This window comes from Lolium perenne, chromosome 5 (genome assembly GCF_019359855.2).
Source record: "Lolium perenne isolate Kyuss_39 chromosome 5, Kyuss_2.0, whole genome shotgun sequence".
In the NCBI taxonomy this organism is placed as follows: domain Eukaryota; kingdom Viridiplantae; phylum Streptophyta; class Magnoliopsida; order Poales; family Poaceae; genus Lolium; species Lolium perenne.
Genome location: NC_067248.2, coordinates 215,024,101 through 215,168,279, shown reverse-complemented (window position 1 = coordinate 215,168,279; position 144,179 = coordinate 215,024,101). Strand labels below are relative to the sequence as shown.

Sequence of the window (144,179 nt, the reverse complement as noted above, 5' to 3'; positions counted from 1 at the left end):
ATGATAACTATTGCCATGTTCGTAATCGTCTTGAACAAGTTTTAGTGAACTCTAAACTTTCATTGTGGGATCCTACTGTTAAAATTGTTATCGGTGATCGAACTCTTCATGCCCTCTTTGTGATATTATGTCTGAATTTTGCCTTATGCCTGAAAGCATTTATAAATCTTTGAAACTTTGGGGAGTCGATGAAGGAGGAGAAGGAATAACTCTCATTGATAACTCTATTATAATTCCTAAGGGAATAGCTGCAGGTGTGCATACAACCATTCTTGGAAGAACAATATCCATTGATTATCTTGTTATTGAATGTGTAGGGACAGGAAAAATCACACTCGGAAGATCCCCTCTTTGAAACTATTGGGAGCAGTCATTGATGTGGGAGAAGGCACTCTGAAATTCACCTCTATACCGGGGGGAAATCATATATTTCCTAAACCAAAGGAAAAGAAAAACAATAAGAAAGGTAAGGGTAAAGCCCAAGGTAAGGTTGACACACCATCTCTTGATAATACTTGATACACACTTTCTGCGCCTAGCTGAAAGGCGTTAAAGAAAAGCGCTTATGGGAGACAACCCATGTTTTTTACCTACAGTACTTTGTTTTTATTTTGTGTCTTGGAAGTTGTTTACTACTGTAGCAACCTCTCCTTATCTTAGTTTAGTGTTTTGTTGTGCCAAGTTAAGCCGTTGATAGAAAAGTAAGTACTAGATTTGGATTACTGCACAGTTCCAGATTTCTTTGCTGTCACGAATCTGGGTCTACCTCCCTGTAGGTAGCTCAGAAAATTAAGCCAATTTACGTGCATGATCCTCAGATATGTACGCAACTTTCATTCAATTTGAGCATTTTCATTTGAGCAAGTCTGGTGCCATTTTAAAATTCGTCAATACGAACTGTTCTGTTTTGACAGATTCTGCCTTTTATTTCGCATTGCCTCTTTTGCTATGTTGGATGAATTTCTTTGATCCATTAATGTCCAATAGCTTTATGGAATGTCCAGAAGTGTTAAGAATGATTGTGTCACCTCTGAATATGTTAATTTTTATTGTGCACTAACCCTCTACTGAGTTGTTTCGAGTTTGGTGTGGAGGAAGTTTTTAAGGATCAAGAGAGGAGTATGATGCAACATGATCAAGGAGAGTGAAAGCTCTAAGCTTGGGGATGCCCCGGTGGTTCACCCCTGCATATATCAAGAAGACTCAAGCGTCTAAGCTTGGGGATGCCCAAGGCATCCCCTTCTTCATCAACAACATTATCAGGTTCCTCCCCTGAAACTATATTTTTATTCCATCACATCTTATGTGCTTTGCTTGGAGCGTCGGTTTGTTTTTGTTTTTGTTTTGTTTGAATAAAATGGATCCTAGCATTCACTTTATGGGAGAGAGACACGCTCCGCTGTAGCATATGGACAAGTATGTCCTTAGTTTCTACTCATAGTATTCATGGCGAAGTTTCTCCTTCGTTAAATTGTTATATGGTTGGAATTGGAAAATGATACATGTAGTAATTGCTATTAATGTTTTGGGTAATGTGATACTTGGCAATTGTTGTGCTCATGATTAAGCTCTTGCATCATATGCTTTGTACCCATTAATGAAGAAATACATAGAGCATGATACAATTTGGTTTGCATATTTGGTTTCTCTAAGGTCTAGATAATTTCTAGTATTGAGTTTGAACAACAAGGAAGACGGTGTAGAGTCTTATAATGTTTTCAATATGTCTTTTATGTGAGTTTTGCTGCACCGGTTCATCCTTGTGTTTGTTTCAAATAAGCCTTGCTAGCCTAAACCTTGTATCGAGAGGGAATACTTCTCATGCATCCAAAATACTTGAGCCAACCACTATGCCATTTGTGTCCACCATACCTACCTACTACATGGTATTTTCCGCCATTCCAAAGTAAATTGCTTGAGTGCTACCTTTAAAATTCCATCATTCACCTTTGCAATATATAGCTCATGGGACAAATAGCTTAAAAACTATTGTGGTATTGAATATGTAATTATGCACTTTATCTCTTATTAAGTTGCTTGTTGTGCGATAACCATGTTCACTGGGGACGCCATCAACTACTCTTTGTTGAATTTCATGTGAGTTGCTATGCATGTCCGTCTTGTCTGAAGTAAGAGAGATCTACCACCCTATGGTTAAGCATGCATATTGTTAGAGAAGAACATTGGGCCGCTAACTAAAGCCATGATCCATGGTGGAAGTTTCAGTTTTGGACATATATCCTCAATCTCAAATGAGAAAATTATTAATTGTTGCTACATGCTTATGCATAAAAGAGGAGTCCATTATCTGTTGTCTATGTTGTCCCGGTATGGATGTCTAAGTTGAAGAATAATCAATAGCGAGAAATCCAATGCGAGCTTTCTCCTTAGACCTTTGTACAGGCGGCATAGAGGTACCCCTTTGTGACACTTGGTTAAAACATGTGCATTGTGATGATCCGGTAGTCCAAGCTAATTAGGACAAGGTGCGGGCACTATTAGTACACTATGCATGAGGCTTGCAACTTGTAAGATATAATTTACATGATACATATGCTTTATTACTACCGTTGACAAAATTGTTTCATGTTTTCAAAATCAAAGCTCTAGCACAAATATAACAATCGATGCTTTTCCTCTATGGAGGACCATTCTTTTACTTTCAATGTTGAGTCAGTTCACCTATTTCTCTCCACCTCAAGAAGCAAACACTTGTGTGAACTGTGCATTGATTCCTACATATTTGCTTATTGCACTTATTATATTACTCTATATTGACAATATCCATGAGATATACATGTTATGAGTTGAAAGCAACCGCTGAAACTTAATCTTCTTTTGTGTTGCTTCAATGCTTTTACTATGAATTATTGCTTTATGAGTTAACTCTTATGCAAGACTTATTGATGCTTGTCTTGAAGTGCTATTCATGAAAAGTCTTTGCTATATGATTCACTTGTTTACTCATGTCATATACATTGTTTTGATTGCTGCATTCACTACATATGCTTTACAAATAGTATGATCAAGATTATGATGGCATGTCACTCCAGAAATTATCTGTGTTATCGTTTTTACTCGGGACGAGCAGAACTAAGCTTGGGGATGCTGATACGTCTCCGACGTATCGATAATTTCTTATGTTCCATGCCACATTATTGATGTTATCTACATGTTTTATGCACACTTTATGTCATATTCGTGCATTTTCTGGAACTAACCTATTAACAAGATGCCGAAGTGCCGATTCTTTGTTTCTGCTGTTTTTGGTTTCAGAAATCCTAGTAACGAAATATTCTCGGAATCGGACGAAATCAACGCCCAGGGTCCTATTTTGCCACGAAGCTTCCAGAAGTCCGAAGACGAAACGAAGTGGGGCCACGGGGTGCCCAAACCCTTGGGCGGCGCGGCCCCCCCTTGGCCGCGCCGGCCTGTGGTGTGGGGCCCTCGTGCCCCCTCCTGACTTGCCCTTCCGCCTACTTAAAGCCTCCGTGACGAAACCCCCAATACCAAGAGCCACGATACGGAAAACCTTCCAGAGACGCCGCCAACGCCGATCCCATCTCGGGGGATCCAGGAGATCACCTCCGGCACCCTGCCGGAGAGGGGAATCATCTCCCGGAGGACTTTACGCCGCCATGGTCGCCTCCGGTGTGATGTGTGAGTAGTCTACCCCTGGACTATGGGTCCATAGCAGTAGCTAGATGGTTGTCTTCTCCCCATTGTGCTATCATTGTCGGATCTTGTGAGCTGCCTAACATGATCAAGATCATCTATCTGTAATTCTATATGTTGCGTTTGTTGGGATCCGATGAATAGAGAATACTTGTTATGTTGATTATCAAAGTTATGTCTATGTGTTGTTTATGATCTTGCATGCTCTCCGTTATTAGTAGATGCTCTGGCCAAGTTGATGCTAGTAACTCCAAGAGGGAGTATTTATGCTCGATAGTGGGTTCATGTCTCCGTGAATCTGGAGGGGTGACAAGAACCTCTAAGGTTATGGATGTGCTGTTGCCACTAGGGATAAAACATTGGTGCTATGTTCAAGGATGTAGTCACTAGTTACATTACGCGCAATACTTAATGCAATTGTCTGTTGTTAGCAACTTAATACTGGAGGGGGTTCGGATGATAACCTGAAGGTGGACTTTTTAGGCATAGATGCAGTTGGATGGCGGTCTATGTACTTTGTCGTAATGTCCAATTAAATCTCACTATACTCATCATGATATGTATGTGCATGGTCATGCCCTCTTTATTTGTCAATTGCCCAACTGTAATTTGTTCACCCAACATGCTGTTTGTCTTATGGGAGAGACACCTCTAGTGAACTGTGGACCCCGGTCCAATTCTCTATACTGAAATACAATCTACTGCAATACTTGTTCTACTGTTTTCTGCAAACAATCATCTTCCACACAATACGGTTAATCCTTTGTTACAGCAAGCCGGTGAGATTGACAACCTCACTGTTTCATTGGGGCAAAGTACTTTGGTTGTGTTGTGCAGGTTCCACGTTGGCGCCGGAATCCCTGGTGTTGCGCCGCACTACATCCCGCCGCCATCAACCTTCAACATGCTTCTTGGCTCCTCCTGGTTCGATAAACCTTGGTTTCTTTCTGAGGGAAAACTTGCTGCTGTGCGCATCATACCTTCCTCTTGGGGTTCCCAACGAACGTGTGAGTTACACGCCATCACTTGTCGCAAAGGGTTTCCGACAAATTCAAGGAGTTGACTACGATGAGACTTTCTCACCTGTAGCGAAGCTAAAATCTGTGAGGATTTTGTTAGCAATAGCTGCATTTTTCGATTATGAGATTTGGCAGATGGATGTCAAAACGGCGTTCCTTAATGGAGACATTGAGGAAGAGTTGTATATGGTACAACCCAAAGGTTTTGTCGATCCTAAAAATGCTGACAAAGTATGCAAACTTCAGCCTTCAATTTATGGACTGAAGCAAGCATCGAGAAGTTGGAACCGACGCTTTGATAAGGTGATCAAAGACTTCGGGTTTATACAGTGTCATGGAGAGGCCTGTATTTACAAGAAAGTGAGTGGGACCTCTATAGCATTCCTGATATTATATGTAGATGACATATTATTGATTGGGAATGATATAGAACTATTAAGCAGTGTAAAAGGTTATTTGAATAATAGTTTTTCAATGAAAGACCTTGGTGAAGCATTCCTGAAAAACAGGTCTTTCAATGATATAGAACTATGAAGCTTTCCGGTATATATGATGCTTCACCAAGGTCTTTCATTGAAAAACTATTATTCAAATAACCTTTTACACTGCTTAATAGTTCTATATCATTCCCAATCAATAATATGCCATCTACATATAATATCAGGAATGCTACAGAGCTCCCACTCACTTTCTTGTAAATACAGGCCCCTCCATGACACTGTATAAACCCGAAGTCTTTGATCACCTTATCAAAGCGTCGGTTCCAACTTCTTGATGCTTGCTTCAGTTCATAAATTGAACGCTGAAGTTTGCATACTTTGTCAGCATTTTTAGGATCGACAAAACCTTTGGGTTGTACCATATACAACTCTTCCTCAATGTCTCCATTAAGGAACGCCGTTTTGACATCCATCTGCCAAATCTCATAATCGGAAAATGCAGCTATTGCTAACAAAATCCTCACAGATTTTAGCTTCGCTACAAGTGAGAAAGTCTCATCGTAGTCAACACCTTGAATTTGTCGGAAACCCTTTGCGACAAGTCGAGCTTTATAGACAGTAATATTACCATCAGCATTTGTTTTTCTCTTGAAGATCCATTTATTCTCGACAGCCTTGCGGCTATCTGGTAAGTCTACCAAAGTCCATACTTTGTTATCATACATGGATCCCATTTCGGATTTCATGGCTTCTTGCCATTTGTTGGAATCTGGGCTCATCATCACTTCTTCATACGTCGCAGGGTCTTCATCATTGTTGTCCACAATCATGACATTTAGACAAGGATTATACCAATCAGGAGTTGTACGTTCCCTTGTCGATCTGCGAGGTTCAGTAGTTTCCTCGTTCGAAGTTTCATGATCATTATCATTAGCTTCCTCTGTTGTCGGTGCAGGCGGTACAGGAACAACTTCCGATACTGCGCTACTCTGATCAACGAGTAAAGATTCATCAATCTCATCGAGTTCTACTTTTCTTCCAGTCACTTCTTTAGTGAGAAATTCTTTCTCAAAAAAGGTTCTGTTCTTAGCAACAAAGATTTTGCCTTCGGATCTGTGATAGAAAGTGTACCCTATAGTTTCCTTAGGGTATCCTATGAAGACGCATTTCTCCGCTTTGGGTTCTAGCTTGTCCGGTTGTAACTTCTTTACATAGGCTTCGCAACCCCAAACTTTAAGGAACGGCTTGACTTAGGTTTCTTATTAAACCATAATTCATACGGTGTCGTTTCAACGGATTTTGATGGTGCTCTATTTAAAGTGAATGCGGCTGTCTCTAATGCATAACTCCAAAATGATAACGGCAAATCAGTAAGAGACATCATAGAACGAACCATATCTAAGAGAGTTCGATTACGACGTTCGGACACACCGTTTCATTGTGGTGTTCCCGGCGGTGTCAATTGTGAAAGTATTCCGCATTTCTTTAAATGCATGCCAAACTCATAACTTAGATATTCACCTCCACGATCAGATCGTAGAAATTTAATCTTCTTGTTATGTTGATTTTCTACTTCACTTTGGAATTCCTTAAACTTCTCGAAAGTTTTGGATTTATGTTTCATGAAATAGATATACCCATATCTACTCAGATCATCTGTGAAGGTTAGAACATAACGATAACCACCGCGCGATGCTACACTCATTGGTCCGCACACATCGGTATGTATGATTTCCAATAAGTCAGTAGCTCTCTCCATAATACAAGAAAATGGAGTCTTAGTCATTTTTCCCATCAGACATGCTTCGCATCTATCAAGTGACTCAAAGTCAAGTGATTCAAGTAATCCATCGGTATGGAGTTTCTTCATGCGTTTCACTCCAATATGACCAAGGCAGCGATTGCCACATATAAGTAGAATTATCATTCAATTTAATTCGTTTAGCATCAATGTTATCTATATGTGTATCACTACTATCGAGATCTAACAGAAATAAGCCATTCTTTTCAGGTGCTCGACCATACAAGATATTATTCATAAAAATAGAACAACCATTATTCTCAGACTTGAATGAATAACCGTCTTGCATTAAACAAGATCCAGATATAATGTTCATGCTCAACGCGGGTACAAAATAACAATTATTTAGGCTTAAAACTAATCCCGAAGGTAGATGTAGAGGAAGTGTGCCGACAACGATCACATCGACTTTGGATCCGTTTCCAACGCGCATCGTCATTTCATCCTTCAGTAGTCTTCGTTTATTCTTTAGTTCCTGTTTCGAGTTACAAATATGAGCAACCGAACCAGTATCAAATACCCAGGTACTAGTACGAGAACCAGTGAGATAAACATCTATAACATGTATATCAGATATACCTTCTTTCTTCTTCTTGACAAGGCCGCTCTTCAGATCAGCCAGATACTTGGAGCAATTACGCTTCCAGTGTCCCTTCTCCTTGTAGTAATAGCACTCAGCATCAGGCTTAGGGCCGTTCTTAGGTTTCACAGGAGGCATGGTAGCTTTCTTGCCACCCTTCTTGAATTTTCCCTTAGACTTGCCCTGTTTCTTGAAAATGGTGGTCTTGTTGACCATCAACACTTGGTGCTCTTTCTTGATCTCAATCTCAGCAGCTTTTAGCATGCCAAAGAGTTCAGGTAACTCTTTGTTCATGTTCTGCATGTTGTAGTTCATCACAAAGTTCTTGTAACTAGGTGGCAGTGATTGAAGGACACGATTAATCCCCAGTCTGTTAGGAATCACTATTCCCAAGTCACTGAGTTTCTTCGCATGCCCGGTCATAACGAGAATGTGCTCACTAACGGAGCTGCCTTCTTCCATCATGCAGCTGAAGAAGTGTTTCGATGCTTCATAGCATTCCACGGCCGCATGAGTTTCAAATATAGCTTTCATCTCATTGACCAACTCATGAGGATCGTGGTGCTCAAAACATTTTTGAAGATCGGCTTCCAGACTGCACAGGATGGCACACTGAACTTGAGAGTACCGAGCTTTCTGAGTCGCTTAAACATTCTTTACTTCATCGGTTTTAGTTTCTGCAGGAGGGTCACCTAGCGGTGCATCAAGCACATATTGCAGGTTTCCACCAGCGAAGAAGATCCTCACATGACGGAACCAGTCGGTGAAGTTGCTACCATTGCTCTTAAGCTTTTCTTTCTCTAGGAACTGGTTAAAATTGATTGGGGACGCCATATCTACAACATATATTTGCAATAGTTTAGACTAAGTTTATGACAAATTGAGTTCAAATTTTAATTCAACATAATTAAAAATCTAGGTGAACTCCCACTCAAAACAATATCCCTCGAATTGTCTTAGTGATCACACGAACCAAATCCACCACACCTAAGTCCGATCATCACGAGACAAGATATAATTTCAATGGCGAACACTCAAAGTGTTCATCATATCAATCATATGATTCATGCTCTACCTTTCGGTATCACGTGTTCCGAGACCATGTCTGTACATGCTAGGCTCGTCAAGGCCACCTTAGTATCCGCATGTGCAAAACTGGCTTGCACCCGTTGTATGCACTTGTTGATTCTATCACACCCGATCATCACGAGATGCTTCGAAACGACAAGTCTTGGCAACGGTGCTACTAAGGATGAACACTTTATTATCTTGATATTTTAGTGAGAGGGATCATCTTATAATGTTACCGTCGCGATCTAAGCAAAATAAGATGCATAAAAGGATTAACATCACATGCAGTTCATATGTGATATGATATGGCCCTTTTGTCTTTGCGCCTTTGATGATCCTTGCAAAACCCTGCAAAAACAAGTTAGACGTCTCTAATTTGGTTTGCATATTTTACGTGGTTTAGGGTTTTCGAGAGAGATCTAATGTACCTACGAACATGAACCACAACGGTGATACTAGTGTTGTCAATAGAAGAGTAAATTGAATCTTCACTATAGTAGGAGAGACAGACACCCGCAAAGCCTCTTATGCAATACAAGTTGCATGTCGAACGAGGAACAAGTCTCATGAACGCGGTCATGTAAAGTTAGTCCGAGCCGCATCATCCCACTATGCCACAAAGATGCAAAGTACTTAAACTAAAGACAACAAAAGCATCAACGCCCACAAAATCATTGTGTTCTACTCGTGCAACCATCTATGCATAGACACGGCTCTGATACCACTGTAGGGGTTCGTTGCATAGAAAACAAAAAATTTCCTACCGCGAGAACGCAATCCAAGCCAAGATGCAATCTAGAAGACGGGAGCAACGAGGGGATGATCGAGACTCACCCTTGAAGATTTCCAAAGACTACAAGATGAGGCTCTTGTTGCTGTGGTAGACGATCACTTGCCGCTTGCAAAAGCGCGTAGAAGATCTTGATCACGGTGCCACAATTGGGCAGCACCTCCGTACTCGGTCACACGTTCGGTGTTGATGAAGACGACATCCTTCTCCCCGTTCCAGCGGGCAGCGGAAGTGGTAGCTCCTCCTTGAATCCGGCAGCACGACGGCGTGGTGGCGGTGGCGATGGAGAACTCCGGCGGAGCTTCGCTAAGCGTTGCGGGAGAGGTGGAGGAGAGGGGGCGACTAGGGTTTGGGAGAGGGGGTGGCCGGCCACTATGGGGTGCGGCCAGCTTGAGGGCTTGTGGTGGCCGGCCCCCTCCCCTATGCCCCTCATTATATAGGTGGACCCCCAAGTGTTGGACTACAAGTCTTCGAATAAGACCCAACCCAAAACCTTTCATGTAGTAGGGAAACCTACCCAAGGTGGGACTCCCACCCAAGTGGGATTCCCACCCTTCCATGAGGGGGGGTGGCCGGCCCCCTTAGGTGGAGTCCACCTTGGACTCCCCCCTCTAGGGTTGGCCGGCCATGGGAGGTGGAGTCCCTCCGGGACTCCTCCTTCCTTAGTGATTTCTTCCGGACTTTTCTATAACCTTCTAGAACCTTCCATAAAATCACCGGATCATTTTCAAACTTATAAAATGACTTCCTATATATGAATCTTATTCTCCGGACCATTCCGGAACTCCTCGTGATGTCCGGGATCCCATCCGAGACTTCGAACAATACTTCGAACTCCATTCCATATTCAAGTTCTACTATTACAACATCAAACCTTAAGTGTGTCACCCTACGGTTCGCGAACTATGTGGACATGGGTGAGAACTCTCTCCGACCAATAACCAATAGCGGGATCTGGAGATCCATAATGGCTCCCACATATTCAACGATGACTTAGTGATCGAATGAACCATTCACATACGATACCAATTCCCTTTGTCACGCGATATTTTACTTGTCCGAGGTTTGATCATCGGTATCACTCTATACCTTGTTCAACCTCGTCTCCTGACAAGTACTCTTTACTCGTACCGTGGTATGTGGTCTCTTATGAACTTATTCATATGCTTGCAAGACATTAGACGACATTCCACCGAGAGGGCCCAGAGTATATCAATCCGTCATCGGGATGGACAAATCCCACTGTTGATCCATATGCCTCAACCCATACTTTCCGGATACTTAATCCCACCTTTATAACCATCCATTTACGCAGTGGCGTTTGATGTAATCAAAGTACCTTTCCGGTATAAATGATTTACATGATCTCATGGTTATAAGGACTAGGTAACTATGTATCGAAAGCTTATAGCAAATAACTTAATGACGTGATCTTATGCTACGCTTAATTGGGTGTGTAATGATATAACCTTGTTATTAATAACATCCAATGTTCATGATTATGAAACTAATCATCTATTAATCAACAAGCTAGTTAAGAGGCTTACTAGGGACTCTTTGTTGTTTACATATCACACATGTATCAATGTTTCGGTTAATACAATTATAGCATGGTATATAAACATTTATCATAAACATAAAGATATATAATAACCACTTTTATTATTGCCTCTTGGGCATATCTCCAACAGTCTCCCACTTGCACTAGAGTCAATAATCTAGATTATATTGTAAGGTACCTAACACCCATGGCATTCTGGTGTTGGTCATGCTTTGCCCTAGGGAGAGCTTTAGTCAACGGATCTGCTACATTCAGATCAGTGTGTACTTTGCAAATCTTTACTTCTCCATCTTCGATGTACTCGTGAATCGAGTGATAACGCAGCTTGATATGCTTCAGCCTCTTGTGTGACCTTGGTTCTTGTGCATTGGCGATGGCACCCATGTTGTTACAGTAGATGACTAGTGGGTCCAATGCACTAGGAACCACACCGAGCTCTACAATGAACCTCTTCATCCATACCGCTTCTGATGAAGCCTCTGAAGCCGCTATGTACTCTGATTCTATTGAAGACTTCGCCACCATGCACTGCTTCGAGCTTGCCCAGCTTACTGCAGCACCATTCAATGTAAACACGTACCCAAAATATTTTTTCTGTTCGGCTGTGACTACTATAAGAGATTATATTTCATTAATAATTATAAAGCACCAACGTGTTATGAACTTATTACTGAAAGCATTACATTTTACGAAATGTTTGACCAAAAAATGATCATGCCAATAGTTCAATGAAGCTCTGGAAATTTATACAATTTTTCTTAGTAATCATACACTACAAACCTCTAGTAAGATATTGGAAATCTCAAGAAGTATATCTAATAATATACGATCATATAATATATACACATACACTATACAATCCATTAATTTTAGAAAATAAAGTCAAGGATGCATGCATTTTTGTCCCTTTTCTATTTTCATATTTAAGGTGGTTCCATTTCGTTATGTTCTTATGATCCAATGTGTCAGCAATAAAAAGGTTAAATTTTGGCATGGTTGACAATGCTAGTTAAGCAATATACACCATATAGTCCTCCATAGCAAAATATGATAAACAATAATGTAAACAAGTATAAAAATTTAGTGTAATTATGTTTACTTTAATTCGCACTGTGCCTGGTTCTGACAAAACATATAATTTTCTTATGGGTTTGTTTCTTCATGGCTGCTTTGGTTTAATATTTCTAGCACCATCGTTGCATCCGTTGGCTACTTTCTTATGTTTATTTTCAGTGAAGCTCATGCTGGTTAAATACTACGTTTGTTTGTTATTAATCAAGTCTTTGTGCATGTGTCTGGAGTTGTGATGTGCACCGCAATTAGGATGTACTAGGGCTACAATGAGTAGGTAGTCTCTTGGGGACGATTTGGAAGTGTTATTACACTATTTGTAGGCTCATCTTAGTGAAATATAGTATCCACATATGACGATCCTTGTTATGATAAAACGTAAAATCTAGAAGTATGAAATCTAGGTAATATAATAACGGTGTCACTCTTTGTCTTCATAATAGATAATTGCTTCAGTGACCCTTTTCTAACTTGAGTTTATGTGTGCTATTAATTATGGCGCTACATCATTATTCTGCTAATGTGAATGCACAGGTTGATGACTAGTTAACTTCTAATTAATGTCTCTGAAGTAGTAGTATTATTCTCTTCACATTGTAAATAGATGACGTTTTGGACATAGCACAACTTTGAAAACCTTTGACAATGTTGTTGTGATGTGGATTAGTCCTGCATTAATTAGTAAGTGTATATTTCTTATGTGATTTTCTTTTATGTACGACACGTACGTGAGGTTTTAGATTTTCAGAAAAATGTGGTGTAGATCGATGTGAGGCTCCAGAAATGAGATAAATTGTACCGTCTCTCTTGATCTATTGTTTGAGTGTTCGTTGTGCGATTTTTGACGGATAGCGAGTTGAGCAGAAAGTTGAGTTAGAATAGAGCCGGAGAATCTCTGAGCAACTCGGTAGCACGTGCGGGAGAGATTTATGGTTAGATCATACAATAGTTGTATGATCCATCCTGGGTTTCTAGCTGGCGGAGGGATTTCTTTGTTTTCCCGGCATAAGGCCCCGTTGACATGATCTACGCCCTTTGCCGGGTCTGTAAGTGTTGTGTAGAGGCTTCAGATTTTTTTATATATATCTTCCTTTTCCATCCTTTGTTGAAAAATGTCGTATGCATCTTTTCGGTGTAGAGGTCGGTGGTCTCATCATACATTTCGGGAAAAAATGTTGTATGATTCTTCATTGAGCACACCCCATGGTATCTCGAGAATGACTGAACATAAGAAGTGTACAATATGATTTAACTAAGAGATGGATAAGTAGACACTCATTAAATCATTATTATTTTAACATGTCAGAGTTCATCAAATGCATGTCTTCACCAAATTATATGTTAGTCTAATAATTCAATGAAGTTTTGCATGTCTAACCACATCTCCATATTTTGCTCAAATATTGGCCTTGCTAACAGTTATATATCTGCCCATATGTATGGAAACGTTTTTTAATGAGCTGAATCAATATCAGTAGGATGCCTATAGTCAGTGGTATCGACTGACATTTAGAAGCTTACCTGTTACAAGGATAGTTCCACTCTTTTTGTTTGCAATATTCATCAAGTAGTTCATTTTATGTTAGGTGAAATACAACTAACCAGAAAACACATGGGGTATTTTCTTCGGGAAAGTAGACTAGAGTGTTAGATGTATATATTTGTATTGTAATTTGCCCATATGTTAGGGGGCTTCCTGCATATTTGCACCTGTACATGTACTATATATTGTGGCCTTTGGCCTCTGGTAATACAACAAGCATATTGCCCTAACATGGTATGAGAGCCCCAGGTCTCAAGTTCAAATCCTGGTCTCTTGCCGTGTGGTCCCGGTGCTGTCTCTTTGCCTCTCTACACGTGTTGACTTGTCTTCTCGTCTCCCCGTCACACGTGAGAGGAGTTTGAGCCGCGTCGTGCCAAGCTGCTTGCCCGTGGTCGTGTTCCGCTCTCTGAGGTACTTGCTGAGCTTCGTGCTGAGGAGACTCGTCTTCGTGGTGCTGGTCTTCTCGAGGTTCCCTCTGTTCTTGCTGCTGGTGGCCCTCCTGTGCCGTCTGCTCGTGGACCTCCTACGGCGCCGGCTTCGTCGCGGTCTCCGGCACCACCGATACTCCCTACTCCTCCATTCCAGGGCCAGAGTCAGCCCCAGCAGCCTCGTGGTTCGACAGCACTTCCATGCACCTACTGTGGCAGGACTGGCCACACTGTCTCTACTTGCTGGCAGAGGGAACACAGTTTACGTCCGCGGTAGCATACTCGTCGTCAGGCTAGTTCTTCAGGATCTTCTGCTATTGCGCTATCTGATCAGGACATTATCCGTGGTCTTCATGGTCTGCTCACTGGTATAGGCTCTTCCTCGACGGGTACTGCTGGTTTTGTGCCTGGCTCTTCTGGCACCGCGCGACCACCACCTTCTACATAGTCAGGTACGTCATCCCCGTGGTATCTGGATTCTGGAGCTTCTTTTCATATGACCTCTGCGTCTTCTATTCTTTCTGCTCTTCACTCTCTTGTTTCTCATGTTCGTGTTATCACGACTGATGGTACCTCACTTCCTGTTTCCAGTCGAGGCACCCTTTCTACTTCCTCTTTCTCTGTTCCTGATGTTTCTCATGTTCCTAGTCTTAAGATGAACCTGTTTTCTGCTAGTCAGCTTACTGATTCTGGTTGTCGCGTCATTCTTGACGCTGATTCTTGTGCTGTTCAGGACCGCCGTACAACGGCCCTGGTTGGAGCTGGCCCTCGCAGCCTTGAGTCCTCGGGGCTCTGGGAATTAGACTGGCTTCGCGTTCCTTCTGCTGACACTTCATCTGTCAGTTCTCCTGCTGATTCTTGTACATCCTTGGATCTTTTCAGCAGTGGCATCATCGGCTGGGTCACCTCTGTGGCTCCCGTTTATCGTCATTAGTTCGTAGTGGTCTTCTGGGGTCTGTCTCAGAAGATGTGTCTTTGCATTCGTGTCAGGGTTGTAGGTTAGGCAAACAGGTTCAACTTCCCTATCCTACTAGTGCGTATGTATCTCAGCGACCTTTTGATTTAGTTCATTCAGATGTTTGGGGTCCGTCTCCCTTTCCTTCGAAAGGGGGTCATCGATACTATATTTTGTTTATTGATGATTTTTTGCGGTACACCTGGTTGTTTCTTATGCACTCTCGCAGTGAGGTGCTCTCTATTTATCAGCGCTTTGCAGCCATGGTTCGTACTCAGTATTCCACGCCTATTCGTGTGTTTCGTGCTGATTCTGCAGGAGAGTATATCTCCCAGCACCTGCGTGGTTTTCTTGCTAAGTAGGGCACCCTTGCTCAGTTCTCGTGTCCCGGCGCCCATGCTCAAAATGGTGTCGCCGAGCGTAAGCATCGTCATGTTCTTGAGACTACCGATGCTATGATGATTGCTTCCTCTCTTCCGCCGCATTTCTGGGCAGTGGCTGTCGCTATAGCGACTTACCTCATTAACATTCAGCCTTCTGCTGCCCTTCAAGGTGGCATTCCTCTCGAGCGTCTTTCTGGTCGCTCTCCCGACTACTCGACTCTTCGTTTATTTGGCTGTGTTTGCTATGTCCTTCTCCCTCCTCGCGAACGCACCAAGCTGACCGCTCAGTCTGTTGAGTGTGTTTTTCTCGGATACAGTGATGAGTGATACGTGTAAAGCACACGTCCATTGGGAACACCAAGAGGAAGGTGTGATGCGTACAGCAGTAAGTTTTCCCTCAGTAAGAAACCAAGGTTTATCGAACCAGTAGGAGTCAAGAAGCACGTTGAAGGTTGATGGCGGCGGAGTGTAGTGCGGCGCAACACCAGGGATTCCGGCGCCAACGTGGAACCTGCACAACACAACCAAATTACTTTGCCCCAACGTGATAAAGTTGAGGTTGTCAATCTCACCGGCTTGCTGTAACAAAGGATTAGATGTATAGTGTGGATGATGATGTTTGCAGAAAACAGTAGAACGAGTATTGCAGTAGATTGTATTCGATGTAAAAGAATGGACCGGGGTCCACAGTTCACTAGTGGTGTCTCTCTCATAAGATAAATAACATGTTGGGTGAACAAATTACAGTTGGGCAATTGACAAATAAAGAGGGCATGACCATGCACATACATGTTATGATGAGTAGTGTGAAATTCAATTGGGCATTACGACAAAGTACATAGACCGCTATCCAGCATGCATCTATGCCTAAAAAGTCCACATTCAGGTTATCATCCAAACCCCCTCCAGTATTAAGTTGCAAACAACAGACAATTGCATTAAGTATGGTGCGTAATGTAATCAACAAATACATCCTTAGACATAGCATTGATGTTTTATCCCTAGTGGCAACAGCACATCCACAACCTTAGAACTTTTTGTCAACTCGTCCTGCATTTAATGGAGGCATGAACCCACTATCGAGCATAAATACTCCCTCTTGGAGTTACAAGTAACGACTTGGCCAGAGCCTCTACTAATAACGGAGAGCATGCAAGATCATAAACAACACATAGGTGATAGATTGATAATCAACATAACATAGCATTCATTATTCATCGGATCCCAACAAACGCAACATGTAGCATTACAAATAGACGATCTTGATCATGTTAGGCAGCTCACAAGATCTAACAATGATAGCACAATGAGGAGAAGACAACCATCTAGCTACTGCTATGGACCCATAGTCCAGGGGGTGAACTACTCACACATCACTCCGGAGGCGACCATGGCGGTGAAGAGTCCTCCGGGAGATGATTCCCCTCTCCGGCAGGGTGCCGGAGGCGATCTCCTGAATCCCCCGAGATGGGATTGGCGGCAGCGGTGTCTCTGGAAGTTTTTCCGTATCGTGGCTCTCGGTACTGGGGTTTTCTCGACGAAGGCTTTAAGTAGGCGGAAGGGTAGGTTTAGGGGTGACACGAGGGCCCCACACAACAGGGCGGCGCGGCCCCACCCTTGGTCGCGCGGCCCTGGCGTGGCGGCGCCTCGTCGCCCCACTTCGTAACTCTTTCGGTCTTCTGGAAGCTTCGTGGAAAAATAAGACCCTGGGCGTTGATTTCGTCCAATTCCGAGAATATTTCCTTTGTAGGATTTTTGAAACCAAAAACAACAGAAAACAGCAACTGGCTCTTCGGCATCTTGTCAATAGGTTAGTGTCGGAAAATGCATAAATATGACATAAATTGCGTATAAAACATGTGAGTATCATCATAAAAGTAGCATGTAACATAAGAAATTATAGATACGTTTGAGACGTATCAAGCATCCCCAAGCTTAGTTCCTACTCGTCCTCGATTAGGTAAACGATAACAAAGATAATTTCTGAGGTGACATGCTATCATAATCTTGATCAATACTATTGTAAGCATATGTAATGAATGAAGTGATTCGAAGCAATGGTAAAGACAATGATTAAACAACTGAATCATGTAGCAAAGACTTTTCATGAATAGTACTTTCAAGACAAGCATCAATAAGACTTGCATAGGAGTTAACTCATAAAGCAATAGATTCTTAGTAGAAAGTTTTGAAGCAACACAAAGGAAGATATAAGTTTCAGCGGTTGCTTTCAACTTCAACATGTTTATCTCATGGATAATTGTCAACACTAAGTAATATGATGAATGCAAATAAGCAAGTATGTAAGAATCAATGCACAGTTAACACAAGTGTTTGCTTCTAAGATGGAAGGAACTAGGTAAACTGACTCAACATAAAGGAAAGAAGAATGGCCCTTCGCAGAGGGAAGCAGGGATAAAATCATGTGCTAGAGCTTTTCAAGTTTTGAAATCATATAGAGAGCATAAAAGTAAAGTTTTGAGAGGTGTTTGTTGTTGTCAACGAATGGTGGTGGGCACTCTAACCCCCTTGCCAGGCAGACTTTCAAAGAGCGGCTCCCATGAAATTTTTATTTTTGGGTGACACTCCTTCCAACCTTTGCTTTCACAAACCATGGCTAACCGAATCCTCGGGTGCCTTCCATCAATCACATACCATGAAGGAGTGTCTATTTATTTTAGTTTTATTTAGATGACACTCCTCCCCACCTTTGCTTTCTCAAGCCATGGCTAACCGAATCCTCGGGTGCCGTCCAACAATCATATACAATGGAGGAGTGTCTATTTGTAAAATTATGAAAGTTAATTAATTGGAGCAGGGAACCCCATTGCCAGCTCTTTTTGCAAAATTATTGGATAAGCGGATGAAGCCACTAGTCCATTGGTGAAAGTTGGCCAACAAGATTGAAAGATAAAACACCACATACTTCCTCATGAGCTATAAAACATTGACACAAATAAGAGATAGTAAATTTTGAATTGTTTAAAGGTAGCACACGAATTTACTTGGAATGGCAGAAAATACCATGTAGTAGGTAGGTATGGTGGACACAAATGGCATAGTTTTTGGCTCAAGGATTTTGGATGCAGGAGAAGTATTCCCTCTCAGTACAAGGCTTAGGGTAGCAAGGTTATTTGAAACAAACACAAGTATGAACCGGTACAGCAAAACTTACATAAGAACATATTGCAAGCATTATAAGATTCTACACTGTCTTCCTTGTTGTTCAAACCCTCACCAGAAAATATCTAGACTTTGGAGAGACCAATCATGCAAACCAAATGTCAACAAGCTCTACGGTATTTCTTCATTAATAGGTGCAAAGTACATGATGCAAGAGCTTAAACATGAGCACAAAAATTGCCAAGTATCAAATTATTCAAGACTTTATACCAATTACCACATGTAGCATTTTATGTTTCCAACCATATAACAATTAACGAAGCAGTTTCAACCTTCGCCATGAACATTAAGAATAAAGCTAAGAACATATGTGTTCATATGCAACAGCGGAGCGTGTCTCTCTCCCACACAATGAATGCTAGGATCCAATTTTATTCAAACAAAACAAAAACAAGAACATAAAGACGCTCCAAGTAAAGCACATAAGATGTGATGGAATAAAAATATAGTTTCACTAGAGGTGACCTGATAATTTGTCGATGAAGAAGGGGATGCCTTGGGCATCCCCAAGCTTAGATGCTTGAGTCTTCTTAAAATATGCAGGGATGAACCACGGGGGCATCCCCAAGCTTAGAGCTTTCACTCTCCTTGATCATATTGTATCATCCTCCTCTCTTGATCCTTGAAAACTTCCTCCACACCAAACTCAAAACAAATTCATTAGAGGGTTAGTGCATAATCAAAAGTTCACATGTTCAGAGGTGACATAATCATTCTTAACACTTCTGGACATTGCACAAAGCTACTGAAAGTTAATGGAATAAAGAAATCCATCAAACATACCAAAACAGGCAATATGAAATAAAAGGCAGAATCTGTCAAAACAGAACAGTCCGTAAAGACGAATTTTTCTGGGGCACTAAAGTTGCTCAGATGAAAATTCTCAAATTGAATGAAAGTTGCGTACATATCTGAGGATTACTCACGTAAATTGGCAGATTTTTCTGAGTTACCTACAGAGAATACTACTCAAATTCGTGACAGCAAGAAATCTGTTTCTGCGCAGTAATCCAAATCTAGTATGTACCTTATTATCAAAGACTTTACTTGGCACAACAATGCAATACAATAAATATAAGGAGAGTTTGCTACAGTAGTAACAACTTCCAAGACTCAAATATAAAACAAAAGTGCAGAAGTAAAATAATGGGTTGTCTCCCATAAGCGCTTTTCTTTAACGCCTTTCAGCTAGGCGCAGAAAGTGTGAATCAAGTAACATCAAGAGATGAAGCATCAACATCATAATTTTCACAACTTGTCACAATAGGTATCTTAGATGCTCCATTATCTATAGTGGTATTAAGGGCTTTGTCAATTTTAGGCCTATAATAGTTTTTTGGTTTAGGCACCTTAGAGACATACATGAACTTTTGCTCCTTACCCACATAAGCTTTCTCCTTAAACTTAAGAGAAGAAAAAGTTGAACCCAAGGTTCGCATAGCTTCTTCAAGTTCACTAATCCGGGTTTGATTATCATGAATAGCACAAGCTTCTAAGATGGCAATTCTCTCATTAATTCCACCTAGAGATTTATCAAGTTTATCAGTGCTATTAAGTATTATTCCCAATTTAGTCTCAATACTTGGAAGATTTTGCTCTATGGTCTCCAACTTTTTCATGACATCTTCAAGAGAGATTTCAATTTGAACTTCATTAACAGGTGGTATTCCAAATAGACTCTCAATAATGCAACTAGCTTCTAAAGCAGGAGTGCCTAGGAAATTACCTCCCGCGAGACAATCAAGAACATACCTATTCCAGCTAGAGATACCAACATAAAAATTCCTGAGTAGGATAATAGTGGAGTGTTTCTTAGTGCACTATTATGAGCATCACTAATTCTATACCAAGCATCTTTTAAACATTCTCCCCCTTGTTGCTTAAACGAACGAACTTCAACTTCAGGATTACTCATTTTAGCAATAGTAAATAAAGCAAACTAGATAAAATAAACGCAAGTAACTAATTTTTTTGTGTTTTTGATATGGAGAACGCAAACAAGACAGTAAGTAAAATAAAAGCAAGTAACTAATTTTTTTGTATTTTGATATAATAAGCAAACAAAGCAGTAAATAAAATAGAGCAAGACAAAAACAAAGTAAAGAGATTGGAAGTGGAAGACTGTGGTGACCCTGCATACCACTGCATGTTGTAGTATGCCAGTCGTTGATATAACATTCACGAAGTACCATTCCGCAAATATTACATCCCTCAGAGTAGTACAACAGAACATAGCAGGTCCATAACTCATTCATTTATTATTACAATAATCATACACATATCATCTTGGAGCTCCTCGTGGGTCCTAAGAGGAGTACTCCTAGGTTCGAGGAGAACCCAACTTAGCTTACAATATAAGAGTCTCATTAAGTTATACATTTATTTTCTCGAGCAGCTAAATAATAAGAGTTCGGGCTGCTCGGCTACTACTACTTCTGGATGTTTCTAGGCTTGATCTCCTCTGGAAGCCTCCCCGGTTCCGTAGACGATGAGGTAGTCTACGCCTTCGATACCTCCAGAGAGGTCTAGTTCTTCATAGCCGATGATCTCGGCTCCTTCATTGTTGTTGTAGTCCTCCTCCAGACGATTCAGACAATCTAAGCAAGGGATTTAAGAGTGGTATGAGTACGAGCGTACTCAACAAGTTCATTATAGATAAGAGGTGTTTAATGCTCTAGCTACGATATTAGACCAAAAAGTCTAATACCAATGCAAGTTTTGATAAACATTTCTTCAAGAGATTGCTTTTATTCCAAAGAGCTATGTCCGTCAGCCTTCACCGGTTTACTAGAACTTCATGGAGCTCCTTTCCGGCCGCGTTCGCAGTTCCATATCCTGGAACAGGGAGTGACAGGTCACAGTTCTTTACACTCTGCAGAGGTGTGTTGCTTTACCCATAAGAGATCTTAACCTTGGTGCCAACCGGGCAGCTTTCCCGTCCACACTTCCTTCGGTGTGAGGCCCGGTATAAGGTCATAGCCAATCATATTCCTCCGCTACCTCGCACACCCACCCTTTGTTGCAAACCCCGACCCTGGGTCCTCGTCGGTCCACTTACACCATTTAGGGACGGACCCCGACCACGACAACAGTCTGGGATCGAACCAAACTCCTTCGCCGGTAGCTGCAACCCATCATAGACCACATTACCGTGGGGAATTAGAGTGGGATCCCCACCCTCAAGTTGTTCCGCAAGCCGCAACCGCTACGGTATGCACAACATAACCGTGGGGACTTAGAATGGGTTCCCCACCCACAAGTTGCTCCGCAAGATACAACTACTACGGTAAGCGCATCCGTTGATGTACAAGAGGTGGAAATACGATTGACTAGTCCGTCCCATTTCAGATCTTATAGTTAACACGGTTATTACGGCACAAGAATCACTGGCGACATTTGTTGTTTAATCCTAGATGGATATAAACCCTTGCAATGGAACCTCCACCATATCAACACAATCCATGGTTCCATTGCCCACCACATAGTCATATTCATAGTTATGAAAGTAGTGGTTTTGGTTTTTATGCAATAGTGATAACCATAGTACTTTGCAAGTAATTTGATAGAAATACTCAAATGACATGAGCAAGTGATGAACTTGCCTGAACACTGCAAAGTTTTGCAGCTGGAAGGTGTGGACTAACCCTTGTCCTTTGTCTCTGAAAAATGGCATCATTGTACGATAAGGGCAATGGTTAAAGAAGCAGTTATGCATGATTCCAGTTTTAGGGTTTGTTCCCCCTTCCGATGTCGTTGTTATTTCATGTGAGAGGTTAATACTAAGAACAACTTGTGGATACTTGATTTAGGGTAAATACAACCTTGAAATATTGCCAAGGTGTTTTTTAAAGTCCAATTGCATTAATGGACTTACTTTCATTATTGGAAATAATATGTGTGATTTAAATTAGTATTTAAATCATCAAAATAAGACTTATTCTTAATTGTCTTCAAAAATTCTGTTTGGTATTTTATTTGGATAGAGAATTTTATGCTAATTGATTTATATATTTTTAATTATTTTTTTAGAGCTCTTATCAATTTTCTATTGAATTTCAAAGTCTCCGGTTTTTATTTGAATTGTGAAAAGTCACAATTGCCCCTGGGCCCACCTGTCAGTGGAGCCCAGTGGGTTGGGTTAGACCAGCTCGGGTCCAACCGACCCGGGCGGTCGCTCGCTCACTCACCACCTCGCGCCGCTCGACCTAACCCTAATCCCCTTTCTCCCTCTGGCGACCTGCGTCGCCCTCACCGTCGCCGGCCGATTCCAGCGGTCTCCGGCCGCCATGGCCCTCGCCATGGGGCGCAATCGAACCGCCAGATGCTGGCGATCCCTTCCATCCGCGTCGATCTGGAGCAGACGCCGCTCCCGCTCGTCCTCGACCCTCTTCGCCATAGATAGGGTTACGGAATCCGCGTGATCCCGTGGCTCCCCGAGCTCCTGGCGTGATGGCGCCGCCGTGGCTGTGCTGCCATGGTGGGGTGGTGCTGTGGCGCCGCCATGGCCTGGCTTGGCCTGGCGCCGCCGCGCCCTGGCGTGTGCCACCATGGCCTCCATGGTGGTCCGCCTGCTCGACCCTGGTACGTTCACCATCTCTCCCTCTCTCTCGTGTGCTTATTCTTCTTCCTCCCTCCAGTAACTCTAGCCATGGCTTGCTGTTCCTTGTGCCTATGCTTCTCTGTGGCTGGCTTACTGCTGCTGCGCTGCTGATGTGCTGCTTGTGCTGCTGTGTCACTCATGCTGATGTGCTGCTTGTGCTGCTGTGCAAGATTGCTAAGCTATTGCCTGTTCAAGCTTGCATTCTTTGCCAGAATTCTTCCCTGTGCCTCTGTTCTTGTTTTTATGCTTGCCTGGCACTCATGTGTATTCATATATGCTTCAATGGCTTAATTGCAGTATGCAAATCTTGCAATTTTGCAAGTGCCTGAGCTTCTGTGGCTAGTTCTTGTGCTTAAATTCATGAGCATGCTCATCTGAGCATTGCTGTTGGCTTAATTGTATGATTAGGTGATGAGCACTAAGTGCTTTACTGGTTTATCATGATCCAGTGGTTCATCAAGCCTTTGATGTGCTTCTGGATACAATCATATGATTATGACTTCAGTATCTGTTTATTCAGTTAAGACTTGTGTGTAATTCTTCAGTGGCTGATTTATTTATGATGCTATGCTTGGCTTGTAGCAATCAGTAGCATGAGTTAGCAAGCTCTGATGATTATCTAATCATCATTAGCTTGATGGTTAACTGTTGTGCTTCCTACTGTGGCTAACTGGTGCTTATCTTGGTGTCTGGGTGTCACCATGCCTTGTGCTGGTGTAGGCTGTGCCTGATCCAGTGCCTGTTGTTGCTTGCAGTGATCCACTGGATCATTAGCAAGTGTCTGTTTCATAATTTACTTGTTAATATCAATTATCTGTGTTGCCTTTATTGATTGAGTGGATAATTGATGTGAACTGCTGAGCAGTAATGATCATATAGGTTGTTGAAGTGAAGCTAGAGGGATGCCAACATCAGTTGGGTACCCTAGCTCCCTTTTGAACCCATCTGGGTAATGATAATTATTTATGGCTTATGTGTGGGCTTCTGTGAAGTGGTTGAGGTAACCCTGACAGTAATTCCTTGCTGTTAGGGTGGCTCCCACCAGTGTTGGCTTACTTTGATGAATAGATGCTCACTGGCTAATTACTTAGTGAATTACCAGTGGCTTTGGTGTTGATAAATAAGATAGGCACATGTTGCCTATCAGTCTGATGGTTTAGCTAGACTATTAGGTGCTTGGTGGATCTGGATGGCTACAAAGGAATAAATCCATGCTGGATTTCTCTGGTGGTGACACTGTGTTGTCACAACCAGTGTTCCCTGGTTTGATTTCCTTATAGCTTTGGTTGTGTTTGCTGGCACCAATTGGTTTAGCAACCAAGTGATGATACCTCCAGGGTTTCATACCCTCCTGCTTATGTGTGATTTGTGCATATGCTTATTTATGAACAAAACCATCTGGTTTGTTCATGATGGTTGGTATACCTCACTCCAGCTCCAAGAATTTTAGTTGATGTAGAGGTTTTGCTTCTGGTGGTTTGTTTGGCTTGCCCTGCTCCTCCTTGTGAGCTTGATGCTTCTTGGTTATTTGCTGTGGTGGTGAAAATGTGTTGAACAGCAGTGGTTGTTCAAGCTGTTCTTGTGTTCTTGGCTGTTCTTGGTGGCTTACCAGTGCAGTTCTGTCGATGAAATGATCTAGGGTTTACTGTGGCAAGTTTTATATGCTTCTGGCTTTGCTCTGTTGGTCGACAGCACTACCTGCAGCTTGTGGTGACTCACTCTGGCCTTGTGTGTTGTTACACATGCACACTGCCTTGTGTGCTGCCTGTGTGTGTGTGGCTTGGGACTTGGGCTGTGGAGAGATCAGCTCGGCAGCTTGATCATATCCTCTCTATTCCAGTTTTCTTCTAACCTGCCAAGTGGCTTTGCCACTTGGCTTAATTCCTTGTTTGGTTTTGTGTGTGTGTGTGCAGGGATCAAGAAGATGCTCAAGATGAACTCAAGATCATCTTTGATCAAGGAATTCATGAAGATCACAATGTAGTTTAGGTCATTTGAATAACTTGTAATTTTCCTTTTTCAATTACTATTTCATCAATTCTTGTAATGTGTTGTAAATTCCTTTATCTATTAAGGATATTGTAATGACAATGTAATATGTGTGATTATCAATAAAGCTCAAGTTTTCCTTAATGAGCTTAATGTATTTGTTGTATTACTTATATCTTGCTTAATGATAATTGTTTGTTAAATTATCTCAAATTTGAATTATTTGATAATCATTTGATGTTTGAATTTGAAATTCAAATTCAAATTTGGTTTGAATTCAATCATTCAACTTAACTTGTAATTCAATCATGCAACTTAAGATTTCAATGCAATATCACTTCTCTCTTCTCAAAACCCTAATTTAGATAAGTAGGAACAAGTTCATCGCACTCTCGAAACCCTAACCCTGTAAGGTGTCAAGAGAGAAACCTATCCCTCTTCGATGCAGTTTTGTTTTAAAAGCGCGAAATTTCCCCGTAATTTACAATGCAATGCACATCCCTTTCTAAAAACTACCCCTTGATCGCCTCTAAACCTGGGACATTACAGCCTTTCCCCCTTAAAGAAAACTTCGTCCCGAAGTTGTGGTTGTAATACCTGAAGAGTTCGGGGTATGTTTTCCTCAGGTCTTCCTCCTTTTCCCAGGTGGCTTCCCTCTCGGGATGATGCTTCCATTGTATCTTGCGATACTTTATCGCTCGATTCCTGAGTTGTTTCCAGTTCTCCTCGAGAATCTTCGCTGGCTTCTCGATGTATGTCATATCTGGTTGTAACTCGAGCTCTTCATGTGATACTGGCTCATCTGGGGTCTTTAAACACTTTCTGAGTTGTGACACATGGAATACGTTGTGAACCTGAGATAATCTTCCCGGTAGTTCCAATTCAAAGGCTAACCCTCGGTTTTGACTCAGAATCTTGAAAGGTCCGATGTACCTAGGGCTTAGCTTTCCTTTTACTCCAAACCTCTGAAGTCCTTTCATCGGGCTCACCTTAAGATATACCATGTCTCCAACTTGTGGCTCCCATGTCTTCCTCTTTTGATCGGCATAACTCTTCTGTCGGCTCTGGGCTATCTTGAGCCTATCTCTGATAATGTCAATTATTTGTTGCTTTTCCTTGACATAATCAGGGTTGAACTCTTTGCTTGCTCTGGCTTCATACCAACATATCGGTGATCTACACTTTCTTCCATACAGAGCTTCAAACGGTGCCATCTTGATGCTGCTTTGATAGCTATTATTGTATGAAAACTCTGCTAGTGGCAAATGTTCTTCCCATGATCCTCCGAAGTCTAAGGCACAAGCCCTAAGCATATCCTCTAAGATCTGGTTGGTTCTCTCGGTTTGTCCCCCTGTCTGAGGATGATAGGCGGTGCTATAGTCCAACTTGGATCCTAAAGCCTCGTGTAGTTGCTTCCAAAATGCTGACGTGAACACGGATCCTCGATCCGACACGATCTTCTTGGGTACTCCATGTTTACTCACGATCTCTTTGATATAAAGATCGATGAGTTTCTCTCCTTTATCTTGCTGGTTCACCGCTAAGAAATGTGCACTTTTCGTCAACCGGTCCACGATTACCCATATCATGTCCTTCTTTTTATTGGTCATGGGTAGTCCGGTGATGAAATCCATCCCTATCTCCTCCCATTTCCATTCTGGAATAGGTAAAGGTTGTAATTTCCCTGCCGGACTCTGATGTTCAGCCTTCACTCTTTGGCAGGTATGGCATTCCGCCACGTATTGTGCGATTTCTCTCTTCATGTTATTCCACCAGAATAACTCCTTTAGGTCCATGTACATCTTTGTACTACCCAGATGAATGGAGTATGGTGTTTGATGGGCTTCCCGGAGTATTACTTCCTTGATTTCAGCAATATCCGGAACACAAATTCTCTTCTGGAACCATAATGATCCCGATTCTCCGCGGTGAAATTCTGATGGTCTTCCCTCATCTATTCTTCTCATCTCCTCCACGATGAATGGATCATCCAGCTGACCCATCATTATCTCATTCTTCAGGTTAACATTTAGCTCATCGGCTACTTGCAAAGCCGATAATCCTTCATGAGCTTCCTTCTCCCAAAGTTGTATTTGGGCTTGACTTATTTCCTTCCTTAACTCCGGTGATATTTCTTGTTCCACTCCTCCGGTGCTCTTCCTACTCAAGGCATCTGCTACAACATTGGCCTTTCCTGGAGTATAATTGATTGTCAAATCATAATCCTTGATCAGTTCAAGCCATCTTTTCTGCCTCATATTGAGCTCCTTCTGAGTGAAGAAGTATTTGAGACTTTTATGATCCGTATAGAGCTCACACTTGGCTCCATAGAGAAAATGTCTCCAAGTTTTGAGTGCAAATACAACTGCTGCTAATTCCAAGTCATGTGTTGGATAGTTTACTTCATGAGGTCTGAGTTGCCTCGATCCATAAGATATTACCTTCCGATCTTGCATGAGTACGCAACCCAATCCATGCTTGGATGCGTCACAGTATATGGTGTAATCCTTGCCAACTTCCGGAACTGCTAACACCGGTGCTGTGGTGAGTTTCTCTTTTAGAGTTTGAAAACTCTTCTCACACTCCTCTGACCACACGAATGGTGTGTTCTTTCTTAACAGCTTTGTCATGGGTCCTGCTATCTTGGAGAATCCTTCAATGAATCTCCGATAATATCCTGCCATTCCTAGGAATCCTCGGATTTCCTTGACAGTCTTGGGTGCTTCCCATTCTAGAACTGCTGCTACCTTACTCGGGTTAACAGCTATTCCATCTTTACTAATGACATGACCAAGAAATTCCACTTGATCTAGCCAAAATTCACACTTGCTAAACTTGGCATAAAGTTGGTGTTCTCTTAGTGTTTGCAACACTAACCTCAAATGTTCAGCATGTTCGGCTTTGTTCTTGGAATAGATCAAGATATCATCAATGAATACGATAACAAACTTGTCTAGATAAGGCATGAAAATCTTATTCATGAGATTCATGAAAATTGCTGGGGCATTGGTTAATCCAAAAGGCACTACAAGATATTCATGATGTCCATACCTTGAGACAAAAGCAGTTTTCGGAACGTCTTCCTTCTTGATCTTTATCTGGTGATAACCGGATCTTAGATCAATTTTGGAAAAGACTCCCGCGCCTCTAACTTGATCGAACAGATCTTGTATTCTTGGAAGTGAATACTTGTTCTTGATTGTGATGTTGTTTAGATTCCTGTAGTCTCCACACATCCTTCTTCCTTCATCTCTTTTATCCACGAAGATCACAGGTGATCCCCATGGTGATACACTTTCCTGTATAAATCCTTTCTGTTCCAAGTCATCCAATTGCTCCTTAAGTTCTTTCAATTCCTTAGGCCCCATCTTATATGGTGCTTTTGCAATTGGAGCTGTTCCTGGAATTAGGTCGATAGTAAATTCTATCTCCCTATCTGGTGGCATTCCTGGTAATTCCGTAGGAAACACATCCTGGAATTCATTCACTACAGGTATATCCTCTAACTTCACCTCCTTCATACTGTTCAACTGTAGCTCAACTTCAATCTATGTATGTTTGTCGCCTTGGTAGATCATTCTACTTCCATCGGGGCTTTTCAAAGATACCGTCTTGTTCACACAGTCGATCAATGCTCCGTTAGCTTCTAACCAGTTCATACCAAGAATGACATCAATGTCCTTCATCGGTAAAATGAACAGGTCTGCGTTAAACGCGCACTTATTGATCATGATGACTTGTTTTTGTTTGGTATGGGTTACTACTATCGTTCCCCCCGCAGAAAGTATAGTTATGGGTGTATCTAACTTAGTGCAGCTAATCCCATGTTTGATGATGAATTGCTGGGAAATGAATGATGTAGTTGCACCAGTATCAAAAAGTACTTTGCCAGGATGAGTGAGTATCTGGAGCGTACCTATCACCGCCTGATCGGAGTTGACCACCTCCTCCAGACTAGTGCAGTTCAGCTTGCCGAAGGGCTTCTTATTCTTCCAGTTCCCTCCATTATTTCCTCCTCAGTTTCCTCCTCCTCCTCCAGATTGACCTCCTCCATTCTTCTTATTGGGGAAATCCTTCATCATGTGCCCCTCCTGACGACACCCGAAGCAAATGATTCTGGGTTTACGACAATCCTTTGAAGCATGTCTTTTAAACCCGCAGATGCGACAAACTATTTGATTTGCAGTTTGAAACGCTTGGTTCTTCCTACTACCGTAGTTGTTGTTGTTGTTGTTGTTGTTGTTGTTGTATCTTGGCTTGAAATTCAAGCTGGTGTTGGGCTTGTTACTGGAAAACCTTTTAGGCTCAAACTTGGCCTTCTTCCTCTTTTCCTCCTGCAGTTGTTTGAAATCATCTTCCAGAGTGATGGCGGCATCCACCAACTCTTGAAACTCCGTCGCTCTCATCATCCGGAGCTGTACCTTGAACTGGGGACTTAACCCCCTCAAAAACCTCTTCTTTTTCTTGTCCTCGGTGTTGACTTCTTCAACAGCATACCGAGACATCTTTGAGAATTCCCTGACATAAGTCAGGATGGCCTTGTCCTTCTGCTCGAGACTTTCAAATTCTCGACGCTTCAGTTCCACAATACTCTCAGGGACATTGGATTCCCTGAACTTCCTTGCAAACTCCTCCCAGGTAAAGACTTTTCCAGCCGGATAAACGGCTATGATGTTGTCCCACCATGATGCGGCAGGTCCACACAATAAATGTGTAGCGTAACGAACCTTCTCCTGGTCGTTACAACCAACAGTATTGAGCTTTCGCTCGGTGTCCATAAGCCAATCCTCCGCGTCCATTGGCTCGGGCGCGTATGCGAAAGATATAGGCTTGGTATTATGGAAGTCTGCTAGGGTGACTCCCGGATTCTCGGGTCTCTCTACCCGGTTCTGTTGCAGCAGCTCCTGAAAGAATTTGTTCTGCTGCTCCAACGTTACTCGTTGTCTTTCCTCCACCAGCTGCATGTACTGGACGAAATTCTGCTACGTCATGGGTGGTGGTGGTGGTGGAAACTGATTCCTGGCTGCTTCATCAGCCTCTTCCTTTTGCTTTGCTTCACGCTCCATGCGCTGCGCTTCGGTCTCCTCTCCTAACGCTCCCGTCATAACCCCCTAGTTCTGCAACACAAGATGATACTCATAATTACTCCATGCGCAAGTTTTCTGAGCTCAACTTTGTGCACAGAATTAGTCACGCAATGGAAATCAAGAAGCAAATCCAAATCATACAAAACATATACCATGTATATACATACTTAAGTGGTCTTATTACAATACTCAAGTCGATGTGAGTATGCAAACTCACTTATTAAAGTATATGTACAAATTTCTACAAATATTACACACTACAATACACGTGGTACTTGTGTATTGTAGTCCTGCCTTCCTTGGTGGACTCTAGTCGATCTTCACTCCCGGTACATCCCAGGCTTCCATCCGGTCGAACGTGTCGTCCTCCTGATAGACCCTGGAACATAAGGTCTCCCCGTTGGCCGGTAATCAGAATCGGACGATGATCCTAGGGAGAAATCAGTGTTCACAAACTGATCGTTAAGTGCATCATAGTCCACCCAACGGGTGTACTCCCCGGTGGTTCCACCATAGGTATTTCCAACATTTGTATCCGACTCAACCTATGTCGGATATCCTCCCTCAACTCCTCCATTACTAGGATGACTGCGGATTGCAGGTTGTGGCGTCATCATTCATCTCCCCGTCATAATACACTGAAGTACTATGAGTTCCATTATCAGATCCCCAACGCCAACCCGTGGAGTTTTCTATAGGAGTCTCGGAACGCTGATTGTTTCCGGATTCCTCTCCACCCTCATATCCCCCATAGGAACTACCAAGATAGTTCCCAGGTGTAACGGGTGTAGTTTCCCGCTCAAGAGGATCGATACTAATGTAATCACCAGCTGAGTAAACTGGTGTGTGCACCACATTCTCCATAGGTTCTCTCCCCCTAATCTCCTCCTTGGGTTCAGTAAACTCCTCTAGCATCGTATCAATTGCTCCCGTCAGATGATGGTTCAGCTGAAAGAGCAATGATATTAAGTTGCGGCTATTATCCATGTATTTTGCAGCTGCTATTGGTTTGCGTTTTGCATATTTGTAGTGGTTAAGCATGGGATCCTCTTCCTCCTGATTATGAGGAATGTGGGTGAATTCGGAACCCATAAGCTCTTTCGTCTTATGCTCCCGAATATCTGTGATGGCTCTCATAACGGCTATATGGTAGGCTGTGTTGATAGTTCTGGCTTCACCTGCTGGCATTACTACGCTCATTCCCAAATATTCGGGAAGTCGCAGTCCTACCCTACACTTTACCAATACAGTACCATCGTAGTACATGTATTTCTTTACTTGGATCTGGGGATCACACCCAAATTCAAGTAACATGGCACGTAGAATATCTGCAAGTCCTCCTTCGTATTCACTCAGTGTGGAATCCATCACTTTCACGTTTCGTCCGGAACGTGAACTTGCCATGTTGGCTGTAGAAATAGAAAGATTATAAGATTAGTAATTATGCATCATAATAGAGATAATAAAGAATTATCGCACTAAAAGATATGATTGTTGTATTCTCAATTGAATATACACCATATTTTTAGAGAATTATTTACTAGTCCTATTTGACTCCTAACGTTTGGTCCCATTTACTAGGTTCCAACCTAAGGTCAAAGCTTTTGCTCTGATACCAACTGTGGTGACCCTGCATACCACTGCATGTTGTAGTATGCCAGTCGTTGATATAACATTCACGAAGTACCATTCCACAAATATTACATCCCTCAGAGTAGTACAACAGAACATAGCAGGTCCATAACTCATTCATTTATTATTACAATAATCATACACATATCGTCTTGGAGCTCCTCTTGGGTCCTAAGAGGAGTACTCCTGGGTTCGAGGCGAACCCAACTTAGCTTACAATATAAGAGTCTCATTAAGTTATACATTTATTTTCTCGAGCAGCTAAATACTAAGAGTTCGGGCTGCTCGGCTACTACTACTTCTGGATGTTTCTAGGCTTGATCTCCTCCGGAAGCCTCCCCGGTTCCGTAGACGATGAGGTAGTCTACGCCTTCGATACCTCCAGAGAGGTCTGGTTCTTCATAGCGGATGATCTCGGCTCCTTCATTGTTGTTGTAGTCCTCCTCCAGACGATTCAGACAATCTAAGCAAGGGATTTAAGAGTGGTATGAGTACGAGCGTACTCAACAAGTTCATTATAGATAAGAGGTGTTTAATGCTCTAGCTACGATATTAGACCAGAAAGTCTAATACCAATGCAAGTTTTGATAAACATTTCTTCAAGAGATTGCTTTTATTCCAAAGAGCTATGTCCGTCAGCCTTCACCGGTTTACTAGAACTTCATGGAGCTCCTTTCCGGCCGCGTTCGCAGTTCCATATCCCGGAACAGGGAGTGACAGGTCACAGTTCTTTACACTCTGCAGAGGTGTGTTGCTTTACCCATAAGAGATCTTAACCTTGGTGCCAACCGGGCAGCTTTCCCGTCCACACTTCCTTCGGTGTGAGGCCCGGTATAAGGTCATAGCCAATCATATTCCTCCGCTACCTCGCACACCCACCCTTTGTTGCAAACCCCGACCCTGGGTCCTCGTCGGTCCACTTACACCATTTAGGGACGGACCCCGACCACGAAAACAGTCTGGGATCGAACCAAACTCCTTCGCCGGTAGCTGCAACCCATCATAGACCACATTACCGTGGGGAATTAGAGTGGGATCCCCACCCTCAAGTTGTTCCGCAAGCCGCAACCGCTACGGTATGCACAGCATAACCGTGGGGACTTAGAATGGGTTCCCCACCCACAAGTTGCTCCGCAAGATACAACTACTACGGTAAGCGCATCCGTTGATGTACAAGAGGTGGAAATACGATTGACTAGTCCGTCCCATTTCAGATCTTATAGTTAACACGGTTATTACGGCACAAGAATCACTGGCGACATTTGTTGTTTAATCCTAGATGGATATAAACCCTTGCAATGGAACCTCCACCATATCAACACAATCCATGGTTCCATTGCCCACCACATAGTCATATTCATAGTTATGAAAGTAGTGGTTTTGGTTTTTATGCAATAGTGATAACCATAGTACTTTGCAAGTAATTTGATAGAAATACTCAAATGACATGAGCAAGTGATGAACTTGCCTGAACACTGCAAAGTTTTGCAGTTGGAAGGTGTGGACTGACCCTTGTCCTTTGTCTCTGAAAAATGGCATCATTGTCCGATAAGGGCAATGGTTAAAGAAGCAGTTATGCATGATTCCAGTTTTAGGGTTTGTTCCCCCCTTCCGATGTCGTTGTTATTTCATGTGAGAGGTTAATACTAAGAACAACTTGTTGTGGATACTTGATTTAGGGTAAATACAACCTTGAAATATTGTCAAGGTGTTTTTTAAAGTCCAATTGCATTAATGGACTTATTTTCATTATTGGAAATAATATGTGTGATTTAAATTAGTATTTAAATCATCAAAATAAGACTTATTCTTAATTGTCTTCAAAAATTCTGTTTGGTATTTTATTTGGATAGAGAATTTTATGCTGATTGATTTATATATTTTTAATTATTTTTTTAGAGCTCTTATCAATTTTCTATTGAATTTCAAAGTTTCTGGTTTTTATTTGAATTGTGAAAAGTCACAATTGCCCCTGGGCCCACCAGTCAGTGGAGCCCAGTGGGTTGGGTTAGACCAGCTCGGGTCCAACCGACCCGAGCGGTCGCTCGCTCACTCACCACCTCGCGCCGCTCGACCTAACCCTAATCCCCTTTCTCCCTCTGGCGACCTGCGTCGCCCTCACCGTCGCCGGCCGATTCCGGCGGTCTCCGGACGCCATGGCCCTCGCCATGGGGCGCAATCGAACCGCCAGATGCTGGCGATCCCTTCCATCCGCGTCGATCTGGAGCAGACGCCGCTCCCGCTCGTCCTCGACCCTCTTCACCATAGCTAGGGTTACGGAATCCGCGTGATCCCGTGGCTCCCCGAGCTCCTGGCGTGATGGCGCCGCCGTGGCTGTGCTGCCATGGTGGGGTGGTGCTGTGGCGCCGCCATGGCCTGGCTTGGCCTGGCGCCGCCGCGCCCAGGCGTGTGCCGCCGTGGCTGCCATGGTGGTCCGCCTGCTCGACCCTGGTACGTTCGCCATCTCTCCCTCTCTCTCGTGTGCTTGTTCTTCTTCCTCCCTCCAGTAACTCTTGCCATGGCTTGCTGTTCCTTGTGCCTATGTTGCTCTGTGGCTGGCTTACTGCTGCTGCGCTGCTGATGTGCTGCTTGTGCTGCTGTGTCACTCATGCTGATGTCTTTGCTTGTCTTTCTTTGTGCAAGATTGCTAAGCTATGTGCCTGTTCAAGCTTGCATTCTTTGCCAGAATTCTTCCCTGTGCCTCTGTTCTTGTTTTTATGCTTGCCTGGCACTCATGTGTATTCATATATGCTTCAATGGCTTAATTGCAGTATGCAAATCTTGCAATTTTGCAAGTGCCTGAGCTTCTGTGGCTAGTTCTTGTGCTTAAATTCATGAGCATGCTCATCTGAGCATTGCTGTTGGCTTAATTGTATGATTAGGTGATGAGCACTAAGTGCTTTACTAGTTTATCATGATCCAGTGGTTCATCAAGCCTTTGATGTGCTTCTGGATACAATCATATGATTATGACTTCAGTATCTGTTTATTCAGTTAAGACTTGTGTGTAATTCTTCAGTGGCTGATTTATTTATGATGCTATGCTTGGCTTGTAGCAATCAGTAGCATGAGTTAGCAAGCTCTGATGATTATCTAATCATCATTAGCTTGATGGTTAACTGCTGTGCTTCCTACTGTGGCTAACTGGTGCTTATCTTGGTGTCTGGGTGTCACCATGCCTTGTGCTGGTGTAGGCTGTGCCTGATCCAGTGCCTGCTGTTGCTTGCAGTGATCCACTGGATCATTAGCAAGTGTCTGTTTCATAATTTACTTGTTAATATCAATTATCTGTGTTGCCTTTATTGATTGAGTGGATAATTGATGTGAACTGCTGAGCAGTAATGATCATATAGGTTGTTGAAGTGAAGCTAGAGGGATGCCAACATCAGTTGGGTACCCTAGCTCCCTTTTGAACCCATCTGGGTAATGATAATTATTTATGGCTTATGTGTGGGCTTCTGTGAAGTGGTTGAGGTAACCCTGACAGTAATTCCTTGCTGTTAGGGTGGCTCCCACCAGCGTTGGCTTACTTTGATGAATAGATGCTCACTGGCTAATTACTTAGTGAATTACCAGTGGCTTTGGTGTTGATAAATAAGATAGGCACATGTTGCCTATCAGTCGGATGGTTTAGCTAGACTATTAGGTGCTTGGTGGATCTGGATGGCTACAAAGGAATAAATCCATGCTGGATTTCTCTGATGGTGACACTGTGTTGTCACAACCAGTGTTCCCTGGTTTGATTTCCTTATAGCTTTGGTTGTGTTTGCTGGCACCAATTGGTTTAGCAACCAAGTGATGATACCTCCAGGGTTTCATACCCTCTTGCTTATGTGTGATTTGTGCATATGCTTATTTATGAACAAAACCATCTGGTTTGTTCATGATGGTTGGTATACCTCACTCCAGCTCCAAGAATTTCAGTTGATGTAGAGGTTTTGCTTCTGGTGGTTTGTTTGGCTTGCCCTGCTCCTCCTTGTGAGCTTGATGCTTCTTGGTTATTTGCTGTGGTGGTGAAAATGTGTTGAACAGCAGTGGCTGTTCAAGATGTTCTTGTGTTCTTGGCTGTTCTTGGTGGCTTACCAGTGCAGTTCTATCGATGAAATGATCTAGGGTTTACTGTGGCAAGTTTTATATGCTTCTGGCTTTGCTCTGTTGGTCGACAGCACTACCTGCAGCTTGTGGTGACTCACTCTGGCCTTGTGTGTTGTTACACATGCACACTGCCTTGTGTGCTGCCTGTGTGTGTGTGGCTTGGGACTTGGGCTGTGGAGAGATCAGCTCGGCAGCTTGATCATATCCTCTCTATTCCAGTTTTCTTCTAACCTGCCAAGTGGCTTTGCCACTTGGCTTAATTCCTTGTTTGGTTTTGTGTGTGTGTGTGTGCAGGGATCAAGAAGATGCTCAAGATGAACTCAAGATCATCTTTGATCAAGGAATTCATGAAGATCACAATGTAGTTTAGGTCATTTGAATAACTTGTAATTTTCCTTTTTCAATTACTATTTCATCAATTCTTGTAATGTGTTGTAAATTCCTTTATCTATTAAGGATATTGTAATGACAATGTAATATGTGTGATTATCAATAAAGCTCAAGTTTTCCTTAATGAGCTTAATGTATTTGTTGTATTACTTATATCTTGCTTAATGATAATTGTTTGTTAAATTATCTCAAATTTGAATTATTTGATAATCATTTGATGTTTGAATTTGAAATTCAAATTCAAATTTGGTTTGAATTCAATCATTCAACTTAACTTGTAATTCAATCATGCAACTTAAGATTTCAATGCAATATCACTTCTCTCTTCTCAAAACCCTAATTTAGATAAGTAGGAACAAGTTCATCGCACTCTCGAAACCCTAACCCTGTAAGGTGTCGAGAGAGAAACCTGTCCCTCTTCGATGCAGTTTTGTTTTAAAAGCGCGAAATTTCCCCGTAATTTACAATGCAATGCACATCCCTTTCTAAAAACTACCCCTCGATCGCCTCTAAACCTGGGACATTACAAAGACTCCCCTTGCAGCGTGTCTTGATCTCCCCGGCAACGGCGCCAGAAAACGTGCTTGATACGTGTAAAGCACACGTCCGTTGGGAACCCCAAGAGGAAGGTGTGATGCGTACAGAAGTAAGTTTTCCCTCAGTAAGAAACCAAGGTTTATCGAACCAGTAGGAGTCAAGAAGCACGTTGAAGTTTGATGGCGGCGGAGTGTAGTGCGGCGCAACACCAGGGATTCCGGCGCCAACGTGGAACCTGCACAACACAACCAAATTACTTTGCCCCAACGTGACAGTGAGGTTGTCAATCTCACCGGCTTCTTGTAACAAAGGATTAGATGTATAGTATGGATGATGATGTTTGCAGAAAACAGTAGAACGAGTATTGCAGTAGATTGTATTCGATGTAAAAGAATGGACCGGGGTCCACAGTTCACTAGTGGTGTCTCTCCCATAAGATAAATAGCATGTTGGGTGAATGATACGCGTACAGCACGCGACCGTTGGGAACCCCAAGAGGAAGGTGTGATGCGTACAGCGGCAAGTTTTCCCTCAGTAAGAAACCAAGGTTTATCGAACCAGTAGGAGCCAAGAAGCACGTTGAAGGTTGACGGCGGCGGAGTGTAGTGCGGCGCAACACCAGGGATTCCGGCGCCAACGTGGAACCTGCACAACACAACCAAATTACTTTGCCCCAACGTGACAGTGAGGTTGTCAATCTCACCGGCTTGCTGTAACAAAGGATTAGATGTATAGTATGGATGATGATTGTTTGCAGAAAACAGTAGAACGAGTATTGCAGTTGATTGTATTCGATCTTAAGAATGGACCGGGGTCCACAGTTCACTAGAGGCGTCTCTCCCATAAGAATAAGCATGTTGGGTGAACAAATTACAGTTGGGCAATTGACAAATAAAGAGGGTATGACCATGCACATACATGTTATGATGAGTATTGTGAGATTTAGTTGGGCATTACGAAAAAGTACATAGACCGCTATCCAGCATGCATCTATGCTTAAAAAGTCCACCTTCAGGTTATCATCCGAACCTCCTCCAGTATTAAGTTGGAAACAACAGACAATTGCATTAAGTATGGTGCGTAATGTAATCAACGAATACATCCTTAGACATAGCATTGATGTTTTATCCCTAGTGGCAACAGCACATCCACAACCTTAGAGGTTTCTGTCACTCCCCCATATTTAATGGAGACATGAACCCACTATCGAGCATAAATACTCCCTCTTGGAGTTACAAGCAAAAACTTGGCCAGAGCCTCTACTAGTAACGGAGAGCATGCAAGATCATAAACAACACATAGATAATAGATTGATAATCAAAATAACATAGCATTCTCTATTAATCGGATCCCAACAAACACAACATGTAGCATTACAGATAGATGATCTTGATCAACTTAGGCAGCTCACAAGATCCAACAATGATAGCACAATTAGGAGAAGACGACCATCTAGCTACTGCTATGGACCCATAGTCCAGGGGTGAACTACTCACTCATCACTCCGGAAGCGACCATGGTGGTGAAGAGTCCTCCGGGAGATGATTCCCCTCTCCGGCAGGGTGCCGGAGGCGATCTCCTGAATCCCCCGAGATGGGATTGGCGGCGGCGGCGTCTCTGGAAGGTTTTCCGTATCGTGGCTCTCGGTACTGGAATTATTATCGACGAAGGCTTAAGTAGGCGGAGGAGGTAGGTTTAGGGGCGACGCGAGGGGCCCACACAGTAGGCCGGCGCGGCCAGGGCTTGGGCCGCGCCGCCCTAGCATGTGGCCACCTCGTCGCCCCACTTCATTTCCTCTCCGGACTTCTGGAAGCTTCGTGGAAAAATAAGATCCTGGGCGTTGATTTCGTCCAATTCCGAGAATATTTCCTTACTAGGATTTCTGAAACCAAAAACAGCAGAAAACAGCAACTGGCTCTTCGGCATCTCGTTAATAGGTTAGTGCCGGAAAATGCATAAATATGACATAAAGTATGCATAAAACATGTAGGTATCATCAATAAAGTGGCATGGAACATAAGAAATTATCGATACGTTGGAGACGTATCAGTGAACAAATTACAGTTGGGCAATTGACAAATAAAGAGGGCATGACCATGCACATACATGTTATGATGAGTAGTGTGAAATTCAATTGGGCATTACGACAAAGTACATAGACCGCTATCCAGCATGCATCTATGCCTAAAAAGTCCACCTTCAGGTTATCATCCGAACCCCCTCCAGTATTAAGTTGCAAACAACAAACAATTGCATTGAGTATGGTGCGTAATGTAATCAACAAATACATCCTTAGACATAGCATTCATGTTTTATCCCTAGTGGCAACAGCACATCCACAACCTTAGAACTTTCTCACACGTCCTGCATTTAATGGAGGCATGAACCCACTATCGAGCATAAATACTCCCTCTTGGAGTTACAAGTAACGACTTGGCCAGAGCCTCTACTAATAACGGAGAGCATGCAAGATCATAAACAACACATAGGTGATAGATTGATAATCAACATAACATAGCATTCATTATTCATCGGATCCCAACAAACGCAACATGTAGTATTACAAATAGACGATCTTGATCATGTTAGGCAGCTCACAAGATCTAACAATGATAGCACAATGAGGAGAAGACAACCATCTAGCTACTGCTATGGACCCATAGTCCAGGGGTGAACTACTCACACATCACTCCGGAGGCGACCATGGCGGTGAAGAGTCCTCCGGGAGATGATTCCCCTCTCCGGCAGGGTGCCGGAGGCGATCTCCTGAATACCCCAAGATGGGATTGGCGGCGGCGGCGTCTCTGGAAGGTTTTTCGTATCGTGGCTCTCGGTACTGGGGTTTTCTCGACGAAGGCTTTAAGTAGGCGGAAGGGTAGGTTTAGGGGCGACACGAGGGCCCCACACAACAGGGCGGCGCGACCCCACCCTTGGCCGCGCGGCCCTGGCGTGGCAGCGCCTCATCGTCCCACTTCGTAACTCTTTCGGTCTTCCGGAAGCTTCGTGAAAAAGTAAGACCCTGGGTGTTGATTTCGTCCAATTCCGAGAATATTTCCTTTGTAGGATTTCTGAAACCAAAAACAGCAGAAAACAGCAACTGGCTCTTCGGCATCTTGTCAATAGGTTAGTGCCGGAAAATGCATAAATATGACATAAAGTGTGTATAAAACATGTGAGTATCATCATAAAAGTAGCATGGAACATAAGAAATTATAGATACGTTTGAGACGTATCAATGAGCATAAGGGCTATCACTGTTGGGACCCTGTTGGTCGTCGGATACGCATCTCTCGTGACGTCACGTTTTATGAGGCGCGTCCCTTCTATCCTCGCCCCACCTCGGGTACTTTCCCGGTGGCTGATATCTCTTTACATCTTTTCCGGATGCACCCCCTGCCGTTCCTTCTCCTCCTCCTCCTAGTTTTGATGTGCCTCATTCGGTTTCGGCGCCATCCTCTCCTCCGTCTAGTTCCCCTATTACTCCCTGTTCTTCGGCTTCGGATCCTGTTGACTGCCAAAACCCACCGGTGGGCAGCGACTGTCAACACGGCAGAGCCGGGAAGAGCCTAGAGCTGCGGCTGGCTGAGACCCCTCCGAGCGACGGCCCGCAATGCTCTTCTGGTCACACGTCCGATGCGAAGTGCAAGGGCGTGCCACCTGACCTATACCTGGTCAGGAAGGTGATGGGGATGCCTCGCTTAGTTTCCTGCATGGCATACACGTAAACATTAAATACGAGCCTCGATCGGCTCTCAGGTTATCCTGTGAATCGGCTCAAAGAGCCGATCCACCCATGATTCGTACGAGGTGCACGAATATATGGTGATCCTGCTTGATCAAGATAAAGCTAATTAGATCTACGATGATTTAGGGTTTTCACCGCATAATCGGATCATCCTACTCCAGGTTGGGCCTCGCGGCCACGCACGGTGATCATAAGCCGATCCTAAACAAGGCCTAAAAACCAACATGAAGTTGATCCTCGGAACATCCTGTTTAGGACTTGCGAACGCCACCCTACGTGCCGCTGGATCCTCCCCCCCTTTGTAAGGCCTAACTATTGCAGATATTAAACTAATCCTTGCAGAACAAGGAGCAATCGTAACGGATCAGATCTACTAAATAAAGATCAAGCGGGGTGCCGCCCCCACACCTGATATAGGTGTGAGGGCGGCTAGACATGCAAGGGTTGCACTACGTAAGCATGTTATACGAAGAACTATGCTAACCCTAACACATCTATGATAACTACGTTGCTCGCCATCAAAGACGCTTCAGTATGAGCAACGCATGAACAACGTGGGGCTTGTGCTGCCTAGATCGCAAGATGCGATCTAGGCAGCATGTCGCTTACCTGATAGAAACCCTCGAGACGAAGGAGTTGGCGATGCGCCGAGATTGGTTTGTTTTGGGTTGAACGTGAGTTGTTGTTTATTCCATAAACCCTAGATACATATTTATAGTCCAGGGGACTTTCTAACGTGGGAATATCCCACCGTGTGCGATACAAACTCTAAATCTTGATCTAAGATAAAATCTACTATAATTAAAGATACACGGGCAAACTAGCCCAAATTCTCCGTGCAAGGCCGCTTCAGAGATCTTCCACGTGTAGTCTTCCAAGCCCATCTCTCTTACGGCCCACCTCTGGATTTGTCCAAAATCTGGTGATAACACATGCCCCCCTGGTTTTGGAAATAATTTTTCCAAAATCATTATGCCTTCCTTCGTCGGGTCATGTCGTGGCAGAACAGAGCTGTTGCAGTATCCGTTATCATTATACCCTGTCTTCTCAGCTTCTCTGCAAAATTCGATAGCTCTGGCGTCATCTCCTTGGAAACTGTAATGACATTAAATTTCCACCAGACTCCTCATTATTTAACTGTGCCGATCGATTAGCTTTCTTCATCCCCTTCCTCTGTTCCAGCCATCGGCACCCAAAAAACCCTCTTCTCCCTCAGCCATGTCTTCCTCTTCCTCCTCCTTCTCAAACCTCTTCCCCCACTTCTCGCCGAAGAAGAAGAACGAGGACAAGCCTCATTCCGAGGTGAACCCCCTCTCCTCCGATAATGAGAAGAAAGAAGGAGAAGTAGCGAAGGCCAAGACTTCCCCCTCCACCATGCTCCCGCCGAAGAAGCGCTCGCGTATGTGGGCGGACAGCGAGGATGAAGATGACGAGGAAGAAGGAGAAGAGGAGGAGGAAGATGAATCTTCCTCTTCCGCCGGGTACCCGCCAACCAAGCGCTTCCGCTCCTGGGCGGACAGCGAGGATGATGATGATGACGAGGAGGAAGAGGCTCCGGCCACGGGCTGGGGCAGTAGCGACGAGGAGCTCCCTGGGAGCAGCGCCGATGACATCGACGGCGGTGATGACGAGGACAGCGACGACTAGTAGAATAGGACTAGTAGTAGCAGTGCACTAGGCACTAGATCCCTCTTTTGAGAGCCATCGGCTCTTTCTTGTAAAGCCGCTCCTCTGAATTAATGAAATTGGTCTTTTGATTCAGCCTTCAATTATTCCAATTTCATTCCTTCCGCCTGTCATGCCAAGACCGATAGCAGCGTATCGGATTTCTCTTCTTTTGGACGCCCATGAAGCCGGACCCCATGTCAGTTAGCTCGTAGGCCAAGAACTTCTCAATTTCAGGCTGCGATTTGGTATACGACCACAATTTTTCGCAATCCCTTAGCCGATGACTACTCATCGGCTATTTTGAGAATCTAGTCCCTTTCTTCCTTTTGCAGCGACAGGACGGTCCAACTTGCAAAAAACCGACGGCCTCCTATCCCGATCCAGAGGAGATCACAATGCAGGGCCAGTCGATGCGACTTCAATCGGCTCTCCAAAACAGAGCAGCCACCAAGCCAGCTGCCCCCCGAGTCTCAGTCGAGGCAAGAACGGTAATGGATCAGCCGAATGTGCCGCCTATGCAGAGTTAGCCGATTTCAACAAAATCGGCTCCCCAGAGCAGAGAACCTTCAGGGTGAGCTGCCCCCCGAGCTTCTTCAGTCTACTTTTCGCGCCTTGCAGGCCAGGTCGGCTCCTTCCCTGCACTGACCGTTGATGTCGATGTGAACTTTGAGCATATAACCAGCCGGTCTTGGTCTTGTGTGACTGTACTAGTCGATGGCTGCGCATCGGCTTCGCTTCGTGCGAATTTTTTTTTATTTGGCCGATTTTTCCTTAATCGGCCCCCAATGTTCCACTGCACGCACGTTTGCACATGTTTATCTGCACATGTTCATCTGACTATATGCCCCCCGAGCCGAATCTGCCAAATGACTACAGATATCGGCTTTCATGGTTAGTCAGGGCACTGCTCTTGCACGTCGGCTTCGCAAAGATTCATGCTGACTTTCATCTGCCGACGTGGCCGCCGCCGGTGGATCGTTGCTGAACACAAGCAGAATATGTGCAGAGGATAATTTTGGCCGATTGCTGGAATCGGCCTCCACATTGCTTGTTCGATGAAGGTTTTGTAATGTTCCTCCATAAAATTTTTTGGGGCCGATCACAAGGATCAGCCTCGCACGGTTTGCTCATTGGTTTAATCTTGCTACTCGGTCAGGCTGGATAAAACCAACCCAACCTCTGACTTGATGCACCTGCTGTCGTCCACCTTGAGTGCATCGTAGACTCGTGGAGCGCTAAGCTCTGTCGGCAAGACGAGCACCATGTTTGTGCCAGCCGATGTTTCATCATCGGCTTTCTTTTGCTTGGGACGCCACTCCATTCTCCGTGGACGACCCTCTTCATCCAGGGCTCGCTGAACCTTTGCAGCCAGATCAGGCCGTGCCTTCCTTAACGTATGCAGGTATAACCTCTCGGCTTCCTCCAGGCCGCGCAACCGCTGAACCCTGCGCTTCTGTGAACGGCTAAGTCCGTCAGGGCACCACCTTGGACGGTGGTACCTGTCTTCTTCTTCTTCTAGTCCCTCGTCTTCGGAATCCTCAAGATCTGCCCAACGAGGTGACTCAGCACGTTTGCTCTGTGGCGGGAGAGGCCCTAATCGCTCGAACACAGACACGTTGGCTGCCTCCTTCTTCTTCTTGTTGCATTCTGGGCAATTGCCGATTGTAGGCAATCGGCTCATTCCCGAATCCCGGCAATCCGAAGAAAGGGCAGTCCCAGTGTCTGGCGTTGTCATCTTGCTCCCTTGATGTGTCCGTGGCACGGCGCTCGTGCTCTTCCTCGTCGCGATCCTGCCGACGATGTCTTCTGGCTTCTCTAGCCAGATGATCTCCTTCATCATCATAATTGGACCGTCGGCATTGGTCATACTGACTCACATATTTGTTGAGGAGGTGATCAGAGAGAGGTCGTTGATATCTTATATTCTTCACCTCTCCCTCTGTGACGTAGCGCTTGCCATCATGATGGAGCCGATCGCGTGGAGCGGCCTCCTTTGTGTCCTTGCTATGAGAGCAGCTGCCCTCATCTCCATCTTTGCCGTAGTGGTTTCCAGGTCCTACCATGTTGATGCGAACGAGGGACCTGGCTGGCAACCCTCAGGGTAGGTGACTTCCACCATGTTAACGGCGGGGAAGGGTTGGGTGTCGACCTTCATGGCGTACTGGTTGAAAATTAAACGCCCCTTCTCTATCGCCGCTTGGATGTGCTGACGCCACACCCTGCAGTCGTTGGTGGCATGGGAGAGCGAGTTGTGGAATTTGCAGTACGGCTTTCCGTTTAGCTCTTGCGCCGTGGGGAACTTGAGACCTTCAGGAATCGTCAACTGTTTCTCCTTGAGCAAGAGGTCGAAAATTTGTTCAGTCTTGGTCACGTCAAAATCAAATCCCCTGGGCGGCCCTGGTGGCTTTACCCATTTGCAGGACACGGGGGTTCCTCCCCGAGTCCACTCAGCCACTGCTACTTCTTGGTCTCCCGCAGGAACTTCGTCTTCCTCTGCATCGACCAGGACTACGCACGCTTGAACTTGTCTTGGTACAGTCCGGTGGCGCTGTTCATATGCCGATAGCTTCGAACCATGTGCGCCCGGCGAGGGATAATCTGCTTGGGAGGCCATGTCCTTGAGCTGTGTTGCAAGGCCAGCTACTGCCAACTCGATCGCTTCCTTTTCGCTTATACGAACCGAATAACATCGGTTCCTAAGATTCCCTGAAGCGCTGGATGTACTCTGTCACCGTTTCTCCGCGCTTCGACGTAGTTGTGCTAGATCGGCAATGCTAGACTCGGAAGCTTCTGAATGGTATTGCGTATGGAATTGTTCTTCCAATTGCTTCCAAGACTGGATGGAGTTTCTTGGCAAAGAGGTGTACCATCCAAAAGCCGATCCCGTGAGGGACTGTGAAAAGAGCCTCACGCGTAGCTGATCCGACACCGAAGCCGGTCCTAGTTGCGCCAAATAGCGGCCGACGTGCTCGATGGAGCTGGAGCCATCTGATCCACTGAATTTGGAGAAGTCAGGGAGCCGATATTTAGGTGGCAGCGGGATCATCTCGTACTCATCGGGGTACGGCTTGGAATAGCCGATTGCCCTTCTTTTCGGCACCATGCCGAACTGGTCTCTCAGTATGGTACTGATCTGATCCGCTGTGCTGGCTGCAGGAGTTGCACTCTGAAGATTCGCCGGGGTGGCGTACTTAGCCAGCCATGTTTGCTTTTCCAGCTACGAGCCAACCGGCAGAGCTGGGCTCTCGAGTTTCGTCGGGGTGGCATACTTAGTTAGCCACGTACGCTTCTCAAGCTCTGTCGCCGACGTTCCTCCCGTCTTCGCCGGAGTCCCCGATGTTGTGGCCTGGTTTGAGAGTGCCCGGTTGCCACAATCGGCACATACGTGCACGCGTATCCTTGAGGGATCTCCTTAGGCGCCTCGGCCAAGAACTCGGTAGTCACTAGGGTCACCACCGATCTTGTAGACGACGAATGCCGGTGTAGCCGGCACTTCAGCTGGTGCTGCCAACGCATATGGCAGCGGTGGACGGGACTGGAGTGGCAACTCTCCTTGATGCGTCCCGAGAGCTGGTCCTGACGGCGAGTACTGGTGGCTCATGATCTCCTGGATCACGCGCAGAGCGAGACGCTCCAACACGTTGACCAAGTTTTCGAGTGGCGGTGTAGCGAGTGAGCCACCAAGTAGTTGATCTCCCGCCGCAGCCCCGGTGCGTTCCTCCGACGGGGCAGAGAGGTCTATCCCATCGAGTGCACCTTGCGGTGAGAATCCCTTCCATCGATGCCATGGGAACGGGTTCTGCGAAAGAGCCGATGAGGTCGGCTTCGAGGGTGACCTTGATCTCGTCGTATCTCTTCTTGAGCTCGTCAGGCAGCTCCTCGTAGGTGACTGGCGTGCCGTCCGCCATCTCAGATGTAGATGGCGATGTGGTTGATGTAGACGATTGTCCCACCGGGCGTGCCAGAATGTGTTGACTGCCAAAACCCACCGGCGGGCAGCGACTGTCAACACGGTAGAGCCGGGAAGAGCCTAGAGCTGCGGCTGGCTGAGACCCCTCCGAGCGACGGCCCGCAATGCTCTTCTGGTCACACGTCCGATGCGAAGTGCAGGGCGTGCCACCTGACCTATACCTGGTCAGGAAGGTGATGGGGATGCCTCGCTTAGTTTCCTGCATGGCATACACGTAAACATTAAATACGAGCCTCGATCGGCTCTCAGGTTATCCTGTGAATCGGCTCAAAGAGCCGATCCACCCATGATTCGTACGAGGTGCACGAATATATGGTGATCCTGCTTGATCAAGATAAAGCTAATTAGATCTACGACGATTTAGGGTTTTCACCGCATAATCGGATCATCCTACTCCAGGTTGGGCCTCGCGGCCACGCACGGTGATCATAAGCCGATCCTAAACAAGGCCTAAAAACCAACATGAAGTTGATCCTCGGAACATCCTGTTTAGGACTTGCGAACGCCACCCTACGTGCCGCTGGATCCTCCCCCCCTTTGTAAGGCCTAACTATTGCAGATATTAAACTAATCCTTGCAGAACAAGGAGCAATCGTAACGGATCAGATCTACTAAATAAAGATCAAGCGGGGTGCCGCCCCCACACCTGATATAGGTGTGAGGGCGGCTAGACATGCAAGGGTTGCACTACGTAAGCATGTTATACGAAGAACTATGCTAACCCTAACACATCTATGATAACTACGTTGCTCGCCATCAAAGACGCTTCAGTACGAGCAACGCATGAATAACGTGGGGCTTGTGCTGCCTAGATCGCAAGATGCGATCTAGGCAGCATGTCGCTTACCTGATAGAAACCCTCGAGACGAAGGAGTTGGCGATGCGCCGAGATTGGTTTGTTTTGGGTTGAACGTGAGTTGTTGTTTATTCCATAAACCCTAGATACATATTTATAGTCCAGGGGACTTTCTAACGTGGGAATATCCCACCGTGTGCGATACAAACTCTAAATCTTGATCTAAGATAAAATCTACTATAATTAAAGATACACGGGCAAACTAGCCCAAATTCTCCGTGCAAGGCCGCTTCAGAGATCTTCCACGTGTAGTCTTCCAAGCCCATCTCTCTTACGGCCCACCTCTGGATTTGTCCAAAATCTGGTGATAACAGATCCTTCCGATGCTGTTCCTTCTTCCTCTTCTTCTGATGAGTCGTCTTCTGCCGATGAGCTCCCTCCTTCACGGCCTGTTCGTCAGCGTCGTCCTCCAGCCCATTACTCTCCTAGTCAGTATATGGTCTCTCTGTTGTTTCTGAGCCGACTTCTTATCGGGATGTCGAGCGTCATCTTGAATGGCAGCTTGCCATGGCTGAGGAGATTGCTGCGCTTGAGCGCACTGGCACCTGGGATCTTGTTTCTCCCCCTATTGGTGTTCGTCCTATCACGTGTAAGTGGGTCTATAAAATTAAGACCCGGTCCGATGGATCTCTTGAGCGCTATAAAGCGCATCTTGGGGCTCATGGCTTTCAGCAGGAGCACGGCCGTGACTATGATGAGACTTTTGCCCCTGTGGCTCATATGACCACTATGCGTACTCTTCTTGCTGTTGTTTCTGTTCGACGTTGGTCTGTGTCCCAGCTTGATGTTCAGAACGCTCTTCTTAATGGCGAGTTGAGTGAGGAGGTTTACATGCAGCCTCCTCCTGGGTATTATGTTCCCGATGGGATGGTTTGTCGTCTTCGCCGTTCTCTCTATGGTCTCAAATAGGCCCCTCGTGCCTGGTTTGAGCGTTTCGCCTCTGTGGTGACTGCTGCTGGTTTCTCTTCTAGTTTTCATGATCCAGCACTTTTCGTTCACACTTCTTCTCGTGGACGCACTCTTCTTCTTCTCTATATTGATGATATGATCATTACTGGTGATGATCCTGAGTATATTGCCTTTGTCAAGACTCGTCTTCGAGATCAGTTTCTTATGACTAACCTTGGTCCTCTTCGCTATTTTCTTGGCATTGAGGTTTCTTCCACTTTTGATGGCTTTTCTATCTCTCAGGAAAAGTATATTCAGGATCTTCTTGCCCGTGCTGCTCTTGGTGATGAGCGCACGGTTGATACTTCTATGGAGCTTAATGTTAAGCTTCGTCCTACTTATGCTGAATCTCTTCCTGATCCCACTCGTTATCGCCATCTTGTTGGGAGTCTTGTTTATCTTGCTGTCACTCGTCCTGATATTTCATATCCTGTTCATATTCTGAGTCAGTTTGTCTCAGCTCCTACCACTGTTCACTATAGTCATCTCCTCCGCGTTCTTCGTTATCTTCGTGGCACGAATCACTCGTCGCCTTTTCTTTCCCCGTTCTAGCTCTCTCCAGCTCCAGTGCTACTCGGATGCTACGTGGGCGAGTGATCCTACGGATCGTCGTTCACTTTCTGCTTACTGTGTGTTTCTTGGTGGTTCGCTTGTTGCTTGGAAGACGAAGAAACAGGCAGCAGTTTCCCGTTCGAGTGTCGAGGCTGAGTTGCGGCTATGGCTTCGTTGATTGCTGAGGTGACCTGGTTACGGTGGTTGCTTGCAGATTTTGGGGTCTCTGTTACGACACCCACTCCACTTTTGTCTAACAGTACAGGTGCTATCAGTATTGCACGTGATCCGGTCAAGTATGAGCTGACCAACCATATTGGTGTTGATGTTTTTTATACACGTGCTCAGGTGCAGGATGAGGTTGTTACTGTTCATTATGTGCCTTCAGATTTGCAGTTAGCGGATTTCTTTACGAATACACAGACTCGAGCGCAGCATGACTTCTTACTCTCCAAACCCAGTGTTGTGGATCCACCATGAGTTTGGGGGGGGGGGGGGTGTTAGATGTTTTTCGAAATGGGAGCTTAAAGCTCCAGCCTCTGCATCTAGAAGATGCACACGGCCGTTTTATTATGGCATAGTTTTAAAGTATCAAATCATCTAGCAAAAAGATATTACACCCCGCTCACGGGTCAATCAAAGTGGCTGTAAAAATCAGCCACAAAAAGAAAGATGAAGCCATATAAAGTCTAAGTTCCATCTCCAATGCGTCTAGATTGCAACCAGCCACCCTGGCTGAAAATAGCCCGAACGACCGCCATCAAACGATTGCATCCGGTATCCAAAGGTTCCCGCTACTCCACAGGGAGGAGGTATGACCATAGGTGAATTAACGAAGCCGCCCTGTGAATAACCTGTAAGAAATTTGGATTAGCACACCTATTAAAAACTACCTCATTCCGACAATTCCAAATTGTCCAAACTAAAGCACAAACCCCAATACGGATTCGTTCCTTTGTTTTTTTATCAATCCCATTTAACCAATTAGCAAACAAATTAGTTATGTTCATGGGTGGAGGTATATTAAAAGTAAAATGTACTACTCTCCAAACTAAACGAGAAAAATGGCAAGAAATGAAAAGATGATCTATTGTTTCTCTTTGACCGCAAAAGACACAATCAGTACATCCATTCCATCTTCGTTTTGCCAGGTTATCTTTTGTTAAAATCAACTTGTTATAAAGGAACCACATAAAGATCCTAATCTTGAGTGGTACCTTTATCTTCCACAAGTATTTTTTCAAAAAAATCGTATGGCCATTCAAATAATCAGCATACAAAGATTTAACTGAGAAAATACCAGTGGAAGAGAGCTTCCATACAAAACTATCTGGTTCATTAGATAAGTGGACAGCCATCAACCTGCGCACTAAAGAGATCCAAGCATCCCATCTATCTCCAGTTAACGTCCTATTAAACCTTATATTTAGTGGTACATTACCAAGGACGTCGGCTACTAATACATTTTTAGTTGTGGCCGCATTATAGAGACTAGCATATTGGATGTTAAGGGGCGTGTCACCTAACCAGGTGTCTTCCCATAATCTGGTTTTTAGATGTATATATCTGTATTGTAGTTTCCCCATATGTTATGGGGCTTCATGCATATTTGCACCTGTACATGTACTATATATTGTGGTCTTAGGCCCCCTGTTAATACAACAAGCATATTGTCCTAACATAGAGCAATTTGAATTGCACATTTCGGAAGAAACTGTCATGGCATAGTACATGCAGCAGGGATGCACAAGAGGGGCGTGCGTCAGACATTCCAAAATGCACTGAAATGAACTTTCAACAATCTTCAAGCCACTCTACACTTTGCCTCGAATGTGAAATCCCTCAAAGCCTTTTATGTTTCGTGTGAACATAGGCGACTAATGTTTGCTGTGAGCAGATCCAGGCCAGTGTTACTCTGTCCGGTCTCAACTTCTGTATCTGCAGGGTCAAGCGATGGTTTCCTGCAAGCTGCAAGCGTTGTGCTAACAATAGCCGTATATCAATTCTCACGTTTCAGCAAGCAGCTGAGACATTACATACTGGCAGAGTTCATATTAGCTTCTCAAACTGCAACATGGCAGACAGTAACCCTCGGACAGCTGAACTGGTCACTCTGATCATATCTTGAAATGCAGTTCTGAACACGAGCTGCCTCCATCTGTAAGTATGCTGATGAGGGTCCAGAGACCACACAGCACGAGGCTTTGCCGAAGGATGCTTCTTTCGTGCATTTTTGCAGTGTTGCAGCTATTTTTTTTTTTGTTTGAGCTGGTGTTGCAGAGTTCTCTGTATGTTATGTACCGAGGTATGAGAGCAGCCATCTTGCATGCAGCTCCTGTTTTGGTTCAGCTGCTCCCGGGCAGGCCGGCAAAGCGGGCCTGCGTGCTCAATTGCTCAACTGAGCCTGGATCATCACAGCTTCTTGGGCTTCTACATGACTCCATAAGCCATAAGCTGGTGAAGACGATTTGAGTGAAGGAAGTCGGTTCCACATATATGGAGGACAGCCTTTGTCATGAGATCAGCAGAGCAGAATTACAGCAGTACAGCACCATGCGCATTCGGACATTCGATGCAACTGGGCAGCTATATTCCTTTTATGCAGCACGCTCTGTTGATCAAACTCGCCATCATGCCATGAGGCCGTGTCTGCCTCCGCTGATTCAGTTCTTGCAACTTGTAATAACTAATTAGTACGTAAGTAAAAGAAAATTCACATTTGAACTTGGGAGCATATGCTCCTGCTACCTAAGAAAAGCATTTTAAAATGTGTTACCATCCTACATTCCTACCCGGCCACCTATAACTCGACTAGGCAATCCGAGGTCAGCTTCATCGGCCGGGCTGGATTGGGCCGAAATCAGCCCGTCAAACTACAGCTACGGTTCCAACCCTCTATATAAGTAGGGCAAGCAACGTAGACACCATACTCTTTGGATTAAAAGAGGGGTCCGGCTCTCTTCCTCTCTTCTTCCTCGTCTACTCCCAATTTCACCAATTAAGTCTTGTTTGGTACTAGTGTTTTAGTGGGAATTAGTGGGGATAATACTCTAGAGTATTGGGTGAATCTCTGTTGTTACCCAATCCCCACAACCATCCCCAATCTACTAGGTAGAGGTAGAATATTGGGGATTAAAAAAATTACACTAAAATTGAAAAAAAAAGTGGGGATAAGTAGGGATTAAACTCGCTCATACTCTAACACCAAACATGTATTGGGGATAAGTGGGGATTTGAAGTTTGGAGCGGATTATCCCCGCTAATCATGTAAGGGTATATTGCCCCTATGTGTGGTTTTGGTAATCAATGACAACCCCTATGGACTAATGTTTTCATTGAGTTTATATGAAGGAATATTCCATAGGTTCTACTTGCTCTCCATGTGTTGGATTCAAGTATGGATGCCATGAAGATAAAGATATACCTTGTGTATTGGCATCAAGATCATCGCCATGCTCTATCTTAAGTGAGTATGAGAAGATACAAGGTTGAGTTGGGCAAGTTCAAGATGAGCATCTTGAGTGGATCACATGCTTGAACCTTGCCGTCCATTTGGTGATGATGGACATGTGAAGATGTGCATCAATGGAGCTTTCCCATCATGGTGTATGGGGGAGCATTTGTGAGTATACACGAAGCGACAATGATCAAGTGATGCATTCCGGCTTGAGTGGAGCGTGAAGTGTTATCATCAAGATCAAGCGGGATGCGCAAGGCAAAGGTATGACCTTGATAGGTTTTCCTTTTACCGGTCTCGAGGTGGTTGATGGGAGACCGGATTATAGGATAGATAGCCGCACTATTAAGAGGGGCTTTCGGTTGAGTAACTTGATCACATCGTCTTAGGGAGCTCAATCCTTTGCATACTTTGCATATTCTTATTGCTTCTTGGTATTTCTCGGTGTGAGGTTCTTAAGCTTGTTGCTAGCTTTACAACAAGCCCAAGTTCATCGAAAACGGAGTTCGCATGCATCTTCTATTGCGTTTTCGAGGTTGGGTGATTTTACCGGTTATTCATGATATAAGGTTCTACCTTTTATATTCATGATAAAAATCCCCTCCTACAGATTCTTGGGTTTTCACTTTCTATAAGATAGCATTTGTTGTTATCTTCCAAACAAAATTGGTTTCATTCGAATCGGAGTTCGGGAGCATTTGTTATTAAAGAAAAGATAAAAAGGGAAAAGAATAAAAAGAAAAGAAAAGAAAAAAAGAAAAAGGGGGAGAGGCTGCCGGCCGGCCGCCCGGCCTGCCGGGCCGCGCGCCGGCCCACCCGGCCAAATCCGGCCTGGCCGCTCGTGCCATCCGGGTGCCGGTCCCGTGGGCTCGCGGCCTTCTCCGGCCCAGCGGCGGTTCCCTACCGGGCCGCCGGCCGCCCACCCGGCCCAGCCGGAACCTCCTCCGGACCGCGCGCCCCAAGCCTTATCCGCCGCTCGCGCGCCCTGCCTCGCCCGGCTGCTGGGCCGGCCGGACCGGACGGGCCGCCGGCCTCCTCAGCGCCATTTCCGGTCAGCCGGCCTGGGGCATTTTTCTGCCCGTTTTTTATGCGATTTTCACACGATTTTCCCCCCAACGGTTATTTCTTCCTCCCTTGCTATAAATACCTTTCTCCTACCTTGAAACAATGAGTTCTTCCTATTCTCTCTCCTCCATTGCTACTATTTGAAGAACTTGCTCTCCCCCTTGATTCCTCCAACCATTCTTGCTCATATTTGAGGATTTGAGAGAGGGGATCTAGATCTACACTTCCACCAATCCATTTCTTCTCTAAGTGAGGGAATCTCTTGGGATCTAGATCTTGATGTCTTTGGTTGACTTTTCCCCTTGTTCTTCCTCTCCAATCTCATCCTAGCATTCGTTGCTTTGGTGGGATTTGAGTGTGAAGGACTTGAACACCTCCGGTGTTCTTGCTTTGCATCATTGCATAGTGTTGAGCTCTCCACCACGATTTGTTCGAGTGAGAGACCGTGAGCTTGTTACTCTTGGAGGGTGACCTCCTAGTTGGCTTGGTTGGTGTCCCGGTGACCTCTTCGTGGAAGATTGTGAAGGGGCCCGGGCTTCTCCTTCGTGGAGCTTGTGAAGTGGTTGTGGAGCTTGCCATCTCCGGAGCGGAGGAAAAGCTAACCATAAGGAAAGGGCCATTATCCTTCGTGGGTGTGGTTCGGAGAATAGGGTGAGCCTTCGTGGCGCGGGGAATCCTTCGTGTGACCTCCACTCCTCCAAACGTGACGTACCTTCTTGCAAAGGAAGGGAACACGGGAATACATCCTCTTCTCCGCGTGCCTCGGTTATTTCTATACCCGAGCTCTCTTTCCTTGTGATAGCCATCGTGCTTGAAGTACATATATCTTGCTATCACTTGTGCAACATATATCTTGTGCCTATCTTGCTTAGCTCTAGTTGCTATTGTTACACTTAGTTGAGCTTAGCATATTTAGGGTTTGTGCTTGTAGACTAAACATTAGTTTAATTCCGCATTCTTACAAGACAAATCTGTAAGAGTTTTTAATTGCCTATTCACCCCCCCCCTCTAGGCGACATCTCGATCTTTCAATTGGTATCAGAGCAAGGTCTCTCCTTGTTTTAGGCTTCACCGCCTTGAGAGTAAAGATGTCGGCTAGTATAGTGCACAATGACACAATTGTCTTTAATGGCACAAATTATCTTTTGTGGCGAAATTGCTTGCTTTGTAATCTTCGGACCTTGTGTCCAAATATAGAGCAATTTCTAGATGTTGGTTTTTCTCCTTCGATGGATTCTCATAATCTATCTTTAGAGGATGAGAAAAACTTACATCTTGAAGCTCAAGTATCCAATGAGTTTTTATTCTCCTTGAGACCCGATTTTCGTAGGTTCTTGATATATATAAAGCGAAAGTCGTCTCATGAGATGTGGATCAAGCTTAAGGAAATGTTTGGTGGATCCACTTCTCATTTGGTTGGTGGTGACTCCGAGGAGCTCTCTTCTCCTTCACATCATGAAGAGTTCCAAGTTGCTTCCACCTCCGGCCGTGATGAGTCATCATCTTCTTCCACTTCACCAACGTGTTGCAAGACACAAGGTAATGATATGGTGAGTGGTGAGGGAAATTGCAATGTTGATATTGTGCTCAATAGTGATGACTCTTCATCTCTATCTCATTGCAATATTTCTTATTTGGACTTAAACACATCTAGCATTGAAAATAATCTACATGCTTGTGTTGATAGTCCTTGCATATCTTGTGTAAATTGCTTACATAGATCTCATGAGGATATGCTTGCATTGTATTGCTCCCATAATCAAAATGCTTCTATTTCCTCTAGTTGCTTGTTGACTAACAATGTAGAGGAAACCGAACACTCTATGGATCAAGACATGATTTCAAATGAGGATTCAAGAATATCTTCATCTTCATTCACCGGTTTGCACATGTGCCTTATGGCAAATGGATCAAAGGTATCTCCTACTTTGACTCCTAACACATCCTCTAATGATGAGAGTGATGATGATGATAATGATGAATAACATAATACCTTGGTGCATGATATGGCAATGGTATATGCTTCTCTTCGTGGTAATAACGAGGCTCGTGCTTATCTCGAACACTCTATGGATACCTTGAATAAATATAGGGAAACCATAGTGGAGTTGGAGTCCCATGTTGAAAATGGGAGAATGAGATTCAATCTCCTCAAGCAAGAGCTAAAAGATGAGAAGCATACTAATTTTATGCTCACACAAAAAATTGAATCCTATGAGCTTGAAAAAGAAAAATCTATTGATGATGCTTGTGCTACTAACTCTACTTCTTGTGAAGCATCTATCTTAAAGGAGAATATTGAGCTAAGGGCTCAACTTGATTGGCTAACTAGCAATTGTAGGGAATTGGAAGAAAGCAATAAGACGCTCTCACACTCTCTTGAGGATCTTCTAACTTCCTACGATGAGCTAAAGTTAGCTCATGAGGCTAGTATCACCAAGGTAACATCTTGTGAGCCTCATGTGGACATTAGCACAATCTCTACTACAAATGATATATTTCCATGTGCTAGTCCTTGTAATCCATCTAGTCAAACTAGTGATACACCTTGTGTTGGATTACTCACTTTGCCTTGTTGCTCTAACAATGAAGCTTCTACTTCCTCTAGTACTTGTATTTCTACTAACCATGTAGAGGAAATAAAAGAGCTCGAGGCCCAAGTCCTTTCTTTGAAGAAAGACTTGGAAAAGCGTCATGAAGGGAAATCCGCACTTGACAAGATGCTAAGTATGCAACAATCCCCCAATGACAAGAGTGGACTTGGATTCAACTCCAATAACAAGAACAAGTCCAAGAGCAAGAGCAACAAGAAAAAGGGCCAAGACAAAGTCAAGGATCCGGCCAAGTTGGTTTGCTTCAAGTGCAAGGTTGAAGGACATCATGTTAGATCATGCCCATTGAAGAAGAAGAAGCACTTGAGTGAGAAACAACAAGGGAAACGGCCACAAGGTCAAGGTCAAGCTCATGCTCGACCTCAAGTTGAAGATATGCCACTTCCCAAGAAGAATCAAGATATTGTTCCCCAAGAGAAGAAATCAATAAAGAAGAGAAAGGGGAACACTTGCTACTTATGTCGTAAGAAGGGGCACTTTGCTTCTTCTTGCTTAGGTGGTACCTTATCTAACCCTATAATTGTTGATGATGATTATTCTCTAGGGAAAGATAAGGATGGCAATGTGTTTGCCAAGTTTGTTGGAACTCAAAGTGGTCTCAAGAAAAGGACCATTTGGGTTGCCAAGCCTATTGTGACTAACCTCTTAGGACCCAACTTGGTTGGGGACCAACAAGCTCAAACTTGATCAATAGGTGCATGTGGAGGGCATTGAAGACTTGGCTACTTCATGAAGAATTAAGGGATCTTCATATATTGTATTTTTACCAAGCCAAGTCGTATGGATTATCATCTATATCTTATATCCAATGTTCCTCTTTGCGGTAACTTATACTTCAACTCTTCATGTTTATTGTAAGTTACTTGCCCCTTTGCATGTTTGGTTTTGTACCAAATATGTGTATGTATGTGTTGTGTCTTACTTGCTTATCTTGTGTATTCAAGTATATTTGTTTGACTCATCATATACTTGTGTATTGTTTTGAGCCTAATGCATCTTGATGATATCTTATTTGGCTCTCTTTGAGTGATTAATGGAGCATCCCATTTTGGGGGAGTGATATGCTTTGTGCATCTCTCTTTCTATAAAATGTGTGTATATGGGTACCACCACTTAGTATTGATATTGCAAGATTATCTAGCCACTATGTGGTGTGTCATACTCATGAGAAATTCAAATTCTAAATGTCCATTAATCATCTCTAATCGAATTTTAGTTGCCTCTTGTTTAGAAGAAATGTTTTATCACATTATGGGGGAGTAATATGTTTTGTACATATCACAAGCCTAGAAAATGTGAACATATGAGGTTATGCCACTTAGAGTTGATGCTCTTAATTATCTTGCTTCTAGGTGGCATGTTTGCTCAAACAAGCTCCACTCTTATTAAAAATCTTTTAATTACTCATCTCATGGATTCTTGTTTGAGTAATAAATTCTTGATACAGTTTTCCCTCAAATACATATCTCTATATCTTATTTGGGACACCGTTTGCTTCAAGTTATTCTAATCATTGCCGTACGTGATTGTTTGACTAATTGAAGCTATCAAGAATTTTCATCCGTGCATAGTGCTTAATTATATATACTTAATCCTATGCCTTTTATTGTGAAGATGATCCTACTATCATTATCAATACACCACCGGAAATTATTTCCAATATACTCATTGTCTTTGACAATTGACAACCTTGTATGTGGTTGAATTTATGGATCACCTTCACCTTGAATTACTTCTTATTGCCTTATTTTATTTCCAACAAATCTTTGTTGCTCCCATGTGTCTTCCTTGTCCCTTTGAAAAATCTTTTGATAAATTCTCTTGATTCATATCAAGTGTTTATTTTGGAAGACAAACCTTTTCCTTACGGTACATTGTGCCATTGTGAAAAGTGTATAGGGTTTGGTTTATTTTGTTTGAACCTAGCTCTTTTGGGGAGTTTGCTATCTCATTCCTTCTTACATATTCTATTTGGTTGAATGAGATATATCTTTGAGCATGTTTGCTTTATTTCATCCTTTGTGCTCGGTGGTTTCTTCTTAGTTCATTTGTTGAACTTTGTTGAACAAATCTTTTGTGATTTGCGTCTTTGATATAATTTGGACAACAAATTTGTTTGATGACACCTTTATGCCTTATTCACTTCACTTGGTGTTTTGTCCAAAGTATATCTTTCTTGGATCTTTAAAAGTTTATGTGCATGCTTGTATGTAATTTGTTTATACTTGTAGCATGCTTGCTTTCTTCGATCCATTATATAGGATATACTCCATCAAATCCTAAATGGCTAAGATGTGCATGAAATTCAAATTTCATCTAAATATACACATATTTATATGGAGTGTGTCCTATATATTGTGGTTAGTCTAACCATGTTGGACCCAATAAGTTTGGGAACCAAGATGTACTTGAATGATGTTTTAGGTACATTGGAGATGCAATGGAGGCTTGTCTCATCTATAAGGAAGGTGTTATCACCATATGAGAATTGGAGTCAAGCTAGGATGATCGATGAACTCTTATCTACTACATCAAGCCATTGCTATCTCGGTAACAAGTATCTTATTCATGCATTCTCATATAGCATCCAACCTCTTGTAGGTTGCATCTTGGCATGAATTTTTTTATTTCGAACATATTGAGGTTCTTGAAAAATCCTCGTTTAAAAGGAAAACTTCTTATTGTACATTTGAGTAATTTGAGAAGATGCATATGATAGGAATATATATATCATGTTTATGATTCACCTATCTCAAATATGCCCTCTAGCAATTTATTGCATATCAATTCCTCAAAGAGCTCTTATGTGCAATATTGATGCAATTGCGAAATAAATCCGTATTTTTGATACTTGTTTCCTTTCTCAAAACATTCCAAGTAGCTTTACTTCCCTTATTGTTAGTTGTGATGTTTTTGAGATTTTCTTGTTGAAGCTCATTCATATACCACTAGTGAAAATTGGAGCCATAGGCTATATATGCTTTTTAAGCAAACATCCTTTGGTATATTTTATGACTTCATCTTGGATATCTTGTCTTATTTATTTTATTAAACTCTTGTGTGTGCATGTTTCTTTGTGGATCATCTTGTCCACTTTAGAAACTCATATACATGAGAGAGTTAATCCATCAATTTGATATCCTTGTTCTTTGCCAACCATCTTCTTAACCTTTTTGATTTTAGTATTGTTGGTAAAGAAGATTTATGAGTGCTTGGTTTATTTGTTTTTCTTCATGCACTCATATCTCGTAATTGTTGGACTCAAGTTGTTCTTGATAAGCATATTCTCTTTATCTTAGTTGTGTTTTAAATGATATATAGGAAGTGAGGATTCCATGTTTGTGCATATTGTATTCAAATGCAAACATTATAAATTGCGCATGAACCTTGGGGAGCTTTCTTATTTTATTTAGAGCACTATATCTCTCTTATCATGATATCTTTGTTCGTCCAATTGGATCTTTGATTGCTTGCTTTATTTGTGAAAACTTTCTCCATCATGTGATTCTTATGCAATCTTTGATCCTCAATATAGTTTGACTTCCTTCAAGTATTCATCATTGGATATGTGCATTTGATTCCACTCAAATTATGAGAAGTGCACACTTTGGGGAGGAACTCATATTATATTGGCCTTCTAAAATTTTCACCCATTTTGACAATCGATGCCAATGGGGGAGAAGTTTAGAGGGTTTAAGGGAATGGTTTTATACTTAAAAATTGGTTTGTGCTTAAGTGTTTTGCCACTCATGCATTCCATATTTATATGTCTTGCATGGTTGTATATATATAGTGGAAACTATCCCAAAGGTTAATCTTGACAATGTATGCAATGAATTCATGTTCATCACACGTGCATATATTGTGGGGGAGTCTTCTCTATATATATTGGTTCTACTCACATCTCTTGCATTTGCTGTAGTTGTGTGAGTAGAGCCGGTTTTGTTATGGGCTAGTAGCTTTGTGTTACTTGACCATATCAAATACAACCTCTTGTATACAACTTATTCTCGGATAAGTTGCGTACTTGTTTCTAATATTCATTATATAAACCCTCTTATTGTGGTTGTCATCAATTACCAAAATGGGGGAGATTATAAGGGTATATTGCCCCTATGTGTGGTTTTGGTAATCAATGACAACCCCTATGGACTAATGTTTTCATTGAGTTTATATGAAGGAATATTCCATAGGTTCTACTTGCTCTCCATGTGTTGGATTCAAGTATGGATGCCATGAAGATAAAGATATACCTTGTGTATTGGCATCAAGATCATCGCCATGCTCTATCTTAAGTGAGTATGAGAAGATACAAGGTTGAGTTGGGCAAGTTCAAGATGAGCATCTTGAGTGGATCACATGCTTGAAGCTTGCCGTCCATTTGGTGATGATGGACATGTGAAGATGTGCATCAATGGAGCTTTCCCATCATGGTGTATGGGGGAGCATTTGTGAGTATACACGAAGCGACAATGATCAAGTGATGCATTCCGGCTTGAGTGGAGCGTGAAGTGTTATCATCAAGATCAAGAGGGATGCGCAAGGCAAAGGTATGACCTTGATAGGTTTTCCTTTTACCGGTCTCGAGGTGGTTGATGGGAGACCGGATTATAGCATAGATAGCCGCACTATTAAGAGGGGCTTTCGGTTGAGTAACTTGATCACATCGTCTTAGGGAGCTCAATCCTTTGCATACTTTGCATATTCTTATTGCTTCTTGGTATTTCTCGGTGTGAGGTTCTTGATCTTGTTGCTAGCTTTACAACAAGCCCAAGTTCATCGAAAACGGAGTTCGCATGCATCTTCTATTGCGTTTTCGAGGTTGGGTGATTTTACCGGTTATTCATGATATAAGGTTCTACCTTTTATATTCATGATAAAAATCCCCTCCTACAGATTCTTGGGTTTTCACTTTCTATAAGATAGCATTTGTTGTTATCTTACAAAAAAAATTGGTTTCATTCGAATCGGAGTTCGGGAGCATTTGTTATTAAACAAAAGATAAAAAGGGAAAAGAATAAAAAGAAAAGAAAAGAAAAAAAGAAAAAGGGGGAGAGGCTGCCGGCCGGCCGCCCGGCCTGCCGGGCCGCGCGCCGGCCCACCCGGCCTGCCGGGCCGCGCGCCGGCCCACCCGGCCAAATCCGGCCTGGCCGCTCGTGCCATCCGGGTGCCGGTCCCGTGGGCCCTGGCGGCCTTCTCCGCCCAGCGGCGGTTCCCTACCGGGCCGCCCGGCTGCCCACCCGGCTCCGGAACCTCCTCCGGACCGCGCGCCCCAAGCCTTATCCGCCGCTCGCGCGCGCCCTGCCTCGCCCGGCTGCTGGGCCGGCCGGACCGGACGGGCCGCCGGCCTCCTCAGCGCCATTTCCGGTCAGCCGGCCTGGGGCATTTTTCTGCCTGTTTTTTATGCGATTTTCACACGGTTTTCCCCCCAACGGTTATTTCTTCCTCCCTTGCTATAAATACCTTTCTCCTACCTTGAGACAATGAGTTCTTCCTATTCTCTCTCCTCCATTGCTACTATTTGAAGAACTTGCTCTCCCCCTTGATTCCTCCAACCATTCTTGCTCATATTTGAGGATTTGAGAGAGGGGATCTAGATCTACACTTCCACCAATCCATTTCTTCTCTAAGTGAGGGAATCTCTTGGGATCTAGATCTTGAAGTCTTTGGTTGACTTTTCCCCTTGTTCTTCCTCTCCAATCTCATCCTAGCATTCGTTGCTTTGGTGGGATTTGAGTGTGAAGGACTTGAACACCTCCGGTGTTCTTGCTTTGCATCATTGCATAGTGTTGAGCTCTCCACCACGATTTGTTCGAGTGAGAGACCGTGAGCTTGTTACTCTTGGAGGGTGACCTCCTAGTTGGCTTGGTTGGTGTCCCGGTGACCTCTTCGTGGAAGATTGTGAAGGGGCCCGGGCTTCTCCTTCGTGGAGCTTGTGAAGTGGTTGTGGAGCTTGCCATCTCCGGAGCGGAGGAAAAGCTAACCATAAGGAAAGGGCCATTATCCTTCGTGGGTGTGGTTCGGAGAATAGGGTGAGCCTTCGTGGCGCGGGGAATCCTTCGTGGGACCTCCACTCCTCCAAACGTGACGTACCTTCTTGCAAAGGAAGGGAACACGGGAATACATCCTCGTCTCCGCGTGCCTCGATTATTTCTATACCCGAGCTCTCTTTCCTTGTGATAGCCATCGTGCTTGAAGTACATATATCTTGCTATCACTTGTGCTACATATATCTTGTGCCTATCTTGCTTAGCTCTAGTTGCTATTGTTACACTTAGTTGAGCTTAGCATATTTAGGGTTTGTGCTTGTAGACTAAACATTAGTTTAATTCCGCATTCTTACAAGATAAATCCGTAAGAGTTTTTAATTGCCTATTCACCCCCCCCCCCCCTCTAGGCGACATCTCGATCTTTCAAATCCCCACGAAAACTCTAGTACCAAACAAGCCCTTAGGCCTTGTTTACTTTTCTCGTATTTTTCTTCCCAATGGGTATGAGGATGGGAGGGGATTTGGTGTTCACCCAATCCCCCCAAATACCCTTCCCCAAAAATACACTAGTATGATGGAGAGTTTTTGATTTAGGCAAAAAATATGGGGATGGGAGGGGATATCTCGGGATTATGTCGTTCAAAATCGGAGAAGTAAACGGACTAGTGGGGATTTTCCGGGATACAAAATAATCCCCTCTCATCCCCATAAATACCCTAGAAATAAACAAGGCCTTAATGTAATCCAAAGCAAAACTAATATAACCGAGAGGCAAATAATTTGGTATCAGAACCACATTGCCAACCTTTTCTTGCCGATCTGGCTCCTCCACGAAAATCCAACATCCAAACGCGAGTAGAGAAGTGGAATGTTACCATGGACGATGACTCAAATTTTTTCTTTGGATCTCTTAGGAGTGAGGTCACTCGGGACCCCAACGAATCGATCGAAGCCATGGGCGAGCTCTATCATTCGACACTTTACCACTAACCCCACATCACCATCGAAACGTTAGTACATATTGACACTATGGACATGAGCTAAAAACCTCTTCGACAACAGATAATGGCTCTGTCACCACGAGTTTTTCATTGATATGTAAGGCTCGTGAGTGAATGACCGTGTCCTTTGAGTGTACCAGCGTAATCAGACATATACGATTATTTGTTACCACTATAGGAGACGCATCGGTTACTACATCTTTGATTCACTCTTTGCAATTATCTTTTTTCTTTTCTTTTTTGGCCTATTATTTCATTCCAATATCATTTACATATTTCACAACACATTAAGCTATTTCATAGCACATGGAGTATATCAACAACATCAATTCATTCATATCACAGACAAGTCAACTTTACACATTTCCACAATGCGACTAGATACAAAAGGTCACATCAACAATAATAATATCTAAGTGACATAAGTGTAAAATTTTACTGATAATCAGAACCTTGGGCTTGACCTCATGATACAACAGTAACACACTACAATAACGAGGTTCTCAGCACACGAACACGCAAACGGGGTTAGAGCTCCTTTGGACTTGACCACACTCTTCAAAGGTATACACAAAAAATATCAATGCGAGACTATAAACACAAATGGAGCTAAATAAAATTGATCTTAATGAAATAAAAAGAATTTGCATTTTAGTAGTTAAATCTCTTTTGATGTGCTCCAAAAGTACATCCTTGTTGCAGGTTTTTCACTCGTTTATGCAGTACATTTGCTTGCGGTCCCATCTGCAGTGAATGGAGCACAAGGAGGCGCATGTATCGAGGTGGAGTGAGCAAACAAGGAGGTTTTTACCTATCATAGATGGAGGTGTAGTCTATGGATCAGTTGTCCGGCGCCTTAGTTTCCTTTTTTCTTTTCTCGCATAAATAAAAGTGTTGTCAAAACTTTTTTTGAGTTATGTGCATCTTATTATGCAGATGTGGAGTGTAAACTATTTTATTTGTATCACCTTCATGCGCACTTTTAAGTTAATAAAAGTTAACTTTATTGAAAGATGAGGGCATGGTGTTTCCGCTCCCTAGCTCATTTTCCCGTACCTAATAATAAAATCAGGAAAAAGGCACAAAAAAATCGAATATTTTCGTTAAAAACTGTACAATGAGCATAAACATGTGCTCGAACGGAACACAAAATTCTCCTAGAAAAAACATATATAGTGGTCGGTGAAAAAAAATCTGCACCAAGTTTTCTTTTTTGCTTGGACCAACACACATGATATTTCTCTGCAAAATGTTTCATGCAGTTAACCACATTCTCATGTTCATTGTAAAAAGATTAGATTTTATTTCTATCACGATCTTTTGGATATTTTTTAGCACGAGCATATGAGCTCGGGCTCAGACATGTATTTTCACAAAAAGGGATCAAACTTTGCATTTCGTGATAAATACAATACTATCTTCAATCCATATTAATTGACTCAACTTTATCTAGATATAGATGTATCTAATAAATAAGAGTAAATTCCAGTTTTTACCTCTTAGTTTGATTTTTCTGACATTAACTACCCCATTTAATATATTTTCATCTGTATTACTCCATTTAACAAAAGTTTTACCAAGATTTTTAAAATGATTTTTCATGTGGGTCAGTCGGCACTTTTCCTTGAGTTTTTTTCCGCGACCAAAGAAAGCCTCAACATGTACAGAGTACATAATCACCATTTTGCTGGAGTACGTAATCACTATTTTTCTGGAAATAATAACGACACCAGTGCGTGTTGAGCTAGATTATATCACTGAGTAACATGCGCCTTGACTTTGCCGTGTAATAATAATCACGTTTACAACTCATGTAATATAATCTTAATGTCTCGCAAGAAACACGAACATGGTTGCGTGTATGTGGCTAATCAATTCTCAGCATCACTTGTGTGTTGCTTGCTAGCTACGAGATTTTAATACAGCCAGCAACTTGCCATCGGCCAAATGCTCCACTCTAACATTCAGAAAAGGAATTCACTTAGTTTGGCTTTGAGATAGCCAGCGATCACCCGGCTGAGTTCCCTGCCATCATCGATTGCTGCCTCAAAGTAGTATGTACGTACGTCTAACAACCTTGCTAACTTGGGTGCGGAAATTGAGTGATGTTGCATGCTATCGGCCAAACGCTTCACTCAAACATTTAGAAAAGGAACTCCTTAGATTGGCTCTCCGATTTTTAAAAAGGGTAAAAACTGACAAATTTTTTTGTTAAATGGGGTAATATGGATGACAAATTGTTAATGGGGTAATTGGTGTTAAAAATGTGAAACTAAAGGGTAAAAACTGGAATTTACTCAATAAATAAATATGTCTAGATATATTCGTATATAGATAAATTTGAGTCAACTAATTTGAAATAGAGGGACTACTTCAAAAGAAACTGTTATTTGCAGAACTACACTTTCCGCCCAGGTGCAAGTGCAACCAAACAATATGTTACAAAACTAGAGAATGATCAACTAGACAACTTTCCGCCCCGCGCCTTAGTTTCCTTTTTTCTTTTGTCGCATGAATAAGAGTATTATCAAAACTTTAGCTATATGTTTCTTTGAGTTTGAGTTATGTGCATCTTGTTATGTATAGGCGGAGTGCAAACAATTTTGTTTGTATCACCTTCATGGGTACTTTTAAGTTAATAAAAGTTAACTTTATCAAAGGATGAGGACATGGTGTTTCTGCTCACTAGCTCATTTTCTCGTACCTAATAAAAAAATCTGGAAAAAGCGAAAAAATCGATTTTTTCGCTAAAGATGTATAATGAACATAAACATGTGCTCTAACAGAACGCAAAATTCTCTAAGAAAAGACATATATAGTGGTCGGTGAAAAAAAACAAGACAAATCTGCATCAGATTTTTTTTCCACATGGACCAACATGCGTGGTATTTATGTGCAAAATGTTTCATGCAGTTAAACACATTCTCATGTTCATTGTAAAAAGATCAGATTTTTATTTCTTTCACTATATTTTTCAGCACGAGCATATGAGCTCGGGCTCAGATGTGTATTTTCACAAAAAGGAAGCAAACTCGGCATTTTCTAATAAATACAGTACTTCAAAAGGAACTGCTACTTGCAGACCTACACTTTCCATCCAGGTGCGACCAAACAGTATGTTACAAAACTAGAGAATGATCAACTCGACAACTAGCCCACCCTTTCGTGGCAGTTTTTCTCACCAAACAATGATCAGGCAGCCAACATTCTTAACTGGTCCCCTAAACCGATGTGAAGTGTGAGCGTGACCCAACCCCCCACATTGTTCTCCTCGCAGCAACCTCCTAGCTACCACCGCCTGGAGAATGTTCAGCCCAACACAAACCCCACACTAGCAAACAACGAGGTGCTCCAATGGTGAGCCCCTCCTCAGCCCTCACCCTACATAGACAGGACCAGCAAACCCACTAAAATACAGCAAAAGAACACATCCCCCAGCGTCTCACGCTCTCCATACTTAGAGCATCCCCACTCGTTGGCGCTCCCCACGCCCAAATCCGGCGAAATTTTTGTCCGGATTGGAGGAAGATTTGGCGTGGGGGGCAGTATATTTCCAGTCGTGTGCTCCCCAAGCGGCGTTTCTCGGGGAAAAAGAGGACGGCTCGGGGAATCCGGACGAAAGAGGAGACACGTGGGCGTGGGCGGTTGGTTTAGCTTCATCCGGAGTCCCCGAGCGCTCCCCGGGGGGCCGGGGATGGCATGGGGAGTCCGGACGAAAATAGGCTCAAATCCGGATCAAAACGAGGAACCGGGGGCCTGACTGGGCCGTTTTTCGCCGTCCGGATGAAAAAAAGTGGCCGTGGGGGATCTGTGGGGAGACGAGTGGAGATGCTCTTAGCACTGACGCTGACACTAGATCCTTAGCTTACTGTTGCATACATTGCGCCATGACACCCGTCGTCGTCCCCACAGTTCCCGTCCCCAGCCACCGCCGGAAACCCGACCACTCGCACATGCGCGCGGGCGGCGGAGTAAGGGCATCTCCACCGACGCGACGCATTTTAATGTCCGCGAGTGTCTGTTTGCGTCGCGCTGCGGACGCAAAAATGATCATTTTGTCCACGCGTCCGTTTTCGTCTGGGGTCTGCTCCAGCGGGGTGACACATTTTTTTTCTTCCTTTTTTCCCTCTTCTCCATTTAAACATAGTTTCACATATAACATTTTGAAACATGATTTTACACAAACTAACACATAGTTTGGAACATGGTTTACACAAACTAGCACATAGTTTGCACCATGGTGGACAAAAATATAAAATTTTAAAAAAAGAAGCCAGTTCTGTTGATTTCCGTATGTTCGCTGTCAAGAAAGAACATACGAGGGCACACCCAATCACCCAAACTGGAAAATCCAGCGGGAGGAGATGGTGCCCTTGTTGGTTGTATCGATGAGGCGAACATCCAGAAACCTCCACTAGCGGCTTCAATTGGTCTGTAGCCAGATTCGCTGCAAGAAAGAACACTCAACGTTCTAACTATCGGTGTCGGAGCCGGAGTCGTCGGTGTGGTAGTGCCTGCGGCAGGCTGTGTCGTCGAACACCTTGACAATCATCTCGCCGTCCCCCTCGTAGAGGAAGGTGAGCTGGAAGCCGGGCTCGAGGTGGAGGTCACGGGCGAACTTGTCCCACCCCGTGTGCAGGTACATCTTGCCCTGCCCGTCGAACAGGACCTCCACGGTCCAGCGGCAGAAGTTGCAGCTGGCCTCCCGTAGCTGCAAGTGCGCCGGCTCGACGCCGTCGACGAACTCGGCGAACTTGTCCGATAGCCGCTTGATGGCGAGTGGGTCGTCGTCGATGCGGAGGAGGAACTCGGCGCGCTCCTCCCGCGAGGACGAGGAGGGCGCAGCGACGGCGAGCGTGGGGCCGTAGGCTGCTCCACCACGGCGGCCCCCGCCCCGGCCACGGGGCCGCCCAGGGCCGCGGCCTCGACCGCCTCGCCGGCCACCAGGACCGGCCATGGACTTCCTCGCGGGCTTGGCTGCGTCGCAGGAACAACTAGGCGGCGCTACGCTCGAGCTTTGTGGCGGCTAGGGTTTCTTTGGAGGAGTGGATGAGGAAGAAGAACGCGCGCCCCCTTTATATAGGCCGGCGGCATGCGGTGGCCGCGGGACGCGTGGCGTCGCCATTAACGTGGTTGGCGGAGGTGGGCGGCCGCTCGGCAGCCGAGGCATCGTCGCCGTTAACGTGGCGTAGAGTGCCGAAGCGACGCAGCTTTGCAGTCGCGAGAAGACGCATCGACGCAGGGTCGCTGCCAGGCGGGCCCGCCCAAACGTCCGCCAGACGCGAGCGGACGTTTCCGGACGTCCGCAGAGACGCATCCGAGACGCATATTTAGGCCAGGTTTGCGTCTCCGCGAACGGCCCGGTCACTTTGCATCGCCCCGCTGGAACAGGCTCTAGACGCATTTCCGGTTATGGCGGACGCAAACGGTCGCTCGCGCCGCTGGAGATGGCCTAAACTCCACTCTCCCCAGCCTGCGGGTCCGTCGTCCCCAGCTAACTTGTCACCTTGCACTTGTTGCCTTCCTCCGGTGAGCTCCTGCTCCGAGTATTCAAAGACCTTTGCTGCCATGGCGCATGTGGCGTGGTCCTTCGTCGATTTAGCTAGCCCGCGTGCGTGGAAAGAGGTTGCTATAACGAGCGAGCTGACGTGCACGACGGCTTGAAACACTAGGTATTTTAGGGATGCCGTGGCTGCTTGGGCCTAGGAGAATCGTGTGTCACCGACGCCTATATGTTTGACTTGGCAAAGGGAAATCTTGTGAGAGACTAAAGTTAGACTTGTTAGATCGATCTAAATGGATCCGGAAACCTTACGGATTTTAGTGACACTGCCAGCATCCATGAACCTTTTCATGATTTCATTGGACATTATTTAATGTTTATCGAAACTCAGCAACAAAACGCATGTTTATCGGCTTTGAGAAATGGGATTTTTTTTGGATTTACACGAAAGAATTGGTAGAAAAGCATCCTTGCAAATTTTTCGTTAAAAGAGCATTTGTGACCTTAATTATAAAAAGTTGTACAAGTTTCGTAACTAGTGTATAGGATCCATTTTTTCATGGCTTTCACGCATGACTCAAATGGGGAAAAAATCATGAAACCTGACACGCGTAGATTTCTATTCAATACGTTACGTATATACATGTATGTTTTTCGTACTTTTTCTCCAAAGAAATGTGATTTCCCTATACCTTTGTGAGTTCGTGAGTTTTTTCATTTGAAAATGTTATAAATGCAATTTCCTATTTGCATTTGCAACCGGTATACTCTTGCATCTTAATGCATCTAACTGAAACACAAATGTTGGGGTTACCGTTCCTCGAAACAGATTTTCATCTCGCTTTATAAATAAAGCAACCACAACCATACATCGTACGAGGGCAAACCTCGAAGAAAAATAAAAAAATGTCCGCGAGGGCTACAACACAAACATGCCCAAGGTAAACATAAAAAGGAGCAAGCTCCAGCTCAAGCGCAACACGCCAAGACTGGTGGGCGTCGGTCAACGCCTGGACGGTGCGGGAAGACGGCATGCCGCCTCCATCAGGTGACGAAGAATGGTGTTGATTCACTCTCTATCCCGTTGTCTACACAACGGGTACCACAGCTCCAAGAAGGCTAGAAATTTGAAGACGGAGTCAGCCACATGTCAAATGAATACTTTTACGATAACCATATATTGTGAACAGTCCACAAAGTTTACGACATGGCAGCAAACACCAGCAAGATAAGACGTCTCTTCTCTCTTCTTGCCCATGTTGGGGTACCGTTAATAGGACGAAATATTGAAGCATATATGTGCATGGCAACAACCAGTCAACAATGTCAAACCTAACCACAGCGATTCCTCCAATAACAATTAGTTCAAAGTTCAAACCCGGAATAGAAAACTCGGGGAAAGAAAACAACGAAAACGACGTACGTACTGTGACTCCGATGGTTAACAAAGAGAACTGCCACCATCACTTTCGTTTTCTTTTTACAGGCGATGGTGATTGAAAGGGGTGCTAAACTTAGAACTTTCGGCCGCGTGGCGATACAGATAGGAGATCAACGTAAAGGAACAAAACGTTCAGATAAATATGTATGAGGAGGAGGTCAGTGGCCTTTCAAAGGTAAATAGTCCCATCGGCTTTGTAAAAGCCATGCTAGCTTTGCACCTACTTATCAGCCTATCACGGACGTCAATCCTAATAAGCTTGCTTACAGAGACACGTCAATCATTTTATTCTTCTAAGAAGTCGCATCAACCTTTTCATACATGTGCAAACAACTCTGAACAAAGTTAATAAGTGCCTACACAGGACCCCCTTGCCATTTAACCTGGCCCAGGGCTGTCTACCATTAAAATATTTAGATTCCATATGCAGCTAATGATTCTATGATGTTTGTCGGAAAATATCAAGCACCTAGACCGGTCATGTTTTTCAACCAGAGATGGTCTCTGTTTGGCTTAAAGATTATTTTTTCGAAAAGGGGTTTGGTTCAAAGATAACTTAGTTACAACAAAATGTATACCAAGTCAAGTGTATCTTGGTGTATTTTGTATGTGGTTTCATCGCTTTGTCAATTGGTGGGGTTAAGTGCTCTTTGTAAGTGTTTTATCCGGTTTTCCCTACTTAATTGGGAAAATATTTTCTCCAATATGAATTGCTATAACACATTGCCCTGCGGGTTTGCCCGACAAGGTGTGATTTGTCACCAAAGTGTGGCTTAATTACTAACATTGTAACTATACCAAGTCGTGGCACAAATCTAAGTATGACACATGTGTCATGTGAATAGAAAAGTGCGGTAACCCACAACTATGCCAAACAACAAAATATCCACCGAAAAATCCTCGCACAACGTAACCTTAGATGAGGCGGAACAAAACAATCGCTAAGCTGGGGACAGACCGAAAATTAAATTCGGCTCCCAGGTGCATATGCTCCCTTCACCTAAAAACCATATTTCTAATTGTTGAAAAATTCTAACAATAAATTTCACATGTACATCTCAACAATGTATGTGCGTTCATATAATTTCACGGAAAAACTTTATTTTTCTGGTCGGTGTAAAAAAGAAAAAGCATGTCTCACAAAAAAGCCTTATTTTTAGCATCAAAATTTGTCTTTTTACACAGCCCAGACACAAGTCAAATTTTCATAGAAAGACTTTGTGCGTACATAGCATGTGAAGATGTACACGTGAATTTTTCATTTAGAATTTTTTGACTTTTCAAAATGTATCAAAGATGCATTTCAAGATAAGGGATCACATATACCCAAGAGCCAAAACATCTCTCCCAGGATGGAACATATATATAGATGTACTATAATAGGGTGGTGATACATAGCATCATAGCAAGAATGGCAAGGAGCCAACAAGATGTATGTGCCAACCAATGAACAAATAATCTTGCAAAAAACAAGCAAATAAATAGTTTGGAGATATAAACGGAAGAAAGTTGATGTTAGCTTGGACTATGTAAAAGAAATTACTGGTTGGTTGATAAGTAATTAGTAATTACTATAAGATGTGAATATTAGTTATGATAATATAATGTCTCTTAAGTTGGAACATTTATTAGGGGGGAAAGGCTACGTGATTGTAACATAGATAGGAAGTTGGAGTTTTCTTGTAGTTTGTCTCCCACTTCATCTAGTACTTTTGCAGCTTCTCTTGTCTATAAAGGCCCACATGTGTAGTGGTGGCGGAGTGTATTTTCTTGTAGAGATAGCATGGAAAATACTTCAATTGTTGGATGAAAGTGTTTGATTAATACTTGTGTGGTTGAGAGTTGCAAATAAAGTAAATAACAATAAAAGCTAATATTTTTTAGAGATTTCCCGAACCTCAAGATTAATGCAAGGACATGCTAAAGATTGCACTTGTAAGAAAAGGGTGTTCTCAATGATGGTTGGATAATTAATATGTTTTGCTTTGGTGTGTAACTTGCATGTTCTTTATGTGGGGAATGCAAACATAGTATATGTCAATACATATCATTAATGTACTAAATATGATTGATCTCCAATGGTATAACTAGCTTCAGTATCAACAGTAAAAAGCTAACAATAGTTTTATATTCCAGATTCCCCATTATCATATATTCAACAAATAGTTTCTTGTTACTCCGATCTTTTCTCAATTCATCGCAACAGTGTTCTCTACTACACTAATAAATTCTGAACTAACATGCATTTTATGTTCATGCTATTGTGACATTATATAATCACATCTTTATGTGGGGAATGCAAACATAGTATATGTCAATACATATCATTAATGTACTAAATATGATTGATCTCCAATGGTATAACTAGCTTCAGTATCAACAGTAAAAAGCTAACAATAGCTTTATATTCCAGATTCCCCATTATCATATATTCGACAAATAGTTTCTTGTTACTCCGATCTTTTCTCAATTCATCGCAACAGTGTTCTCTACTACACTAATAAATTCTGAACTAACATGCATTTTATGTTCATGCTATTGTGACATTATATAATCACAACTTGTGAATTAAAAACTATCACCACTTATTAGACTATCACCGTGTATGGAAAATTGACATGAAATACGTGAACTATGGTTCTCCCATGCCCTCAAGATCATGTTAAACTGCTCACTAATAATAATAAAACGGGCATGAGAAGCAGCATAATGATACATATCACAATCAAATATATAAATACTTGATGATTGAATTTTACACTATGGTTTATCCTTGTTTAAGCTAGATAATTCTCAATATTTCAGTGAGACTATTACTCTTACCTTTCACTACACTAATAGTTGCATAGATGTGAAAATATGGTAGGACATTTGCTTCCATGCAAAAATGGGAATTTTAATGATGAAATTTACCATACATGGGAAGAATTACGTGATGGAAGATTGCTAAAATAAGTCAATAGGCCTTAAGGTAATTAACTGGAGACATAACGAGGGGTGGTATGGCCAGGCACGACCATACCATGTCATCGTACCATACTTTGGTAGCTTCATCAGATCCAACCGAAAAACTTTAACGAAGGGGCCACCATCAGAATCACATCACAATACCTCTGAAATCCCAAGTTTGTCCACTTCCTCTATATACAGGTGAGGGAAGCAGTAGCCAAGAACAACAACATCCATTCTTCGACACCGAAGCGCTGCAACCGCTAGCATCTCCATCTCTATAACTATTTCGCTAGCATCTTTGTAGCCATTGTACTTGTACTTCTAATTCTTTACTCTTCACAATTGGGGAAGTTGTAAGACTATCAACTATTCATCTACTTTCAATTAAAATCTCTATTATTTTTGAATTAATCGCGATGTGTGAGTACTACTCATGGGCTAAGGGATGAGTCCTAGCCTCCAAGCACATGTACACTTTTGATATGGGATTATTACTTTAATTTTGTCAAAACTTTCTGCTAGAACTTGTAAGGTACCCAAGACCCCGAAGATTGGTGAGGATAGAGCCATGAGCATAGGAGAACACTAGGCTATGCGTGATGCTGAAAGTAATTTTATGGGAAACAACAATGACATAACAAGGTGCTAATGCATTGTTGTTACGCTTATCTTAATAAATGAGGTAACCCGCATTGATGGAATAGGGCCAATGTTGGACAATCGCACATTGTTGTGGCAGTAGGACATGGTGTCACAAGGATGCATCACTCTCTTACATACATGTTTATATAAGTATATTTTATCACTAACAGTGCTTATTATTATCTTTTATATCCTATTTTATGTGGGCATAGCTGCAGGTGAAACCTTGGCCTAGGCATATGTCCATCCATTGATAATAAAAAAAAAGGAAAAAAATTTATGACTTTTATAGACTTGTTAGTAGTCTCATTTCCAAGAAATTACTTCCAGGTTCGATAGAACCTAAGTCTTTAGGGAAAAACAATACTATGTCTATAATTCGGATCGAATGTATAAATAGTCCACCATAAAATCATGTGTTATTAATAAACGACGAAGATACAACACCAGTAATGAGTTATAGACTTCCTTCGACAAAGATTGCATGTGTAGGAAGCCAAATATGGAGAGGGGGTGTTGTGTGGTGAAGATGATGCTCCCCACGTTGCCTAGATGTTGGTGATTATTACTACAATAAATTCCTCCAACAAAAATGACGGAGGATATGAACGGAAAATGCTCCCTTATTTTACCTCACTCCCGAATTCCACCGCCAAATCAAGCGCCATTTGTTTTTTGGGTGGGTGGGCGGGTGTATTTATAGAGAAAAGCATCCATCTTCTGTTGTTTGCTCCTTTCAACTAATACAATGTCCCAATTAAAGGCTCCTACTATGTCTTTTGCGCCTAGCTATGGAATGATAAAAAAATGAATCGTTTGTCGGGAAAGGCTCATGTGTTCCATTTATAGATCATCGGCACCGGGCTAGGAATGGATTAGCACACTGGAGGTTGGAAAAGTAGGAGCTCTATATATGATTGGTTTGTGTGTACTATGATCATCTTCCTGTCGTGTTTTTACCCTCCAAAAAAATCGCTCATCACAATTAACCTAACACAATATTTACTAAGAAATTGTAGAACTATTACATGTGGAGACATTACAAAATAATTAAGCGTTGTGAGGATACACATAGTTTTTCATTTCAATATAGAAAGAGTAAAATGATGAAGGCTTCGCGATGAACTAAATAAGTCATATAGGTAGCTTATTGTTTAGGGGTATTTAGAATGAGGGATTTGGGAAATGTAAAATTGGTTTGAGAGTAATATCAATATGACATGGATTCAAAATGGGAAAGATAATCTCTAGTTACATTCTCTATGTGAATTTTCCAAGAGGTAAGTCCTATTTGGTTCAAAGAAGTCTGTTATCTATGATATACTAAAATAGATATGATGTTCTCTTTCGAGGCACCATGTTAATCCACATCATCTGTATTATTTTAATTATTGGATCTATAATATATCGCTAGGATTCCACAAGAGATAGATACATGTACAATCATACGATAGGTTGTATGGATAAAGTTTGTCTACAGATGTATATGAAATTTCAAACCAGTAACAGTAGAATTTGACATGAAGACATATATCTCGGCCCTTAATGCACTAGGAGCTGTGAAGACGTGCATCCCATTCCTCAGTGCACTATAACATGGCAGGGAGAGAAGACATGTTGGGCACAAAATTAGAAGTATAAGCTAATACATACGCTGATACGTGTAAATGGATGAATATACATAAATGATGTTAACACAAACATATCGCTATTTAGAGTACAAAGTATAATAGGTACACATGTACAAAAGTATGTAAACTGAAACATATTCCCGAATTTTATGTAGGACATACAAAGGTATCTATGGTGTTTTCCGAACTATGTGGAGAAGACTTTATTTTACTCTTAAATTGGTAGGTACTAATCTCGTTGATCATACATAATTTGGAAATCCTCAAATCAAATTACTAGTATATATATTAAAATCATAGCGTGGGTAGAAGAAATGAGATATAATAAAAATATTCCCACAACAAAACTGAAACATTTGGCCATAAATTTGGTCTCTATAAAATATACATAAACTTGGCAGACACATACTTTTTAACGTCATTATTACTATTATAATTATGAAATACAATAGAGAATAGAGAAACATGTTACAAATTCTAAAAAAGATAGAGGAAAATTCAGTACATATCCGGTAAGAAATATCTTGAAGAAGACGTGAATTGAAGTGAAGGCTAATTAGACTTGTCGTGTGAGGGAAAACGTCGTTTTTTTTACTATAGGAATATCATTCTCAACAGAAGTATCCGATAAGATTGCATCTTCAATATTGGTAATTAAGATGCATGTCATGTTTTCTTCTAATTAAGGAATCAAAAATATTTTTTTACAACTAGAATACTTATTAAATATTCCTATACATGTTGTTTGATTCTATGGGTGGTGATAAATCCTATAAATGTTTATATAAATGATGTTGTGATGATTTTCCCCAATCTATATATAGTTTCTAATCATTTAAGAGTTAAGAAGGCTTTCCTTTAATTACAACCATAAATTCTCGGTTTATTTGCTTTTGTAATCATGCGAATCAATTGATTACCTAAGGTATTCGTGTGGTTCTATAACTGGTTGGGGATCATATATTGGTGGATCCATCGAGTAGAAGATATTGTCTATTCGATAACACACGGTTGTTCCACTAGCCAGAAGAGATATTGCGGCCAATAACACATGATAAAGTTAGTCTCTCACACTGACAATACTATGTTCTTGAAGCCGACGTAGTCATATTACATGATAGTAATCATGTGAACACAACTTAAGTTAAATTGATTGAAGAGTGGGATATACATATCCGAAAGTGAGTTAATGCAGATAATATAATACCACACTTTCATAATAGATAATGTAGTCAAACTTAAAGTGAGTTCATGTAGTCATTTTGAGATAGATGAGATTGTTCTACAAAAAATGTAGAGAAACTTCCTTGAATTAAATAATTTAAAAGTGTTGGAATAGAGAGAGAGATTAATGAAACTAACAAAAAATAATTTTTTAAATAAAATACTTCAAAATAGTGTTATTAACTTTTTTAAGGATTTTGTCTCTCTTAATAATTCATATTATTTTCTAAAATAAAATGGTTTTGTAAGCATCTTGGGACTACATAGCATTTTAAAAGTGATGGAATGCATAGAAAAGTATGTTCTTTAATCATATATATTCACATCATTCCTATATAATGATATTAACATAGATATAACCAACAAAGAAATTATAATCAAGCTTGATAACCCAGAGTCACACAAATATTCATTTGGTATATCTAAGAACCTATAGATTTCCAAAATTTTGTTCACTCCTGAACCTTATTAATTTGTTACAACTAAAGTGTCTCCATATATGCACACAATATCATGGATCCATGAATGATGACGCGTCAAGCACACGCCCGTTGGGAACCCCAAGAGGAAGGTGTGATGCGTACAGCAACAAGTTTTCCCTCAGTAAGAAACCAAGGTTATCGAACCAGTAGGAGTCAAGAAGCACGTGAAGGTTGTTGGTGATGGAGTGTAGTGCGGCGCAACACCAGGGATTCCGGCGCCAACGTGGAACCTGCACAACACAATCCAAATACTTTGCCCCAACTTAACAGTGAGGTTGTCAATCTCACCGGCTTGCTGTAAACAAAGGATTAAATGTATGGTGTGGAAAATGATGTTTGTATGCGAAGAACAGTAGAGAACAATGTTTGCAGTAGATTGTATTCAGATGTAAAAGAATGGACCGGGGTCCACAGTTCACTAGTGGTGTCTCTCCAATAAGAAATTAGCATGTTGGGTGAACAAATTACAGTTGGGCAATTGACAAATAAAGAGGGCATAACAATGCACATACATACCATGATGAGTAGTGTGAGATTTAATCGGACATTACGACAAAGTACATAGACCGCTATCCAGCATGCATCTATGCCTAAAAAGTCCACCTTTGGGTTAGCATCCGCACCCCTTCTAGTATTAAGTTGTAAACAACAAACAATTGCATTAAGTATGGTGCGTAATGTAATCAACACAAATATCCTTAGACAAAGCATTGATGTTTTATCCCTAGTGGCAACAGCACATCCACAACCTTAGAACTTTCTGTCACTGTCCCAGATTTAATGGAGGCATGAACCCACTATCGAGCATAAATACTCCCTCTTGGAGTTACAAGTATCAACTTGGCCAGAGCTTCTACTTGCAACGGAGAGCATGCAAGATCATAAACAACACATATATGATAGAATGATAATCAACTTGACATAGTATTCCATATTCATCGGATCCCAACAAACACAATATGTAGCATTACAAATAGATGATCTTGATCATGATAGGCAGCTCACAAGATCTAACATGATAGCACATGAGGAGAAGACAACCATCTAGCTACTGCTATGGACCCATAGTCCAGGGGTGAACTACTCACACATCAATCCGGAGGCGATCATGGTGATGAAGAGTCGTCCGGGAGATGATTCCCCTCTCCGGCAGGGTGCCGGAGGCGATCTCCTGAATCCCCCGAGATGGGATTGGCGGCGGCGGCGTCTCTAGAAGGTTTTCCGTATCGTGGCTCTCAGTAAAAGGGTTTTCGCGATGGAGGGAATAAATAGGCGGAAGGGCAGCGTCGGTGGAGGCACAGGGGCCCCACACCATAGGCCGGCGCGGCCTCATGCTGGTCGCGCCGCCCTATGGGTACGGGCCCTCGTGGCCCCACTTCGTATCCCCTTCGGTCTTCTGGAAGCTCCGTGGAAAAATAAGACCCTGGGCGTTGATTTCGTCCAATTCCGAGAATATTTCCTTTGTAGGATTTCTGAAACCAAAAACAGCAGAAAACAGCAACTGGCTCTTCGGCATCTCGTCAATAGGTTAGTGCCGGAAAATGCATAATAATGATGTAAAGTGTGTATAAAACATGTGAGTATCGTCATAAAAGTAGCATGGAACATAAGAAATTATAGATACGTTTGAGACGTATCAAGCATCCCCAAGCTTAGTTCCGACTCGCCCTCGAGTAGGTAAATGATAACAAGGATAATTTCTGAAGTGACATGCTATCATAATCTTGATCAATACTATTGTAAAGCATATGAGATGAATGAAGTGATTCGAAGCAATGGTAAAGACAATGAATAAACAACTGAATCATATAGGAAAGACTTTTCATGAATAGTACATTCAAGACAAGCATCAATAAGACTTGCATAGGAGTTAACTCATAAAGCAATAGATTCTTAGTAGAAAGCTTTGAAGCAACATGATGTCTACGCATGCTTCTATTCCTGTAGACAGTGTTGGGCCTCCAAGAGCAGAGGTTTGTAGAACAGCAGCAAGTTTTCCCTTAAGTGGATCACCCAAGGTTTATCGAACTCAGGGAGGAAGAGGTCAAAGATATCCCTCTCAAGCAACCCTGCAATCATGATACAAGAAGTCTCTTGTGTCCCCAACACACCCAATACACTTGTCAGATGTATAGGTGCACTAGTTCGGCGAAGAGATAGTGAAATACAAGTAGTATGAATGAATATGAGTAGTAGTAACGACGCCAGAAAATAGCTTGCTGGCGTGCGGTTGATGGTGGTAATATTGCAGGAAGTAAAGATGCAGTAGAACAGTAAATAAGCGATGATTGCAGTATTTGGAAACAAGGCCTAGGGATCATACTATCACTAGTGGACACTCTCAACATTGATCACATAATAAAACCACTCTACACTCTCTTGTTGGATGATGAACACCATTAATTGTGTAGGGCTACAAGAGCACCTCAATGCCGGAGTTAACAAGCTCCACAACATTCGATGTTCATATTTAAATAACCTTAGAGTGCATGATAGACCAACGCAATTATACCGAGTACTAACATAGCATGCACACTGTCACCATCAGGCTATGAAATGAGGAATAGATCACATCAATACTATCATAGTAATAGTTAACTTCATAATCTACAAGAGATCACAATCATAAACTACGCCAAGTACTACATGATGCACACACTGTCACCGTTACATCATGGAGGAGGAATAGAGTACTTTAATAACATCACTAGAGTAGCACATAGATTAATAGTGATACAAAGCTCATCATATGAATCTCAATCATGTAAGGCAGCTCATGAAATCATTGTATTGAAGTACATGGGAGAGAGATTAACCACATAGCTACCGGTACAGCCCTTAGCCTCGATGGAGAACTACTCCCTCCTCATGGGAGAAAGCTGCGGTGATGAAGACGGCGGTGGTGTCGATGGAGATGCCTTCCGGGGGCACTTCCCCGTCCCGGCGGCGTGCCGAAACAGAGACTCCTGTCCCCCAGATCTTGGCTTCGCGATGGCGGCGGCTCTGGAAGGTTTCTCGTACCGTGGCTTATTCCCCCAAAGTTTTTAGGTCAGGACGGCTTAAATAGGCGGAGAGTCAGAGTCAGAAGGGGTCTGGGGCCCCCTCACAGTAGGGGGGCGCGCCCCCCTCTTGGGCCGCGCCGCCACTATATGTGTGGCCTCCAGGGCTCCCCTCTGGTCCCACTCTGGCTCTCTGGAAGCTTCCGGGAAAAATAAGACTCTGGGCGTTGATTTCGTCCAATTCCGAGAATATTTCCTTACTAGGATTTCTGAAACCAAAAACAGCAGAAAACAGGAACTGGCACTTCGGCATCTTGTCAACAGGTTAGTTCCGGAAAACGCATAAAATCATCATAAAGTGTGAACAGAACATGTAGGTATTGCCATAAAACAAGCATGGAACATCAGAAATTATAGATACGTTGGAGACGTATCAGCATCCCCAAGCTTAGTTCCTACTCGTCCTCGAGTAGGTAAACGATAACAAAGATAATTTCTGAAGTGACATGCTACCAACATAATGTTGCTCCAATAATGATGTAAAGCATATGAACTGAGATCAAATCACTCAAAGCAAATGTCTATATTGATATAAGAGTTGATAATGCAAGAGTTAAACAAGCTAGAATTTTTCATGAACTATTGCTTCAAAGACATGAAACCGTACAAAGTTCATTAAAGATGTGTTAAGTATCCAGTGTAGCAGTTCTATCCTTCTTTCCAAGCATCAAGTAAATTTTCACAACATAAGAAGGATTCAGTCAAGTAAAATTAAACATGAACGTCATGAATCAACTGTTTCGAAGTCTACTCAACCGGTGAGCGCAAGCATTTGGTATTAGCACCAGGATGTTATGGCATAAAGAACGTTAATGGGGGTTTGGAAGGCCAAATGGAAGAAAGTCTTACAAAGCTATAAGTGATCATTAGACAAGAGGAAGTCTTATGATCGAAGCTATGCAAGGAGTAGTGATTGCCATGCAACGGATGCACATAGAGCTATATGTGTATGAAAGCTCTCCAATGGAACTAGTGGGGGTGCATCCAACTTGGTTGCTCACGAAGACCTAGAGCACTTTTGAGGAGGCTCATCATTGGAATATACAACCCAAGTTCTATAGTGTAAATTCCCCACATAGTTATACTAGTAAAACATGAAAACTCTCTCATATGAAATATAGGTGCTAAACATGAGCACAAATGATGACTATGAATACTGCAGGTGCAAAAACATGAGCACAAGTGTGAATAAAAGATAGTAATGCTGCCCCCTTTTTCTTTTTCTTCTTTTTTTTTCTTTTTCTTTTTCTTTTCTATTTTTTTCTTTTCTTTTTCTTTTTCTCTTTTTGATGGCCTCCATGGCTCTTTTCACTTTTAGGGGCAACGTCCTAATATGACAACACACTTTTTGGTACAAATAACTCATAATGAATAAAACATGATGTATAAAACTGTATGCCTCTGCCAGTGTAGATGGATGTGCAATGATCTAGCGTAACATGGGTAAACCACACATCAGCTGTATAGAATCATGCAAAGCAATATATAAATAATAAATGACAACATGTAATGTAAAATGGAAGTTGCATGGCAATATATCTCGGAACAGCTATGGAAATGATGTAGTAGGTAGGTATGGTGGCTGTTTTGAGGAAGATGTATGGCTTATGTGTAGGAGAACAAGAGAAAGTCCTCCCACGGGTTTGGATGTACTGGCGAAGTATGCCCAATTCTCAATGTGAGCAAAAGGCAATGCACAGTACTGAAGAGGCTAGCAAATTTGGATGGTGGAAGTGCCAAAAACCATAGCTTAACATTAGTCAAAAAGAACTCACAAGCTTATTGCAAACAACTAGCAGGTTCATCATTAAGAGCATGATTAAAATTCACTCCAAGGAGGGCCGTTCACGGTGGCACAAGTACCCCGCTAGCTCCCTCGACCTTCAGCACAACTTAGTTATTACGATGAACTCTCAGACATGGAAAGCTATCAAGTCCAACTACACCTTCAACTATTTAAATAGAGTTTGTAGTATGGCACAAGCTTAAAGACAACAATCCACTACTGATTTTAACTTATTTATCCAGCAAGCCTTACCATCTAAATACCTCAAAACGTTTCCAAAGAATCAAGTTATCAAAGCTCAATGATCTACAAGATTATGCAAGTTTTTCATTATACCACTACCACATGCACCATTTCCTGAACCGACCAAATAACAATGAACGAAGCAGTTTCAACCTTCGCCATGAACATTAAAAGCTAAGAAAACATGTGTTCATATGAACCAGCGGAGCGTGTCTCTCTCCCAAACAAGCATTTATTCAGAGAATGAAAATAACAAAAATGAAAATAAAAGCACACAGACGCTCCAAGTAAAGTACATAAGATGTGACGGAATAAAAATATAGTTTCAATAGAAGAAACCTGATAAATTGTTGATGAAGAAGGGGATGCCTTGGGCATCCCCAAGCTTAGACGCTTGAGTCTTCTTGAAATATGCAGGGATGAACCACGGGGGCATCCCCAAGCTTAGACCTTTCACTCTTCTTAATCATATATCATCCTCCTCTCTTGACCCTTGAAAACTTCCTCCACACCAAACTCAAAACAAACTCATTAGAGGGTTAGTGCATAATCAAAAATTCACATGTTCAGAGGTGACATAATCATTCTTAACACTTCTGGACATTGCACAAAGCTACTGGAAGTTAATGGAACAAAGAAATCCATTCAACACAGCAAAAGAGGCAATGCGAAATAAAAGGTAGAATCTGTCAAAACAGAACAGTCCGTAAAGACAAATTTTTTAGAGGCACCAGACTTGCTCAGATGAAAATGCTCAAATTGAATTAAAGTTGCGTACATATCTGAGTATCGCGCACGTAAATTGGCAGATTTTTCTGAGTTACCTACAGAGAACCCTGCCAAAATTCGTGACAGACAGAAATCTCTTTCTGCGCAGTAATCCAAATCTAGTATCAACCTTACTATCAAAGACTTCACTTGGCACAACAATGCAATAAAATAAAGATAAGGAGAGGTCGCTACAGTAGTAACAACTTCCAAGACACAAATATAAAACAAAGTTGCTGTAGTAAAAATAAAAATATGGGTTATCTCCCAAGAAGTGCTTTCTTTATAGCCATTAAGATGGGCTAAGTAATTTTAATGATGCACTCCCAAGAAATAAGAGTTGAAGCAAAAGAGAGCATCAAGAAGCAAATTCAAAACAAATTTAAGCCTAACCCACTTCCTATGAAAAGGAATCTTGTAAATAAACAAATTCATGAAGCATAATGCAACAAGCATAGAAAGATAAAACAAGTGTAACTTAAAAAAATTCAGCATATAGAGAGGTGTTTTAGTAACATGAAAATTTCTACAACCATATTTTCCTCTCTCATAAAGATTTTCAGTAGCATCATGAGCAAACTCAACAATATAACTATCAAATGAAACATTCTTATCATGAGCTTCATGCATAAAATTATTACTACTCCCAACATAAGCATAGTCATTCTTATTAATTGTAGTGGGAGCAGATTCAACAAAGTTGCTATCATTATTATTCTCATCATCAAATATAGGAGGCATATTGTAATCATAATTAGATTTACTCTCCATAGTAGGTGGCACCAAAATACCACTATCATTATAATCATCATAAATAGGAGGCAAAGTATCATCAAAGTAAATTTTCTGCTCAATGCTTGGGGGACTAAAAATATCATTAGCAACAATGGTGTTCAAAGCGTTCATACTAATATGTTCCATAGGTTTTTAAATTTTCGCATCAAACCATCCATGTCTTAACTCAGGAAATAGATTAAAAAGCTCCATGTTGCTTTCCATTATGCCTAACTAGTGAAATAAAAACAAGAAACAAAAGGATGCAATTGCAGGATCTAAAGGAAATAGCTTCGAGCACTTACAACGGCACCAGAAAATAACTTAGTTACCTGGGACCGGAGTGTGAATGCCTTTTACCTTTCCTCTCCGGCAACGGCGCCAGAAAATAGCTTGATGTCTACGCACGCTTCTATTCCTGTAGACAGTGTTGGGCCTCCAAGAGCAGAGGTTTGTAGAACAGCAGCAAGTTTTCCCTTAAGTGGATCACCCAAGGTTTATCGAACTCACGGAGGAAGAGGTCAAAGATATCCCTCTCAAGCAACCCTCCAATCACGATACAAGAAGTCTCTTGTGTCCCAAACACACCCAATACACTTGTCAGATGTATAGGTGCACTAGTTCGGCGAAGAGATAGTGAAATACAAGTAGTATGAATGAATATGAGTAGTAGTAACGGTGCCAGAAAATAGCTTGCTGGCGTGCAGTTGATGGTGGTAATATTGCAGGAAGTAAAGATGCAGTAGAACAGTAAATAAGCGATTATTGCAGTATTTGGAAACAAGGCCTAGGGATCATACTTTCACTAGTGGACACTCTCAACATTGATCACCTAATAAAACCACTCTACACTCTCTTGTTGGATGATGAACACCATTAATTGTGTAGGGTTACAAGAGCACTGATGTCTACTCACACTTCTTTTCCTGTAGACAGTGTTGGGCCTCCAAGAGCAGAGGTTTGTAGAACAGCAGCAAGTTTTCCCTTAAGTGGATCACCCAAGGTTTATCGAACTCAGGGAGGAATAGGTCAAAGATATCCCTCTCAAGCAACCCTACAATCACAATGCAAGAAGTCTCTTGTGTCCCCAACACACCTAATACACTTGTCAGATGTATAGGTGCACTAGTTCGGCGAAGAGATAGTAAAATGCAAGTAATATGGATGTATATTAGTGGTAATAGTAATCTGAATAAAATATGGCAGCGAGTAAACATGCAGTGGAACAGTAAACAAACAGTGACCTCCCCAGCAATGGCACCAGAAAATAGCTTGCTGGCGTGCAGTTGACATGGGAGATAGGAATCTTTGTGGTGTGACTTTTCTATTCGGAAACAAGGCCTAGGGATCATACTTTCACTAGTGGACACTCTCAACATTATTCACATAATAAAACCACTCTACACTCTCTTGTTGGATGATGAACACCACTAATTGTGTAGGGCTACAAGAGCACCTCAATGCCGGAGTTAACAAGCTCCACAACATTCGATGTTCATATTTAAATAACCTTAGAGTGCATGATAGACCAACGCAATTATACTGAGTACTAACATAGCATGCACACTGTCACCTTCAGGCTATGAAAGAAGGAATAGATCACATCAATACCATCATAGTAATAGTTAACTTCATAATCTACAAGAGATCACAATCATAAACTACGCCAAGTACTACATGATGCACACACTGTCACCATTACATCATGGAGGAGGAATAGAGTACTTCAATAACATCACTAGAGTAGCACATAGATTAATAGTGATGCAAAGCTCATCATATGAATCTCAATCATGTAAGGCAGCTCATGAGATCATTGTATTGAAGTACATGGGAGAGAGATTAACCACATAGCTACCGGTACAGCCCTTAGCCTCGATGGAGAACTACTCCCTCCTCATGGGAGACAGCAGCGGTGATGAAGATGGCGGTGGTGTCGATGGAGATGCCTTCCGGGGGCACTTCCCCGTCCCAGCGGCGTGCCGGAACAGAGACTCCTGTCCCCCAGATCTTGGCTTCGCGATGGTGGCGGCTCTGGAAGGTTTTCCGTGTCGTGGCTTATTCCCCATAAGTTTTTAGGTCAGGACGGCTTAAATAGGCGGAGAGGCGGAGTCGGAGGGCTGACGAGGCGGCCAGATAACAGGGGGGCGCCCCCCCTGGGCCGCGCCGCCCACACGTGTGGGCCCCCAGGGCTCCCCTCTGGTGCCTCTCCGGTGTTCTGGAAGCTTCGTGGAATTATAAGATGCTGGGCATTGATTTCGTCCAATTCCGGGAATATTTCCTTACTAGGATTTCTGAAACCAAAAACAGCAGAAAACAGGAACTGGCACTTCGGCATCTCGTCAATAGGTTAGTTCCAGAAAATGCATCAAAACGATATAAAGTGTGAACAAAACATGTAGGTATTGTCATAAAACAAGCATGGAACATCAGAAATTATAGATACGTTGGAGACGTATCAGCATCCCCAAGCTTAGTTCCTACTCGTCCTCGAGTAGGTAAACAATAAAAGAATAATTTCTGAAGTGACATGCTACCAACATGATCTTAATCATACTATTGTAAAGCATATGAGATGAATGCAGCGATTCAAAGCAATGATAAAGATAATGATTAAACAACTGAATCATATAGCAAAGACTTTTCATGAATAGTACTTTCAAGACAAGCATCAATAAGTCTTGCATAAGAGTTAACTCATAAAGCAATAGATTCTAAATAAAGGCATTAGAGCAACACAAAGGAAGATATAAGTTTCAGCGGTTGCTTTCAACTTCAACATGCATATCTCATGGATAATTGTCAACATAAAGTAAAATAATAAGTACAATAAGTAAGCATGTAAGAATCAATGCACAGTTGACACAAGTGTTTGCTTGTAAGATGGAAGGAAGTAGGTAAACTGACTCAACATAAAAGTAGAAGAATGGCCCTTCGAAGAGGGAAGCATGGATTGCTATATTTGTGCTAGAGCTTTTATTTTGAAAATAAGAAACAATTTTGTCAACGGTAGTAATAAAGCATATGTGTTATGTATAAGATATCCTACAAGTTGCAAGCCTCATGCATAGATTACCAATAGTGCCCGCACCTTGTCCTAATTAGCTCGGATTTACATGGATTATCATCGCAATACATATGTTTTAACCAAGTATCACAAAGGGGTACCTCTATGCCGCCTGTACAAAGGTCTAAGGAGAAAGCTCGCATTGGATTTCTCGCTTTTGATTATTCTCAATTTAGACATCCATACCGGGACAACATAGACAACAGATAATGGACTCCTCTTTAATGAATAAGCATTCAACAACAAATAATATTCTCTTAAGAGATTGAGGATTGTTGTCCAAAACTGAAACTTCCACCATGGATCATGGCTTTAGTTAGCGGCCCAATGTTCTTCTCTAACAATATGCATGCTCAAACCATTCAACTCATGATAAATCACCCTTACTTCAGACAAGACGAACATGCATAGCAACTCACATGATATTCAACAAAGATAGTTGATGGCGTCCCCAGGAACATGGTTATCGCTCAACAAACAACTTAATAAGAAATAAGATACATAAGTACATATTCAATACCACAATAGTTTTTAAGCTATTTTTCCCATGGGCTATATATTGCAAAGACAAAGAATGGAATTTTAAAGATAGCACTCAAGCAATTTACTTTGGAATGGCAGAGAAATACCATGTAGTAGGTAGGTATGGTGGACACAAGTGGCATAGTTTTTGGCTCAAGGATTTGGATGCACGAGAAGTAATCCCTCTCAATACAAGGCTTAGGCTAGCAAGATTGTTCGAAGCAAACACAAGTATGAACCGGTACAGCAAAACTTACATAAGAACATATTGCAAGCATTATAAGACTCTACACTGTCCTCCTTGTTGCTCAAATCCTTACTAGAAAATATCTAGACTTTAGAGAGACCAATCATGCAAACCAAATTTTAGCAAACTCTACGTATTTATTCACTAATAGGTGTAAAGTATATGATGCAAAAGCTTAAACATGATCTATATGAGCACAAAAATTGCCAAGTATCAAGTTATTCAAGACATCATACCAATTACCACATGTAGCATTTTCTGTTTCCAACCATATAACAATGAACGAAGCAGTTTCAACCTTCGCCATGAACATTAAAAGCTAAGAACACATGTGTTCATATGAACCAGCGGAGCGTGTCTCTCTCCCACACAATGAATGCTAGGATCCAACTTTATTCAAACACAAAAAAACAAAAACAAACAGACGCTCCAAGTAAAGCACATAAGATGTGACGGAATAAAAATATAGTTTCACTAGAGGAACCTGATAATGTTGTCGATGAAGAAGGGGATGCCTTGGGCATCCCCAAGCTTAGATGCTTGAGTCTTCTTGAAATATGCAGGGGTGAACCACCGGGGCATCCCCAAGCTTAGAGCTTTCACTCTTCTTGATCATATTGTATCATCCTCCTCTCTTGACCCTTGAAAACTTCCTCCACACCAAACTCGAAACAAACTCATTAGAGGGTTAGTGCATAATCAAAAATTCACATGTTCAGAGGTGACACAATCATTCTTAACACTTCTGGACATTGCCCAAGGCTACTGGAAGTTAATGGAACAAAGAAATCCATCCAACATAGCAAAAGATGCAATGCGGAATAAAAGGCAGAATCTGTCAAAACAGAACAGTCCGTAAAGATGAATTTTTTAGAGGCACCAGACTTGCTCAAATAAAAATTGTCAAATTGAATGAAAGTTGCGTACATATCTGAGGATCACGCACGTAAATTGGCAGATTTTTCTGAGTTACCTACAGAGAACCCTGCCCAAATTCGTGACAGCAAGAAATCTGTTTCTGCGCAGTAATCCAAATCTAGTATCAACCTTACTATCAAAGACTTTACTTGGCACAACAATGCAATAAAATAAAGATAAGGAGAGGTTGCTACAATAGTAACAACTTCCAAGACTCAAATATAAAACAAAAGTACTGTAGTAAAATAAAAACGTGGGTTATCTCCCAACAAGTGCTTTCTTTATAGCCATTAAGATGGGCTCAGCAATTTCAATGATGCACTCGCAAGAAATAAGAGTTGAAGCCAAAGAGAGCATCAAAAAGCAAATTCAAAACAAATTTAAGCCTAACCCACTTCCTATGAAAAGGAATCTTGTAAATAAACTAGTTCATGAAGAGCAAAGTGACAAGCATAGGAAGATAAAACAAGTGTAACTTCAAAAATTTCAGCATATAGAGAGGTGTTTTAGTAACATGAAAATTTCTACAACCATATTTTCCTTTCTCATAAAGATTTTCAGTAGCATCATGAACAAACTCAATAATATAACTATCAAATGAAACATTCTTATCATGAGCTTCATGCAAAAAATTATTATTACTCTCCATATAAGCATAGTCAATCTTATCAATTGTAGTAGGAGCAAATTCAACAAAGTAGCTATCATTATTATTCTCATCAAGTGTAGGAGGCATAGTATAATCATAATAAAATGCATCCTCCATAGTAGGTGGCACCAAAAGACTACTATCATTATAATCATCATAAATAGGAGGCAAAGTATCATCAAAGAAAATTTTCTGCTCAATGCTTGGGGGACTAAAAATATCATGCTCATCAAAACCAGCTTCCCCAAGCTTAGAATTTTCCATATCATTAGCAACAATGGTGTAAAAAGCGTTCATACTAATATGTTCCATAGGTTTTTTAATTTTCGCATCAAACCATCCATGTCTTAACTCAGGAAATAGATTAAAAAGCTCCATGTTGCTTTCCATTATGCCCAACTAGTGTAAAACAAGAAACAAAAAGATGCAATTGCAGGATCTAAAGGAAATAGCTTCGAGCACTTACAACGGAGCCAGAAAATAACTTAGTTACCTGGGACCGAAGTGTGAGTGCCTTTTACCTTTCCTCCCCGGCAACGGCGCCAGAAAATAGCTTGATGTCTACTCACACTTCTTTTCCTATAGACAGTGTTGGGCCTCCAAGAGCAGAGGTTTGTAGAATAGCAGCAAGTTTTCCCTTAAGTGGATCACCCAAGGTTTATCGAACTCGGTGAGGAAGAGGTCAAAGATATCCCTCTCAAGCAACCCTGCGATCACAATGCAAGAAGTCTCTTGTGTCCCCAACACACCTAATACACTTGTCAGATGTATAGGTGCACTAGTTCGGCGAAGAGATAGTAAAATGCAAGTAATATGAATGTATATGAGTGATAATAGCAATCTGAATAAAATATGGCAGCGAGTAAACATGCAGTGGAACAGTAAACAAACAGTGACCTCCCTAGCAATGGCACCAGAAAATAGCTTGCTGGCGTGCAGTTGACGTGGGAGATAGGAATCTTTGTGGTGTGACTTTTCTATTCGGAAACAAGGCCTAGGGCTCATACTTTCACTAGTGGACACTCTCAACATTGATCACATAATAAAACCACTCTACACTCTCTTGTTGGATGATGAACACCACTAATTGTGTAGGGCTACAAGAGCACCTCAATGCCGGAGTTAACAAGCTCCACAACATTCGATGTTCATATTTAAATAACCTTAGAGTGCATGATAGACCAACGCAATTATACCGAGTACTAACATAGCATGCACACTGTCACCTTCAGGCTATGGAAGGAGGAATAGATCACATCAATACCATCATTGTAATAGTTAACTTCATAATCTACAAGAGATCACAATCATAAACTACGCCAAGTACTACATGATGCACACACTGTCACCATTACATCATGGAGGAGGAATAGAGTACTTTAATAACATCACTAGAGTAGCACATATATTAATAGTGATACAAAGCTCATCATATGAATCTCAATCATGTAAGGCAGCTCATGAGATCATTGTATTGAAGTACATGGGAGAGAGATTAACCACATAGCTACCGGTACAGCCCTTAGCCTCGATGGAGAACTACTCCCTCCTCATGGGAGACAGCAGCGGTGATGAAGATGGCGGTGGTGTCGATGGAGATGCCTTCCGGGGGCACTTCCCCATCCCGGCGGCGTGCCGGAACAGAGACTCCTGTCCCCCAGATCTTGGCTTTGCGATGGCGGCGGCTCTGGAAGGTTTTCCGTGTCGTGGCTTATTCCCCCTAAGTTTTTAGGTCAGGACGGCTTAAATAGGCGGAGAGTCGGAGTCGGAAGAGGTCTGGGGCCCCCTCACAGTAGGGGGGCGCGCCCCCCTCTTGGGCCGCGCCGCCACCATGTGTGGGGCCCCCAGGGCTCCCCTCTGGTCCCACTCTGGCTCTCTAGAAGCTTCCGGGAAAAATAAGGTTCTGGGCGTTGATTTCGTCTAATTCCGAGAATATTTCCTTACTAGGATTTCTGAAACCAAAAACAACAGAAAATAGGAACTGGCACTTCGGCATCTTGTCAATAGGTTAGTTCCGGAAAACGCATAAAATCATCATAAAGTGTGAACAAAACATGTAGGTATTGTCATAAAACAGGCATGGAACATCAGAAATTATAGATACGTTGGAGACGTATCACAACACAAAGTAAGATATAAGTTTCAGTAGTTGCTTTCAACTTCAACATGTTTATCTCATGGATAATTGTCAACACAAAGTAATATGATGAATGCAAATAAGCAAGTATGTAGGAATCAATGCACACAGTTGACACAAGTGTTTGCTTCTAAGACAGAAAGAAGTAGGTAAACTGACTCAACATAAAAGTAAAAGAATGGCCCTTCGCAGAGGGAAGCATGGATTACTATTTTTGTGCTAGAGCTTTTCATTTTGAAAACATAGAAACAATTTTGTCAACGGTAGTAATAATTCATATGTGTTATGCATAAGATATCCTATAAGTTGCAAGCCTCATGCATAGTATACCAATAGTGCCCGCACCTTGTCCTAATTAGCTTGGAATTATATGGATTATCATTGCATAGCATATGTTTCAAGCAAGTGTCACAAAGGGGTACCTCTATGTCGCATGTACAAAAGTCTAAGGAGAAAGTTCGCATTGGATTTCTCGCTTTTGATTATTCTCAACTTAGACATCCATACCGAGACAACATAGAAAACAGATAATGGACTCCTCTTTAATGCATAAGCATTCAACAATAGATAATATTCTCATAAGAGATTGAGGATTGATGTCCAAACTGAAACTTCCACCATGGTTTATGGCTTTAGTTAGCGGCCTAATGTTCTTCTCTGACAATATGCATACTCAAACCATTTGATCATGATAAATCACCCTTACTTCAGACAAGACGAACATGCATAGCAACTCACATGATATTCAACAAAGGTGAAATAGTTGATGGCGTCCCCAGGAACATGGTTATCGCTCAACAAAAAACTTATAAGAAATAAGATACATAAGCGACATATTCTTTACCACAATAGTTTTTAAGCTATTTTTCCCATGAGCTATATATTGCAAAGACAAAGAATGGAATTTTAAAGGTAGCACTCAAGCAATTTACTTTGGAATGGCAGAGAAATACCATGTAGTAGGTAGGTATGGTGGACACAGATGGCATAGTTTTTGGCTCAAAGATTTGGATGCACGAGAAGTATTCCCTCTCAATACAAGGCTTAGGCTAGCAAGGTTGTTTGAAGCAAACTCAAGTATGAACCAGTACAGCAAAACTTACATAAGAACATATTGCAAGCATTATAAGACTCTACACTGTCTTCCTTGTTGTTCAAACCCTCACCAGAAAATATCTAGACTTTAGAGAGACCAATCATGCAAACCAAATTTCAACAAGCTCTATGGTAGTTCTTCATTAATAGGTGCAAAGTACATGATGCAAGAGCTTAAACATGATCTATTTGAGCACAACAATTGCCAAGTATCAAATTATTCAAGACAATATACCAATTACCACATGAAGCATTTTCTGTTTCCAACCATATAACAATGAACGAAGAAGTTTCAACCTTCGCCATGAACATTAAGAGTAAAGCTAAGAACACATGTGTTCATATGCAACAGCGGAGCGTGTCTCTCTCCCACACAAAGAATGCTAGGATCCGATTTTATTCAAACAAAAACAAAAACAAAAACATACAGACGCTCCAAGTAAAGCACATAAGATGTGACGGAATAAAAATATAGTTTCACTAGAGGTGACATGATAAGTTGTCGATGAAGAAGGGGATGCCTTGGGCATCCCCAAGCTTAGATGCTTGAGTCTTCTTGAAATATGCAGGGATGAACCACGGGGGCATCCCCAAGCTTAGAGTTTTCACTTTTCTTGATCATATTGTATCATCCTCCTCTCTTGATTTGAAAACTTCCTCCACACCAAACTCAAAACAAACTCATTAGAGGGTTAGTGCATAATCAAAAATTCACATATTCAGAGGTGACATAATCATTGTTAACACTTCTGGACATTGCACAAAGCTACTGAAAGTTAATGGAATAAAGAAATCCATCAAACATAGCAAAACAGATAATGCGAAATAAAAGGCAGAATTTGTCAAAACAGAATAGTCCGTAAAGACGAATTTTTCTGGGGCACTTAACTTGCTCAGATGAAAAAGCTCAAATTTAATGAAAGTTGCGTACATATCTGAGGATCACGCATGTAAATTGGCAGAATTTTCTGAGTTACCTACAGAGGGGGCTGCTCAAATTCGTGACAGTAAGAAATCTGTTTCTGCGCAGTAATCCAAATCTAGTATCAACCCTACTATCAAAGACTTTACTTGGCACAACAATACAATAAAATAAAGATAAGGAGAGGTTGCTACAGTAGTAACAACTTCCAAGACTCAAATATAAAACAAAAATGCAGAAGTAAAATAATGGGTTGTCTCCCATAAGCGATTTTCTTTAACGCCTTTCAGCTAGGCGCAGAAAGTGTGAATCAAGTATTATCAAGAGATGAAGCATCAACATCATAATTTGTTCTAATAATATAATCAAAAGGTAACTTCATTCTCTTTCTAGGGAAGTGTTCCATACCTTTCTTGAGAGGAAATTGATACTTAATATTACCTTCCTTCATATCAATAATAGCACCAACAGTTCGAAGAAAAGGTCTTCCCAAAATAATGGGACAAGATGCATTGCATTCAATATCCAAGACAACAAAATCAACGGGGACAAGGTTATTGTTAACCGTAATGCGAACATTATCAATCCTTCCCAAAGTTTTCTTTGTAGAATTATCAGCAAGATTAACATCCAAATAACAATTTTTCAATGGTGGCAAGTCAAGCATATTATAGATTTTCTTAGGCATAACGAAAATACTTGCACCAAGATCACATAAAGCGTTACAATCAAAATCATTGACCTTCATCTTAATGATGGGCTCCCAACCATCTTCTAACTTCCTAGGAATAGAAGTTTCAAGTTTTATTTATCTTCTCTAGCTTTTATGAGAGCATTTGTAATATGTTTTGTAAAGGCCAAATTTATAGCACTAGCATTAGGACTTCTAGCAAGTTTTTGCAAGAACTTAATAACTTCAGAGATGTGACAATCATCAAAATCTAAACCATTATGATCTAAAGCAATGGGATCATTGTCCCCAATATTTTGAAAAATTTCAGCAGTTTTATCAGAAGCAGTTTCAGCAGTTTTAGCAGTTTCAGGCAGTTTTGCACGTTTTGCATTAGGAGTAGAAACATTTCCAACACCAATTATTTTACCATTGATAGTAGGAGGTGTAGCAACATGTGAAGCATCAACATTACTAGTGGTGGTAATATTCAAAACTTTAGCTACATTATTCTCTTTAGCATTTTCTTCTCTTTCCCACCTAGCATGCAATTCAGCCATTAATCTAATATTTTCATTTATTCAAACTTGAATAGCGTTTGCTGTAGAAAATGACTTAATATCTTTAGTTTCATTAGGCATAACTTTCAATTTTAAAAGATCAACATCAGCAGCAAGTGACACGCGTACAGCACGCGACCGTTGGGAACCCCAAGTGGAAGGTGTGATGCGTACAGCAGTAAGTTTCCCTCAGTTAGAAACCAAGGTTTATCGAACCAGTAGGAGTCAAGAAGCACGTTGAAGGTTGATGGCGGCGAGATGTAGTGTGGCGCAACACCAGGGATTCCGGCGCCAACGTGGAACCTGCACAACACAACCAAAGTACTTTGCCCCAACGAAACAGTGAGGTTGTCAATCTCACCGGCTTGCTGTAACAAAGGATTAGATGTATAGTGTGGATGATGATTGTTTGCAGAGAACAGTAGAACAAGTATTGCAGTAGATTGTATTCGATGTAAAAGAATGGACCGGGTCCACAAGCTCACTAGAGGTGTCTCTCCCATAAGATAAATAGCATGTTGGGTGAACAAATTACAGTTGGGCAATTGACAAATAGAGAGGGCATGACCATGCACATACATGATATGATGAGTATTGTGAGATTTAATTGGGCATTACGACAAAGTACATAGACCGCTATCCAGCATGCATCTATGCCTAAAAAGTCCACTTTCAGGTTATCATCCGAACCCCTTCCAGTATTAAGTTGTAAACAACAGACAATTGCATTAAGTATGGTGCGTAATGTAATCAATAACTACATCCTCGGACATAGCATCAATGTTTTATCCCTAGTGGCAACAGCACATCCATAACCTTAGGGGTTTCTCTCACTCCCCCAGATTCACGGAGACATGAACCCACTATCGAGCATAAATACTCCCTCTTGGAGTTACAAGCATCAACTTGGCCAAAGCATCTACTAGTAATGGAGAGCATGCAAGATCATAAACAAAACATAGATTGATAATCAACATAACATAGTATTCTCTATCCATCGGATCCCAACAAACACAACATATAGCATTACAGATAGATGATCTTGATCATGTTAGGCAGCTCACAAGATCCGACAATGAAGCATAATGAGGAGAAGACAACCATCTAGCTACTGCTATGGACCCATAGTCCAGGGGTGAACTACTCACTCATCACTCCGGAGGCGACCATGGCGGTGTAGATTCCTCCGGGAGATGAATCCCCTCTCCGGCAAGGTGCCGGAGGCGATCTCCTGAATCCCCCGAGATGGGATTGGCGGCGGGGGCGTCTCTGGAAGGTTTTCCGTATCGTGGCTCTCGGTACTGGGGGTTTCGCGACGAAGGCTATTTGTAGGCGGAAGGGCAGAGTCGGGAGAGTCACGAGGGGCCCACACGCTAGGCTGGCGCGGCCAGGGCTTGGGCCACGCCGCCCTACTGTGGCGCCGCCTCGTGGCCCCTCTTCGTTAGTCCTCCGGTCTTCTGGAAGCTTCGTGTGAAAATAGGCCCCTGGGCGTTGATTTCGTCCAATTCCAAGAATATTTCCTTACTAGGATTTCTGAAACCAAAAACAGCAGAAAACAACAACTAGCTCTTCGGCATCTCGTTAATAGGTTAGTGCCGGAAAATGCATAAATATGACATAAAGTATGCATAAAACATGTAGATATCATCAATAATGTGGCATGGAACATAAGAAATTATCGATACGTCGGAGACGTATCAGCAAGACTATCAACTTTAGAAGCAAGAATATCAATTTTACCAAGCTTTTCTTCAACAGATTTGTTAAAAGCAGTTTGTGTACTAATAAATTCTTTAAGCATGGATTCAAGACCAGGGGGTACACTCCTATTATTGTTGTAAGAATTACCATAAGAATTACCATAACCATTACTATTATGAGAAGGATATGGCCTATAGTTGTTACCAGAATTATTCCTATAAGCATTGTTGTTGAAATTATTATTTTTAATGAAGTTCACATCAACATGCTCTTCTTGAGCAACCAATGAAGCTAAAGGAACATTATTAGGATCAACATTAGATCTACCATTCACAAGCATAGACATAATAGCATCAATCTTATCATTCAAGGAGGAGGTTTCTTCGACAGAATTTACCTTCTTACCTTGTGGAGCCCTTTCCGTGTGCCATTCAGAGTAGTTGATCATCATATCATCAAGAAGCTTTGTTGCGGCGCCTAAAGTGATGGACATAGAAGTACCTCCAGCAGCTGAATCCAATAGGTTCCGCGAAGAAAAATTCAATCCTGCATAAAAGGTTTGGATGATCATCCAAGTAGTCAGTCCATGGGTAGGGCAATTTTTGACCAAAGATTTCATTCTTTCCCATGCTTGAGCAACATGCTCATTATCCAATTGCTTAAAATTCATTATGCTACTTCTCAAAGATATAATTTTAGCAGGAGGATAATATCTACCTATGAAAGCATCCTTACATTTAGTCCATGAATCAATACTATTCTTAGGCAAAGATAGCAACCAATCTTTAGCTCTTCCTCTTAAGGAGAAAGGAAACAATTTTAATTTTATAATGTCACCATCTACATCCTTATATTTTTTCATTTCACAAAGTTCAACAAAACTATTAAGATGGGCAGCAACATCATCAGAACTAACACCAGAAAATTGCTCTCTCATAACAAGATTCAGTAAAGCAGGTTTAATTTCATAAAATTCTGCTGTAGCAGCAGGTGGAGCAATAGGTGTGCATAGGAAATCATTATTATTTGTGCTTGTGAAGTCACACAACTTAGTATTCTCAGGAGTACCCATTTTAGCAATAGTAAATAAAGCAAACTAAATAAAGTAAATGCAAGTAACTAATTTTTTTGTGTTTTTGATATAGAGAACGCAAACAAGACAGTAAATAAAGTAATGCAAGTAACTAATTTTTTTGTATTTTGATATAAGAAAGAAAACAGAGCAGTAAATAAAATAAAGTAAAGCAAGACAAAAACAAAGTAAAGAGATTGGAAGTGGGAGACTCCCCTTGCAGCGTGTCTTGATCTCCCCGGCAACAGCGCCAGAAAACAGTCTTGATGACACATCAAGCACACGCCCGTTGGGAACCCCAAGAGGAAGGTGTGATACATACAACTACAAGTTTTCCCTCAGTAAGAAACCAAGGTTATCGAACCAGTAGGAGTCAAGGAGCACGTGAAGGTTGTTGGTGACGGAGTGTAGTGCGGCGCAATGATGTCTACGGGAGCTTCTATTCTTGTAGACAGTGTTGGGCCTCCAAGAGCAGAGGTTTGTAGAACAGCAGCAAGTTTCCCTTAAGTGGATCACCCAAGGTTTATCGATCTCAGGGAGGAAGAGGTCAAAGATATCCCTCTCATGCAACCCTGCAACCACAAAGCAAGAAGTCTCTTGTGTCCCCAACACACCTAATAGGTGCACTAGTTCGGCGAAGAGATAGTGAAATACAGGTGGTATGAATAAGTATGAGCAGTAGTAACAACGCCAGAGAAGTGCTTTGTTGTCCAGGACTGGTGTGTGGTTGATGGTGGTAATATTGCGGACAGTACAGATGCAGTAGAACAGTAAACAAGCAGCGATAGCAGTATTTAGGAACAAGGCCTAGGGATCATACTTTCACTAGTGGACACTCTCAACATTGATCACATAACAGAATAAATAGATAGATGCTAGACTCTACACCCTCTTGTTGGATGATGAACACCACTAACTGTGTAGGATTACACGAACCCTCAATGCCGGAGTTAACAAGCTCCACAATATTCGATGTTCATATTTAATTAACCTTAGAGTGCATGACAGATCAACATAACCAAACCAAGTACTAACATAGCATGCACACTGTCACCTTCACGCTACGAAAGGAGGCATAGATCACATCAATACCATCATAGTAATAGTTAACTTCATAATCTACAAGAGATCACAATCATAATCTACTCCAAGTACTAACACGATGCACACACTGTCACCATTACACCGTGTAGGAGGAATAAACTACTTTAATAACATCACTAGAGTAGCACACAGATAAATTGTGATACAAAACACATTGCAATCATAAAGAGATATAAATAAGCACTTCACTATGCCATTCATAACAGTGAATAAGTATTCTGTGAAATATAGCCTAAGAGACCCACACGGTGCACACACTGTCACCTTTACACACGTGGGACAAGGAGTCTCCGGAGATCACATAAGTAAAATTCACTTGACTAGCATAATGACATCTAGATTACAAGCATCATCATATGAATCTCAATCATGTAAGGCAGCTCATGAGATTATTGTATTGAAGTACATAGGAGAGAGATTAACCACATAGCTACCGGTACAGCCCTTAGCCTCGATGGAGAACTACTCCCTCCTCATGGGAGACAGCATCGGTGATGAAGATGGCGGTGGAGATGGCAGCGGTGTCGATGGAGAAGCCTTCCGGGGGCACTTCCCCGTCCCGGCGGCATGCCGGAACAGAGACTCCTGTCCCCCAGATCTTGGCTTCGCGATGGCGGTGGCTCTGGAAGGTTTCTCGTACCGTGGCTTTTTCGTATCGAGGTTTTAGGTCGAGGGGCTTCTTATAGGCGAAGAGGCGGTGTCAGAAGGGGTCTGGGGCCACCAGACAATAGGGCGGGGCAGCCAGGGCCTGGGCCGCGCCGGCCCCATGTGTGGGCCCCCTGTGGGTCCTCTCTGGCGACTCTCGGGTGTTCTGGAAGCTCCCGGGGATTCTAAGATGCTGGGCGTTGATTTCGTCCGATTCCGAGAATATTTCCTTACTAGGATTTCTGAAACCAAAAACAGCGTAAAACAAAGAATCGGCCCTTCGGCATCTCGTCAATAGGTTAGTTCCGGAAAACGCATAAATATGACATAAAGTATGCATAAAACATGTAGATATCATCAATAATGTGGCATGGAACATAAGAAATTATCGATACGTCGGAGACGTATCAGCATCCCCAAGCTTAGTTTCTGCTCGTCCCGAGCAGGTAAACGATAACAAAGATAATTTCTGGAGTGACATGCCATCATAACCTTGATCATACTATTGTGAGCATATGAGATGAATGCAGCGATTCAAAGCAATGATAAAGACAATGACTAAACAACTGAATCATATAGCAAAGACTTTTCATGAATAGTACTTCAAGACAAGCATCAATAAGTCTTGCATAAGAGTTAACTCATAAAGCAATAATTCAACGTAGAGGTATTGAAGCAACACAAAGGAAGATTAAGTTTCAGCGGTTGCTTTCAACTTGTAACATGTGTATCTCATGGATATTGTCAACATAGAGTAATATGACAAGTGCAATATGCAAGTATGTAGGAATCAATGCACAGTTCACACAAGTGTTTGCTTCTTGAGATGGAGAGAAATAGGTGAACTGACTCAACATAAAAGTAAAAGAATGGCCCTTCGCAGAGGGAAGCATTGATTGCTATATTTGTGCTAGAGCTTTGATTTTGAAAACAAGAAACAATTTTGTCAACGGTAGTAATAAAGCATATGTGTTATGTAAATTATATCTTACAAGTTGCAAGCCTCATGCATAGTATACTAATAGTGCCCGCACCTTGTCCTAATTAGCTCGGATTACCTGGATTATCATTGCAATGCATATGTTTTAACCAAGTGTCACAAAGGGGTACCTCTATGCCGCCTGTACAAAGGTCTAAGGAGAAAGCTCGCATCAGATTTCTCGCTATTGATTATTCTCAACTTAGACATCCATACCGGGACAGCATAGACAACAGATAATGGACTCCTCTTTTATGCATAAGCATTCAACAACAGTTAATTTTCTCATATGAGATTGAGGATGTTTGTCCAAAACTGAAACTTCCACCATGGATCATGGCTTTAGTTAGCGGCCCAATGTTCTTCTCTAACATTATGCATGCTCTAACCATTCTAGCGGTAAATCTCCCTTACTTCAGATAAGACGGACATGCATAGCAACTCACATGATATTCAACAAAGAGTAGTTGATGGCGTCCCCAGGAACATGGTTATCGCACAACAAGCAACTTATAAGAAATAAAATGCATAAGTACGTATTCAATACCACAATAGTTTTTAGGCTATTTGTCCCATGAGCTATATATTGCAAAGATAGAGGATAGAAATTTTAAAGGTAGCACTCAAGCAATTTACTTTGGAATGGCGGAGAAATACCATGTAGTGGGTAGGTATGGTGGATACAAATGGCATAGTGGTTGGCTCAAGGATTTTGGATGCATGAGAAGTATTCCCTCTCGATACAAGGTTTAGGCTAGCAAGGTTATTTGAAACAAACACAAGGATGAACCGGTGCGGAAAAACTCACATAAAAGACATATTGTAAACATTATAAGACTCTACACCGTCTTCCTTGTTGTTCAAACTCAATACTAGAAATTATCTAGACCTTAGAGAGACCAATTATGCAAACCAAATTTTAGCAAGCTCTATGTATTTCTTCATTATTAGGTGCAAAGTATATGATGCAAGAGCTTAAACAAGAGCACAACAATTTCCAAGTATCAAGTTATTCAAGACATCATACCAATTACTACATGTAGCATTTTCCGTTTCCAACCATATAACAATTAACGAAGCAGTTTCAACCTTCGCCATGAAAATTAAAAGCTAAGAACACATGTGTTCATACGAACCAGCGGAGCGTGTCTCTCTCCCAAACAAGCATTTATTCAAACAAAAACAAAAACAAAAACAAACAGACGCTCCAAGTAAAGTACATAAGATGTGGCCGAATAAAAATATAGTTTCAAGGGAGGAACCTGATAATGTTGTCGATGAAGAAGGGGATGCCTTGGGCATCCCCAAGCTTAGATGCTTGAGTCTTCTTGAAATATGCAGGGATGAACCACCGGGGCATCCCCAAGCTTAGAGTTTTCACTCTTCTTGATCATATTGTATCATCCTCCTCTCTTGACCCTTGAAAACTTCCTCCACACCAAACTCGAAACAAACTCATTAGAGGGTTAGTGCATAATCAAAAACTCACATGTTCAGAGGTGACACAATCATTCTTAACACTTCTGGACATTGCCTAAAGCTACTGGAAGTTAATGGAACAAAGAAATCCATTCAACACAGCAAAAGAGGCAATGCGAAATAAAAGGCAGAATCTGTCAAAACAGAACAGTCCGCAAAGACGAATTTCTAAGAGGCACCAGACTTGCTCAAATGAAAATTCTCAAATTGAATGAAAGTTGCGTACATATCTGAGGATCACTCACGTAAATTCGCATAATTTTCTGAGTTACCTACAGAGAATTAGGCCCAGATTCGTGATAGCAAGAAATCTGTTTCTGCGCAGTAATCCAAATCTAGTATGAACCTTACTATCAAAGACTTTACTTGGCACAACAATGCAATAAAATAAAGATAAGGAGAGGTTGCTACAGTAGTAACAACTTCCAAGACACAAATATAAAACAAAATTACTGTAGCAAAATAAACACATGGGTTATCTCCCAAGAAGTTCTTTCTTTATAGCCATTAAGATGGGCTCAGCAGTTTAAATGATGCACTCGCAAAAAATAGTATTTGAAGCAAAAGAGAGCATCAAGAAGAAAATTCAAAACACATTTAAGTCTAACATGCTTCCTATGAAAAGGAATCTTGTAAATAAACAAGTTATGTAGGCATAATGCAATAAGCATAGGAAAACTAGACAAGCTCAACTTCAAAATTTTAAGCATATAGAGAGGTGTTTTAGTAACATGAAAATTTCTACAACCATATTTTCCTCTCTCGTAATAACTTTCAGTAGCATCATGAGCAAACTCAACAATATAACTATCACATAAAGCATTCTTATCATGAGTCTCATGCATAAAATTATTACTCTCCACATAAGCATAATCAATTTTAGTAGTTGTAGTGGGAGCAAATTCAACAAAGTAGCTATCATTATTATTCTCATCATCAAATATAGGAGGCATATTGTAATCATAATCAAATTTACTCTCCATAGTAGGCGGTACTAAAAGACCACTATCATTATAATCATCATAAATAGGAGGCAAAGTATCATCAAAGTAAATTTCCTCCTCAATGCTTGGGGGACTAAAAAGATCATGCTCATCAAAGCCAGCTTCCCCAAGCTTAGAATTTTCCATAGCATTAGCAACAATAGTGTTCAAAGCATTCATACTAACATGTTCCATGGGTTTTTTAATTTTTGGATCAAACCATCCATGTCTTAAATCAGGAAACAGAATAAGAAGCTCATTGTTGTCCATTATGCCTTACTAGTGTAAACAAGAAACAAAAAGATGCAATTGCAGGATCTAAAGGAAATTGCTTCGAGCACAAACACAATGGCGCCAAAAAAGTACTTAGTTACCTGGAACCGGAGTATGAGTGCCTTTTACCTTTCCTCCCCGGCAACGGCGCCAGAAAAGTGCTTGATGTCTACGGGAGCTTCTATTCTTGTAGACAGTGTTGGGCCTCCAAGAGCAGAGGTTTGTAGAACAGCAGCAAGTTTCCCTTAAGTGGATCACCCAAGGTTTATCGATCTCAGGGAGGAAGAGGTCAAAGATATCCCTCTCATGCAACCCTGCAACCACAAAGCAAGAAGTCTCTTGTGTCCCCAACACACCTAATAGGTGCACTAGTTCGGCGAAGAGATAGTGAAATACAGGTGGTATGAATAAGTATGAGCAGTAGTAACAACGCCAGAAAAGTGCTTTGCTGTCCAGGACTGCCGTGTGGTTGATGGTGGTAATATTGCGGATGATGAGATGCAGAGAACAAGAAACAAGCAGCGATAGCAGTATTTAGGAACAAGGCCTAGGGATCATACTTTCACTAGTGGACACTCTCAACATTGATCACATAACAGAATAAATAGATAGATGCTAGACTCTACACCCTCTTGTTGGATGATGAACACCACTAACTGTGTAGGATTACACGAACCCTCAATGCCGGAGTTAACAAGCTCCACAATATTCGATGTTCATATTTAAATAACCTTAGAGTGCATGACAGATCAACATAACCAAACCAAGTACTAACATAGCATGCACACTGTCACCTTCACGCTACGAAAGGAGGCATAGATCACATCAATACCATCATAGTAATAGTTAACTTCATAATCTACAAGAGATCACAATCATAATCTACTCCAAGTACTAACACGATGCACACACTGTCACCATTACACCGTGCAGGAGGAATAAACTACTTTAATAACATCACTAGAGTAGCACACAAATAAATTGTGATACAAAACACATTGCAATCATAAAGAGATATAAATAAGCACTTCACTATGCCATTCATAACAGTGAATAAGTATTCTGTGAAATATAGCCTAAGAGACCCACACGGTGCACACACTGTCACCTTTACACACGTGGGACAAGGAGTCTCCGGAGATCACATAAGTAAAATTCACTTGACTAGCACAATGACATCTAGATTACAAGCATCATCATATGAATCTCAATCATGTAAGGCAGCATATGAGATTATTGTATTGAAGTACATAGGAGAGAGATTAACCACATAGCTACCGGTACAGCCCTTAGCCTCGATGGAGAACTACTCCATCCTCATGGGAGACAGCAGCGGTGATGAAGATGGCGGTGGAGATGGCAGCGGTGTCGATGGAGAAGCCTTTCGGGGGCACTTCCCCGTCCCGGCGGCGTGCCGGAACAGAGACTCCTGTCCCCCAGATCTTGGCTTCGCGATGGCGGCGGCTCTGGAAGGTTTCTCGTACCGTGGCTTTTTCGTATCGGGGTTTTAGGTCGAGGGGCTTCTTATAGGCGAAGAGGCGGCGTCAGAAGGGGTCTGGGGCCACCAGACAATAGGGCGGCGCGGCCAGGGCCTGGGCCGCGCCAGCCCCATGTGTGGGCCCCCTGTGGGTCCTCTCTGGCGACTCTCGGGTGTTCTGGAAGCTCCCGGGGATTCTAAGATGCTGGGCGTTGATTTCGTCCGATTCCGAGAATATTTCCTTACTAGGATTTCTGAAACCAAAAACAGCAGAAAACAGCAACTGGCCCTTCGGCATCTCATCAATAGGTTAGTTCCGAAAAACGCATAAATATGACATAAAGTATGCATAAAACATGTAGATATCATCAATAATGTGGCATGGAACATAAGAAATTATCGATACGTCGGAGACGTATCACGCAACACCAGGGATTCCGGCGCCAACGTGGAACCTGCACAACACAATCCAAATACTTTGCCCCAACTTAACAGTGAGGTTGTCAATCTCACCGGCTTGCTGTAAACAAAGAATTAAATGTATGGTGTGGAAAATGATGTTTGTATGCGAAGAACAGTAGAGAACAATGTTTGCAGTAGATTGTAATCAGATGTAAAAGAATGGACCAGGGTCCACAGTTCACTAGTGGTGTTTCTCCAATAAGAAATAGCATGTTGGGTGAACAAATTACAGTTGGGCAATTGACAAATAAAGAGGGCATAACAATGCACATACATAGTAGTGTGAGATTTAATCGGGCATTACGACAAAGTACATAGACCGCTATCCAGCATGCATCTATGTCTAAAAAGTCCACCTTCGGGTTAGCATCTGCACCCCTTCCAGTATTAAGTTGCAAACAACAGACAATTGCATTAAGTATGGTGCGTAATGTAATCAACACAAATATCCTTAGACAAAGCATTGATGTTTTATCCCTAGTGGCAACAGCACATCCACAACCTTAGAACTTTCTGTCACTGTTTTAATGGAGGCATGAACCCACTATCGAGCATAAATACTCCCTCTTGGAGTTACAAGTATCAACTTGGCCAGAGCCTCTACTAGCAACGGAGAGCATGCAAGATCATAAACAACACATATATGATAGATTGATAATCAACTTGACATAGTATTCCATATTCATCGGATCCCAACAAACACAACATGTAGCATTACAAATAGATGATCTTGATTATGATAGGCAGCTCACAAGATCTAACATGATAGCACATGAGGAGAAGACAACCATCTAGCTACTGCTATGGACCCATAGTCCAGGGGTGAACTACTCACACATCAATCCGGAGGCGATCATGGTGATGAAGAGTCCTCCGGGAGATGATTCCCCACTCCGGCAGGGTGCCGGAGGCGATCTCCTGAATCCCCCGGGATGGGATTGGCGGCGGCGGCGTCTCTGGAAGGTTTTCCGTATCGTGGCTCTCGGTAAAAGGGTTTTCGCGACGGAGGGAATAAATAGGCGGAAGGGCAGCGTCGGTGGAGGCACAGGGGCCCCACACCATAGGCCGGCGCGGGCCCCATGCTGGCCGCGCCGCCATATGGGTACGGGCCCTCGTGGCCCCACTTCGTATCCCCTTCGGTTTTCTGGAAGCTCCGTGGAAAAATAAGACCCTGGGCGTTGATTTCGTCCAATTCCGAGAATATTTCCTTTGTAGGATTTCTGAAACCAAAAACAGCAGAAAACAACAACTGGCTCTTCGGCATCTCGTCAATAGGTTAGTGCCGGAAAATGCATAATAATGATGTAAAGTGTGTATAAAACATGTGAGTATCATCATAAAAGTAGCATGGAACATAAGAAATTATAGATACGTTTGAGACGTATCAAGCATCCCCAAGCTTAGTTCCTACTCGCCCTCGAGTAGGTAAACGATAACAAGGATAATTTCTGAAGTGACATGCTATCATAATCTTGATCAATACTATTGTAAAGCATATGAGATGAATGAAGTGATTTGAAGCAATGGTAAAGACAATGAATAAACAACTGAATCATATAGCAAAGAATTTTCATTAATAGTACTTTCAAGACAAGCATCAATAAGACTTGCATAGGAGTTAACTCATAAAGCAATAGATTCTTAGTAGAAAGCTTTGAAGCAACACAAAGGAAGATATAAGTTTCAGCAGTTGCTTTCAACTTCAACATGTTTATCTCATGGCCCTTCGCAGAGGGAAGCATGGATTACTATTTTTGTGCTAGAGCTTTTCATTTTGAAAACATATATAGAAACAATTTTGTCAACGGTAGTAATAATTCATATGTGTTATGCATAAGATATCCTATAAGTTGCAAGCCTCATGCATAGTATACCAATAGTGTCCGCACCTTGTCCTAAGTAGCTTGGATTTACATGGATTATCATTGCATAGCATATGTTTCAACCAAGTGTCACAAAGGGGTACCTCTATGCCGCTTGTACAAAAGTCTAAGGAGAAAGTTCGCATTGGATTTCTCGCTTTTGATTATTCTCAACTTAGACATCCATACCGGGACAACATAGAAAACAGATAATGGACTCCTCTTTAATGCATAAGCATTCAACAACAGATAATATTCTCATAAGAGATTGAGGATTGATGTCCAAACTGAAACTTCCACCATGGTTCATTGCTTTAGTTAGCGGCCCAATGTTCTTCTCTAACAATATGCATACTCAAACCATTTGATCATGATAAATCACCCTTACTTCAGACAAGACGAACATGCATAGCAACTCACATGATATTCAACAAAGATGAAATAGTTGATGGCGTCCCCAGGAACATGGTTATCGCTCAACAAGCAACTTATAAGAAATAAGATACATAAGCGACATATTCTTTACCACAATAGTTTTTAAGCTATTTTTCCCATGAGCTATATATTGCAAAGACAAAGAATGGAATTTTAAAGGTAGCACTCAAGCAATTTACTTTGGAATGGCAGAGAAATACCATGTAGTAGGTAGGTATGGTGGACACAGATGGAATAGTTTTTGGCTCAAGGATTTGGATGCATGAGAAGTATTCCCTCTCAATACAAGGCTTAGGCTAGCAAGGTTGTTTGAAGCAAACTCAAGTATGAACCGGTACAGCAAAACTTACATAAGAACATATTGCAAGCATTATAAGACTCTACACTGTCTTCCTTGTTGTTCAAACCCTCTCCAGAAAATATCTAGACTTTAGAGAGACCAATCATGCAAACCAAATTTCAACAAGCTCTATGGTAGTTCTTCATTAATAGGTGCAAAGTACATGATGCAAGAGCTTAAACATGATCTATTTGAGCACAATAATTGCCAAGTATCAAATTATTCAAGACAATATACCAATTACCACATGAAGCATTTTCTGTTTCCAACCATATAACAATGAACGAAGCAGTTTCAACCTTCGCCATGAACATTAAGAAGCACACCATATAAATTTTCCCAACCATATATCTAATATCACCAACAAAAGGCTGATTTCTTTAGTAACCTTGTAACATCACATGAGTATTGTCGGCTAGCTTGGGGACAAAAGTTTAGTTCTTTGTATTGATACTAATATTACAGAAATGGAAATTATGATCACTAGCATGCTGTTTTCGAATGTTTCACAATAGTTTGCTCAAATTAAAGATGCTTCACGAGCATGTGATAGTATATGGAACATGTATACATTATTTGTGGTCGTTGTATAAGCAACAAACTATAACGGTGTGATATAAATATTATGAAAAACACAAACCTATATCATATTCAAACACTAAGAGGGTGCCCTTGCATTCGTGTTGGCCACCATGCTAGTTAACTTCATAGGACTCGAATGCATATTAATTTTCATATAGAGTCGTTTTGGTTGAACTGAATGAACTATCTAATGTTTCTATGTGTTGCACTATGGTCTTCCTTGGATTGCAGAAATATGAGAGCGCAGGAATAGGAAAAACACACGATTATGGAGCCATGCATCATGGATTTCTATAGGACTTTGAAACACAAGGGTCGTAGTAGGAGCTTTTGGATGGTGCAAATGAAATAAACATGTGAGTTTTCAGGATTAAGCAGAGCGAGGGAGCATAGAGTATTAGTGTGAAAATGCATTAAACTTATGAAAGGAAATGACATTTGAACTAATATGTGTATGGGGAAGGTGGGCATATGAATGGATTCCATATGAATTTGATGGAGAAAATTTCCAGTGCTACAAGCACTTTGGCCTAAGTAAAATAAAATCATTAGGTTCAAATTCTTTAAAAAATTCTACAATGCAAACATACCTACAATTTCATAAGATTCTTGCCATAATTGTTTTGTTGTGTGTACGACAACTATGATATCCCGTCAATCTCCACATACGCTCACTATGCTTTTCATATGGTGCAACTAAGAATTTTCTTTAGCTCGACCAAGTAATTTTTTTTATTTCAGCTACATTCCATTCACTTAGGATTCCGCAATCTACGACATTTTATTCATGAGATTTTGAAATTCGCACAACAAACTCATTCAAACCGTACTTTATTACGAAATTGCTAAAAATTATTTACATTTATTAATTCCAAATGGTGGCATTTTCCGTATGGGTTTCTTTTTTTCCAAAGGAGGCTAATAGTATCTCGCATTAAATTTTGGAATCTAATAATCTATAAATGTTCCGGCACATTGAACAAGAGTGGCCCGTAAGTTTGGAATAAAAAAGAATCATCCTAATGTTTAAGCATTCTTTATAGTTGCTAACCTATAGCACCGCTAGAACATTCTTATAAAATTTATAGTGGGGAAACACATTCTTCAGCCTTAAAAAAGAAATGTTTAAGCAATATTATAATAAATGCTCTAAAACTCATCCAAATTGTTCTATACATTACAAAATTTCTGAAAATTAATTGTTTAGTTCGTATGATTGCAATTTTCCAATAGGGTTATTATTGTTACTTCGAAAGAAGGCAAATAATATCCCACATTTGAAGATCATAATATATGACAGTGCATCTTATGCGTGGAGTTTGCTGGATTTGGTGGTATTCGGTCGTGCGCACCCATACTTTTATTCGAACCATTTGGCTCTGGAGGGACCAGTGTGAAGCTCTGTTGTGTGCCATCAGATTACATTCTGGTCCATGGTTGTAATGTCTCAGGTTTAGAGACGATCGAGGGTAGAATTTAGAAAGGGATGTGCATTGCATCGTAAAATCTGGGGAAATTTCGCGCTTTTAAAGAAAACTGCATCGAAGGGGAACAATTTTCTCTCTCGACACCTTACAGGGTTAGGGTTTCGAGAGTGCGATAAATTTGGTCCTCACTTAACTCAATTAGGGTTTTTGAGAAGATAGAGGGGGTTAGTGCATCACAACTTTAAGTTGCATGATTGAATTCAAACAACTTGTGTTTGAATTTCAAATTTAAACATCACATGAATATATCATAATTCAAATTGAGGTAATTCATTAAACAAATATAAATAAGCAAGTATATTAAATAATACCACATACAATTAAAGCTCATTAGAGAAACCTTGAGCTTTATTGATATTCACACAAGATACAATGTCAATTACAATATCCAGAATTGAATTATGAATTTACAACACATTACAAGAATTGAAGAAATAGAAAAAGAAAAAGGAAAATTACAAGTAAATATTATATCCTAAACTACACAAAGTAATCTTCATAAAATGCTTGATCAGGATGATCTTGAACTTCATCTTGATCAACTCTTGATCCCTGCACAAACATGAAACAAACAATGGATTATGCCAAGTGGCATTGCCACTTGGCAGGTTAGCAAAGAAATAATGAACTGGAGAGGATATTATCAAGATCAGCCGAGCTGATCCACCAAATGGACCAAGTCCCAACATGGAACCACACAGGCAGCTCACAAGGCAGTGTGCATGCCCACCAACACACACAGCCAGGGGAGTCACCAAAATGGTGCCAGGCCCTGTTGTCGACCAAAGAGGCAAGGAGAGGGGCATATATAAACTTTTCACAGCCAAACCCTAGCCATTTCATCGACAAGCATCACCAGGGTAAGAACACCAAGAACAGGAAGAACAGCCACAGCTGTTCAACCTATTCCAGTAACCAACTGAAACAAATCAAACATCACCAGCAAGCTAGGAGGAGCAGGGCAAGCACATAAATCCAACCAGAAGCAAATCCACTACATCAACACTCATTCTAGGAGCTGGAGTGAGGTATACATAGAGAATCATGAGCAATCATCTGTTTTGCTCATAAATAAGCATGTGCATCAAACACACACAAGCCATAGGGTGTGAGTACCCTGTTTGTGTCATCATCTGGCTACCAAGTCAGTTGGTGCAAGCAAAAATGGGTGAAGCCAATAGGAAATTACCAAGGGAACACTGGTTAGACCAAAACAGTGGCATAACCAAGGCAATCCATCAAGGAAATGATCCTATCTATCCAGCCAAAGTCACCTAGCACCTAAAACCTAGTACACCATTAGACAGATAGACAATATGTGTCTATTCATGTTTGTCAACATCAAAGGTCACTGGAAATCCAAAAAGGAATTAACCAGTAATGTATTCACCAAGCCAACACAAGCCACAGAGAGGGGAGCTACCCTGGAATAGCAGATAGCTACTGCTAGGGTCACCTCAACCACAAGAAATTACAGCCAAGCAAAACTATCATCACCCAGAAGGGTTCAATGGAGGGCTAGGGTACCCAACCAAAGGTTGGCATCCATCTAGCCCTGCCAAATTTAATGAAATGATCATTACTGCAAAGCAGTTCACATCAATTATCCATTTAGTAAAGCAAGCTATACATATAATGGAATTACACAAGCAACTAATAACTAGAGCACTTGCTTATGAGCCAAATGATCATTTCAAGCATCAATGGATGCTTGAGCAAGCACCAGCACACACTAGCACATGTCTGGGTGACACACATATCCCAGAATGAGCAGCAGTGAGGCACAGACACAAACCAGCAGCCTTTACAAGCAACTGATGATCATCTGATCATCAGGAACTTGCTAAAGCATGACAGAGCATGCTAAAGCATGCTAAGGCCTGCTAGAACCAAGCCTAGCACCAACACAGTAACAACATGAATTAAATAGCCACATAACCTGAACAATTGCATCATAGATAAGCAAATAAATTAAATACAATTGTATCCAGAAGCAAATCATCAAGGGAGGGTGTTATCTAGTCAACAACTATGCTCAATGGAGCATTTCCAAGATTCACAGCCCTATACACAACACACCAGGGGCACTGGCTCTTGCAAATTGCAAGGATTACACACAGTCATCAAGCCAGGGCAAGATAATTGAATACACTGAGTGTCTAGCAAGAGTAGTAACAAGAACAGAGGCACAGGGATAGATTCAAGCAAGAAATGCAAGCATAAGCAAGCACATGGCTTAGGAAAATTGCACAGAATCATGCATAGCAAAGATAGCACAAATTAAGCATAGCCATTAGACAGAGTAGGGCAGCACAACAGCTAGTATCCATGACACATATAGCAGCAGCAACTAGCACATCAAGGCAGCACCAGAGCTAGCATGGCGCAGAGCACATAGGCGTAGCAGCAGCACAACAAGATGGATGCCAGGGCATCCAGAGGAAGGAGAAAAGGTAGAACAAGACAGAGAGAGAAGGAGGCGAACGCACCTGGAGCAGAGCACCGCAGCGTGCCCATGGCGGCACGGCGGCACGGGCTGACCACGGCAGCGCCATGCCGCAGCCAGGCCAGGCGTCGCCGGGCACAGATGCCCCAGCACCACCACGGCGAGGCACACGGCCGCGCCAACGCGTGCGGTTCGCCGGTGAGCAAAGAATCGCCGCGGAACCCCACGGCCGTACTGATGTCTACGCACACTCCTTTTCCTGTAGACAGTGTTGGGCCTCCAAGAGCAGAGGTTTGTAGAACATCAGCAAGTTTTCCCTTAAGTGGATCACCCAAGGTTTATCGAACTCAGGGAGGAAGAGGTCAAAGATATCCCTCTCAAGCAACCCTGCGATCACAATGCAAGAAGTCTCTTGTGTCCCCAACACACCTAATACACTTGTCAGATGTATAGGTGCACTAGTTTGGCGAAGAGATAGTAAAATGCAAGTAATATGGATGTATATGAGTGGTAATAGCAATCTGAATAAAATATGGCAGCGAGTAAACATGCAGTGGAACACTAAACAAACAGTGACCTCCCCCGACAATGGCACCAGAAAATGCTTGCTGGCGTGCAGTTGACGTGGGAGATAGGAATCTTTGTGGTGTGACTTTTCTATTCGGAGACAAGGCCTAGGGATCATACTTTCACTAGTGGACACTCTCAACATTGATCACATAATAAAACCACTCTACACTCTCTTGTTGGATGATGAACACCACTAATTGTGTAGGGCTACAAGAGCACCTAAATGCCGGAGTTAACAAGCTCCACAACATTCGATGTTCATATTTAAATAACCTTAGAGTGCATGATATACCAACGCAATTATAGCAAGTACTAACATAGCATGCACACTGTCAACATCAGCTATGAAAGGGGGAATAAATCACATCAATACCATCATAGTAATAGTTAACTTCATAATCTACAAGAGATCACAATCATAGCTTATACCAAGTACTACATGATGCACACACTGTCAACATTACATCATGGAGGAGGAATAGACTACTTTAATAACATCACTAGAGTAGCACATAGATGATATTCAACTAGATCACAAAGAGAGAGATGAACCACATAGCTACAGCGGAGCCCTCAGCCCCGGGGGTGAATTACTCCCTCCTCATCATGGAGATAGCGATGGCGGTGAAGATGGCGGTGGAGACGGCGGTGGAGATGACTCCGGGGGCAATTCCCCGTCCCGGCAGGGTGCCGGAACAGAGACTTCTGTCCCCCGAATTGGAGTTTCGCGATGGCGGCGGCTCTGGAAGGTTTTCTCAGGTTTCGTCAATCGGTGTAGAAGATTTAGGTCAGGAGGCAACTTATAGGCGAAGAGGCGGAGTCGGAAGGGTTACGGGGGCGCCACACAACAGGGGGGCGCGCCCCCCTTGGGCCGCGCCGGCCACACGTGTGGGCCCCCTGTGGCTCTCCTCTGGTCCCTCCCGGGTGTTCTGGAAGCTTCGTGGAATTATAAGATACTGGGCGTTGATTTCGTCCAATTCCGAGAATATTTCCTTACTAGGATTTCTGAAACCAAAAACAGCAGAAAACAGGAACTGGCACTTCGGCATCTCGTCAATAGGTTAGTTCCGGAAAATGCATAAAATCATCATAAAGTGTGAACAAAACATGTAGGTATTGTCATAAAAAAGCATGGAACATCAGAAATTATGGATACGTTGGAGACGTATCAGCATCCCCAAGCTTAGTTCCTACTCGTCCTCGAGTAGGTAAACGATAACAAAGATAATTTCTGAAGTGACATGCTACCAACATGATCTTAATCATACTATTGTAAAGCATATGAGATGAATGCAGCGATTCAAAGCAATGATAAAGATAAAGATTAAACAACTGAATCATATAGCAAAGACTTTTCATGAATAGTACTTTCGAGACAAGCATCAATAAGTCTTGCATAAGAGTTAACTCATAAAGCAATAAATTCAAAGTAAAGGCATTGAAGCAACACAAAGGAAGATTAAGTTTCAGCGGTTGCTTTCAACTTGTAACATACATATCTCATGGATAATTGTCAATGCAAAGTAATATGATGAATGCAAATATGCAAGCATGTAAGAATCAATGCACAGTTAACACAAGTGTTTGCTTCTAAGACAGAAAGAAGTAGGTAAACTGACTCAACATAAAAGTAGAAGAATGGCCCTTCGAAGAGGGAAGCATGGATTGCTATATTTGTGCTAGAGCTTTTATTTTGAAAACAAGAAACAATTTTGTCAACGGTAGTAATAAAGCATATGTATTATGTATAAGATATCCTACAAGTTGCAAGCCTCATGCATAGTATACCAATAGTGCCCGCACCTTGTCCTAATTAGCTCGGATTTACATGGATTATCATCGCATAACATACGTTTTAACCAAGTATCACAAAGGGGTACCTCTATGCCGCCTGTACAAAGGTCTAAGGAGAAAGCTCGCATTGGATTTCTCGCTTTTGATTATTCTCAACTTAGACATCCATACCGGGACAACATAGACAACAGATAATGGACTCCTCTTCAATGCATAAGCATTCAACAACAAATAATATTCTCATAAGAGATTGAGGATTGTTGTCCAAAACTGAAACTTCCACCATGGATCATGGCTTTAGTTAGCGGCCCAATGTTCTTCTCTAACAATATGCATGCTCAAACCATTCAACTCATGATAAATCACCCTTACTTCAGACAAGACGAACATGCATAGCAACTCACATGATATTCAACAAAGCGTTGATGGCGTCCCCAGGAACATGGTTATCGCTCAACAAGCAACTTAATAAGAAATAAGATACATAAGTACATATTCAATACCACAATAGTTTTTAAGCTATTTTTCCCATGGGCTATATATTGCAAAGACAAAGAATGGAATTTTAAAGGTAGCACTTAAGCAATTTACTTTGGAATGGCAGAAAATACCATGTAGTAGGTAGGTATGGTGGACACAAATGGCACAGTTTTTGGCTCAAGGATTTGGATGCACGAGAAGTAATCCCTCTCAATACAAGGCTTAGGCTAGCAAGGTTGTTTGAAGCAAACACAAGTATGAACCAGTACAGCAAAACTCACATAAAAACATATTGCAAGCATTATAAGACTCTACATTGTCTTCCTTGTTGCTCAAACCCTTACTAGAAAATATCTAGACCTTAGAGAGATCAATCATGCAAACCAAATTTTAGCAAGCTCTATGTATTTCTTCACTAATAGGTGCAAAGTATATGATTCAAGAGCTTAAACATGATCCATATGAGCACAACAATTGCCAAGTATCAAATTATTCAAGACATTATACCAATTACCACATGTAGCATTTTCTGTTTCCAACCATATAACAATTAACGAAGCAGTTTCAACCTTCACCATGAACATTATGAGTAGAGCTAAGGACATATTTGTCCATATGCAACAGCGGAGCATGTCTCTCTCCCACACAATGAATTCTAGGATCCAATTTTATTCAAACAAACAAAACAAAAACAAACAGACGCTCCAAGTAAAGCACATAAGATGTGACGGAATAAAAATATAGTTTCACTAGAGGAACCTGATAATGTTGTCGATGAAGAAGGGGATGCCTTGGGCATACCCAAGCTTAGATGCTTGAGTCTTCTTGAAATATACAGGGATGAACCACCGGGGCATCCCCAAGCTTAGAGCTTTCACTCTCCTTGATCATATTGTATCATCCTCCTCTCTTGATCCTTGAAAACTTCCTCCACACCAAACTCAAAACAACTCATTAGAGGGTTAGTGCATAATCAAAAATTCACATGTTCAGAGGTGACACAATCATTCTTAACACTTCTGGACATTGCACAAAGCTTCTGAAAGTTAATGGAACAAAGAAATCCATCCAACACAGCAAAAGAGGCAATGCGAAATAAAAGGCAGAATCTATCAAAACAGAACAGTCCGTAAAGACGAATTTTTTAGAGGCACTGGACTTGCTCAGATGAAAATGCTCAAATTGAATGAAAGTTGCGTACATATCTGGGGATTACTCACGTAAATTGGCAGATTTTTCTGAGTTACCTACAGATACTACTGCTCAAATTTGTGACAGACAGAAATCTGTTTCTGCGCAGAAATCCAAATCTAGTATCAACCTTGCTATCAAAGACTTTACTTGGCACAACAATGCAATAAAATAAAGATAAGGAGAGGTTCCTACAGTAGTAACAACTTCCAAGACTCAAATATAAAACAAAATTGCTGTAGTAAAATAAAAACATGGGTTATCTCCCAAGAAGTGCTTTCTTTATAGCCATTAAGATGGGCTCAGTAATTTTAATGATGCACTCCCAAGAAATAAGAGTTGAAACAAAAGAGAGCATCAAAAACCAAATTCAAAACACATTTAAGCCTAACCCACTTCCTATGCATAGGAATCTTGTAAATAAACAAATTCATGAAGCATAATACAACAAGCATAGAAAGATAAAACAAGTGTAACTTCAAAAATTTCAGCATATAGAGAGATGCTTTAGTAACATGAAAATTTCTACAACCATATTTTCCTCTCTCATAAAGATTTTCAGTAGCATAATGAGCAAACTCAACAATATAACTATCAAATGAAACATTCTTATCATGAGTCTCATGCATAAAATTATTACTACTCCCAACATAAGCATAATCAATTTTATTAGTTGTAGTGGGAGAAAATTCAACAAAGTAGCTATCATTATTATTCTCATCAAGTGTAGGAGGCATAATATAATCATAATAAAATTTACTCTCCATAGTAGGCGGCACCAAAAGACTACTATCATTATAATCATCATAAATAGGAGGCAAAGTATCATCAAAGAAAATTTTCTCCTCAATGCTTGGGGGACTAAAAATATCATGCTCATCAAAACCAGCTTCCCCAAGCTTAGAATTTTCCATATCATTAGCAACAATGGTGTTCAAAGCGTTCATACTAATATGTTCCATAGGTTTTTTAATTTTCGCATCAAACCATCCATGTCTTAACTCAGGAAATAGATTAAAAAGCTCCATGTTGCTTTCCATTATGCCTTACTAGTGAAATAAAAACAAGAAACAAAAAGATGCAATTGCAGGATCTAAAGGAAATAGCTTCGAGCACTTACAACGGCACCAGAAAATAACTTAGTTACCTGGGACCTGTGTGTGAGTGCCTTTTTACCTTTCCTCCCCGGCAACGGCGCCAGAAAATAGCTTGATGTCTACTGATACGTCTCCGACGTATCGATAATTTCTTATGTTCCATGCCACATTATTGATGATATCTACATGTTTTGCTCACACTTTATATCATTTTTATGCGTTTTCCGGAACTAACCTATTGACGAGATGCCGAAGTGCCAGTTCCTGTTTTCTGCTATTTTTGGTTTCAGAAATCCTAGTAAGGAAATATTCTCGGAATTGGACGAAATCAACGCCCAGCATCTTAGAATCACACGAAGCTTCCAGAACACCCGAGAGCCACCAGAGGAGGGCCCTGTGGGCCCCAGACGATAGGGTGGCGCGGCCCAGACCTTGGCCGCGCCCCCCTAGTGTGTCACCGCCTCGTCGACCCTCCGACTCCGCCTCTTCGCCTATATAAAGGTCCCTGACCTAAATCTTCGATACGGAAAAGCCACGGTACGAGAAACCATCCAGAGCCGCCGCCATCGCGAAGCCAAGATCTGGGGGACAGGAGTCTCTGTTCCGGCACGCCGCCGGGACGGGGAAGTGCCCCCGGAAGGCTTCTCCATCGACACCGCTGCCATCTCCACCGCCATCTTCATCACCGCTGCTGTCTCCCATGAGGAGGGAGTAGTTCTCCATCGAGGCTAAGGGCTGTACCGGTAGCTATGTGGTTCATCTCTCTCCCTATGTACTTCAATACAATAATCTCATGAGCTGCTTTACATGATTGAGATTCATATGATGATGCTTGTAATCTAGATGTCATTATGCTAGTCAAGTGAATTTTACTTATGTGATCTCCGGAGACTCCTTGTCCCACGTGTGTAAAGGTGACAGTGTGTGCACCGTGTGGGTCTCTTAGGCTATATTTCACAGAATACTTATTCACTATTATGAATGGCATAGTGAAGTGCTTATTTATATCTCTTTATGATTGCAATGTGTTTTGTATCACAATTTATCTGTGTGCTACTCTAGTGATGTTATTAAAGTAGTTTATTCCTCCTGCACGGTGTAATGGTGACAGTGTGTGCATCGTGTAGTACTTGGCGTAGGCTATGATTGTGATCTCTTGTAGATTATGAAGTTAACTATTGCTATGATGGTATTGATGTGATCTATGCCTCCTTTCGTAGCGTGAAGGTGACAGTGTGCATGCTATGTTAGTACTTGGTTCGGTTATGTTGATCTGTCATGCACTCTAAGGTTATTTAAATATGAACATCGAATATTGTGGAGCTTGTTAACTCCGGCATTGAGGGTTCGTGTAATCCTACACAGTTAGTGGTGTTCATCATCCAACAAGAGAGTGTAGAGTATAGCATTTATTTATTCTGTTATGTGATCAATGTTGAGAGTGTCCACTAGTGAAAGTATGATCCCTAGGCCTTGTTCCTAAATAATGCTATCGCTGCTTGTTTACTGTTCTACTGCATCTGTACTGTCCGCAATATTACCACCATCAACCACACGCCAGTCCTGGGCAGCAAAGCACTTTTCTAGCGCTGTTACTACTGCTCATATTTATTCATACCACCTGTATTTCACTATCTCTTCGCCGAACTAGTGCACCTATTAGGTGTGTTGGGGACACAAGAGACTTCTTGCTTTGTGGTTGCAGGGTTGCTTGAGAGGGATATCTTTGACCTCTTCCTCCCTGAGATCGATAAACCTTGGGTGATCCACTTAAGGGAAACTTGTCTTGTTCTACAAACCTCTGCTCTTGGAGGCCCAACACTGTCTACAAGAATAGAAGCTCCCGTAGACATCAAGCACTTTTCTGGCGCCGTTGCCGGGGAGGAAAGGTAAAAGGCACTCATACTCCGGTTCCAGGTAACTAAGTACTTTTCTGGCGCCATTGTGTTTGTGCTCGAAGCTATTTCCTTTAGATCCTGCAATTGCATCTTTTTGTTTCTTGTTTACACTAGTAAGGCATAATGGACAACAATGAGCTTCTTATTCTATTTCCTGAGTTAAGACATGGATGGTTTGATCCGAAAATTAAAAAACCCATGGAACATATTAGTATGAACACTTTGAACACCATTGTTGCTAATGATATGGAAAATTCTAAGCTTGGGGAGGTCGGTTTTGATGAAAATGATCTCTTTAGCCCTCCGGGTATTGAGGAGAAAGTTTATGTTGATTATGATATGCCTCCTATTTATGATGATTATAATGATAGTAGCCTTTTGGTGCCACCGGTTATGGAGGATAAATTTGATTATGATTACAATATGCCTCCTATATTTGATGATAGCTACTTTGTTGAATTTGCTCCCACTACAACTAATAAAATTGATTATGCTTATGTGGAGAGTAATAATTTTATGCATGAGACTCATGATAAGAATGCTTTATGTGATAGTTATATTGTTGAGTTTGCTCATGATGCTACTGAAAGTTATTATGAGAGAGGAAAATATGGTTGTAGAAATTTTTATGTTACTAAAACACCTCTCTATGTGCTGAAATTTTTGAAGCTACACTTGTTTTATCTTCCTATACTTGTCACTTTGCTCTTCATGAACTTGTTTATTTACAAGATTCCTTTTCATAGGAAGCATGTTAGGCTTAAATTTGTTTTGAATTTGCCTCTTGATGCTCTCTTTTGCTTCAACTCTTATTTCTTGCGAGTGCATCATTGAAATTATTGAGCCCATCTTAATGGCTATAAAGAAAGAACTTCTTGGGAGATAACCCATGTGTTTATTTTACTACAGCAATTTTGTTTTATACTTGTGTTTTGGAATTTTTTACTACTGTAGCAACCTCTCCTTATCTTATTTTATTGCATTGTTGTGCCAAGTAAAGTCTTTGATAGTAAGGTTCATACTAGATTTGGATTACTGCGTAGAAACAGATTTCTTGCTGTCACGAATCTGGGCCTAATTCTCTGTAGGTAACTCAGAAAATTATGCCAATTTACGTGAGTGATCCTCAGATATGTACGCAACTTTCATTCAATTTGAGCATTTTCATTTGAGCAAGTCTGGTGCCTCAATAAAATTCGTCTTTACGGACTGTTCTGTTTTGACAGATTCTGCCTTTTATTTCGCATTGCCTCTTTTGCTATGTTGGATGGATTTCTTTGTTCCATTAACTTTCAGAAGCTTTGGGCAATGTCCAGAAGTGTTAAGAATGATTGTGTCACCTCTGAACATGTGAATTTTTGATTATGCACTAACCCTCTAATGAGTTTGTTTCGAGTTTGGTGTGGAGGAAGTTTTCAAGGGTCAAGAGAGGAGGATGATACAATATGATTAAGAAGAGTGAAAGCTCTAAGCTTGGGGATGCCCCGGTGGTTCATCCCTGCATATTTCAAGAAGACTCAAGCGTCTAAGCTTGGGGATGCCTTGGGCATCCCCTTCTTCATCGACAAATTATCAGGTTCCTTCTCTTGAAACTATATTTTTATTCGGTCACATCTTATGTACTTTACTTGGAGCGTCTGTTTGTTTTTGTTTTTGTTTTTGTTTGAATAAATGCATGCTTGTGTGGGAGAGAGACACGCTCCGCTGGTTCATATGAACACATGTGTTCTTAGCTTTTAATTTTCATGGCAAAGGTTGAAACTGCTTCGTTAAATTGTTATATGGTTGGAATCGGAAAATGATACATGTAGTAATTGGTAAAATGTCTTGGATAATGTGATACTTGGCAATTGTTGTGCTCATGATTAAGATCTTGCATCATATACTTTGCACCTATTAATGAAGAAATACATTGAGCTTGCTAAAATTTGGTTTGCATAATTGGTCTCTCCAAGGTCTAGATAATTTCTAGTATTGGTTTGAACAATAAGGAAGATGGTGTAGAGTCTTATAATGTTTACAATATGTCTTTTATGTGAGTTTTGCTGCACCGGTTCATCCTTGTGTTTGCTTCAAATAACCTTGCTAGCCTAAGCCTTGTATCGAGAGGGAATACTTCTCATGCATCCAAATCCTTGAGCCAACCACTATGCCATTTGTGTCCACCATACCTACCTACTACATGGTATTTCTCAGCCATTCCAAAGTAAATTGCTTGAGTGCTACCTTTAAACAATTCAAAATTTATTACCTCTGATTTGTGTCAATGTTTTATAGCTCATGAGGAAGTATGTGGTGTTTATATTTCAATCTTGTTGGGCAACTTTCACCAATGGACTAGTGGCTTCATCCGCTTATCCAATAATTTTGCAAAAAGAGCTGGCAATGGGATTCCCAGTCCCAAATTAATTAACTTAAATAGACACTCCTCCATGGTATGTGATTGTTGGACGGCACCCGAAGGATTTGGTTAGCCATGGCTTGAGAAAGCAAAGGTGGGGAGGAGTGTCATCATAATAAAACTAAAATAAAAAGGCACTCCTTCATGGTATGAGATTGTTGGCAGGCACCCGAGGATTCGGTTAGCCATGGTTTGTGAAAGTAAAGGTTGGAAGGAGTGCCACCCAAAAATAAAAATGTTTCATGGGAGCCGCTCTTTGAAGGTTTGTCTGGCAAGGGGGTTAGAGTGCCCATTACCATTCGTTGACAACAACAAACACCTCTCAAAACTTTACTTTTATGCTCTCTATATGTTTTCAAAACCAAAGCTCTAGCACAAATATAGCAATCGATGCTTCCCTCTGTGAAGGGCCTTTCTTCTACTTTTATGTTGAGTCAGTTCACCTATTTCTCTCCACCTCAAGAAGCAAACACTTGTGTGAACTGTGCATTGATTCCTACATACTTGCATATTGCACTTGTTATATTACTTTACATTGACAATATCCATGAGATATACATGTTATAAGTTGAAAGCAACCGCTGAAACTTAATCTTCCTTTGTGTTGCTTCAATACCCTTACTTTGAATTATTGCTTTATGAGTTAACTCTTATGCAAGACTTATTGATGCTTGTCTTGAAAGTACTATTCATTAAAAGTCTTTGCTATATGATTCATTTGTTTACTCATGTCATTTACCATTGTTTTGATCGCTGCATTTATTACACGTGCTTACAATAGTATGATCAAGGTTATGATGGCATGTCACTCCAGAAATTATCTTTGTTATCGTTTACCTGCTCGGGACGAGCAGAAACTAAGCTTGGGGATGCTGATACGTCTCCGACGTATCGATAATTTCTTATGTTCCATGCCACATTATTGATGATATCTACATGTTTTGTTCACACTTTATATCATTTTTATGCGTTTTCCGGAACTAACCTATTGACGAGATGCCGAAGTGCCAGTTCCTGTTTTCTGCTATTTTTGGTTTCAGAAATCCTAGTAAGGAAATATTCTCGGAATTGGACGAAATCAATGCCCAGCATCTTAGAATCACACGAAGCTTCCAGAACACCCGAGAGCCGCCAGAGGAGGGCCCTATGGGCCCCAGACGACAGGGTGGCGCGGCCCAGGCCTTGGCCGCGCCCCCCTAGTGTGTCACCGCCTCGTCGACCCTCTGACTCTGCCTCTTCACCTATATAAAGGTCCCTGACCTAAATCTTCGATACAGAAAAGCCACGGTACGAGAAACCATCCAGAGCCGCCGCCATCGCGAAGCCAAGATCTGGGGGACAGGAGTCTCTGTTCCGGCACGCCGCCGGGACGGGGAAGTGCCCCCGGAAGGCTTCTCCATCGACACCGCTGCCATCTCCACCGCCATCTTCATCACCGCTGCTGTCTCCCATGAGGAGGGAGTAGTTCTCCATCGAGGCTTAGGGCTGTACCGGTAGCTATGTGGTTCATCTCTCTCCCTATGTACTTCAATACAATAATCTCATGAGCTACTTTACATGATTGAGATTCATATGATGATGCTTGTAATCTAGATGTCATTATGCTAGTCAAGTGAATTTTACTTATGTGATCTCCGGAGACTCCTTGTCCCACGTGTGTAAAGGTGACAGTGTGTGCACCGTTGTGGTGACTCTGCATACCACTGCATGTTGTAGTATGCCAGTCGTTGATATAACATTCACGAAGTACCATTCCGCAAATATTACATCCCTCAGAGTAGTACAACAGAACATAGCAGGTCCATAACTCATTCATTTAATATTACAAATATCATACACATATCGTCTCGGAGCTCCTCTTGGGTCCTAAGAGGAATACTCCTGGGTTCGAGGCGCACCCAACTTAGCTTACAATATAGATGTCTCATTAAGTTGTACATTTATTCTCTCGAGCAGCTAAGTATTAAGAGTTCGGGCTGCTCGACTACTACTACTACTTGATGCTCCTAGGCTTGATCTCCTCCGGAAGCCTCCCCGGTTCCGTAGACTATCAGGTAGTCTACGCCTTCAATACCTCCAGAGAGGTCTGGTTTTTCATAGCCGATGATCTCGGCTCCTTCAGGGTTGTCGTAGTCCTCCTCCAGACGATTCAGACAATCTAAGAAAGGGATTTAAGATTGGGATGAGTACGAGCGTACTCAACAAGTTCATTATAGAGAAGAGGTGTTTTATGCACTAGCTACGATATTAGACCAGAAAGTCTAATACCAATACAGGTTTTGATAAACATTTCTTCAAGAGTTGCTTTTATTTCAAAGAGCTATGTCCGTCAGCCTTCACCGGTTTACTAGAACTTCATGGAGCTCCTTTCCGGTCGCGTTCGCAGTTCCATATCCCGGAACAGGGAGTGACAGGTCACAGTTCTTTACACTCTGCAGAGGTGTGCTGCTTTACCCATAAGAGATCTTAACCTTGGTGCCAACCGGGCAGCTCTCCCGTCCACACTTCCTATGGTGTGAGGCCCGGTATAAGGTCTAGCCAATCATGTTCCTCCGCTACCTCGAACACCCACCCTTTGTTGCATGCCCCGACCCTGGGTCCTCGCCGGTCCCATTATTCCCACTCACGGGTGGACCCCGACCACGACAACAGTTTGGGACTCGTTAACCAAACTCTTTCGCCGGTAGCTGCAACCCATCATAGACCGCAATACCGTGGGGACTTAAGGCTTCCCCAGCCAACCGCTTGTTCTTCGAGCGACAAGTGTCTACGGACTATGCCGTGGGGACTTAAGGCTTCCCCAGCCAACCGCTTGCCCTGAAAGATACAAGTGTCTACGGTAAAGCGCATCCGTTGATGAACGAGAGGTGGAAACACTTTTGACTACTCCGTCCCACTCCGGATCTTATGGTTAACACGGGTATTATGGATAGATAATATGTGTGATTTAAATCATTATTTAAATCATCAAATTAAGACTTATTCTTAATTGTCTTCAAAAATTCTCTTTGCTATTTTATTTGGATAGATAATTTTATGCTGATCAATTTTCATATTTTTAAATATTTTTTAGAGCTTTATTCTATTTTATAAAATTCTTTGAAATTCTCACTTAAATGTTATTTTGGAAATGCCTAAATTGCCCTCGGGCCCACCTGTCAGGGTGAACCCGAGTGGGTTGGGCTCAACCCTGTTGGCCTGGTCCGGCCCACTCGGTCGCCCTCACTTCCTCCTCTCTCTCTCTCTCGCGAACCCTAACCCTAACCCTCTCTGGCGATTCGCGTCGCCGCCGTCTTCTCGGAATTGTTCCGGCCATCTCCGGCCGTCGCCGCCGTCGAGGTATGGCGCATCTGGACCGCCGTTCAACGGCGCTCCAGATCCACCGCGGCGATTGGTGATGCGCCGCCTGCTCGTCTCGCCCCCTTCGCCTCTGGTCTCCTGGCGGGGAGTGCCATGGCGATCTCGTCGCCGCCGACGCTCCAGATGCCGTGGCGCCGCCGTGGTGACGCGGGCGTAGCGGCGAGATGACGGCTGGGCTTGGCTTGGCCTGGCACCGCCGTTCGCCCGGCGTGCACCGCCGTGCCGCCATGGCTGCGTTTCTCTGCTTCGCCGGTAAGTGCTCCACCTTTCCCTCTCTCACTTATCTGCTCTTCTTCTTCAACCTCCAGCTCTGGCCACGACTGCTCCCCTTCGTGGAGATGCCTGCTGTGCAATTGCTCTGCTACTGTGCCTAGCTAGTTATGCTGCTGCTGCGCTTCTGTCTAAATACTGCTCTTGCTCTGATGCCATGGTTCTAGCTGTGCTGCTGCGGCTGCTGTTCTTACTGTTGGCCCTACTGGCCTTGGCCAGTGCTGCCTTGTCCATGTTAGTGCTAGCTTTTCCTTCCGAATCCCTGTTCTGTGCCTCTATCCCAGTTGATACACTTGCCAGATTTCAAGTATGATCATATGTGCTACTCTGGCTTGATGGCAGTGTGCTATTTCTTGCAAATTTGCAAGTGCCAAAGCCATAGTGGCTTATCCTGATGCTCAGATTTAGGATTGTGCTCTATTGAGCATTACTGTGAGCTTACAGTGTCATTTAATTATGCTTGGATGTGTGCCTTGCTTGTGCACCTTGATCCAGTGGCTCATCATGCCTTTGATGTGCTCTGGATTTAATCTTGGATTGTTATTTGATTATCTGTGAAGCATCAGTTAATTATCTGTGGCTGTTTAATTCATAAAGCTTCCTGTGTGATGCCAGTGATTAATTCTAGCATGCCCTGGCATGCTCTAACAGGCTTTGGTGATCAATTGGTCACCACTTGCTTGTTGATTGTGTGCTTGCTAGCTGCCTGTGCTTATCTGATGCTCCCTCTGGGGTCTGTGTGACATACATATCTGTGCTGGTGTAGGCTTTGCCTGATCAAGTGGCTGCTGTTGCTTGCAGTGATCCACTGGATCATTTGCAAGTGTCTGTTTCATGATTTACTTACTGATATCAATTATCTGTGTTGCCTTTGTTGATTGAGTGGATAATTGATGTGAACTGCTTAGCAGTAATGATCATATAGATTGATTAAGTGAAGCTAGAGGGATGCCAACAATTGTTGGGTACCCTAGCTCACTCTGAACCCATCTGGGTAATGATATTTGTGCAAGGCTTAACTGTTTGGATTGGTTGTGTGGTTGAGGTGACCCTAGCAGTAATCATATATTGCTTTTGGGTAGCTCCCCTCTTGTTGGCTTACTGTGGCTCACTGGATGCTTTCTGGGTGATCCTTTTGTTGGATTGCCAGTAGCTTTTGATGTTGAAATCAAATAGACAAGGATCTGTCTAATGTCTGATGGCCTTAGCTAGCTGTAGGTGCTAAGTAATTCTGGCTAACTATGTAGGATCATTACCTTGCTGGATATCTTTGGTTATGCCATTGTTTTGGCATAATCAATGTTCCCAGGTGACTTCCTATTGGTTTCTCTCTGTCTTTACTTGCACCAATTGGCTGTTAGCCATATGATGACTCATACATAGGGTTTCTACCCTCTTTTGCTTCTGTGACATATGCACATGCTTAATTATGAGCAAAACCATGGTTTGCTCATGCTTTTCTGGTATACCTCACTCCAGCTCCAAGATTTGTGGTTGGTGTAGAGGATTAGCTGTTGTGTTGATCTTTTGGTTGATTTGCTTGCCCTGCTCCTCCTGGTGAGCTTGTGAAGCTTGATTTGATTCTGTGGTGTTATGGAGCAGGTTGAACAGTGAAGCTGTTCTTCCTGTTCTTGTGCTCTTGGTTTGCTGTTCTTGCTAACTAGTTACCTGCTCTGATGCCTGTCGATGGAATGACTAGGGTTTGCTGGTGAAAAGCTTATATTTGGTCCTCTACTTGCTCTCCTGGTCGACAGCACTGCCTGGCTGTTTTGGTGACTCCCCCTGGCCTTGTGTGTTGTTACACATGCAGCAGTCCTTGTGTGTTGCCTGTGTGTGTGTGACTTGGGACTTGGGTTGGAATGGATCAGCTCGGCTGATCCCTGATCATATCCTCTTCATTCAATTGTTTGCTAACCTGCCAGGCATAACTAGTTCTTTGTTGTGTTTGTGTGTGTGCAGGGAACTTGGAGATGATCAAGATGAAACTCAAGATCATCTTGATCAAAGAATTCATGAAGATCAACAATGTAGTTTAGGTCATTTAAATTCCTTGTAATTTTCCTTTTTCTTTTTCTATTTCTTCAATTCTTGTAATGTGTTGTAAATTCATATATCTATTCTGGATATTGTAATGACATTGTATTATGTGTGGGATTATCAATAAAGCTCAAGTTTTCCTTAATGAGCTTAATGTAATTGTTGTAGTCCTTATAATCTTGATTAATGATAATTGTTTATTAATTATCTCAAGTTTGAATTATGTGATAACCATTTGATGTTTGAATTTGAAATTCAAATTCAAATTTGGTTTGAATTCAATCATACAACTTAATTTTAGAATTCAATCATGCAACTTAAGATTTCAATGCAATATCACTTCTCTCTTCTCAAAACCCTAATTTAGATAAGTAGGAACAAGTTCATCGCACTCTCGAAATCCTAACCCTGTAAGGTGTCGAGAGAGAAACCTGTCCCCCTTCGATGCAGTTTTGTTTTAAAAGCGCGAAATTTCCCCGTAAATTACAATGCAATGCACATCCCTTTCTAAAATCTACCCCTCGATCGTCTCTAAACCTGGGACATTACAGCCTTTCCCCCTTAAAGAAAACTTCGTCCCGAAGTTGTGGTTGTAATACCTGAAGAGTTCGGGGTATGTTTTCCTCAGGTCTTCCTCCTTTTCCCAGGTGGCTTCCCTCTCGGGATGATGCTTCCATTGTATCTTGCAGTACTTTATAGCTCTATTCCTGAGTTGTTTCCAGTTCTCCTCGAGAATCTTCGCTGGCTTCTCGATGTAAGTCAAATATGGTTGCAACTCGAGCTCTTCATGTGATACTGGTTCATCTGGGGTCTTCAAACACTTTCTGAGTTGCGACACATGGAATACATTGTGAACCTGAGATAATCTTCCTGGTAGTTCCAATTCGAAGGCTAACCCTCGGTTTTGACTCAGGATCTTGAAAGGTCCGATGTATCGAGGGCTTAACTTTCCCTTTACTCCAAATCTCTGGAGTCCTTTCATCGGGCTCACCTTGAGATATACCATGTCTCCAACTTGCGGCTCCCATGTTCTTCTTTTCTGATCTGCGTAACTCTTTTGCCGACTTTGGGCTATCTTCAACCTATCTCTGATAATGTCAATTATTTGTTGCTTTTCCTAGACATAATCAGGGTTGAACTCTTTGCTTGCTCTGGCCTCATACCAACATATTGGTGATCTACACTTCCTTCCATACAGAGCTTCGAATGGTGCCATCTTGATGCTGCTTTGATAGCTGTTATTGTATGAAAACTCTGCTAATGGTAAGTGCTCCTCGCATGATCCTCCGAAGTCTAGGGCACAAGCCCTAAGCATATCCTCTAAGATCTGGTTAGTTCTCTCGGTTTGTCCACCTGTCTGGGGATGATAGGCGGTGCTATAGTCCAACTTGGATCCTAAAGCTTCGTGTAGTTGCTTCCAAAATGCTGACGTGAACACGGATCCTCGATCTGACACGATCTTCTTGGGCACTCCATGTTTACTCACGATCTCTTTGATGTAGAGATCGATGAGTTTCTCTCCTTTATCTTGCTGATTTACCGCTAAGAAGTGTGCACTCTTCGTCCACCGGTCCACGATTACCCATATCATGTCCTTCTTTTTATTGGTCATGGGTAGTCCGGTGATGAAATCCATTCCTATTTCCTCCCATTTCCATTCTAGAATGGGCAAGGGTTGTAACTTTCCTGCCGGGCTCTGGTGTTCAGCTTTCACCCTTTGGCAGGTATGGCATTCCGCCACATATTGTGCTATTTCTCTCTTCATGTTGTTCCACCAGAATAGCTCCTTTAGATCCATGTACATCTTTGTACTTCCCGGATGAATGGAGTATGGTGTTTGATGGGCTTCCCGGAGTATTACTTCCTTGATTTCAGCAATATCCGGAACACAAATTCTCTTTTGGAACCATAATGATCCCGATTCTCCTCGATGAAATTCTGATGGTCTTCCTTCATCTATCCTTCTCATCTCCTCCACGATGAATGGATCGTCCAACTGACCCATCATTATCTCATTCTTCAGGTTGACATTTAGCTCATCGGCTACTTGTAAAGCCGATAGTCCTTCATGAGCTTCTTTCTCCCAAAGTTGTATCTGGGCTTGACTTATTTCCTTCCTCAACTCCGGTGATATTTCTTGTTCCACTCCTCCGGTGCTCTTCCTACTCAAGGCATCTGATACAACATTGGCCTTTCCCGTAGTATAATTGATGGTCAAATCATAATCCTTGATCAGTTCAAGCCATCATTTCTGCCTCATATTGAGTTCCTTCTGAGTGAAAAAATATTTGAGACTCTTATGATCTGTATAGAGCTCACACTTGGCTCCATAGAGAAAATGTCTCCATGTTTTAAGTGCAAATACGACTGCTACTATTTCTAGATCATGTGTTGGATAGTTCACTTCATGAGGTCTGAGTTGCCTCGATCCATAAGATATTACCTTCTGATCTTGCATGAGTACGCATCCCAATCCATGCTTGGATGCGTCACAGTACACGGTGTAGTCCTTGCCAACTTCAGGAACTGCTAACACCGGTGCTGTGGTGAGTTTCTCTTTCAGAGTTTGAAAACTTTTCTCACACTCCTCTGACCACACGAATGGTGTGTTCTTTCTTAACAGCTTCGTCATTGGTCCTGCTATATTGGAGAATCCTTCAATGAATCTCCGATAGTATCCTGCCATTCCTAGGAATCCCCGGATTTCCTTGACAGTCTTGGGTGCTTCCCATTCTAGAACTGCTGCTACCTTGCTCGGGTTAACAGCGATTCCATCTTTGCTAATGACATGACCAAGAAATTCCACTTGATCTAGCCAAAATTCACACTTGCTGAATTTGGCATAGAGTTGATGTTCTCTTAGTGTTTGCAACACTAACCTTAGATGTTCAGCATGTTCGGCCTTGTCTTTGGAATAAATCAAGATATCATCAATGAATACGATGACAAACTTGTCTAGATATGGCATGAAAATCTTATTCATGAGATTCATGAAAATTGCTGGGGCATTGATTAATCCAAAAGGCACTACAAGGTATTCATGATGTCCATACCTTGAGACAAAGGCAGTTTTCGGAACGTCTTCCTTCTTGATCTTAATCTGGTGATAACCGGATCTTAGATCAATTTTGGAAAAGACTCCCGCGCCTCTAACTTGATCGAATAGATCTTGTATTCTTGGAAGTGGATACTTGTTCTTAATGGTGACGTTGTTCAAATTCCTGTAATCTCTGCACATCCTTCTACCTCCATCTCTTTTATCAACGAAGATCACAGGTGATCCCCATGGTGAAACACTCTCTTGTATGAATCCTTTCTGTTCCAAGTCATCCAATTGCTCCTTTAGTTCCTTCAACTCCTTGGGCCCCATCTTATATGATGCTTTAGCAATCGGAGCTGTTCCTGGAATTAGGTCGATAGTGAATTCTATCTCCCTATCTGGTGGCATTCCAGGTAATTCCTTAGGAAACACATCCTGGAATTCATTTACTACAGGTATGTCTTCCAATTTCACCTCCTTCATGCTGTTAAGCTGTAGCTCGACTTCTATCTGTGTATGCTTGTCTCCTTGGTAGATCATTCTACTTCCATCGGGGCTCTTCAAAGACACTGTCTTGTTCACACAGTCGATCAATGCTCCGTTAGCTTCTAACCAGTTCATACCAAGAATGACATCAATGTCCTTCATCGGTAAAATGAACAAGTCTGCGTCAAACGCGCACTTATTGATCATGATGACTTGTTTTTGTTTGGTATGGGTTACTACTATCGTTCCCCCCGCAGAAAGTATGGTTATGGGTGTTTCTAACTTAGTGCAACTAATCCCATGTTTGATGATGAATTGCTGAGAAATGAATGATGTAGTTGCACCAGTATCAAAAAGTACTTTGCCAGGATGAGTGAGTATCTGGAGCGTACCTATCACCGCCTGATCGGAGTTGACCACCTCCTCCAGACTGGTGCAGTTCAACTTGCCGAAGGGTTTCTTGTTCTTCCAGTTCCCTCCTCGGCTTCCTCCTCCTCCTGACTGACCTCCTCCAGTATTTCTCTTGGGGCAGTCCTTCAGCATGTGCCCCTCCTGGCGACAACCAAAGCATATAATCCTTGGCTTCTTGCAATCCTTGGCAAAATGCCCTGGAAGTCCACAGCTTCGGCAAACCATTGGATTAGCGGTCTGAAACGCTTGGTTCCTCCTGCTATTGTAGTAGTAGTAGTAGTTGTTGTTGTTAAGTATGGTTATGGGTGTTTCTAACTTAGTGCAACTAATCCCATGTTTGATGATGAATTGCTGAGAAATGAATGATGTAGTTGCACCAGTATCAAAAAGTACTTTGCCAGGATGAGTGAGTATCTGGAGCGTACCTATCACCGCCTGATCGGAGTTGACCACCTCCTCCAGACTGGTGCAGTTCAACTTGCCGAAGGGTTTCTTGTTCTTCCAGTTCCCTCCTCGGCTTCCACCTCCTCCTGACTGACCTCCTCCAGTATTTCTCTTGGGGCAGTCCTTCAGCATGTGCCCCTCCTGGCGACAACCAAAGCATATAATCCTTGGCTTCTTGCAATCCTTGGCAAAATGCCCTGGAAGTCCACAGCTTCGGCAAACCATTGGATTAGCAGTCTGAAACGAAACTCAAGCTGGTGTTGGGCTTGTTACTAACAAACCTCTTAGGCTCAAACTTGGCCTTCTTCCTTTTCTCTTCTTGCAGTTGCTTGAAATCATCTTCAAGAGTGATGGCTGCATCCACCAACTCTTGGAACTCAGTCGCTCTCATCATACGGAGCTGTACCTTGAACTGGGGACTTAACCCCCTTAAAAACCTCTTCTTTTCTTGTCCTCGGTGTTGACTTCATCAACCGCATACCGGGACAGCTTTGAGAATTCCCTGACATAAGTCAGGATGGCCTTGTCCTTCTGCTCGAGACTTTCATATTCTCGACGCTTCAGTTCCACAATACTTTCAGGGACATGGGATTCCCTGAACTTCCTCGCAAACTCCTCCCAGGTAAACACTTTTCCAGCCGGATAAACGGCTACGATGTTGTCCCACCATGATGTGGCAGGTCCACACAACAAGTGTGTAGCATAACGAACCTTCTCCTGGTCGTTGCAACCAACAGTATTGAGCTTTCGCCCGGTGTCCATAAGCCAATCCTCCGCGTCCATTGGCTCTGGCGCGTATGCGAAAGATATAGGCTTGGTGTTCTGGAAGTCTGATAAAGTGACTCCCTGATTCTCGGGTCTCTCCACCCTATTCTGTTGCAGCAGCTCCTGGAAGAATTTATTCTGCTGCTCCAACGTTACACGTTGTCTCTCTTCCACCATCTGCATGTACTGAATGAAATTCTGCTGCGTCATGGGTGGTGGTGGTGGAAACTGATTCCTGGCTGCTTCATCAGCCTCTTCCTTTTGCTTTGCTTCGCGCTCCATGCGCTGCGCTTCGGTCTCCTCTCCTACCGGTCCCGACATAACCCCCTAGTTCTGCAACACAATATGATACTCATAATTACTCCATGCGCAAGTTTTCTGAGCTCAACTTTGTGCACAGAACTAGTCACGCAATGGAAATCAAGAAGCAAATCCAAATCATACAAAACATATACCATGTATATACATACTTAAGTGATCTTATTACAATACTCAAGTCAATGTGAGTATGCAAACTCACTTATTAAAGTATATGTACAAATTTCTACAAATATTACACACTACAATACACGTGGTACTTGTGTATTGTAGTCCCGCCTTCCTTGGTGGACTCTAGTCGATCTTCACTCCCGGTACATCCCCAGCTTCCATCCGGTCGAACGTGTCGTCCTCCTGATAGAACCTGGAACATAAGGTCTCCCCGTCGGCTGGTAGTCAGAATCAGATGATGATCCTAGGGAGAAATCAGTGTTCACAAACTGGTCATTCAGTGCATCATAGTCCACCCATCGGGTGTACTCCCCTGTGGCTCCACCATAGGTGTTTCCAACATTTGTATCCGACTCAACCTGTATCGGATACTCTCCATCAACTCCTCCATTACTAGGATAACTCTGGTTCTGGGTTGTGGCATCCTCATTCATCTCTCCATCATAATACACTGAAGTACTATGAGTTCCTGTCGGGGGGAAGACCCCGGATAGGGCAATGGACGCGGAGCAGCCGGCTGGCCACTGGCCGGCTCGCGGCAAAGGCCGGCTGAGGAGCAGCCGGCCGGCGCCGTGGCCGGCTGGTCCGGAAGCCGGCTGGCTCTAGGTCCTAGTCGGCCTGGCTACGGCCACCAATGCTGTAGTTGGGCCGGCTTCTACAAGCCATATCCGACTGGGGTTTGTACCTCAGACCGACTCGAGGCTGGCGAGTCTTGCACTGGAAGGAACCGGGTAGGTGATCCGGGTTCCCAAAGTCCACGCTGACTCCATCTTCCGTAAAGCGCGGGGCACTGTGGAGCAATAGTGCCACGCGCCGGACAGGCCGTCAGGGCTTACGACGATCCGTACTGGGCACAGTGGCTGACGGCGACAGGGACACCTCCTCCATACCGCTGACCGTGGCAGCCGGATGGGACAGGCCACGATGCCTCAACCACTCCTGACGTCACCGCCTCGGGAAGGAGCGGAAGCCGGAGCCGGCCAAGCCGACGATAAACTATAGGGTCTTATATGTAAAGTGCCGGTGCCTATATAAGCCGCACTACCCCCTCTCGTGCAGGGGATCGATCATTTATTGCTTTCACCCACCTACAGAGCTGCCCTGTGAGAGAGACCATAGTCTTCCTTAGCCTCTCAGGAGCAGCCGGACACAGCTCTAGGAGCACCATTGTACTGTGCGATCATCATATACACTCATAGCAGGAGTAGAGGTTTTACCTCCATCGGAGGGCCTCGAACCTGGGTACGTCGCCGTGTCGCTCATGCCCATACCCGCATCCGGATACCGCCGTGAGATCCCTCAGGAACCACTTCGATTAGCCACCCTATGGCATATGCCGTGACGATACCACGACATTTGGCGCCCACCGTGGGGCCTTCAGCATCCTCGGCCGGTGTCTTCATCCGGACGGGCCTCACCACCACCACCGGCGAGCGAGTCGCTTCAGGCTTGATCTGGAGATTCGGCTCCCTCGACTGCATCAGCGACAACGCTGGCTGCTTCGCTGACCGGCCCTTCCCAGCCGGCGGCAGCGTCATCTCCTTCGGCGGCTTCGACGTCTACGTCGCCACCGTCGCACCGCCGCGCTACCCGCGGCAGGTGCTGCGCTGCGCTAGCCCTCCTCCGCGAGCCGGCAGCAGCGCTCCCGCCAGCCCCGCCGTCGTGCAAGTCATGATGGCTGGCGACGAGCTCCCCACCAAGAACCCGCGCATGCGCGGCCCCGGCCTGGAGCGCAACATCGACCCCAACGCCTCCGGCTCGGGCCCAAAAGCGCCACCACCGCCGTCCCGGCTGGATGCAGTCCGGGCAAAGCTGAGCACCCCGCTCACGCCTGGCGGAGACCCCACCGCCATCGAGGCGGACTTGGAGGCGCACCGCCAGCTCCTCCTCAAGCAAACCGAAGAACTGGCTGCTGCTAAGCGCCAGATGGAGATCACCCAGCGCGAGTACAACCGCGCCCACGGCCTCACTCCAGGCGGCGACGAGCCAAGCCGAGCTGGCCACATCCGCCGCAGGGGCCGCGACCTTGGCGCTGAGATCGCCCGCGACGGCGCTCCTTCGCCGGCTCCATCCGCGGAGCTCCCCGTCTACAACACCCCCGACAAGAACGTGCGCGCGGCAGAAGCCGCCGCAGAAGAGCTGAACCTCCTCGAAGGCGAAGAGTTACGCCGCCAGACCTGGCGGGTGACTGAGCTGCTCAATGCAGCCAACAGGCAGATCGCCGACCCCAGGTATGTCAATGCCCCCAGAGCTTCTCACGCTCGTGGAGCTGCAGGCAACGACAGGGAAGGCGCCAGGGACACGGCCGAGTCCTCCTCCCCAGCACCAAGCCGGCGCCATGATTCCCGGGCCACGCACAGCTCGGGCCGGCCAAGCCACCAGCCGAGCGGCAGCAGCCGCAGCCGGCCCCCTCCAAGCCGGAACCAGGAGCAAGACTCCGGGCCCCGCCGTCATCACCGGCCGGCTCCAGAAGCAAGCGGCGCACGCCAGCCGGCACACTCCCGGCTGGGCCCGCGCATCGAGCCCGCTGACGCCCGAGACCGCCTCGACCGGCTGGTTCAATCCCGCATCGCGGAAGAAGAGGGGCCAGCCGGCCCAAAGTGCTTCGGGCCGCGGATCCTCAACGAGCCCATGGTCGATGGCTTCCAGCTCCCGCGCGACACCCCCAAGTACGACGGCACCGCCAAGCCGGAAGACTGGCTGCTGGACTACTCCACGGCAGTCGGCATCGCCAAGGGCAACAAGCGCTGGGCCGTGCGCTACTCCCCCCTCATGCTACTCGGCTCCGCCCGCACGTGGCTCAACAACCTGCCAGCCGGCAGCATAAACGGCTGGCTGGACTTCGAAGCCGCCTTCATCAGCAACTTCACCGGCACTTATCGCCGGCCGGGTCGCCCTCAACAGCTTGAGATGTGCAAGCAGGGCTCGGACGAGACGGATCGCGCGTACCTGACGCGCTGGTGCGAGATGCGCAACTCCTGCGAGGGCGTGCACGAGATGCAAGCCATCAGCTTCTTCATGGGCAGCTGCCGACCCAACACCATGCTGTGGCACAAGCTACGCCGCAGCGAGCCCAAGACGATGGCCGCCTTGATGGTCATCGCAGACAAGTACGCGCTGGCAGAGGAAGCCGGCAAGGCGCCGGCTGATGTTTCACCGGCCCCAGCAAGACGGGACAACAACAAGCCGGCCGAGGGCGCCTCGCACGGCAGCCGGCGGGACAACTACCGCGGCAAGCGTCACAGCGACCAGCCGGACCGCCGGTACGGCTCCGCCCACGTGGCCGCCGTGGCAGACAACGCGGCAGGCGGCAGCCGCCGCCAGAAGCAAGACCGGCAGTGGAAGCCGAAGTACACCTTCGAGCAGATGCTCGACTCGCCGTGCAAGTACCACAGCGGCAAGAACCCCTCCAACCACACCACCCGCGACTACCACTTCATGAAGCGGCTGACAAGCGGTGAACCTCTACCGCCTCCACCCCCGCCTCCACCAGCCGGCGGGCCGGGTGGCCAAGCCGGCGCAGAGAACGCCAACCTCGAGCACCACGAGGCTAACCAAGTGCACCATGCCGCCCGGTATCTGGCCGAAGACGCCACCTACATCATCTTCACCTCCGAGCCCGAGGACAGGACGAGCCAAGAGCGCCGTTCCCTCGAGGTCAACGCGGTCATACCGCCGGTCCCCGATGCCCTAAACCGGTCGAGCAGGCCATCACTTTTGATCGCCGCGACACACCGGCTGTCCCGCCGGCCGGGCAGCTACGCCATGGTCCTCGACCCCACCATCGGCACAACCCGGCGCAGCGTGCGTTTCTCGCGCGTCCTCATCGACGGCGGCAGCAGCATCAACATCCTCTACCGCGACACCGCCCGCAAGCTGGGCATCCAGGAGGCCGAGTTGCGCCCCACCCCCACCGTCTTCCATGGCATCGTGCCAGGCCATTGCTGCCAGCCGATCGGCCGGATCACGCTGGAGGTGATGTTCGGGAAGCCGGACCACTTCCGCACCGAGAGAATCGAGTTCGAGGTGGTGGACCTCGTGAGTCCCTACCACGCGCTCCTGGGCAGGCCGGCCCTGACCAAGTTCATGGCGGTGCCCCACTATGGGTACCTGAAGATGAAGCTGCCTGGCCCCAAGGGGGTCATTACCGTAGCCGGCGATTATCGCCGCTCCATGGACTGCGCCACGCAGCTCCAAGATGGCCCGGACGCTGGTCATCGCCACCGAGAAGCAGCTCATCCACGACGCCGTCGCCCTCGCCAAAGCCGCGCGAGACGGACATGCCGGCTGCGGGCAACCCGGCTGGGACGACTCACTTCCAGCCGGCCGACAACACCAAGAAGATCCTGCTGGACCCGGCGCAGCCGGACAAGTTCGTCACCATCGGTGCCGGCTTGAACAAGAAATAGGAAAGCGAGCTCACCAGCTTCCTCCGTGAGAATCGGGACATCTTCGCATGGACTCCAAGAGACATGCCGGGTGTGCCGAGGGAGTTGGCTGAGCACCACCTCCACGTCCGGCCTGAAGCCAAGCCGGTGAAGCAGCCTCTCAGCGCTTCGCCGAAGAACGAAGGAAGGCCATCGGTGAAGAAATCGCCCGGCTCCTAGCTGCCGGCTTCATCATGGAAGTGCTGCACCCGGACTGGTTGGCGAACCCGGTCCTGGTTTTGAAGAAGAACGGCTCCTGGCGCATGTGTATCGACTACACCAGCCTGAACAAGGCGTGCCCAAAGGATCCCTTCCCCCTGCCGCGCATAGATCAAGTCATAGACTCGACTGCCTGCTGTGAACTGTTGTCTTTCCTAGATGCCTATTCAGGCTACCACCGATTCCTTTGAATCCGGCTGATCAAATAAAGACTTCGTTCATTACCCCGTGCGGGGCTTATTGCTACACGACTATGCCGTTCGGCTTGAAAATGCAGGCGCCACCTACCAAAGGTGCATGCAAAAATGCTTGCAGGATCAAATCGGCGTAAACGTTCACGCATATGTGGATGATGTCGTTGTAAAGACCAAGGAGACGACTACCCTCCTTGATGACCTGAGAGAAACCTTCACCAATCTGAGAAGATTCCGGATGAAGCTCAACCCGGCCAAGTGCACATTCGGGCGTGCCGTCCGGCCAGCTCCTTGGCTACCTCGTCTCTCAGCGAGGGATCGAAGCCAACCCGGACAAGATCGGTGCCCTAGAGAAGATGGAACTGCCGCAGTTGCCTCAAGGACGTCCGTAAGTTTGCTGGCTGCCTGGCCTCCTTGAGCCGCTTCGTCGGCCGGGGGAGAAGGCACGCCCTGTATCAACTAATGAAGAAGGCGGACAAATTCGTCTGGTCACCGCAGGCGGATGAGGCCTTCCGTGACTTGAAGCGCGTGCTCTCAACCGCGCCAATCCTTGCAACGCCGGGTTCAATGGAGCCGATGTTGTTGTACATCGCAGCCACCAACCGAGTGGTTAGCGTTGTCCCGGTGGTGGAGCGCAGAGAAGCCGGCAACGAAGCAGCTGGTTCAGCGCCCCGATCTATTACCTTAGCGAAGTGCTCTCCCAGTCGAAGCAAAACTACCCCCATTACCAGAAGGTCACCTACGGCGTCTACATGGCGGCCAAGAAGCTCAAGCACTACTTCCAAGAGCACCCCATCAGGGTGGTTGCCACAGCGCCCTTGGCGGAAATCATAGGCAGCAAGGATGCCAACGGCCGGGTTGCCAAGTGGGCCCTGGAGCTGGCCGCCCACACCATCCTCTACGAGCCACGCACAGCCATCAAGTCGCAGATCCTCGCGGACTTCTTCGTCGGCCCAGGCTGAGATGCGCACCTGCCGCTTTGTGCCGGATTCCACACATTGGAAGATGCACTTCGACGGCTCGAAGATGCGCAACGGCTTGGGAGCCGGCATCGTCATCACTTCTCCCAAGGGGGACCGGCTGGACTACGTCCTGCAGATCCACTTCGCCGCCTCCAACAATGTGGCGGAGTACGAAGCGCTCATTCATGGGCTGAAGCTGGCCAAGGAGATTGGCGTGCGTCGCATACTCGCTTCGGCGACTCCGACTTGGTCATACAGCAAGCATCCGCGGCGGGACGCGAAGGACGCCAACATGGCCTCGTACCGCTTCCATGTCCAGCAGCTATCCGGCTTCTTCGACGGCTGCGAATTCCACCATGTGCCACGAGCAAATAACGAAGCGGCTGATGCCTTATCCAAGATTGGCTCAACCCGGCAAGCCATTCCGCCGGGTGTCGCCTTGGCGGTTCTCAAGAAGCCGTCCATCATACCGTCACCGGACTCGGATTCAATATTCGTGCCGGCTGACCCGGGGCTGCTCAGCCGAACCCGGGGCTTCATCGCCAAGTCGGGGGCTAACAAGCCAAACCCGCCGGCTAGCATGCCGAACCCGGGGACTTCTCAGTCCAACCCGGGGATTCATCGCCACACGCGGGCGCTAGCAAGCCGAACCCGCCGGCTAGCAAGCAGAACCCAGCGACCCTGCAGTAGACTCCGGAAGCTCCCACGCAGGAGGCCCTGTTGGTCAGCGTATTCGAGATAACATGCGTACCCCCATGGGCACAAGAATTCCTCTCCTACCTCACCGACGGTGTGCTGCACGATGATAGAGTCCAGGCCGGGCAGATTGAGAGAAGGGCCAAGGCCTATACCATCATCAACCACCAGCTGTACAAACGCAGCGTAAGTGGGGTGTTCCAAGCGGTGCGTCGAGCCGGCTGAAGGGATTGAACTCCTACGGAAATCCATCAAGGAGAGTGCGGACATCACGCCTCATCCAGAGCCATAGTGGCCAAAGCCTTCCGCACGGTTTTTATTGGCCGACTGCGCTCGAGAGACGCAGAAGATTTGGTGAAGAAGTGCAACGGCTGTCGGCGCTTCGCAAAGCAAAGACACCAGCCGGCTTCCGCCTTGAAAACCATCCCCATCACATGGCCGTTTGCCGTATGGGGCTTGGATATGGTAGGCCCATTCGTAACAGCGCGAGGCGGCATGACACACCTCTTGGTGATGATTGACAAATTCAACAAGTGGATCGAAGCCAAGCCAATCAAGAAACTGGACGGGTCCACAGCCGTCACATTCCTCAAGGAAATCATTGTGAGATTCGGCTACCCCCACACCATCATCACCGACAACGGCACCAACTTCTCCCAAGGCATCTTCTCTCGCTATTGCGGGGAAATGGGGATCCGGATGGCCCTATCTTCTGTGGCACACCCAGAGTCCAATGGACAAGTGTAAAAGGCTAACGGCTTAGTCCTAGCCGGCATCCGGCCCCGGCTGGTGGAGCCGCTCGAGCGAGCAGCCGGCTGCTGGATTGAAGAACTGCCCAATGTCTTTGTGGAGCCTGCGCACAACGACAAACCGCTCAGTCGGCTTCACACCATTTTTCCTCGTATACGGGGCCGAAGCCGTCTTGCCGACTGATATCGAGCATGACGCGCCAAGGATCAAGCTCTACACAGAAGCCGAAGCCAAAGAAGCCCGCGAAGATGGAGTTGACCTGGTCGAAGAGGCCCGGCTGCTGGCTGAGTCTAGATCTACTATCTACCAGCAAAGCCTCCGACGCTATCACAGCCGGAAGGTCCAGCCCTTAGCATTCCGAGAAGGAGACCTAGTGCTCCGGCTGATCCAGAGGATAGCCGGACAGCATAAACTGTCATCCCCATGGGAGGGTCCCTTCATCGTGAGCAAGGCAGTAGGCAATGATTCCTACTATCTCATAGATGCCCAAGAGGCTAAGAAAAACAAGCCGGACAAGGCTGACGAGGAGACTAAACGTCCCTGGAATGTCAGGTTACTCCACCCATTTTACACATGAGAGCAGGAATGTATGTATCCCTTGTATCCCTTTTGTGAGTTATGAAAAAGCTTGCGCCAAGAGTGCTGTTTCCGACAAGTTTTTCGCGTACTTTACCTTGTTTCGCCAATTGGCTTAAACCCTCTCACGCGGTCGGCTCAGTAACGTGATCCGGTTTCCGACAGCCGGCTTCCGATCCAGCTACAGACCGCAACCCGGCTGTCCGGCTGGCGGGAGTAAGGCCTAGGGAGCCGGCACGCGAAAAACGACTAAGGGAAAGAGTAAAAGCGAGTTGACTTGCAACTTTTCATAAAAGTGCCGGATTGCCGAATTCAGCTCGTTCGACTGAAATACTGTCGGCCTCACCCAGCGGCCCGCTCTTGATCCGGCGATGGATCGCAAGTCGGACGTACGACCGGCAAGGGCACAGCCAAAGAGTGGGGCGGATGGGAAAAAGCGAACGAGTCGAAAGAAAGCAACTCGGCACACAGATGATTAACAAACACATTAAAACGTGCCTTAATAAAAGGATAATAACATTGTCTTACATATGCACCCCGCATCCCGGGGATTTAACGAATTGTCTTGGCAAAAGCATAAGGAAACAGGTAAAAGCTAAGCGCCGGCTGGATCAGAACCAGCCGGGGGAGCATCAGCAGAGCCGGCCGCCGGGTCATCCTCGGGCACATCGTCCGCCTCCTTGTCCTCGGCCGCCTCCTCCTCGTCGTCAGACGGCGGATTCGGGTCCGCGATGAAGATGGACTTATCGACGAAGTCGGCAATGGCGCAGGCGCGGGCAAGCCGAGCAGTCTTGTTCTCCGCCGGGAGCTTGTCCTCCACGCCGGCGCGCTGGAACTCCAATTGGTCGAGGCTAACCTCGTTATACCAGGAGAGCACAAAAGATAGCGCCATATTGGCTCCGGCGCGCGTGGCCGACTCCTTCCAGTCCAAGAAGCGGTCGGGAGCCCTGTCCAGCCAAGCGATGAGCTTGGAGAGATCTTCTGGCAGCGTCTCCGTCGGCCACAGCAGTCGGATCAGCTCCTCCGCCGCCTTCCGCAGCTCCCGGCCAAGCTTGGTGACCGGCTCCACGCGGGCGGCGATGGACGCCAGATAGTCGTCCATGGTGAAGCGATCGGAGCTCTGCTCCCCGGTGGCCTGCCGGCGATCCTCCCGCGCCACGCCAACAGCCGCTAACGCCTCCTCCTGCGCCTCGGGAAGGCCGCTGCAAAGAAGAAAAGCATGTCGAAGCCATCAAAGCCGAAATAAGCTGAAAAATGCAAATTTTCGAAGTCCTAAAGTAAGCTTTGGCGGCGGCGGCAAGATCCGATCGCCCCCAGCCTGAAGATGGAGATTCCAAAGCTCTAAAGGAAGCTCGGCGACAGTGCAAGAACCGATCGCCCCCAGCCCGAAGATGGAGATATCGAAAAATCAAGTTTACTGCCGCCGGCTATAACCTAAGCCGGCAGCCGACGGCCGAAAGCCGGCAAAGGGGAAGGCATAAGACAAAAGACCCACCCGCCAAGCCACGGTCGAGCGCGCTAAGTTCCTCCAACCACCGCTTGGTGGTGGCCGACAGCTCGTTGGACTTGGTGGTCACCTCTTGCTGGAGCGCAAGCCGTTGCCGTTCCACCTCCTCCAACCGCTTGCTCAGACCCTCCAGCTTTTCCTCCTGTTCCTTCTTGAGGGCGGCAAGTTCCTTGAGATGGTTAGCCTCAAGAAGGCGCAGCCGTTTCAGCTCCCCGTCAGCCAGCTTCAGCTTGGCGGCGGCGGCCGGTTCGCCTCCTCACTTGTGGCGCATTGAGCGCGGGCAACTCGGAGGTCCGACTCAAGCTGCGGGACCCGGGCGGCCTCAGCTGCAAGCCGGCAAAAAACAAGCCGTCAGTAAAACAGAAGCGTAAAAAAGAGTAAAGGCAAAGAGAGAAGGCCTCACCCTTGACAGCCTCCAGCTCGCGAGCCAAGCCGGCTCGCTCGATCTTGGCCTTGTGGTAGCTAGTCACCACCTTGTTGTACAAGACGGTGCGTCGCTCCGTAACCGCCTGAAAGAAACAATCAGATATCCAGACGAAACCCGGACCGGCTCCAAGCAGCCGGACCATGCCTCGGAGGGCTACCAGGATAATAACAAAATTGCAAAAACAAGAAGACACCTACCTTGTCAGCATCCTCCAGCGTTGCTAGCTGGGCAAGGGCCTCGGCGGCCTTGTTCTTAAGGGCGGCCCGGTAGCCGGAGAAGACCATCTTCATGGGCGCCGTACCAGGCTGCCCCTCCAGGTTGAACACCTCGCAAGAATCCGCCGAATGCCACGCAGCCTCCATGGTGCCAGCCGAGCCAAGGCTGGAGTCAGAGGCAGACGGCACATGCAACAGCCGGGCCCCCTTGGCCATGTGAAGGCCCTCAGTTGGGCCCGGCGGGCCCCTCGTCCTCACCAGAGCCCGGGAGTCGGCGTCCTTTGAGCGCGCTGGCTCCCCCCTCGCCGGCTCCTTCCCGGTCGGCTCCCTCCTCGTCGGCTCCGAAGCTGGAGGCGGCGCGGTCGCGATCGGCCCGGTGGGAGCCGTCGCATCCGGCGCTGAGGCGCTCCTTTCGGAGAACTCTCCGGCACCACGACGTTGGGCGCGGGCCCGCCGACTCCGGTCGAAGGCGGCGCAGCCCACCGACTCCGGCTCTGCCGCGGATGGCATGCCCCTGCCGGCTCCGGCTGCCCGCTCCACAAACGGGGCGCGGCGCGGGAACATGTCGTCTAAGGTCGGCCGGCGCGCGCCGACTGACCCTGGTCTCCGCCGCCGAGCGCCGCAGAAGGCGCGGCAGAAGAAGACGCCCCGCAGGTGGCGTGGCCGCAGCGGCACGTTAGCGATCGGCGGCGTGCGCGCGCGTGCGAAGGTTGCGGGGTTGGCTCCCTCCTTTGCCGGCTGAAGCGGCGACGTGACGGGAGGAGCTGCCGAGAGCCGCCTCCCTGGGTAAACTTAATCGCGGCCCTAGTCGAACAAGCAAGAAAAGATAAGTACGAGAGGAAGGCAAGAAAAGGAATCAAACAACGAGAGGAAAAGAACTCACCCGGCTTTCTCCGGGACCTTCTTGGGCGCCGGCCGCGCTGTTTCTTGGCCCTCGCCTCCGGGCGGCCGTGGACCCGACGCCGGCCCGCTTCCTCCCCTTCGGCGCAGAAGTCGCCGTGCTCGTAGGCGGCGCCGCGCGCAGAGGCACCGCCGGGATGGGCCCCGTGCCGGATTGGGCCGGCTCACGCCCGCAGCCTGCTGCTCCTGCTCCTGCTCCTGCTCATGCTCAGGCGAAGGCGGCGGGTTATGCTCCCCCTGGCCGCCCTGATCCTGCGCCACCGGCAGATCGTCGTCACCAGCTTGGTCGCCAGCTAAGTCAGCCGGGTCAACGAGATCCGGCGTCCAGACCTTCGTCGCCAAGTCGCCATCCTCGATGCCTTGGCGGGTGAAAAGCTGAAAACAAGACAAATATCGAGTCGGCCTTGCTGCCGCAAGTCGGAAGACGGAAAAACATCAAACTTACCAGTTCAGGCGGCTGCTCCCGATCGTAAGGCGCCAGCCCCCAGTCCCAGTTGTCCGGCATGTTGGCCTTGGTGATGTTGTTCACCCGGTGAGCCACCTGGGACTTGGAGAGCTCCAACTTCGACGTCCGTGTCGGGTCGAGCCGGCCGGACATGTGGCCGATCTTGTGGACGCGCCACTGGAGCGGTATGACCCGGCGCGAGATGTAGGTGCAGAGGAGGTCCTCGGCGCTCAGCCGGCCCCCCGTGACGCACTGGCCCAGGAAGTCCCACAGGAGGTTCACCTCCGCGTCCGGATCCGAGGACTTGGGGTTGTAGCCCCAGTTGATCCGGCCGACTGGCGGAGCCGGGTTGTATTCCGGCAGGTTGAGCCGGTCGAAGGCCGGGCTCTCGTTCCGCACATAAAAGAAAGACATCTGCCAATTCTTTACAGAATCGACAGTCGGAATCCGCGGGAAGGACGTACCCGTACGGGGGTAGATGGAGGCGGCGCCGCAGGTCCTCAGGCGGCCTTCGGTCGTCTGCGCCTTGATGTAGAAGAGCCGGCTCCAAAACTCCACGTCCGGCCACAAGCCGGCGTAGCCTTCCATGAAGGCCACATAGCAGCTGAGGAGGATCATGGCGTTGGCCGGCAGGTGGTGCGGCTGCAGGCCGAAGTGATCGAGGAACCGGCGGAAGAAGTTGGAAGCCGGCAGACCCAATCCGCGGTCGAGATGCGCGCCGAAGACCACGCGTTCGCCGGGCTCCGGCCGAGGCTCCCCCTCCGCGCCCGGCGCCCTGGTAATCACTCCCGCCGGGATGCGGCAGAGGCGCACGA

At 43.8% G+C, this 144,179-nt stretch overlaps 1 pseudogene; it reads right to left on the bottom strand.

Moving 5' to 3' along the window:
- Positions 1-50,618: 50,618 nt before the first annotated feature.
- LOC139831742 (uncharacterized) lies at positions 50,619-143,424 on the bottom strand (annotated as a pseudogene).
- Between the last annotated feature and the right edge of the window lie 755 nt (positions 143,425-144,179).